Genomic DNA, 144,179 nt, shown 5'->3' on the forward strand with positions numbered 1-144,179 from the left:
TAAAATGAGTAATTTTGGCCCACATTAGCCCACTGTATGCTTTGGTGGACTGTATAAAACCTGTTTTGCTTTCTAAAATTTGTGTCCAAATGGGAACTGCCCCCAATTACCAGAACTTTCTGATCATACTTTATCTTTAATTTAACCAGTATAAACAGTTCTGTAATTATTACCAGAACTGAATCTGATATGTCAGGTAACCTTCTTTTAATGACAAACAGCATAAAGGAAAGATATAGAAAAAAATCTGAGGAAAATGGTAGAAGGAAAATGAAGGAAGTCTAAGCAAGAAGCTCTGTTATTCTTCAGCTGTACTACCCTTCTTCAGTTGTTCAGTTTTAGAAGACCAATTTACAGAAGCATCAGAAAATATTCCAGAAAGTATATACATAAGAGCAGTTGCGTAAAAATATTTTCCTTACATGTCTGGAAGCAATTAATCAGTGTGATAGACAAGTGTGAAGGGAGAAGGAAGAAATGTTTTGCCAAGGAGACAGTAAACCTTGAATAGCATGCACAGTGACATGGCATCTTTAATATCTTCAGAAGGAAAATTTTTTTTTTCTTTTTAAGATCTTACTGGAAATAAACAGGAACTATTTTTTTTTTCTGTGAGAAATGAAAGTCCAATTCTTATACTTTTCCATTCCTAAAACCAAGTATGACTTGTTGGCTTCAGTCTGAATACAATTGTTTTTCATACATATTTACATAAACTTGTTCTTTTTACAGGGGAGCAGAAAAGAGTTTTACTTGTCCTACCATTTCCTTTAAAGGCCTTTTCTTTCTGAATAAAAATTAAATCAAGACCTTTCAAAATGAAGAGGGCAATCTGCCCAAGACAGAATACCTAGTAGCCCATGAAATGCTTAAAATGAGGGATTCAGATACTACCCACTGTTCATTGAAATTTCAGCATTAGGTTTTAAGAGGAAGGCAGTCTTACTCCTTGTTTTCTTTCTTGTAAGCCTTTCTTTTGGACACCTCTTCCCTTTAATTGGCTGGCACTTGTCTGAACCATTGGTAAACTGGCTCAGAAAAAATGGAAAATTAGACTACTAAACTAGCCAAGCAAGAAGAATAGAAATGAGTGATGGCGTTTTCGGCCAGTTTACTGGCTTATCAAGTACCAAGGAATGACACAAAGGAGAGGGAAAGCACCATGTAATGAGACTCAGGAACTGAGGAGGAATTAGAGGGTGGTTCATTTTGGCAGCAATGAGCTATGAAATTAGGTAAGCTGTTTTGTGAAACTTCACTGTCACTGATACCAGAACTGTTCATGAGCCGCAGGCAACTGCATATTTTGTGGCAGATGAAGCTCTGTTTACAAATACACTGAAACTCCTAGGTGTTTTGGACAGAATAGTACAAAATGTTTTGGCAATCAGGTAATATGACCATAATATGTGATAGAAATTTATGTCACAACTATACACAGTTTATCACATAAATACTGTTTCTACATCTATTCCACATATCTAAATATCAAAACTTGCACTTGTATTTTTGTTCATGATAGAACATTCTCACTTAGACATAAATGGCAATCCACTGAAGTCCTTACGTAGGCAAATTATTTGTATTCCAAGAATCTTATTTAAACTGTTGTAATCATTTTTTATAAGTGGCCTGAAATTCTGTTTCTTCAGTGGTAAAGATGTGAGATCCGATGACTGTTGTTCAGGTATGAGCCAGGATCCTGAAAAGCAACATGTAGGCACCTTTCTATTATTGCTATCATCACTTAGGCAAACGAAATGATCAAAGAAATAGTCTGCTCTTGCAGTACTACTACAAGCATGCAAAAAACTTAAGAAGTTCACTTAGCCCACAAATTCTGAAAGTTTTCTATAAATAAAGACAGATTATTATTTCTTTTCCCCCATGCTTCTGAGTTTCTGATCTACACAAGCCAAAAAATCTTTAGTAATAACGCCAAATAACTGTATACAGTCTACTGAACCTTGAATTTCTTGAACTTTCTGGCTATAATAAAGATATTCAGGAAATGTTAATATACAAACAATGATGACAGAACATGTATAATTAAAAAGGTAATCACTGGAATAATACATCTTTAGAATATTTAGCATAAGAAACATTTTGGGAGAACAGGAAGCCCAAATATCATAGAATCATTGAATCACCAGGTTGAAAAAGACCCATCGGATCATTGAGTCCAACCATTCCTATCAAATACTAAACCATGTCCCTCAGCGCCTCGTCCACCCATCCCTTAAACACCTCCAGGGAAGGGGACTCAACCACCTCCCTGGGCAGCCTGTTGCAGCGACTCAAGGAACTATTTCGAAGGTGATGGTAGTTGACTTTCTTAATTTGTTATATAAAAAGTTACAGGCACAGTCACTTTTTTTTTTGTGTCAGATCTTGTATATCAAAAGAGATTAATTTTATCCATACCCAGAGAAAGCCTCCACTTGTGTTACCATTTCTACATCTTCCTACAACAGGTGTAATGCAACCATTTTCCAGACCATGTTAAATACTACTGAAAAACAATGAGCTGGTTTTTTTTCTTTTACACATATTAATCATAACATTATATGAACACTTTTGAAAGCTGGTAAAGAATTTGAATTATATGATTATGGACGTAAGAAAAGGAATAGTGACCTTTTTGTCTTATTAATACAGTAGTCTGTTGCAGAGGGAACAACTTTCTTTACAATTAAAGACTGAGTCAAAGAAGGCATTAAGTACCTCAGCCTTGTCGTCATCCCCTGTCACTGTTGTTCCTTCTGCATCCAATAGGGACTGAATATTCTCCCCAGTCCTCCTTTTATTGTTAATGTATTTATAGAAAGATTTTTTGTTATCTTTCATGGACTTAGCCAATTTGATCTCTAGTTGGGCTTTAGCCCTCCTGATTTTTTCTCTGCACAATCTCACTTCCCTCCTGTAGTCCACCCAAGACACCTGCCCCTTCTTCCAAAGGTCATAGACATTCATCTTCTTTTTGATGTCTCTCAAGATCTCCCTGCTCAACCAAGCTGGTTTTTTCCCCCGCTGGCTCTTTCTCCAGAACATGGGGACGGCTTGCTCCTGAGCTGCTAGGATTTCCTTTTTGAAGAGCTCCCAGCCTTCATGGGCTCCCTTGCCCTTAAGGACTGTCTCCCATGGGACTTTGCCAACCAGCCTTCTGAACAGTCCTAAGTCTGCCCTCTGGAAGTTTAATGCTACTGTCCTGCTAACCCCCCTCTTCACCTCACCTAGAACTGAAAACCCTATCATCTCGTGATCGTTTTGTCCCAGGTGTCCTCCTACCACCACATCCCCCACAAGGCCTTCTCTGTTCACAAACAGCAGGTCCAGGAGGGCGCCTTACCTTGTCGGCTCATTCACCAGCTGTGTGAGGAAGTTGTCTTCCACACACTCCAGGAACCTCCTGGACTGCTTCCTCTCTGCTGTATTGTACTTCCAGCAGATACCCAGAAGACTGAAGCCTCCCAGGAGAACAAGAGGCATCCATCTAGAGACTATCCCCAGCTGTTTATAGAAGAGCTCATCAGCTGCTTCTTCTGGGCTGGGTGATCTCTAACAGACTCCCATCACAAAATCTGCCTTCTTGTGGGCTCCTCTGATTTTAACCCACAGGCACTTAATCACTATAATCAAGCTCGATGGTATCCAAGTCCTCTCTTACATAGAGGGCTACCCCACCTCTTCTCCTACCCTTCCTGTCCCGCCTGAAGTGTTTATACCCCACCATAGCTGCACTCCAGTTATTAGAGTCATCCCACCACGTTTCCATGATGGCAACGACATCATAGCCTCCTTGCCCTACGACAGCTTCCAACTCCTCCTTCTTATTCCCCATGCTGTGTGCATTGGTGTAAATGCACCTCAGCTGGACTGGCAAACCTTCAGCCCTCATAGAAGGAATAGAGTTTATTCCCAATTGCCTGGTCATTGGAGTAGCTGATGCCAGAGTGCCAGTATCTTCCTTACTGTCACCATGTGTAATTGCCCCCACTTGTTCTGTGGTGATGTACTGGTGGTCCTCACCAGCACACCATCTCTGAGTCACTGGTGTCCCACTTCCAGGCTCACTCCCATCTAGCCTGGTCTCATCCCCCTCCCCCTTCACATCTAGTTTAAAGCTCGGTTAACGAGCCTAGCTAGATTTTTAGCAAGGGCTTCAGCCCTCCTAGGAGACACACGTGTCCCATCCCTAGTAAGAAAGCCTGGGGGTGTGTGGGCCACCCCATGATCAAAGAAGCCAAAGCCCCTCTCCTCACACCAGGCTCGGAGCCAGGCATTAATCAATTGCTTCTTTTTGACTACTTGCTCCTCTGTATTTAGCCTTGGAATGGAGCTAAACACGGTCTGAGCCCCAGAGCCCTCCATCATTTTCCCTAGAATCCTGAAGTCTCTCTTGATGAGTTTGGGCTTTCTATTCTCTGTGTCATCACTACCAATTTGGAGTACTAACAGAGGATAATAGTCCATCTCTTGGACCAGGGAAGCAAGTTTTCTAGTTACCTCCTTCACTGATGCCCCCAGTAAGCAGCCGACCTCTCTGTGGAGCGGGTCCAGTCTGCAGATGGGTCCCTCTGTTTCTTTTAGAAAGGAATCCCCTATAACAATCACTCTCCTCTTCTTCTTAATGGAGGATGTTTTTATGTTTTTCTGGGGATGGCGCAGCCTATAGAAAGATTCTAGGCTGTGGGAGCCATCATCCTCATCCTCAGGGTTGGATTCCACCTGCAGCACTTCACATTTGTTCTTCAGGGGGATCTGGGGTTTTGTTGTCTGGTTGAGGGGAGCAGGTTTCCTTTGTCAGGCAGGAACTTGCTGCCATTCCCCATCCCTTGTTCCCCCAACCTTGCAGTGTGCAGGTGGGTGGTATTCAGACACACCAGCTCCAGCAGCCCGCTGAGTTAGTGAGAGGGCACTGCTCCACTGGTCTATCTCCCTCTCACACTCCCTGATGGTCCTCAGCATCTTTACCTCCTCCCTCAGCTCCTCCACCATACAAAGGAGTTCCCCCACACAAGCACAGCTTTCACAAGTGGAGCCAGTACCAGAGGCATGAGCTGGTGTGGGAAGGGGGCACTGCCTGCAGCCCAGGGTCTGGGTAGCTGCATGCCCCCACTGAGGCTCTGTCTGGGTGGCAGCATCCATCCTGCTTGCTGCAGCACCCAGTGCGGCTTTAATCTTCTGACAGGTGGCTACCATGGTCCGCGGTGTCTTCTGGCTAGTCTCTAGCCCCTGCCTGTTTGCCCTGCCACATGACAATAACATACCACACTCCTCTTCGCGGTGCTCCCTAGGGAGCCCTTAAATCTCCCGCGGTGGCAGCTGGGACCCCCCCCTCCCGTCAGGCCCCGCGGGACCAGTGTGTGGGGGCTGTCAGGAGCCCCGCCCCGCCTGGGTTTTTCTGGGATTTTCCCGGCTCAGGGAAGCTCCCACCGCCTCAAAATGTCCACCCCACCACAGAACTCACCGTCCTGCGCTGGATGCCACCAAAGAATATATATTTCAGAAAAGCTAAATTTCAAGGCACAAAGATACTATAGTACAAAGTTATGGCCAAGAATACTGCATTTTTAACCAGCAAGATTTTTGAGGAGCAGTACTTATGCATTAGTTTTTTCAACAAAAAACCACAACCTATTTTTGTCCTCCAAACAATAGGCAACACATGCATTTAAATGACGCTTTCGGAATAGCAAATACGATCTTTATTTTTTTAAACTACTGAAATTAAAAATTATATCTGGCCCACTCCAATATATTAGTCAAATAAGAATTTCCTGTAGTATGATAAATAAGGAATCTAGTAATAGACTTCAGCTTAGACCATCTTTTGAGAGAAATAATGCAACAAACAAACAACAAACACAAATCCAGCTTTAGAATAAGATTGATCTGGTTGATTTCTCTTGCATTTTTGACACTATCTTCAACATCAACTTTGGTCAAATAATTGTTCTATTCCTTTCTTTTACACAGTATAACTATTGTGAAAAAGCTTCAGTGAAAGTTACAGTAAAATCCCTGCAACTAGATAAATAATGACCCACAAAGGATTACTGATTTCATTGAAATGGTTTTTTTTGATTAATACAACTCAAAATATTCTGGATAAATAAAAGCCAGGAAAAAAAAGGAGGAGATATCAGTTGTTCTTATCAAACTGAAGCACATTGTTTTTCAAGATCTCTACTAAACTGACAAATTGGACAGGGATATATGTCCTTAGTTGTTTATGTCCAAAGGGGGACTGTCTCTACAAAAGTGTGAATGTCTAATATAGTCATTACATATCTACAACAGGCCATTTTAATTTCCTAACTTGTGACAGTCTCTCCAAAACGTATTTACTTTATTAGTTTCTTAATTAGAGGTAGGTCATTTGTAGGCCTTGTTAATATACTGTACACACTTTAGTAGTTTACTAATGTAATGCAGGGTAGCCTTGCACAGAGCTCCAAGAATTCCAGCACACGTAATAAATTATTTGGATATTTTTTTGTCTGTGTCTTTGTTTTCTCCAATTATTTCATTATTTTGTGAAGAACACATAACAAGGGAAGGGGCATTAGACTGAGTAATCTGAAAGTCTTTTGCATCTTACAAGCAAAATTGTGGAGTCTAGTGAAGTCTTCATGCATAGCCCTTTTGCCCCCTTTTACAGTTTTTGCAAATTATGCAGTCAGTTCTGACTGACAGCCAACATCAAGTCTCTTCACTTTCAAACTTAAAAGAGTGTTACACAATCATGTGTGAGTAAGATTAAAAATTACAGTTCGTATGCCTTGGAAGTCCAAGCAGTCTGAATTATAAAAACAAATTGCCTTTATAGCTTCATCATCCTATATATGTCAGGACAGTGCCAGTGACTAGTGAAAAAAAGCAAGTTTAAGGTTTCTGTACAACACATCTTAGAGCCTTCTCATACTAGTGAACACATAGAACACACAGGTTCCCAAGATGTTTTCCTTCCCTCTGCTTCCATTTATGGCATTCAATGAAATCACATATTTTTGGCAGAGTTAAAAGGGTTTCTGTCTTGTTTTTGCCTTCAGCTTTGTTAGATGCACATACTTCTGGACTCAAGCACTATAATGCATAGTGGAAATCAAAATTAAAACAGCAACAAGAATGGAACATATTACAAGTGGGAACAGCTATGTCATTTCAAAAGGAAATGTTTTTGTAAACACTGTCACACTCCAGTGCTGTGTTAGGTGATTCATGTAAGGCTTGCATTAGCATGCTGAATATATATTTTTTCAGAATATGATCTAAACATAGTCACATTTTCAACTCAAATTCAAATTATACCAGAAGTAGCTCAGTGGCACACACTCTTGAACTTCGCAATCACAATATCTCTATAATGCATGAGTAAACTTTTGTTTTGTTTTATACAAAACTTACCCCTAATATCCCATAACAAAGTAAAACAAACCCCAAACCTTCAGTAGACACCACTGGCTTTTTTTTTTTTCCCTACAGTTCTATTTGTATCACTAAATCCAAGGTGGCCACTGCATTCCCACGTTAAAAGAAGGGATATTATCACACTCTCCAGAGTCAGCTATGGGAACAGAAGTTTTGTTATGTTTATAAGCAAGATCAGGACCAATTTTATAATGACATATATAACAAGAATAGCTGTTCTGATCACATATTCAGAATGCCAGCGTCACATTTTAAAACATACAACTACCTGCTTTAGCTTTATTAAATAGAATTCTTTAATGCCTTAAAATTGTTAACACTAGCAATTTTGTTTTTAGAGTTAAGGCTTATGTAATTTCTGAAATAATGTTTAACTGATGCGATGTTCTGTATTTTTTCATGATATTTGTAGGGAAATAACATATACCCATTAGTACTTATATTCAATGGTTTGAAATGCCTCTAAATTCACTTTTCTAATAAAGACTATTAGAAAGGTAAAATTAAGCAAAGTTGAATCTGACCAATATAAATCCATATTTAAGAGTTTATGTTCCAATCCTAGATATAATGGCATAAATTCTCTGAACAAAAATGGTGTCTACATCTGTATAAAGCTCTGATAAGATTTAAGTGCTGTTTTGATTATGAATGTCCTCTGCATGTCTCCAATTTACTTTTACTCAGAAATGTACAAATGATATTTTTACAGCACAATGCTAGTACCATTCTGCACTGTAATAAATTTTTTTCTTTTTAAATAAAAACAACAAATCCCTACTCAGAAATAAATTGACATTTACATTCTTCTCTTAAAAAAGTAAATAAAATAACATTATAAAATATGAATTAACTGTAAGAAATACGATACAATTACATAGATACATTTCAATACAGCATATTCAGTTTGCCAAAAAGTAATGATTACAAAGCCAATATGGATGCTGCCATATATACATAGATGTATATACAATGATTATAGCATTCATAATTGCACTACACCTACAACCAGTTTTTAATTGTAAGGTATTTTAGGAGCAACAAATCTCAATTTCTCTTATTGTTGTTGTTTTGGAGTTGGAAGGGTTAAGGATGGAAAACATATCATTAGTTTTTGTTGTTAACTTTCTTACTCAAATAATAAGTCATTCTTTTTCCACCTCTCCTCACTGCTGAGAGACAGCAATTTCTGTGCTAAAGTGCATTCTAGTACTACTTGGCACTGTAGATTGTAGGCAATCCAATTACATCTAACCTTTGAGTTCTATGTAGCTTGCTAGTAATCATGCACTGTTCAAAAAAACAACCTACAACTTTCAATCTAAGGTGGTCATCAATGTGTGCTACATTTTTGTTGTTAAAAATTTGTGTGTTTAAATTACAAGAGTGATTTTCTCACTGTTTCATTTGCATTGAATCTTTTTTAAAGAACATCAAGAGAGACTATTTCGCATGAAGCATATCAAATGTCTGTGAATCAGTTAAGAGGCAATCTTATCAAGAAAGGTTCCTGAATGTGATCCCTCATCAATAATTTCATGCTATATAAAGGTGCTTTGATATTACTACTGAAAACATTGAATACAATCTCATTCTCTCTCTGACATAAGGGGAGAGTTAAACTGTCTTCTATACATATATATCTAGTAGCATATTCACTCACATTGTTTTTGGAAAATGGAACACTTTCTAAAAAAGGGACTATATGAAAGTATGTTTGTTTATCATTTGGCAGTTGACTCAATCAGATCAGTTCCCAATCCATCAGTTTGGCGTTTCAGTTGGTATCTTATGTTTTAAAAATATTGGTTTTATAAAAAGTCAGATTTGGCAAGATTTTATGATATGATATGAAATTCTATGATATTTCATGAACATCCCAGGTTTGTGTCTTTATTTCATTGCTGTCTTCTATGCATAATTATGAACTGTGAAATTATGGTTAAATTCCAAATCCATACACAACTACTTCTATTTTGCAATCCCCATATTCTAGCCTCAGAAGTTAAGACAAAATTAAAACACGTCAAGAAATTAAAAAAACGTTATCAATACTTTTGATCCTTCAGAGAAAGTACATTCTGTAGAATTTGAATGACTGATAATTTCAGTTCTGATGATAGCATTTTTCCTGATGAAATCACTCAATAGAAAATATTTTACCAAGGAATGCAACTGGGAAAATGGACATTGTACGTTTAAAATCATAAGGGGGAAAGAAGGAGGGAGAGAGAAAGGGTCAGGGAAAGAGGAAACCAGCTTAATTTTGCTTCAACTGCAAAGAAAAGTGTTATCCTCTGTGAGTGTATGGCTGAGAATTTCAAACATGTTGAGTCACAAGTTTTGCCTAAAAAATAAGAAAATGTACTGTGAAGGTATTTCAGCATCTTTTGTTTTTCCTCCATATAGTTTAAATAAAAACATAATGTTAACTAAAAACTTTGTGGACATTCACAGAGTCCAGGCTGACAATAAATTAGCACTATACAATTTGTTTTCACAGATAATAGTCCCTCTTGTGTATCTTCAATCATGCAAAGGCAATCTTGGAGGGCCTCCTAGGCACAGTTAGACTAGGTTGTACTCCTTCAGATTTAACTGTAGAATTGTGTCCTTGACAGCAGCAAAGACGAAGCGTATATTCTCTGTGTCTGTAGCACATGTGAAGTGGGAGTAGATAATTTTGTCACTGTCTGGATTCAGATCTACAAACATCTTCAAGATGAACTCTCGTGCTGCTTGTGCATCCCGTTGTGGTCCTGATAATTAAGAAGAGAAATCAGTTTTTCCTAAAGTCAATTCAATATTTGAGTTTCTTTAGGAGAGGGAACCTTAAGAGTAGAAAACAGAAGACAGACTTTATCTGTGATTCGCGTATAAGATAGGAGGGGAAATTTTTTGATAATAAATACTACCATATGCTATTTTTTCCCAGTAGGAACCGCTAAAAATTAAAAACAGAAGGAAACTCTAGAAGTTGATCATGGAAGAGCTTCTTTTCCTGCTGATTATCCTCTTTCTTCCATAAGATGTTTAAAATAGAGACATGAAATAGATGATCTATAACTGCACAAAATGAACAACAAAAGAAATAGTTGCTTTATACTAATAAATATTTTTAAAAACTTAATAGAATTGGTCCATTTTCTGTCTATATCTACTATATTTAAACTATACTTATGTAAGTTCTTTTAAAATGTAGCATAATCAAGATATATCCTAAACTGGTCTGACACTGTCTTCAATAGAATTTCATTTACTTTAGTGATAATAAAATATAGATGCTTGCTCGTTGAAGCTGTTAAACTGCAAAAAGCTAATGTTCTAACAAAACAATTATCTAAATTTTATATAGCAATCCTATTAAATCTAAATTAAGTCTGTAATTCTCAGAAGAACAGTAAGTCTATGAGTCTACGTAATCAAACTGCATGTTCTACTTTACACAAGGCAGAAGGCAAAAAATAATGACTTCCTATCCAGAACCGTGAGGATTTGTTCATGTCCACAGCCAAAAGAGCACACAGAAGCAGGAACCTAAGCAACAAGCTATTGTTCCCCTATACTGCCATTCTGTTCCAGTGCAATTTTCATAGGCCGTTATTCCCCTGTCCTCCTGTTTCTGCAATGTGGGTTTTTACAAAACATGTATGTTTGCTGTGCCTCCTCCTCCTATCTCCTCATCAGTCCTGGTCTTGTTATATGACAACATAAATATCAGCACTCAGCTGTTATATAGTTCTGTCTGTCCTTCAGTGGTTATAAAATCTGTACTTAGGGGATTAGTGTGTGCCCACATAACTTTCAATAACTACACAATGAAACTTATTTTTAATATGTAAATAAAATTACAAACATTTCTAATTTGGATAACTGAAAAAAATAGGTAGTAAAGGAAGCACAGAAGGAGAACGTGGTTCTGCAATATCCTGGTGTATGAATATATATGCATATATACAGATACATACACAGACTACACAATTGCTGAGAAAAACATACAAACAGCTAATAACTTCTCTGGGGTAGGATGGAGAGGACTTCAAACTTTTTAAAATTTCTAAACACAACAGATACTAGCCTTTAGCTTCAGCACATATTCTATTAAAACAGCAGCAACAAGAAATTTCACTACTATTCTTTTTCTCTTAATAAGTTTAAATATTAGTAAAGGAGGCTCCTAGACTTTCAAAGACAATAATTTCTTCAAAATAAGCCATTTGTTGTTTTAATGAACTTCCTAGAAATTTGTTAAACAGCTTTACAGCGTGTAGACACAGGTAGGGTTGTCCTTCTCAAAATCTGCTGCACTATTCAAAGCCTGTATCCAAATTTTGCTCATCTAACAACATGTCTGCTGATTATCATGTAATTAAAATTGGTTTTGACTGGGGTTCAAGTACAGAAAACTGAGGTTAAAAAGAAAGTTTTCCACCTCAGGTATTTAGAAAAAAGGGAATGAGTCAATGTTAGATTTACAGTGCTAAGTGGTTATAATCTAAATAACCTAGGAGGATCTGTTCCATGATCTCCCCAGGCACAGAGTTGAGGCTGACAGGTTGCTAGTTCCTGAGGTCATATTTTCTACCCTTTTAAAAGATGGGCACAATGTTACCCTTCTTCCAGTACACCTATGTTAAATGCTTGTCCAGCCAAAACCAGACAAAATTCACGCAGAATGGCTGAGGTTGAAAGGAACCTCTGGAGATCATCTGGTCCAACCCCACTGCTCAAGCAGGGTCACCTAGTGCCAGTTGCCCAGGACCAAGTCCATAATGCTTCCAGCCTTAATCAAAAAAAACCCCAACAAAACCAAATAAACACACACATGCACAAAATAAAAAAGAAGAGTATGTCAGACACCGTGTAAAAATGAGAAATGTATTTTTATGCAATTTTAGCCTTATACTTCAGTTCAAACCCTTACCCCAACTTATGAACAAGGACAGAATATGATGTTACTCACCTAGAATCAATAATTTCACATGAAATGTACAGCCATCCTATCCACAATTAATGGAAGCATAAAATGAAATCCTAGCAATGTAGAAAATCCCACAAGATTTCAATGGCTTTAAAAATTTGAAATATTAAAAATTGCTATTTTAATCACTTTTTCCTTTTCATATATTTAGAAAAAACCCACACATGACCAGCAAGCCATTCAACTACAAATGAACCATTTGGAGTACTAAGTACAATTTTTAAAGAAGAAAATGTGTGCAATTAAGAATGAATGATAATCTCTGTCCTAAGAACATCTAAGCAAATTATGGGCAAGGCTTTTGCATTTTGTCATTACTGCAGTGTAAATGGGACATGAGCTCTGGTGACAATATACTTACCATCATACTCTGGGAAATAATCAACTAAATGGGAGTACATAATTTTCTCCTCCAAGAGATCTTTTTTATTTAAGAACAGAATGACTGAAGAATTCTGGAACCATGGATATGTAATAATTGTCCTAAAGAGTGCTTTGCTTTCTTCCATTCGATTCTGAAATAAAAAAAGAGAGACAAATTTATGTGATCATGAAAATAATTTTTAATTTTTTTAAATCAATCCATGCAATTTCATTTTATCTGATAAACAGATCCATTTCGTGCTTTCCAACTTCTTACCGAAATGTAAGTTTTAACTGATTAATTTACAATTCATAGGTATGTGGTAAATTGAATATGCAGACAGTTCCCTGTTGAAAAGTCAATGACAGAAGCATAATTATTCTTTAAAACATGGGTCACGGGCATTATAGCTGTAACAGGTACTGTTTTAAATACTGAATATGTACAGTTATGATCAGCCAATAAATTAGTTAGTACTGAAATGCATGTGGTTCAAGGCAAAGACAAGTGTACAACAAGACATAATAATCAAGTTTTAAGAACCTTTCCTGAACTTTAAATGCAAGTTATCCTTAATCTTTTGAAAGACATCAGCTTTAAAATAGTTCCAGGTAAATTTGGAATTTACTCTTTGATAATATGAAAATGTTTCCCCAAATCAAAGTTTTATGACATAAAATCTTACAAATGGTAAATTTGTTTCTAACATCATTGGGTTAGCCTTTACTTTAATTGCTTCTAAAAAGCATTTTGCATTATAGTAGAAATGTAAGTAAGTGAAGCATACAGTTTTGTTTGTAAGGGCCTTCTGACACTGTAAAATGCTGTTTTGATACAATTCTGAAGAACTGTTAGATTGACAGGATGCAGTTAATAAAGAGTTGGAACAAACTGAGTAAGGTAGTATGAATTAACTCTATTTCTTTCTTTATTTGGAAAACTCTAAAGCAGGCCTGATTAGCTACCCATGGAAGTTGTTTTAGGAGATACCTCCTGAAAACAACAGTTTCACCACAAAACAGGACTCCAGAGAAGAAAATCAAGGAAGGGAATCCTGCAGATTCTGCTGTTGCTAAGCCATAGAATCATCTGAGTCGGAAAAGACCCTTAAGATCATCAAGTCCAACCATAAACCTAACACAGCCGAGTTCACCACTAAATCATGTCTCTAAGCACCACATCTACCTATCTTTCAAATACTTCCAGGGATGGGGACTTAATCACTCCCCTGGGCAGCCTGTTCCAATGCTTCACCACTCATTCTGTAAAGAAATTTTTCCTAACCTCCAATCTGAATGTCCCCTGGCGCAACTTGAGGCCATTTCCTCTCATTCTATCATTTGTTACTTAGGAAGAGAGACCATGACATATCCTTCCCCCCCCCCCCCCAAGCTGCTGAAGCGGGCTGCTGCTTTGCTGAGTTGCGATGTGGAGGGGGGCCAGATGGAGGTCTGGTGGCCAGTCCACATCAGCGGGCATATCAAAGCCCATCTGTGCAGCAAGGATAAGTAGGGGAGAATGGGCGATTAGTCTCTGCCACTCGTTTGCCTGTCAGGATGACCAAACTGGCACATGGTCACCCCCCTCTCCCACATACCAACAAAGATATGCGGAGATAACTGTGGAACAAAACATGACTCAGAGGTGATCCTCAAAAACAAAAGTATTACTATGAGTTTCTTGTGATGGAAGCATCCTGATCTACGACCCTGGAGTTCTCTGGATTCCTACACACTGGTGGGGGTCGTGCTGCAATCCATTGTTTCTCCTACCACTGGTGCCACCGATAAGATTGGGCCGACTGGCACCCCAGATGTTATCACTACAGAACGGACTATAAGAGAATGAGAGGAGCAAGCACAAATCGGAGCTCCCTCTCAGCTGGCCTGAGACACACCCCCCTTCACCCCCCACATTCCCCCCCCCGCCCCCCCAGAAACTTCACTCGCCTGTTTTCAGAAACTTCACTCTCACTCACTCACCACAGCACTCGCCGCAGCTTTGAGGAAACATCTAAAGACTCTTATCACTGAACTCTGTAAAGGTAATATGGTCCTTTCCAAACCCTTATAGGATGCTAATTTTGGTCTAGCCTTAAGCTTATATTCTTGACTTAGAATTGTAACATTATAGGTAATAAACTAAATGTTTAAATACAATTCTGGGTCCTACTCTGTCTAACCTTGGGGTGTGATAGACCAACATCCATCTCTCTACAACCTCCTTTCAGGCAGTTGTAGACAGTGATAAGGCCTCCTCTCAGCCTCCTTTTCTCCAGACTAAAACAATCCCAGTTCCCTCAGATGCTTCTCATAACACACTTGTTCTCCAGAGCCTTCACAAGCTGTATTGCGCTTCTCTAGACACAATCCAACCCCTCAGTGTCTTTCTCGTAGTGAGGTACCCACAACTGAACACAGGATTCGAGGTGTGGCCTCACCAGGGCTCTGTACATGGGGACGATCACTTCCCTGGTCTTGCCGGCCACACCATTTTTGACACAAGCCAGGATGCTGTTGGTCTTCTTGGCCACCTGGGCCACTGTTGTCTCATGTTCAGTTGGCTGACAACCAACATACCCAGGTCCTTTTCTGCTGGGCAGCATTCTAGCCACTTTTTCCCAAGCCTGTAGCGCTGCATGGCATTGTTGTGACCCAAGTGCAAAAGTAGGCACTTGGCCTTGTTGCATCTCACCCCATTGACCTCAGCCCATCAATCCAGCCTGTCCAGATCCCTCTGTAGAGCTTCCCTACCCTCAAGCATATCGAAACTTCCTCACAGTTTAGTGTCAACTGCAAACTGACCAAGGGTGCACTCATCCAGGTCATTGATGAAGATATTGAACAGGACTGGACCCAGTACTGAGCCCTGGGGACACCACTTGTGACCGGCCTCCAACTGGATTGAACTGTGTTCACCACAACTCTTTGGGACCAGCCATACAGCCAGATTTTCACCCAGTGAAGTGTGGGCCTATCCAAGACATGAGCAGAGAACTTCTCTAGGAGAATGCTGTGGGAAACAGTGTCAAAGGCTTCACTAAAGTCAAGGCAGACAACATCCACAGCCTTTCCCTCATCCACTAGGTAGGCCACCTGGTCATAGAAGGAGAACAGGTTGGTCAAGCAGGACCTCACTTTACTAAACTCATGCTGATTGGGCCTGATCCCCTGCTTGTCCTGTACATGCCGTTTGATGGCTCTCAAGGTGACCTGATCCATAACCTTCCCTGGCACCAAGGCCAGGCTGACAGGACTGTAGTTCCCTGGATCCTCTTTCTGGCCCTTCTTGTAGATGGGCATCACATTTGCTGACCTCCAGTCAACTGGGACCTCCTCAGTTAGCCAAGGACTGCTGATAAACGATGGAAAGTGGATTGGTGAACGCTTCCACCAGTTCCTTCTGCACTCTCGGGTGGATCCTATCGAACCCCATAGACTTGTGTCTTTCTAGGGGGTGTAGCAGGTCGCTAACCATCTCTTCTTGGATTATGGGGTCTCCGTTCTCCTCCTCGTCCCCGTCTTCCAACTCAGGGTGCTGGGTACCCAGAGAACAATTTGTCTTAGTATCAAAGACTGAGGTGAAGAAGGCATTAAGTATCTCAGCTTCCTCCTCATTCTTTGTCACTAAGTTTCCCCTCTCATCCAATAAAGGCTGGAGATTCCCCTTAGCCCTCCTTTTGTTGTTAATGTATGCAACGTTCCATCAGAAAACTCATAGTTTTGCTATAAGTGTATTTTCACTTCGTATTACTTTACATTTTAAAGTGACCTGCATAAGAATGCAAATTGGAGCTCTAAAAAAAATCTCCACCACCTAAATAGTTTAATTATCTTGTATCACCACAGAATCTTTAAGCAATTTATTAAACTTAAGAGCATGTTGGAGTGGTGAGCGAGAGAATATTGACAAATTTATGGATGAAGAAACTAAGGCAGAGAAGGAAAATCTGATTTTTTTTTTTTTGCAATCGGTTGCATTGATTTCAATGGTGCAAGACTTTCATTCAAAAAGGATAAAACCTGAAATATTAACAGAGTTGAGCATAAAACATAAGTCCTTAGGTTAATTGTTAAAGTATAATCGTGACCATTCCATTTATAACTTTATAATATATAGACCTAATAACAATAACATAGTTAAAACTAGAGGGGTTTCAGAGGAGAGGAAAAAATGAAGGAATACATGTCTTCCTCACCCAATTGCTTCAAGAAATAGCCTATTTCAGGTGCAATTGCAAAGGTTGCAGATAAAAACTAGTGAATAACTAATATACAGAAATGTGCAGCTGGCTTCAAAGCTTCTCAGTGCCTGACAGCCTTTCACAGCAGTCATGCCAGTCTTTACAGCAACCTCCCTTTGACAGTAGCAACGGCTTGTTGTGGCTCTCTAGGCACCTGGCACAAGGAAAATGAGCAGTAGAACCACTGTTTTTACCATTTCCCAAGATCTCTGTTGCGCTGGAAATATCTGCAATTACTTCAATTCCTTTTGCAATTACAGAAATAAGATAAGTAGCATAATTTATAATAGTTCGGCTCTAATGTAAAATTCTGAGAAACAGCTGAAACAGGCTAAAAAAGCATTTAGAAGTTGTATGAACTGGTATCCAGTGAAGGGAAAAGCAGCAGTTCTCAGCTAAAAAAATAGTGCTCTGAGAGAAAAGAAGGGGTACAATATTAATATGGTTAAATACAGAAGCACTAGTGGATCATTTCACGCATAACTAAATGTTCCCATGTTCCAAGAGGAGGTGGATAGAGACTTACTTGGCCAATTAGACACTCGCAAATCTATGGGGCCGGATGGGATTCACCCAAGCCTATTGAAGGAGCTGGTGGATGTGCTTGTCAAACCCCTTTCCATCATCTTCCAGCAGTCCTGGAAGACTGGGGAAGTCCCACTGGACTGGAGGCTGGCTGATGTTGTGCCCATCTACAAGGGTCGCAGGGAGGACCCAGGGAACTACAGGCCTGTCAGTCTGACCTCAGTGCCAGGGAAAGTCATGGAACAGGTGATATTGAGTGCTATCATGAAGCACATGCAAGAGAACCGGGTGATCAGGCCCAGTCAACATGGGTTCATGAAAGGCAGGTCTTGCCAAACTAACCTGACCGCCTTCTATGACAAAGTGACCTGTCTACTGGATGAGGGAAAGGCTGTGCATGGAGTCTTCTTGGACTCCAGTAAAGCCTTTGACACAGTTGCTCACAGAATTCAGCTTACGAAACTGTCAGCCTCTAGGTTTAACAAGGCCAAATATCGGGTTCTGCACTTGGGGCACAACAACCCTATGCAGTGCTACAGACTTGGAGAAGACTTGCTGGAAAGCTGCCTGGAGGAGAAGGACCTGGGGGTGTTGGATGACAGCCGACTGAACATGAGCCAGCAGTGTGCCCAGGTGGCCAAGAAGGCCAATGGCATCTTGGCTTGGATCAGACACGGCGTGACCAGCAGGTCCAGGGAGGTTCTTCTCCCTCTGTACTCAGCACTGGTGAGACCGCTCCTCGAATACTGTGTTCATTTCTGGGCCCCTCACCACAAGAAGGATGTTGAGGCTCTGGAGCGAGTCCAGAGAAGAACAACGAAGCTGGTGAGGGGGCTGGAGAACAAGTCTTACGAGGAGCGGCTGAGAGAGCTGGGGTTGTTTAGCCTGGAGAAGAGGAGGCTGAGGGGAGACCTCATTGCTCTCTACAACTACCTGGAAGGAGGTTGTTGAGAGGAGGGAGCTGGCCTCTTCTCCCAAGTAACAGGGGACAGGACAAGAGGGAATGGCCTCAAGCTCCGCCAGGGGAGGTTCAGGCTTGACATCAGGAAAATTTTTTTACGGAAAGGGTCATTGGGCACTGGGACAGGCTGCCCAGGGAGGTGGTTGATTCACCTTCCCTGGAGGTGTTTAAGGCATGGGTGGATGAGGTGCTGAGGGACATGGTTTAGTGATTGATAGAAATGGTGTGACTCGATGATCCTGGGGGTCTTTTCTAACCTGGTGATTCTATGATAAGTTTACAACAGGCACAGCTTTTTGGCTTATTGAACATTTATAAAAATATCGGATATCGGACAGTTGAAATGGGCACAAACCATATATGGCATTTATAGACAGATTGAAGGATGCACTCGACAAGCGGGTAGACAACCGAGCAGTTACAGAAGCCTTAATTTTGCAATCAGCGATGAAAAATCCTACAACAACAGCTGGGATCAAGCACAGCTTGTGACTGCTGCCCTGACTGTACACTGGGACAGATAGACATTCTGTTATAGATACGGCAAGGAGAGACATTTTAAGAGACTGCCACACACTATGCCAGGATAGAGGGCCTAAAATCTGCCCTCGGTGTGGAAAGGGTAAACATTTTGCCAGTTGGTGTAGATTAAAATGGGATAAGAACAGGACAGTATCGTCGAATACCCAAGAGCAAAGCTTGGTTTGGAGGCGCGTACTGACACTGATGCCTCCACAGCAAACAGCAGCTCTCACCTCAGAGCAAGAACCAGAGGCAGCACTGAGATAGACGTGATCACCACCATCGCAGTAGTGCTGCAATCGTCTGCACTTCACACAATGCCGCTGAACATAAAAGGACCATTGAGGGGTGGCTCTAGTGCCTTGTTATTAGAGTGATTATCAATAATTCGGTTGGGAATCCTTGTTTTACCCGGGGTCATAGATGCAGATTTTACTGGAATAATTCAAGCAAGGGTATGGGCGCCATCTCCGGTGTTCTTCATACCAAAAGATAGCCGGATAGCACAATTAGTTTTGTTCAAAGCAGCTGTGTTCCAAGCTGACTCTAGAGAGCCTGGCTCACAAGCTTTTGGGTCCACAGGAATCCCTGAAGTACATTGGGTTCACTCCTTACAAACTCAGCATCCTATGTTAAGGTGTACATTAACCTTGAAAGGGGGGAAGCCAGGATATATTATCTTGGACGGCATGATTGATATGGGAGCAGATGTTACAGTGATAACTCATGCCAAATGGTCTGACACCTGGCTGTTAAAAGTCGTAAATGCATCCTTATCTGGAATAGGCAGAACCACTACATCATTTCAAAGTGCAAATAACATACAAATCCAAGGCCCTGATGGCAAAACAGCTGTAGTGCAACCCTTTGTCTTACACGTTCCACTAATTTTGTGGGGAAGAGATGTGGTAAGTGCAATGGGAATAGGTGTTGGAATCATAGATGATGGGCATTTTTTACTGGGGCCACTGCAGGAAAACGCCCAATCATACCTTTAATATGGAAATCGGATACGCTAGTATGGGTTGAGCAGTGGCCCCTATCTAGTGAAAGACTGGGTGCATTGCAAAATTTAGTGGAGGAGAAAATAGATCAAGGGCATATAGTCCCAACCAATAGTCCTTGGAACACACCTGTATTCATGATAAAAAAGAAATCGTGGAAATTGTGAAAAATTAATGAAGTAATTGAGGATATGGGAACATTACAGCCAGGGTTACCTTCACCTACCATGATTCCAGCTGAGTCGTATATAGTGGTGATAGACTTAAAAGACTGTTTTTTTACCATTCCATTAGATGAAAAGGACGCCCCACAATTTGCCTTCTCAGTACCATTGATTAACGTCCAAGAACCGGTAAAGCGATATCATTGGGTAGTTTTACCACAGGGCATGAAAAACAGCCCCATGATTTGTCAAACCTATGTAGCAGGTGCATTGTCTGAGGTCAGAGTTCAATGTAAGCACTTGAATACACTAACATATCATTATATGGAGGATATATTAGTCACAGGATCTGACATAATTCAATTACAATGATAATCACCAAGGGAAAAAGAAGTGTTCAGTTATTAGGCCAAGATCCGATTATCATTTATATTCCAATGACAAAGGAATATGTTAAGTGGTGCATGGCAAATAGTTTGAATTTACAGGTAGCTATAACAGATTATCCAGGAAGTAGAATCATAGAATAACCAGGTTGGAAGAGACCCACTGGATCATCGAGTCCAACCATTCCTATCAAACACTAAACCATGCCCCTTAGCACCTCGTCCACCCGTCCCTTAAACACCTCCAGGGAAGGTGAATCAACCACCTCCCTGGGCAGCCTCTGCCAGTGCCCAATGACCCTTTCTGTGAAAAATTTTTTCCTAATGTCCAGCCTAAACCTCCCCTGGCAGAGCTTGAGGCCATTCCCTCTTGTCCTGTCCCCCGTTACTTGGGAGAAGAGGCCAGCACCCTCCTCTCTACAACCTCCTTTCAGGTAGTTATAGAGAGCAATGAGGACTCCCCTCAGCCTCCTCTTCTCCAGGCTAAACAACCCCAGCTCTCTCAGCCGCTCCTCGTAAGACTTGTTCTCCAGCCCCTTCACCAGCCTCGTTGTTCTTCTCTGGACTCTCTCCAGAGCCTCAACATCCTTCTTGTGGTGAGGGGCCCAGAAATGAACACAGTACTCGAGGAGCGGCCTCACCAGTGCCGAGTCCAGAGGGAGAATAACCTCCCTGGACCTGCTGGTCACACCCTTTCTGATCCAAGCCAAGATGCCATTGGCCTTCTTGGCCACCTGGGCACACTGCTGGCTCATGTTCAGTCGGCTGTCAACCAACACCCCCAGGTCCCTCTCCTCCAGGCAGCTTTCCAGCAAGTCTTCTCCAAGTCTGTAGCACTGCATAGGATATGATATTGATATCCATTTACCCATTTATCCAAATATTGATACCCATTTACCAAGTCATAAATTGTTTTCCTCTCTGCAAACATTACAAATAGAACTGAAGCCCTTATGTAGAGAGCGACCAGTTGACGGCCCTACAATATTTACTGATGGCTCAGGAAAAACAGGAAGAGCAGTACTATCGTGGAAAGAAAATGGACAGTGGGCAAATAAAGTGTAGTGTATATAATAGAAGGATCAACACAAACAGTGGAATTGTATGCAGTGGTAAAGGCCTTTGAACAGCATCACAGTCCTTTAATTTAGTTACAGGTTCACAATATGTAGCCAGAGTAGTGCAGCGTATAGGAAGAGGATGGATAAAACAGGTAAAGAATGTGTGCTTGTTTTTAAATGTTAAGGCAGTTATGGTTTCAAGTCACAACTAGAAAACCAGAATTTTATGTGATGCACATTCGGAGTCACACATCACTTCCAGGATTTATAGTCGAAGGGAACAGAACAGCAGACAGACCGACAGCACGGGTGTACCCCATTGTACACAAGGACAGGTGATAGTAGAATGAGCCCAGCAGACACTAAAAGATATGTTGTTAAAACAAAAAGGGGGAACGAAGGCTGAAACACCATAGAACAGATTAAGGAAAGCATTGTATGTATTAAATTCCTTAAATGTGCGAGAGAATTAGGGAGTGGAATCATCGCTTATAGTCAGGTATTTTTTCGTCTTCACAAGCAGAGGGTCGGCGGCTTGGTGGGGAAGGAGCCAGGGTATTGTTGAAATCTTTGGTGTTGGGCCGGTGGGAAGGACCATATCAGTTAATAACGTGGCGTCGAGGATATGCTTGTGTTTCCACAGGTCAAGGACCCAAGTGGATGCCAGCGTGGTGTGTCCATCCGTATCTAAGCAGAGATAGCAATTATGATGAAGACGACTGCTACTAATACGGACAGCAATAATGCTGGGGCTATATCAGCACTCATGGACAGGGCAAAGAAGCTTGAAGATGAATGATGATTGAAAAAAAAAACAAACAACAACTTCTTATAAAGGATTCTTAAGTCAGAAAGCTAGCTAAGGGCCCTAATCAAAATTGCTTTTCTTACATTAGTATACTTCTGTGTATCTGTAGTAAGACATTTATATGTTTAATTATGTGTATATCATGTTTTCCGTTAGCCATCTTGGCTGAGAACGCACATTGACGACTCATGTCAAGCTTCTCATCCACCAGCACACCCAAGTCCTTCTCTGCAGGGCTGATCTGAATCACATCATCCCCCATCATGTTTCCTTCGATTAATGCCTGGCTCCGAGCCTGGTGCGAGGAGAGGGGCTTTGGCTTCTTTGATCATGGGGTGGCTCACGCACCCCCAGGCTTTCTTGCTAAGGATGGGACACGCGTCTCCTAGGGGGACTAAAGCCCTTGCTAGAAACCTAGCTAAGCTCATAAATCGAGCTTTAAACTAGATGTGAAGGGGGAGGGGGTTGAGCCCAGGCTAGACAGGAACGAGCCTGGACGTGGGGCAATGGTGACTCAGAGAGGGTGTGCTGGTGTGGACCTCTAGTACCTCACCACACAGAAAGTGGGGGAGAACACACCTCGGGGTGCTAAGGGAGATACAGGCACTGGAGCTAGCTACTCCAGTTACCAGGCAATTGGGAATGAACTCTGTTCCCTCTAAGAGGGCTGAAGGCTCAGCAGCTCAGCTGAAGTGCATTTACACCAATGCACACAGCATGGGGAATAAGAAGGAAGAGCTGGAAGCTGTTGTAGGGCAAGGAGGCTATGATGTCGTTGCCATCACGGAAACGTGGTGGGACGACTCATATAACTGGAGTGCAGCTATGGTGGGGTACAAACTCTTCAGGCGGGACAGGAAGCGTAGGAGAGGAGGCGGGGTAGCCCTCTTTGTAAGGGAGGACTTGGACACCATTGAGATGGATTGTGGCAATCAGGAGATTGAGTGCCTGTGGGTTAAAATCAGAGGAGCACACCAGAAGGCAGATATTGTGATGGGAGTCTGTTACAGACCACCCAGACAAGGAGAAGCAGCTGATGAGCTCTTCTATAAACAGCTGGGGATAGTCTCTAGATGGATGCCTCTTGTTCTCCTGGGAGGCTTCAATCTTCTGGGTATCTGCTGGAAGTACAATAGAGCAGAAAGGAAGCAGTCTAGGAGGTTCCTGGAGTGCCTGGAAGACAACTTCCTTGCACATCTGGTGAATGAACCAACAAGGGAGGGTGCCCTCCTGGACCTGCTGTTTGTGAAGAGAAGGCCTTGTAGGGGATGTGGCAGTAGGTGGACGCCTAGGACAAAGTGATCATGAGATGATAGGGTTTTCTGTTCTAGGTGAAGTGAAGAGCGTGGTTAGTAGGAAGGTAGAATTAAATTTCCAGAGGGCAGACTTTGATCTCTTCAGAAGGCTGGTTGGCGAAGTCTCATGGGAGACAGTACTTAAGGGCAAGGGAGCCCATGAGGGCTGGGAGCTCTTCAAAAAGGAAATCCTAGCAGCTCAGGAGAAAGCCATCTCCGTGTTCCGGAAAAAAAGCCGGCAGGGGAGAAAGCCAGCTTGGTTGAACAGTGAGATCTTGAGTGATATCAAGAAGAAGAGAAATGTTTATGGGCTCTGGAAGAGGGGACAGGCCTCTTGGGTGGACTACAGGAGGGAAGTGAGATTGTGTAGGGAAAAAATCAGGAGGGCTAAGGCTCAACTAGAAATCAGATTGGCAAAGTCTGTGAAAGATAACAAAAAATCTTTCTACAAATATATAAATAATAAAAGGAGGACTAGGGAGACCATACAGTCCCTATTGGACGAAGAAGGAACAACAGTGACAGGGGATGAGGAAAAGGCTGAGGTACTTAATGCCTTCTTTGCCTCAGTCTTTAGTTGTAAAGTCATTCCGTCTGTGTACAAACCCAGGAGCTAGAGGAGCATAATGAGGCTCCCGTGATCCAAGAGGAGGTGGTCAGAGCCTTGCTAGCCCGACTGGACAGTCACAAGTCTATGGGGCCGGATGGGATTCACCCAAGGGCATTGAAGGAGCTGGCGGATGTGCTGGCCAAACCCCTTTCCATCATCTTCCAACAGTCCTGGAAGACTGGGGAAGTCCCACTGGACTGGAGGCTGGCTGATGTTGTGCCCATCTACAAGAAGGGTTGCAGGGAGGACCCAGGGAACTCCAGGCCTGTCAGTCTGACCTCAGTGCCAGGGAAAGTCATGGAGCAGGTGATCTTGAGTGCTATCATGAAGCACATGCAAGAGAACCGGGTGATCAGGCCCAGTCAACACGGGTTCACAAAAGGCAGGACTTGCCAAACTAACCTGATCGCCTTCTATGACAAAGTGACTCGGCTGCTGGACGAGGGAAAGGCTGTGGATGGATCTTCCTGGACTTCAGTAAAGCCTTTGACACAGTTTCTCACAGCATTGTGCTTAGGAAACTGTCAGCCTCTGGCCTGGAGAGGCGCACACTCTCCTGGGTGGAAAACTGGTTGGATGGCCGGGCCCAGAGAGTGGTGGGAAATGGTGTTAAATCCAGCTGGAGGCCAGTGACAAGTGGGGTTCCCCAGGGCTCAGTGCTGGGTCCAGCCCTGTTCAATGACCTGGATGAAGGCATCGAGTGCACCCTTAACAAGTTTGCGGACGACACTAAGCTGAGTGGAAGTGTCGATCTGCTGGAGGGTAGGGAGGCTCTGCAAAGCGATCTGAAAAGGCTGGACCACTGGGCAGATTCCAGTGGCATGAGGTTTAATGAGGCCAAATGCCGAGTTCTGCACTTGGGGCACAACAACCCTATGCAGTGCTACAGACTTGGAGAAGACTTGCTGGAAAGCTGCCTGGAGGAGGGGGACCTGGGGGTGTTGGTTGACAGCCGACTGAACATGAGCCAGCAGTGTGCCCAGGTGGCCAAGAAGGCCAATGGCATCTTGGCTTGGATCAGAAACAGCATGACCAGCAGGTCCAGGGAGGTTATTCTCCCTCTGTACTCGGCACTGGTGAGACCGCTCCTCGAATCCTGTGTTCAGTTCTGGGCCCCTCACCACAAGAAGGATGTTGAGGCTCTGGAACGAGTCCAGAGAAGAGCAACAAAGCTGGTGAAGGGGCTGGAGAACAAGTCTTACGAGGAGCGGCTGAGAGAGCTGTGGTTGTTTAGCCTGGAGAAGAGGAGGCTGAGGGGAGTCCTCATTGCTCTCTATAACTACCTGAAAGGAGGTTGTAGAGAGGAGGGTGCTGGCCTCTTCTCCCAAGTGACAGGGGGACAGGACGAGAGGGAATGGCCTCAAGCTCCGCCAGGGGAGGTTTAGGCTGGACATTAGGAAAAAATTTTTCACAGAAAGGGTCATTGGGCACTGGCAGAGGCTGCCCAGGGAGGTGGTTGATTCACCTTCCCTGGAGGTGTTTAAGGGACGGGTGGACGAGGTGCTAAGGGGCATGGTTTAGTGTTTGATAGGAATGGTTGGACTCGATGATCCGGTGGGTCTCTTCCAACCTGGTTATTCTATGATTCTATGATTCTATGATTCTATGCGTACTGAAATCGAGGATTGCCCCGACCCAGGTGCAGTACATTGCACTTGGCCTTGCTGAACCTCATGAGGTTCTCACAGGCCTACTTCTCCAGCTCATCCAGGTCCCTCTGGATGACATCCCGTCCTTCTGGTGTGACAGCTGGACCACTCAGCTTGGTGTCACCTGCAAACTTGCTGAGACTCCCCTCGATCTCGCTGTCAATATCATCGATGAGGATATTAAACAGCACTGGTCCCAGTATGGACCCCTGAGGGACACCACTTGTCACGAATCTCTATCTGGACATCAAGCCGTTGACCTATACTCTCTGAATGAGACTATCCAACCAATTCCTCATCCACAGAACAGTCCACCCATCAAAACCATATCTCTCCAATTTAGAGAGAATGATATTGTGGAGGACCGTGTCAAAGACTTTAAAGAAGTCAAGGTAAATGACATCCATATCTCTTCCCATGTCCACTGATGTAGCAGCTCCATCATAGAAAGCCTCTAGAATCATAGAATAACCAGGTTGGAAGAGACCCACTGGATCATCGAGTCCAACCATTCCTATCAAACACTAAACCATGCCCCTCAGCACCTCGTCCACCCATGCCTTAAACACCTCCAGGGAAGGGGACACAACCACCTCCCTGGGTAGCCTGTTCCAATGCCCAATGACCCTTTCTGTGAAGAATTTTTTCCTAATGTCCAGCCTAAATCTCCCCTGACGGAGCTTGAGGCCATTCCCTCTTGTCCTGTCCCCCGTCACTTGGGAGAAGAGGCCAGCACCCTCCTCTCTACAACCTCTTTCAGGTAGTTGTAGAGAGCAATGAGGTCTCCCCTCAGCCTCCTCTTCTCCAGGCTAAACACTCCCAGCTCTCTCAGCCACTCCTCATAAGGCCTGTTCTCCAGCCCCTTCACCAGCTTGGTTGTTCTTCTCTGGACTCGTTCCAGAGCCTCAACATCCTTCTTGTGGTGAGGGGCCCAGAAATGAACACAGGATTCGAGGAGCGGTCTCACCAGTGCCGAGTCCAGAGGGAGAAGAACCTCCCTGGACCTGCTGGCCATGCCATTTCTGATCCAAGCCAAGATGCCACTGGCCTTCTTGGCCACCTGGGCACACTGCTGGCTCATATTCAGTCGCTGTCAACCAACACCCCCAGGTCCCCCTCCTCCAGGCAGCTCTCCAGCCAGACTTCTCCTAGTCTGTAGCACTGCATAGGGTTGTTGTGCCCCAAGTGCAGAACTCGGCATTTGGCCTTGTTAAACCTCATGCCATTGGACTCTGACCAGCGGTCCAGCCTGTTCAGATCCCTTTGCAGAGCCTCCCGACCCTCCAGCAGACCGACACTTCTACCGAGCTTAGTGTCGTCCGCAAACTTGCTAAGGGTGCACTCGATGCCTTCATCCAGGTCATTGATAAAGACATTGAACAGGGCTGGACCCAGCACTGAGCCCTGGGGAACCCCACTTGTCACTGGCCTCCAGCTGGAGTTAACTCCATTTCCCACCACTCTCTGGGCCCGGCCATCCAACCAGTTTTCCACCCAGGAGAGGGTGCGCCTGTCCAGCCCAGAGGTGACAGTTTCTCAAGCAGAATGCTGGGAGAAACTGTGTCAAAGGCTTTACTGAAGTCCAGGAAGATCCATCCACAGCCTTTCCCTCATCCAGCAGCCGAGTCACTTTGTCATAGAAGGCGATCAGGTTAGTCTGGCAAGACCTGCCTTTTGTGAACCCGTGTTGACTGGGCCTGATCACCCGGTTCTCTTGCATGTGCTTCATGATAGCACTCAAGATCACCTGTTCCATGACTTTCCCTGGCACTGAGGTCAGACTGAGAGGCCTGTAGTTTCCTGGGTCCTCCCTGCGACCCTTCTTGTAGATGGGCACAACATCAGCCAGCCTCCAGTCCAGTGGGACTTCCCCAGTCTTCCAGGACTGTTGGAAGATGATGGAAAGGGGTTTGGCCAGCACATCCGCCAGCTCCTTCAATGCCCTTGGATGGATCCTGTCCAGCCCCATAGACTTGTGACTGTCCAGTCGGGCTAGCAAGGCTCTGACCACCTCCTCTTGGATCACGGGAGCCTCATTTTGCTCCTCTAGCTCCTGGGTTTGTACACAGACGGAACGACCCTCCTTACAACTAAAGACTGAGGCAAAGAAGGCATTAAGTACCTCAGCCTTTTCCTCATCCCCTGTCACTGTTGTTCCTTCTTCGTCCAATAGGGACTGTATGGTCTCCCTAGTCCTCCTTTTATTATTTATATATTTGTAGAAAGATTTTTTGTTATCTTTCACAGACTTTGCCAATCTGATTTCTAGTTGAGCCTTAGCCCTCCTGATTTTTTCCCTACACAATCTCACTTCCCTCCTGTAGTCCACCCAAGAGGCCTGTCCCCTCTTCCAGAGCCCATAAACATTTCTCTTCTTCTTGATATCACTCAAGATCTCACTGTTCAACCAAGCTGGCTTTCTCCCCTGCCGGCTTTTTTTCCGGAACACGGGGATGGCTTTCTCCTGAGCTGCTAGGATTTCTTTTTTGAAGAGCTCCCAGCCCTCATGGGCTCCCTTGCCCTTAAGTACTGTCTCCCATGAGACTTCGCCAACCAGCCTTCTGAAGAGATCAAAGTCTGCCCTCTGGAAATTTAATGCTCCCGTCCTACTAACAACCCTCTTCACTTCACCTAGAACAGAAAACCCTATCATCTCATGATCACTTTGTCCTAGGCGTCCACCTACTGCCACATCCCCCACAAGGTCTTCTCTGTTCACAAACAGCAGGTCTAGGAGGGCACCCTCCCTTTTCGGTTCATTCACCAACTGTGCAAGGAAGTTGTCTTCCACGCACTCCAGGAACCTCCTAGACTGCTTCCTTTCTGCTCTATTGTACTCCCAGCAGATATCAGGCAGATTGAAGTCTCCCACAAGAATGAGAGGCATGGATCTAGAGATTAACCCCAGCTGTTTATAGAAGAGCTCATCAGCTGCTTCTCCTTGGCTGGGTGGTCTGTAACAGACTCCCATCACAAAATCTACCTTCTGGTGTGCTCCTCTGATTTTAACCCACAGGCACTCAACCTCCTGATTGCCACAATCCATCTCAACGGAGTCCAAGTCCTCCCTTACAAAGAGGGCTACCCCGCCTCCTCTCCTACCCTTCCTGTCCCGCCTGAAGAGTTTGTACCCCACCATAGCTGCACTCCAGTTATATGACTCGTCCCACCACGTTTCCGTGATGGCAATGACATCATAGGCTCCTTGCCCTATGACAGCTTCCAGCTCTTCCTTCTTATTTCCCAGGCTGCGTGCATTGGTGTAAATGCACTTCAGCTGAGCTGCTGAGCCTTCAGCCCTCTTAGAGGGAACAGAGTTCGTTCCCAGTTGCCTGGTAACTGGAGTAGCTAGCCCCAGAGTGCCCGTATCTCCCTTAGCACTCCCAGGTGTGTTCTCCCCCACTTTCTGTGTGGTGAGGTACTGGAGGTCCTCACCAGCACACCCTCTCTGAGTCACCATTGCCCCACGTCCAGGCTCGTTCCTGTCTAGCCTGGGCTCAACCCCCTCCCCCTTCACATCTAGTTTAAAGCTCGATTTATGAGCTTAGCTAGGTTTCTAGCAAGGGCTTTAGTCCCCCTAGGAGACGCGTGTCCCATCCTTAGCAAGAAAGCCTGGGGGTGCGTGAGCCACCCCATGATCAAAGAAGCCAAAGCCCCTCTCCTCGCACCAGGCTCGGAGCCAGGTATTAATCGAATTCTTCTTCCTGGCTTCCTGCTCCTCTCTATTTAGCCTTGGGATGAAGCAGAATACCACTTGTGCCCCAGAGCCCTCCATCATTTTCCCAATGGCCCTGAAGTCATTCTTGATGGTTTTGGCCTTTTTGTTTACTAGACCATCGTTACCAGTTTGGACTGCTATCAGAGGATAGTAGTCTGTCTCATGGACCAGGGAAGGAAGTTTTCTAGCTACCTCCTTCCCTCTAGGTTGGTCATACAGGATTTGCCTTTGATGAAGCCATGACCCAGAATCAGGTCATATATGAATGATTTAGCACCTTGTGTCCCATGAACATGCGGTATGTGATGGGGTGGAGAGGCTGTGGTATTGCTACGTCTAGGCAGGATTCTGACTTAGAGGCATTCAGTCATAAGCCTGAAGATGGTAGCCTCGTGCCAGTGGCTCCTCAGACAAACGCATGCATCAGGGGTCTGAATCTGTGGTTCCTCTTGCACTGAACAGGAATAATATTGCAACAACACAGTTTACACAGTAGGGTAAAACTAACTTGTCTCACAACAGTCTAATAGACAGGACACAGCTTACTGAAAGCCCAAACTAAGCCGCACAGATGGGTGCTTAGCTCCAAGAAAGGCTGGGTCCACTCAAGAGCTAGAGGAACACAGACCTAAGGCTGCTGGAATGTGCACAAGTGTCTGTATGCATGACTTGAAAAAATGCTTTGAATTATTACAAGCATATTACAAACTGAAAAACAAAAAGTTTCAGAAGTTTTTCACTGATGTTAATAAGAAACATAAATAGTTTAGCAGTGAGGTGGAAGAACCATCTTCAAGACAGAGAGGAGATTTAGAGCTTTTATCTCCACATTTACCTCTAAAATGTTTTGTTTTGAAAGTGAAAACTTAAAAATTCAAGACAACTTCATGAGTAAGTTCTTTTTCATAACAGTTGAAAAAAAGTCATGGAATAATATCATTTTGATAATTTCAAAGTGGAAGGAAAGCCTAAGACAGGAGGGAAATGTTCAGTGCATTTGTTCCATTCAGTTCGTAACATGTGAACACTTTAACTGATAGCAACAAAGGACAAGATTGTATATTCTGAAAGCCCAGGAAGCCCAGGAAAGCTCCTTCTCCTGAAAAGATTATTTCAGTGCATTTTTATTTATATTTACCAGAAAACAAAATGTTCACAAACACTAGGAGCTTATTTATAACACTTATTACAGTCTTAAATTCATATCTCTCTACTCCATTAAGCAGGACGAATTTTATGTTGCAAGCTATTTACATTCAGTCTCCACCTTACCAAGAGGCACCAAAGAATTTGCAAAAACTATAAAACTGGCACCTGAGACCTATTACACTTTGAGAGGAGGATTCATACAACTACCTTACCTGATGGACAAGTCAATGGGCCTGGCTCTCTCTTCCTTTCCCCAAGAAAGGATGCCTTCTTGGTAAGAGTTGCGCACCTCTTACTCTGTTGGATGTTTCCCCAGAAAATAACTACTAACTCGAGTTTTTATTATTACTAATTTTATATATATATACTCCTTGTTAACTGGTTGTAACTAATTATGCGCTTCAATGGCAATCCTAACTTTGTTCTTATCTGTCGCTCTAATTAAATTACTTATCACCTCAGCATTTCGAAATTTTCTCTCTGACAGGCATTGCTGCAAGCTGTTTGGTCTGTGAGCTGCAAGTATTAACCCTGTGTGTACCAGTCTCTAAGGAGACTCTCACAGGTAACTGGATTCTGACTGGTGGCAAAACCATCTATAAATGCACACACATAACCCTTCAGTCATAAACCATCTACCTGGTCTGGGACCAGAGATGGATTCAACCACACTTAGGCTCCTCTCTGAGGGGAAGCTTAGAAAGCAAGAAGGTCCATCTTGAACCTGGTGATCTGATGGGAGTGCCTCCCTCAGCCACCAGTCAGAATCTCACCTGTTTAACATAAGAAGATATTATTCTGTTCAGGATAAACTCTCAACCACCGACTGCCCACTGCCACCTTGGTAAAGAACAAATCAGAATTCTACATCCTCCAGAAGTTTATGGGCTATGATTTGTCCCGTGATCAACTACAAACCATGTGGTGGGGTCCACCCTACACCATGTAAACCTACCATGACAATATTGACAGTTGCCTGAAAGACACCACTCGCTGCAGTGACCCTCCTCTGGCCTATATTGGCTGTGCAGCAATCATGCCATGAAAAACCTCCCATGGAGTGAGAGGGGACCTGCATGCCTGAACTAATAGTGCCTGGGATGCACATTGAAGAAAACCTTGACGTGACCCATGTCCACAAAAACATCCTGTGACATCTACCTTTGGTAGAACAAGGCTCTAGTTTTCACCAGTTTGCCCAGATCCTCCTTTCTCGACTAGGGGGTCTCTGAGCTGGAGAAAACAATGACAGTCTGTCTGTGTATTGGGTTTGCATGGCAAAGTTGGAGGGAGGAGGGGAGGGGTACAGGGATGGCTTCTGTGAGAAGATGCTAGAAGTTCTCCCCCATGTCTGATAGAGCCAATCCCAGTCAGATCCAACCTGGGCCTGTTGCTGGCCAAAGCTGAGCCAATCAGCGATGTTGGTAACATCTCTGTGATAACGTATTTAAGAAGGGGAAAAAAGAAATGCTGCACAAGAGAAGCCAGAAGAGAGAGGAGTAAGAATATGCGAGAGAAACAACTGTGCAGTCACCAAGGTCAGTGAAGAATGAGGGGGAGGAGTTTCTCCAGGCATCAGAGCAGAGATTGCCCTGCAGCCCTGGTGAGGACCATGGTGAAGCAGGCTGTCCCCCTGCAGCCCATGAAGGTCCATGATGGAGATGTGCCCAAAGGAGACTGTGATCTCATGGGACGCTCATGCCGGAGCAGGCTCCTGGCAATACCTGTGATCCCATGGAGGGGAGACCACACTGGAGGAGGGTTTCTGGCAGTATTTGTGACACTGTGGGGGACTCACGCTGGAGCAGTCTGTTCCTAAAGGACTGCACCTCATTGAAAGGACCCACAGTGGAGCAGTTCGTGGAGGACTGTATCCTGTGGGAGGGATCCCACACCAGAGCAGGGGAAGAGAGTGAGGAGGAAGGAGCGGCAGAGACAACATGTGATGAATTGACTGCAACCCCCATTACCTGTCCTGTGCTGCCTGGGAGGAGGTAGAGAAGTCAGGAGTGAACTTGAGCCCGGGAAGAAGGGAGGGGTGGAGGTAAGGTGTTTTAAGATTTGTTTGCATTTCTCATTATCTTACTCTGATTTGATTGGTAATAAATTAATTTCCCTGAGTTGAGTCTGTTTTGCCCATGAAGGCAATTGTTGAGTGATCTCCCTGTCCTTATCTTGACCCATGATCCTTTCGTTGTATATAATTCTCTCTCTGATCAGCTGAGGGGGAGTGATAGAGTGGCTTGGTGGGCATCTGATGTTGAGCCAAGGTTAGCCCAACACACTCTGCTACCATGGAAAATACAGAAAATGTAACGACCAATGCCATCCAAGACTACTTGCTGGCCACACAAGGTGGCATTTGCGCATTAGCAAATACTACCTGCTGTGTCTATGTCAACCAAGACCTACACATTGAGATCAACCTAAAGAACATCCAGGAACAACTAAAGCCATTGCATCAGGTGGCAATTAAAAGTATCGATTGGGTAATTGGTAAATTGTGATCATGGCTTACTTCTTGGTTCCCAGATCTCAGGCTAATTGTCAAAAGATTTTGGCTGTAACTTTTGTACTTAACTTGTTTATTGACATTGTTTATGTTTTGTTTTGTTTTGTATTAGTAGATGGGGTAGTATATTGTGTTGTAAAGCATTTACCCAGTCATGGTCAAGCCACTCCCTGACCTGGGTTGAGGCCACTAGATGGATGCTGGTCGTAAACTGTTTCGCAGCCTCTCTTGTAGCAATTGGGAAGACACCATAGTAATCACATCCTGGATCCCTCTGCAACTTATCCCTGATAGAGGTGATTCTACAGTACCCATCTCATGATGCACCAGCTTTTGAGCTCTGACTATATAACTTATACTCTGCAGGAGTTGGAACAGCAACCTCCTCTAGCTTGTTATAAAACTAACAACCTGTCAAAATAACACCCTAGCCCATAACTCCATGTCAAGTGATGATTTGAGAGAATCAAGTGGTGGAAGCAACACCTTGTCTCCTGACACCCTGTCCCTTGACCCTAGACACACTCTTCTTAATGCACCTCAGGATACCATTGGCCCTCTTGGCCACGAGGGCACATTGCTGGCTCATCATCAACTTGTTGTCCACTGGGACTCCCAGGTCCTTCTCCGCAGAGCTGCTTCCCACCTGTACTGGTGCATGGAGCTGTTCCTCCCGAGGTGCAGGACTCTACGCTTGCCTTTGTTGAACTTCATTAGGTTCCTCTTCACCCAACTCTCCAGCCTGTCCAGGTCTTGCTGAATGGCACCACAGCCTTTGGCCGCTCTTTCCAGTTTTGTGTTATCATCAGACTTGCTGAGGGTGCGCGCTGTCCCCTCAGCCAGGTCATTGTTGAATATATCCAACAAGACTAGGCCCAGTACCGACCCCTGGGGAACACCGCTGGCCACAGGCTTCCAACTAGATTCTAACACCACCGGTCACAACCCTCTGAGCTCTGCCCTCCAGCCAGTTCTCAATTCACCTCACTGTCTACTCATCTAACCCACACTTCCTAAGCTTACCTATGAGGATGTTGTGGGAAACAATGTCAAAAGCCTTGCTGAAGTCAAAGTAGACACCATCCACTGTAAGAGTCGGTCAAAGGATCGATTTCTGTCTCAACGTTTTCTCATTTTTAGCCTCAGAACTTGACTGTATGAATCACAAATGCAGGCCTTAGAAAAACAGCCAGAGCTGGTACGGAACGAATGCGTTGTGTCAAAACAGTGTCAAAAACCTTGCTGAAGTCAAGGTAGACACCATCTACTGCTCTCCCTTCATCTACCCAGCCAGTCATGACACTATAGAAGGCTATCAGATTGGTCAAGTGTGGTGTCCCCTTGGTGAACCCGTGTTGACCACTCACGATAACCTTCTTTTCCTCCAGGTGCTTAGAGATGACATCCAGGATGAGCAGTTCCATCACCTTTCCAGGGATGGAGATGAGGCTGACTGGCCTGTAGTTTCCTGGGTCCTGTCCTTTTTGAACACTGGAGTGACATTGGCTTTTCTCCAGTCCTCAGACACCTCTCCTGTTCTCCATGGCCTTTCAAAGATGATGGAGAGCGGCTTAGCGATAACATCTGCCGGTTCCCTCAGCACTTATGGGTGAATCCTATCAGGGTCCATGGATTTGATCCTCCTCGACCAAGGGACAGTCTTCCTTTCTCCAGACTTTCTCTCTTTCCTCCAGGGTCTGGGATTCCTGAGGTCCGGCCTTAGCAGTAAAGACTGAAGCAAAGAAGGCATTCGGCAACTCTGCCTTCTCTGCATCCTCTGTCACCAGGGCGCCCACTTCATTCAGCAGAGGGCCCACATTTTCCATAGTCTTCCTTTTTTCTCCTGATATACTTGAAGAAACCATTCCCGTTGTCCTTGAAGTCCCTTGCCAGATTTAATTCCAAGTGGGCCTTAGCCTTCCTCATTGCATCCCTGCACACTCTGACAGAGTTCCTATATTCCTCCCGAGTGGCCAGTCCCTTTTTCCACATTCTGTAAACTTCCTTCTTCCAGTTGAGTTTTTCCAGAAGCATCTTGCTCCTCCACACAGGCCTCCTGCCTCCTTTGCTCGATTTCTTACTCCTAGGGACGCATCGATCTTGAGCCTGGAGGAAATAATGTTTGAATATTGCCCAGCTCTCTTGGACCCCCCTACCTTCTAGAGCCCTATCCTATGGGATTCCTCCAAGTAGGTCTTTGAAGAGGCTGAAGTTAGTGCTCCTCAGGTCCAAAGTTTTAATCCTGCTTATTGCCCTACTTCTTCCATGCAGGATCTTGAACTCCACCATCTCATGGTCACTACAGCCAAGGCTGCCCCCAGCCTTCACATCCCCAACCAGACCTTCTTTGTTTGTTACTACAAGGTCCAGCAGCACACCTCTCCTCATTGGCTCTTCCTCCACTTGTGTCAAGAAGTTATCATCAATGCTCTGCAGGAATCTCTTGGACTATATGTGGCTAGCTATGTTGTCTTTCCAGCAAATATCTGGGTGATTGAAGTCCCCCAAGAGAACCAGGGCCTGCAATTGTGAAGCTACTTCCAGCTGTCTGTAGAAGGCCTCGTCAACTTCCTCTTCCTGATCAGGTGGCCTGTAGTAGACAGCCACAGCAGTGTCACCCACATTAGCTTGCCCCTTAATTCTTACCCATTAGCTCTCGACTTGTTCTTCATCCGCCCCTAGGCAGAGCTCGATACATTCCAGGTGCTCCCTCAAATAAAGAGCAACTCCACCAGCTCGCCTTGCTGGCCTGTCTTTTCTAAAAAGCACGTAGCCATCCATGACAGCAATCCAGTCACGTGAGCTATCCCACTGTGTCTCTGTAATTACAATGAGATCATGGCCCTGCAACTGCATGCATATCTCTAGTTCTTCCTGTTTATTCCCCATGCTGTGTTCGTTTGTGTACAGGCATTCAGAGAGGCAATTGTGCGTGCAGGTTTCCCTGTAGAGGTGCAAGAGGATCCACCATAGCCATACACACCCTTGAGATGGTTGGACTTCTGGGTCTTGTCATGGGAGGTAGCTAAGGAACATTTGTTGCTGCTCTGGTTGGCCTGGCTGGTTGGATGTATTGGCATGAGCATTGCCATTGTGGACCCCCACCCCCTGAGTCCTTTAGTTTAAAGCCCACCTCACAAAGTTGGCCAGCCTGCTGCCGCAGATTCCCTTGTCTCTTCTAGACAGGTGGATTCCATCCCTCCTTAACAGGTTATAGGCATCAAAGAATGACCCATTGTCGTAAAAGCCAAAGCCCTCATGATGGCACGAGCAATGTAGCCAGGATTTGATATGCATTATACATCTATTTCTGGCTACCCCCATCAACCCTTCTCTTAACAATGAAATCAACATATATAAACAGTCATGAAGAACATTAAAATGCTTTCTTTTTTTCATCCAACTTTTGTAATGAATGTTAAAAATGTTTTATGAACAATGGAAATAGTCTTCATGAAAGAAAAAAGCCAAATATTAAATTCCCCCCTACTTTGTAAAACAGTATAGAAAACATTGTTTACCACTGCACTTTGCCTGCTTAGTTCATACATTACCCATCATGAGTTTCTTTCTTCTGTTATTCTTTGAAATAGCAATACAGGTAGAAAAATATAAGCCAATAAAAATACTGTACTTGAAGTCAATGGAATGAAGCTTACTATTTTAGGGTCTGTTTTAGCAAAGAACCTATGAATTTTGTTTTATTATAATTCCCACTGTTGCTTTTTATGGCTCTGCTATACAACATTAACTATGCAAATAGCTACAGTAAGAATATTTCTCTACGGCAACTATTCCACTTTTAACACAAAATAGATAGGTTTCACTGACCCTTCATAAAGGAGATGAGTTTGTGTCATATTTGAGGATTAGCCTCTTAATCCCTGTAGAACTTCTCATTTCATTGCATGTAGTTGCATACAGCTGTTGGTACACATTTGGAAAATAGCCAGGACTGGGCAAACCAATCTGCTTTGAAAATGTCTTAAAAGAACTAAAAATTTTGAGGTTTGCTGTTTAGCATGAAGTATTCAATCTATTATTATACTTTGCAGGTCAAACAAATTTAATATCCAAATAATTATGTAAAATCACTCATTTCTTCTGAAGCTCTCAACAAACTTGTGCTTTAATCAAATTTTAAATAATATTTAAAATTTAAAATTAATTTTAGTGAAATTATTTTTTCTTAAAAACTGATGCTTGCTTACCTCATTGTCTGACTCCACAAGCACTTGATCGTATTCACTAAGAGCTACTAGGAACATTATAGATGTGACATTTTCAAAGCAATGTATCCATTTTCTTCTTTCTGATCGTTGGCCTCCTACATCCACCATTCTGCAAAATTAACAATGACCACATCAACTCCACAAATAGCTTAGCAGGTAAACATATAGTCACATTTGGAACACTGAATTCACAAAATTACTTGAAAACACAATTCGGTTTGTTTCTCTAAAATTTTAACATTTGTGTTGCAAACTAATGGAATGTGTTGTAAGTAAAGAGGTTATCACATTTGCTTTTTAGTCTTATGTTCTTTCTGAACTGTAATTATTATGGGTATCAAAGCCCTCAAATTTGTGATATTCAAAACTCTCATGATTCTGAGCCATAATTCTAGAATGCATGCCCTGTATATTCAGCAAAAACACATCTCTACAGAATGAAGTTGGTGACCTGTCTTTCTCCCAAGAAATATCCAGAGTCAAAATTCCAAAGTTGTCAAGGCTGTCTAATTTTAAGAATTTAAAGAGAATACAATCTGTATTTACTGAAGTTGTTAATAGTCAAAAGAAAAATTCAAATTTGCTGGCAAAGTGTAGCCCCAGTTCATTATGGGTCTCAATGTAACTAGACACTCAAGTGTCTAACTTGAAATTTTAATTGCATAGTTATTCTTTAAGCAATTGTATTTGCACTCAAAATGAACTGTGGGGGACAATTATTTGTAGGAGTACTATTAAAGTTGCAACATGTCACTTCTCTCTAAAAATCAAGTACAGAATTGGTACCTTTACATTTCATAATTCATTATTCATAATAAAAACGATATACTAATTTTCTTGAAAAATTACTTCCAGCTTTTCTATCAATAATAACTACTTTCAGAAAAAGACAGTTCTGTTTGTCTCTCATCCTGTTGACATCTTTAACAACAACTGCTAATTTTATAAGGACAAAAGCATGAAAATAAAATGAACAAGCTCATATTTTAAAAACATTGAATGATTTGTTCTTTTAATCAATGTCCTGTACATGGTATTACTAATGTAAAAGGAAACAAAAGAAACAAAGCACATGGGTGTTAATTTTTTTTTCTACCTGAAAATGACGCTTTGTAAGTCGAATGGATATTCAATGATCCCTGTTGTTGGGACTCGAACTCTAAGCACATCTTGCTGAGTCGGCAGATATGCCGAATCTGCTATGCGGTCCAAGTCGTTAAGATAACTATAGATGGGGAGAAACAACAGGAATGCAAGACAGTGATACTATAATCCCACTGAGGAAAAGAGAAAGGAAGACTTGGGTAAAGAAATGGGATGAGGGATAGGAAGAAGTGCAAGAGAAAAAAAAGCAGTATTGACATAAAAGAGGGAAGGAAACATACAGGAGTGCTCCATTCTCCCTTCCTAGTAATTTTCAGAGATCCAAGTAAATTCTATAAAAGGACAGCATAATTATCATGGTTTTCATATAAATTTGCTTGTCTTTCACAAGTTGAATCACTAACAATTCAAAATTTTCAGTTACTCAATTCTGGTTAATTTAAAGACATAATATGATGAAATGTGTAAGAAATATAAGAAATATATGCCTATAATTTTATCTGAAACTATAGCGTATTTCATGATAAGTACTCTGCAATGTCTACAAAGTATAGATAATCATGAATGCTCCAAGTGATAGTGAATTATTAATTATCAGTTTCAAAATGGTAGAAGGATAAATGGCACTCTTTTGAGATAAAAGAAAAATAAAACCCACAGTGACAAATTAAAAAACTCTCCGCCTGAAATTCCTGCATCCAGACTGAAACTTCTGATCAAGTTAATAAGCCTGCAGTACATTAAATGCATCCCACTCAGTTAGCAAATAATCTGAAAGTACAATAAAATTGCTTGTAAAGGCCTGTTAACTACAACACACAACTCTTCTGCTATTCCTTAATGGTGTTTTTCAAGTATAAAGCAGCTGTGCACTGGAGGTTTTAATTAACTTTCATAAGAGATGCTTCAAAAAAAGAGGGATAATATACCAATGTGTGATAAACTGTTTGGGTCCAGGAGTTGCACATTCCTTGGATTCAGTGTACCAGGCAGCTTGGACTCTCCCCAGGGTTCATGTCTGGGAAAAAGACTGCTGTAGGAAGTTAAGTTTCTGTGTTGCTTCTTGATTACTTCCAAAAACAAGGACGACCTTGGTTGGTCAGTTAGCTTCTGGTAAAATAACCTAAGGCTGCCTTGATTCATTCCAAGGGAGAGTAGCAATGTACTCCTTGCAATTTATCAAATCATTAAATATCACTAAGTTCTGAATGTATTCATTTCTTCATAGTTATTATTCAAGGTGTTCTTTTTTTAATAAATCTACATAAGGAATAATTAGACTACTTCTAGGTACGCTGAATGATTTGTTATGCAATAGTGAAAGTAAGTTGTTATGAACAATGACAGAAACAAAGTGATTTGTGTTCTACATTACAGCAAAAATACAGAATTCAATTGTTAACTCTGGGAGAGAGCCAAAAATATCAAATTTTTCTTGCTATGAATTTATACATGAAAGATTAAACTGATAGTAAATGTTGAATGTGAGAATATTATACATATTCAGAAAGATGTACTGAACCATATATCTGAGAAAAATGTACATATTCAGAAGTTACTACTCTGAAAATATTTTATCAGAACCCTGAACTACTTTCTGCCAATAGGAAAAAGGGCTTGAAAATCTGAGCATTTCACCTGCCCTTGGTTGTTTTCCAGAAAAAGCAGAATGGCTAATCATCGATGTACAGGGGGGGTGGAATCCATGACAAATCCATAAGCACCACAACAGGAAATCTAAAGAGATGCTGAAACAGTAATTGGTCTCTTTTTCCCTCCTACTCCACCAAAAACATTGGTTTTGTTTTGTGACTTTATTTCAGAAAAAAAAGAAGGGTACAAAGAAGCACTGTGGATCATTACATGCTATAGAGGTATTCATGAAAGCAGGAGAGCTTTAGGAGAATAAATTTGTAGGTGACCTGTTCATACAACTGCTTGTTGCATTCCTTTGGAAAGACTCAGCTGTAGTCTCCAGTATGTGAACCTGGTTACTGTACATCTGCACCATGAGCATAGTGGGCATACTACTAAGATATGCAGTAGTGCACGTGACTGATTTTTAGAAATACAATAATTTAAAGAGACATTATTAGTCATGTCTCATTTGTGTTACTGAAAACTGTTTAAAGAACACATGGGGATTTTTCTGTCCTAGCACAAAATACTGATATCATGAAGTTCCAAAAGAACTAATTTATCCTTTAAAATTACATATTTTCCCCATACTCATTCAGTTCTGCTCAAGTTCTGCTCTTACACATGTACTAAACAGAAAACTTCTTACTCATTTCACTAGTAGCACCTTCTAGAGGCTATACAGAATCCTTACACAACTTCACAGTCCAATTTCCTCCCCTAGATATCTTCACTTAACAGATCGAAGGATGTAGGGCACTCTACAAAGTCTCTTAAACTGTGCATTCAAACCCAGAATCATGGAAACAGTGTCAAAATCAGTAAGAGTACCTCACAAAAAATTAATATAGTATGCATAAATCCTTCCAAAAAAATCTGTTACTAACAAATTACAACTAGAAAATATAGTGCAACAAAAGACATTTAGAATGCAATTTGTTTGAATAATGACAATAGTGAGCCCCTACCACTTCTCTTTCTCACAAGCTCAAAATTTAATGTATAAATATATCACTGTGTTAATGATAATAGATTAAAAGTTCTTTGATGCACAACCTCTCTTTTCAATCTTTTATTATTTTTATATTCCTGTCATAAGCCTATAAAAATATTCAAAGAATTGTTTTAAAATAAAATGAGCTTTTTAACTATACTGGGCCTCACTGGCATGGAGTTAACTTTCTTCATAGCAGCTGTCATAGTGCTGTGTTTTAGACTGGTGACCAAAACAGTGTTGACAACACACCGGTGTTTTAGATATAGCTGAACAGTGCTTGCACAGCATGAAGGCCTTCTCTCTTGCATACAAAGAAGAGCAATGAAGCTGGTGAAGGCACAGGGCTTATGAGGAGCAGCTGAGGGAACTGGGGCTGTTTAGTCTGGAGAAAAAGAGGCTGAGGGGAAACCTCATCACTCTCTGCAACTGCCTGAAAGGAAGTTGTAGGGAGATGGGTATTCATCCCTTCTCCCAAGTGACAATGGATAGGATGAGAGGGAATGGCCTCAAGTTGCGCTAGGGGAGGTTTAGATTGGATATTAGGAAATATATGCTGCCCAGGGAAGCAATTGAGTCTCTATTCCTAGAAGTATTTAAAGCATGTCTAGATTTGGCACTTAGGAACACGGTTTAGTGGTGGACTTGGCGGTGTTAGGTTTACAGTTAGACTCAATAATCTTAAAGGTCTTTTCCAACCTAAACAAATGATTCTGTGATTCTATAACCACAGCTACAATGGCAAAGTCTACCTGCAACATTATATGCACAAGGGGATCCAGTGTTTTCAACATGTAAAGATAGACACAGCATGGCTGACTTTTTCCAGATATGATAATAACAGTAAGCATTTGCATCTTGTCAACCCTAAAGCAAGCAGTAATTTTGACCATTTGTTAGAAAACAATAAGCTCTGAAAGGGAAGGGATTTTTTATGCCCTTCTGAAAAACACATATAAATTTATTGTCTCCCAACTCCACATAAGCAAAATGTTAAAGTACTTGTAGCAGAATTTTTTTCCTATGTCAGAGTTGTCAGACTATCTGAGCCATGCTTCCTTTTTGATAACAAACAGTGCAGTAAGTGGAATCAATTTCCAGTGTAGTAACACAAGCTGTGAACAAAGCTAAATGTAAAGAAGTATTGGTCACATTTTCAGAATCTCTGTGGAGGTTTGCGTCTCTGAGCATCTTTACCATTGGCAAAAAGTTGAGGCTTGTTTAACAGTTTCCAAAATTAACTAATCTTAGTCTAAAATAAATATAGTAAATCTAGGATTAGTGGGAAGTGATCTGATCCAAATCCTACTTAACAGCCTATCCCAATTTAGAACCCCTACATATCTAAACCCCAAAATTAGCAGAAGCCTAAAAAAACTGAAGTCATCAAACCCAAAATCACTTCTGCAAATTTTCCAAGACTCCTAAATGGGAAATGGGGTTAACAAATTGTACCGATATTAAAAGCATATTCAGTACCACACCAAAAGAAAGAATAATTCAGAAGGAAATGCATGCTGCATATTGGTCAATATAATCTCACTCCCATTTCTGAATTTCCCTTGTTCATTTGCTTAATCTTTAGCTTTTCTATAGGAAGCACCACTACAGAGCAAAGTCCATCTCTTTCTTCAGGCCTTTCTTTTATATTTAGTATATCTATTGCATGATAGGGTAAGCACACTTCTGCCACTACTACTTTATCTCAAACTTCAGTCTGTTTCACGTAGGAGAGACCTGTTTTATCTATTATAAACCATACACATAAAGTCATAGAACAATAGAATTAAAGAATGGTTTGGGTTGGAAGGGACCTTAAAGATCATCCAGTTCCACCCCCCTGCCATGGGCAGTAACACCTCCCACTAGATCAGGCTGCTCCAAGCCCCATCCAACCCGGCCTTGAACACCTCCAGGGATGGGACAGCCACAACTTCCCTGGGCAACCTGGGCCAGGGCCTCCCCACCCTCACAGTGAAGAATTTCCTCCTTATGTCTAGTTTAAATCTTCCCTCTTCCAATGTAAAGCCATTCCCCCTCATCCCCCAGCTTTCATGTACGCCCCTTCAAGTACTGGAAGGTACTGAACAATCCCAACTCTCTCAGCCTGTCCTCGTATGGGTGGTGCTCCAGCCCTCGGTTCATCTTTGTAGCCTCCTCTGGACCTGTTCAAACAGTTCCATATCCTTCTTATGTTTAGGATTCCAGAACTGGACACAATGCCTCAGATGAGGTCTCACCAGAGCGGAGCAGAGGGACAAACTGTCATGTAAACTGTTAATATATAAAATCAAGATCTGCTATTCTGCAGCACAAATTATGCAAAACTATAGCTTTAGAACCTTCAAGTACATTTTTAAAAGTGGAAGAAAAGCAATGAATGATATAAAGATGTTTATTAAATGATGGTGTGCCTGTGTATATTATTATAAATCATGAGTATGAAAATTTGGTTCTCTCATCAGACGAATAACTTTTACAGATAGTTGTTCAAGACCAATTTTATTCACATATGCATTTTTATTGCTGTTGATCTATAACAAATAGGTTTTAGCTTAAAAAGGTTTTTTTTTCCCACCCTTTACGAACTGAAATCTGTTTTCAGTTATGTATTTGCCTTCTTGGCAAACTTATTCTTTCAAGATTAGGTCTTGTTTGTACAAAAGAAAGGCAGTTGAACAAAATACAAGAATACTTGCTTGGTACTATTTATCTCATCAACAGGTACGCAAAAGAGAAAGGAAAAAATAGAAGGAAAAGGGGAAAGAAAAGGGAAAACAGGTGTTCTAGGATATTATAATTTTTATGACTTGCATAGAAGTCTACCCTTGATTGTACTACCCTAGTAATAAACTTAATGTAAGATTTCAAATTATCATAGGTTTATGTTTTGGGAAACAAACAGACACATATAATACTAAACTAGATACACTACCTTCCTTTACATTCAAGCTATTAAGTGTATGTTTGTGCTGAATATGCATGCACACACGGATACTTGTACACACACACACACACACACACACAAATCCCTGTACATGTACATACACAAAAATATAGTATAAAAAGATAAAAAGTAAGAATTACCTTTTGTTAGAAAGAACAGAAAATAAGAAAATAAGACACAGTTGTTTGTAACCACTATATACTTACTATTTAGTTGAATCCGATAACTGATATTCTCGTCGCCTATCGTAACATTCCTGGATTCCAGGGTCATTCCATAAACTTCTTATTGCATCTACATAGCGGATCTCAAAAGTTGACACCTTCTCTACATCAACTTCTCGAACTAACTGTGCATGAGCCTAATTTGAAACAAAGAAAACAATAAAATTTACTTAGTTTTCTATGTTTACAAATAGTTCATATAAAGTGAATATGATTAACAGGAATAATTTTTCAGACTGGCCATGTCACCAATGTGAGGTTATGAATGAATGATGATGATGTGTTCAAACTAAGAAAAATAGTAATAGGGATGTTATGAGAGAAAGTTAATCAATACATGTTTATACAGGCCCTTATTTCAGAATAAGCTTATCCTAATCCAGTATTATTTAGCTGAAATGGATAAAATGTTCACATAAAAATTTATATTTAATTGTCAACTTTTAAGAAAGTTCATTTTTCAGGTACAATTTTTGTACCTGCTTTTTAAATGATAACCAGTTAACCAACTTTGAAGTGTTTGATGGGAACAGAAAGGATGGGGAGGAGGGAGGAAATTTGTCTTTTAAATAGATTCATTTATATGTACATACACTAAGAGAGAAAAAGGGCAGATGAAAACTTAGTCAATCAAAAAACCCAAGGGATTCCATTCTCCAATCTAGTCTGCATTTCAGATAGGACACATTTCAGCAAGGATAAAAATCTCTTTGCATTTAAAATTAGGTAAATGCATACAGAAAAGACTGGGTTTGTTTTTTTTTAAATGTAATTTATCCTGTTTACACATGTACAACCCATCACCCCCTCCTTTTAGACAGTCCAGAAGAATGCTACTACTAATTACTTAACAAAATTTTATACCTGCAACTATTGTTTACTCACATGGAAATCAAGAACTCCAAGTTCAATGTGGAAAATGTTTATCTTCAAGATAAGGAGAACATATGCTCTCTATTATATGAACGCAAGTCTCCAAGCTATAACAAAGTATATTTTTTTATGGAACATCATGTCCATCAATCCCAAAACAAGACAAATCATGAAAGATCTCTACTGTCTCACAAAAAAAGTAACAAAAAAATGGTATTCCACCAGGCACAAGGCAATTCTGTTGTGAAACAAGATTTTTTTTTTCCAAAAGATTTTATATTTTTTTCTCAAACTCTGTTATGTATTCAATTTAGACATAAAAGTAGTACAAAACAGTCCAAGATTTTAAATGGTTTCATTTACCAGTTCTGTATGTCCTGCCCTACAACTAATATGACTTTGCACTGTGTGGCAAAACTTCTGAAACGAACTCCAACATATGTTCATTACGTGCATCCATCAGATATTTAATTCAATCTTTGAAAAATAAACATTATTTCCCCAGTGAACACTGTTTCTGATTCCCTGTGATTTAGTTGGACAGACTCATGACAACTTGTACCCTACTGAGATGCAGCTCTTCAAACCAATGCTTCTTTTCATTAAAAAAAGAAAAAAAGTAATAAATCTTCACACAGATTTCAAGTCTTTGTTCTTATTCCCTAGAGGTACTATACTTACCTATAGATTACAATTTTTCTTTCTCTGAGTGTTTGTCATTCGGTATCTTTTACTGACTTCTAATTTCTAGTCAAAGAGACAGAGATCTAAATACAGGATCTGATTGTCACTCCAGTCTTTAAAAAGGACAGGACCCAGGAAACTACAGGCCAGTCAGCCTCATCTCCATCCCTGGAAAGGTGATGGAACTGCTCATCCTGGATGTCATCTCTAAGCACCTGGAGGAAAAGAAGGTTATCGTGAGTGGTCAACACGGGTTCACCAAGGGGACACCACACTTGACCAATCTGATAGCCTTCTATAGTGTCATGACTGGCTGGGTAGATGAAGGGAGAGCAGTAGATGGTGTCTACCTTGACTTCAGCAAGGTTTTTGACACTGTTTTGACACAACGCATTCGTTCCGTACCAGCTCTGGCTGTTTTTCTAAGGCCTGCATTTGTGATTCATACAGTCAAGTTCTGAGGCTAAAAATGAGAAAACGTTGAGACAGAAATCGATCCTTTGACCGACTCTTACAGTGGATGGTGTCTACTTTGACTTCAGCAAGGCTTTTGACATTGTTTCCCACAACATCCTCATAGGTAAGCTTAGGAAGTGTGGGTTAGATGAGTAGACAGTGAGGTGAATTGAGAACTGGCTGGAGGGCAGAGCTCAGAGGGTTGTGACCGGTGGTGTTAGAGTCTAGTTGGAAGCCTGTGGCCAGCGGTGTTCCCCAGGGGTCGGTACTGGGCCTAGTCTTGTTGGATATATTCAACAATGACCTGGCTGAGGAGACAGCGCGCACCCTCAGCAAGTCTGATGATAACACAAAACTGGAAAGAGCGGCCAAAGGCTGTGGTGCCATTCAGCAAGACCTGGACAGGCTGGAGAGTTGGGTGAAGAGGAACCTAATGAAGTTCAACAAAGGCAAGCGTAGAGTCCTGCACCTCGGGAGGAACAGCTCCATGCACCAGTACAGGTGGGAAGCAGCTCTGCGGAGAAGGACCTGGGAGTCCCAGTGGACAACAAGTTGATGATGAGCCAGCAATGTGCCCTCGTGGCCAAGAAGGCCAATGGTATCCTTGGTACAATGCTAATCATCCTCCAGTTATTGAAAAAGGTCAATAGGTATCAAAACTGCCTAAATAAGAATTTGTCAACCTCCGCTATTTTATATTCTAAATTTTGAATAGGAAAAATATCATGTGCTCTTTGAAAAAGAATTTCACAGGCAAATAACAGAATCTAAAAATTTGAGTTTGCAATAAAGAATATTTTTGTTGTTACTCATTGTCTATAAAATAGTCAGACTAATGGGTCCAAACCCATGGCTCATGGGCACTAAAGTAAAACAGTAAAGAAGGATTGAAATAAAATATCTTGTAACTTAAGTTTTAAACGTGACTCAGTTCAAAACTGTCTTTAAACTGTAATACTTTATATAAGAAAACACTGGAATAATGGAAGAAAACAAGTCATGTCTACACGTATGATATTTCTTTTTTTTTATTTTTAGTAGGGCTCAAAGAAAGCTTGCAGAGTAGCTGAATAAATCAGAAATGTATTTCTACACTGAAATCATAGAATCATAGAATAGTTTGGGTTGGAAGGGACCTTAACGATCATCTAGTTCCAAACCCCCTGCCATGGGCAGGGACATCCCACTAGTTCAGGTTACCCAAGGCCCCATCCAACCTGGCCTTGAACACCTCCAGGGATGGGGCAGCCACAAATTCCATAGGCAATCTCTTCCAGTGCCTCACCACTCTCATGGTGATGAAAATCCTCCTTATATCTAGTCTAAATCCGCCTCTCTCCAGTTCATATCCATTGCCCCTAGTCCTGTCACTCCATGCCTTTGTAAAAAGTCCCTCCCCAGCTTTCTTGCAGCCCCTTCAGGTACTGGAAGGTTGCTATAATGTTTCCCCAGTGCCTTCTCTTCTCCAGCTTGAACAACCTCAACTCTCTCAGCCTGTCCTCGTATGGGAGGTGCTCCAGCCCTCTGATAATCCTTGTAGCCTCCTCTAGACCCATTCCAGCAGTTCCATATACTTCTTATGCTGAGGATTCCCGAACTGGACACAGTACTCCAGATGATGTCTCAGAAGAGAGGAATAGAGGGGCAGAATCCCCTCTCTCACCCTGCTCTCCACGCTTCTTTGGATGCAGCCCAGGATACGGTTGGCTACCTGGGCTGTGAGCACACATTGACAGCTCATGTCAAGCTTCTCATCAACCAAAATCAGTGCCCTGAATTTTCCTGTTTTCTTATTTAATTTTAAGTTGTGTCAGACACAAAGACAATAAACACTATGCTACACTACAGGGCAAAATAAGGTGTGACTGTTTTGTCACTTACTGTCCTGGTTTCATATTTTCCATATATAAACTTTAGGTTGTCTGACTATCAATTGAGCTGTTGCCTAACAAATAAAAGAAACATGAATTTATCAAAATGTTCATTACTGCTATTTTGATAAAATGTAATTAAATTTATTTAATGCTATTTTGATAAATATCAAAATGCTATTTATCAAAATGCTATTTTGATAAATTGTAATTAAATTACAATCTAATTGTAAAGGCTTGAACAATCACTTTTGTCTCTATTCATCCTTTCCCTCCAAAAAATCCATATCCATAGGAATAATTCCATTAACTGAAACAACTTCTTCAACAAATGCTGTTGGCAATCAGTCTCTATAGAAAAAAAAAACAGATTTGAAAAAAACCCCCAAAAACCGGAGAAAAAGAGAACTGAAGTATCCATAAGCAATATAATCTCTACTAAAATGACAAACAGGCAGGTGAAGTTAAATGAATCGGTCTTTCTGTGATTCTAGATAACTTCATCCATTAAAGTCTCTGCTATCACTTTCTCTCAAAAGAAAGCTAGATTTTGGATGTTCATCGTAATTCTGTTGGTCACGTTAAGTCTAAGCAGAGCAATTTACAAAAAAAGTTCTGAAAAGATAATCAATTACTCCACATTCAATGAAAAAAATCTTCCTGAATTGATAACTCTACAAAGCAAATGTTGACATTTAGATTTTGTATTATATAATAATAGAATAGAATACAATGTATGCTATAGCTTACTTGCTGCTTGTGGAAAGAACTAAGTTTTTCTCTGACAGTTAGAGAATACTCTGTTCTTTGAAGTTGAAGCATATATTTCTATAGCTAAGATAATTTGGTTCAGTTTCCTAATGTATAAGTTGTCTTTTAAGGATTTTGAAAGAAAAAAAGCCACCTCTTTTTGTTGTAAGACCCAAGAAGCTCCCCCATCAAACCCATGAGCTGCCCTTTCATCTTTCTGTTAGTATTTGTTTTTATTTCCTTTTCTTTGTTTTTCAAGACTTTTTTCTGTTCTTCACTGCTCAAAGAAAGAGCATTTTGCTATAGTGTGCTATTTAAGTGCACTATGTAAAGAGTTTGATGCCAAGAAACTGTCAAGGTTTAGCCCCACCTGGCCTGATTGGCAGCTAAACCCAAGCAGTTGTGGAACCAGTTTCACCCCCCCCACCACCACCCCTCCACAGGGAAAGGGGAAAGAGAAATGAGACAAAGAGACAGTGAGACAAATATACAAAATTGCATGTCTGTCCATCCCCTCCAACTACATCACCACTGATGCAGCAGGGCAGACATGGGGAAAGGTCCTGCACTGGATTCAGTGGCAGGAAGGAGCTGGGCTCAGGAACTGGATTCAGGAACACACAGATATGGGATCAGGGGTCATAAGGACAGATGAGGTCCTCGCTGGACGCTGACTGTCGAAGAAAAGGGCTTGACCTTCATGATCCCTCAGCTTTATACTGAGTACAATGTACATAGAATGGAATCCTCTGTTGGTCAGTTTGGGGTCACCTCTCCCGTCTGCCCCTCCCTGCAGATTTGACCCTTTTTCACCTTTTTGACTTATGACATCCACCAGCTCGAGGATGGCCTTGGTTCCTATAGGAATAAGTATAAGCAATGGCCTTTCAGCGCACCAGTGCCCCATTACTTTGGTGATAACTATAAATATTAAGCGTTATCACTTCCAGAGACAGACACTGTCTGAAACACATGCAGTTAACTTTCAGAAAATGAAGTTACTCAGACAAAGTTAAGCTGAAAAGATAGAAAATTGATTCTGCTTTAGCTCAAATCCAGAACAAACACTATAGCTCCAGGATGGGAAAGGGTAATTCTGATACAGAATTATATATTCTCATCATTCCCTCTAAACAAAACACTACAATTCTACATATTCCATCAGATAAACCAGAGAGCTGTGCTGCTATTCAGAAGGACATTGACAAGCTGAAGAAATGGACAGACAGGAATCACATGAAGTTCAATGAGGGGAAATGCCAAGTCCTCCATCTAGAGATGAATAACCCCATGCACTGATATATGCTAGGGGCCAACTGTCTGGAAAACAGCTCTGCAGAGAAGGTCCTGGAGTCCTGTTGACACAAGCCAGCAATGCACCATTGCAACAAGGAAGGCCAACAGCCTCCTGGGCTGCGTTAGGAAGAGCACTGCCAGCAGGTGGAGGGGGATCCTTCCTCTCTACTCAGTATTGGTAAGGCTGCATTGAATAATACTATGCTCATTTCTGGGCTCTCCAGTACTAGAAAGATATGGACTTACTGGAGTGAGTCCAGCACAGGGTCACAAAGCTGATTAAGGGACTGGAGCATCTTGCATATGGGAAGAGGCTAAAAGAAATGTTATTTTTCAGCCTGGAGAAGGGAAGGCTCAGGAGGACTCTAACCTGTGTGCATAAACACCTGATGAGAGGGAATATTCTCAGTTGTACCCACTGACAGGAGAAGAGGACACGTGGACACATGAAAGCACACATGAAGTTCCATTGAAACGCAAGAAAACACTTAATTCACTATTTATGTCAAGTTAGAAGGCTATGCCCTGCAATTGCTCAAGACAATCTGCATATTTAAACATGCTATTCTATTACTGTTCAGCTCATGCCTTAAGAAAAACGTACATGCAATGGTGTTTTAATTGTGAACAAAGGAATAGTTTCCACTTCTTTGATTATGGATTCAATATAGTCCATTTAGCATTAAATTTCCAGAGGGCAGACTTTGATCTCTTCAGAAGGCTGGTTGGCGAAGTCTCATGGGAGACAGTACTCAAGGGCAAGGGAGCCCAGGAGGGCTGGGAGCTCTTCAAAAAGGAAATCCTAGCAGCTCAGGAGAAAGCCATACCCATGTTCTGGAAAAAAAGCCGGCAGGGGAGAAAGCCGGCTTGGTTGAATAGAGAGATCTTGAGTGATATCAAGAAGAGGAGAAATGTTTATGGGCTCTGGAAGAAGGGAGAGGCCTCTTGGGTGGACTACAGCAGGGAAGTGAGATTGTGTAGGGGAAAAATCAGAAGGGCTAAGGCTCAACTAGAAATCAGATTGGCCAAGTCTGTGAAAGATAACAAAAAATCTTTCTACAAATATATAAATAATAAAAGGAGGACTAGGGAGACCATACAGTCCCTATTGGACACAGAAGGAACAACAGTGACAGGGGATGAGGAAAAGGCTGAGGTACTTAATGCCTTCTTTGCCTCAGTCTTTAGTTGTAAGGAGGGTCGTTCCGTCTGTGTACAAACCCAGGAGCTAGAGGAGCAAAATGAGGCTCCCATGATCCAAGAGGAGGTGGTCAGAGCCTTGCTAGCCCGACTAGACAGTCACAAGTCTATGGGGCCGGACGGAATTCACCCTAGGTTATTGAAGGAGCTGGCGGATGTGCTGGCCAAACCCCTTTCCATCATCTTCCAGCAGCCCTGGCTGACTGGGGAAGTCCCACTGGACTGGAGGCTGGCTGATGTTGTGCCCATCTACAAGAAGGGTCGCAGGGAGGACCCAGGAAACTACAGGCCTGTCAGTCTGACCTCAGTGCCAGGGAAAGTCATGGAGCAGGTGATCTTGAGTGCTATCATGAAGCACATGCAAGAGAACCGGGTGATCAGGCCCAGTCAACATGGGTTCACAAAAGGCAGGTCTTGCCAGACTAACCTGATCGCCTTCTATGACAAAGTGACTTGGCTGCTGGATGAGGGAAAGGCTGTGGATGTATCTTCCTGGACTTCAGTAAAGCCTTTGACACAGTTTCTCCCAGCATTCTGCTTGAGAAACTGTCAGCCTCTGGCCTGGACAGGTGCACACTCTCCTGGGTGGAAAACTGGTTGGCTGGAGGGCCCAGAGAGTGGTGGGAAATGGTGTGAAATCCAGCTGGAGGCCAGTGACAAGTGGGGTTCCCCAGGGCTCAGTGCTGGGTCCAGCCCTGTTCAATATCTTTATCAATGACCTGGATGAAGGCATCGAGTGCACCTTTAGCAAGTTTGCGGACGACACTAAGCTGGGAGAAAGTGTCGATCTGCTGGATGGTAGGGAGGCTCCGCAGAGGGATCTGGACAGGCTGAATCGATGAGCTGAGACCAATGGGATGAGATTCAACAGGCCAAGCGTCAAGTCCTGCACTTGGGTCACAACAACCCCGTGCAGGTCCAGGCTTGGTGAAGAGTGGCTGGAAAGCTGCCTGGTGGAGAAGGACTTGGGGGTGTTGGTCAACAAACAACTGAACATGAGCCAGCAGTGGCCCAGGTGGCCAAGAATGGCAATGGTGTCTTGGCTTGTATCAGAAACAGCATGGTCAGTAGGACCAGGGAAGTGATTCTTCCCCTATACTCTGCATTGGTGAGGCTGCACCTCAAATCCTGTGTTCATTTCCCTCACTACAAGAAAGACATTGAGGGGCTGGAGCGTGTCCAAAGAAGGGCAACGGAGCTGATGAAAGGGCTGAACAAGTGTTATGCGGAGCAGCTGAGGGAACTGGGGTTGTTTAGCCTGGAGAAGAGGAGGCTGAGGGGAGACTTTAGCACTGCCTACAACTTCCTGAAAGGAGGTTGTAGTGAGGTGGGTGTTCGTCTCTTCTCCCAAGTGACAGGGGAAAGGACAAGAGGGAATGGTCTCAATCTGTGCCAGGGGAGATTCAGATTTGAAATTAGGAAAAAGTTCTTCACCGAAAGGGCTATCAAGCACTGGCAGAAGCTGCCCAGGGTGGTGGTTGAGTCCCTGAAGGTTTTTAAAAGGCAGGAAGATGAGGTACTTTAAAATAATCATGCCTTCATATCTCTGTCTCAATTTAGAAATGTAAACATTGCATTAAAAATAATCTTGTACTTATAAATTATGTTGATGAAATTTAAAACTGAGATAAGTCAAATAAAAGCACTGCAAAGACAATCATTTATTCTCTGTACTTTTAAGCCATATTTTCTTGTATTTTCAAAGAAAGAGAGTGCCCTCTGCTGACCAATACAAAGCAAAGAAAGCAGTAATTTAATAGAATCATAGGATGGTTTGGGTTGGAAGGGACCTTAAATATCAAGCTCCAACCCCCCTGCCATGGGCAGGGACACCTCCCACTGGATCAGGCTGCCCAAGACCCCATCCAACCTGGCCTTGAACACCTCCATGGATGGGGCAGCCACAACTTCCCTGGGCAACCTGGACCAGGTCCTCCCCACCCTCACCGTGAAGAATTTCCTCCTTATGTCCAGTCTAAATCTTCCCTCTTCCAGTGTAAAGCCATTTACCATCTTCTTATCACTCCATACCCTTGTAAAAAGTCCCTCCCCGGCTTTCTTGTATGCCCCTTCAGGTACTGGAAGGCAGGTCTCCCTGGAGCCTTCTCTTCTTCAGACTGAACAACCCAGACTCTCTCAGCCTGTCCTCATATGGCAGGTGCTCCAGCTTTCTGATCATCTTTGTAGCCCTCCTCTGGACCTGTTCAAACAGCTCCATATCCTTCTTATTTTAGGGATTACAGAACTAGAAACAATACTCCAGGTGAGGTCCCACCAGAGTGGAGTATAGGGGCAGAATCCCCTTCATCGACCTTCTGGCCACATTTCTCTTGCTCAGGATACGGTTGGCCTTCTGGGCTGCGAGCACACATTGCCAGTTCATGTCAAGCTTCTCATCCACCAGCACCCCCAAGTCTTTCTCTGCAGGGCTGCTCTTCATCACATCATCCCCCATCCTGTATTGAAATTGGGGATTGCCCTGACCCAGGTATAGGACCTCGCACTTGGCCTTGTTGAACCTCATGAGGTTCTCACAGGCCCATTTCTCCAGCTTGTCCAGGTCCCTCTGGATGACATCCTGTCCTTTTGGTGTGACAGCTGCACCACTCAGCTTGGTGTCATCTGCAAATTTGCTGAGGGTGCACTCGATCTCGCTGTCAATATCATTGATGAAGGTATTAAACAGCACTGGTCCCAGTACGGACCCCTGAGGGACACCACTTGTCACGGATCTCCATCGCGACTTCAAGCCATTGACCACTACTTTCTGAATGCGACGATCCAAGCAATTCCTTATCCATCTAACAGTCCACCCATCAAATCCATATCTCTCCAATTTAGAGAAACCACAGACATATAATAGCATAGTGATGAATAACTATTGTAAATGTGCCTTGAGGGAGATTATTGTGTCATGTTTGACATAAGAAAGTGGTAACATCTTTATAAATTAGACACAATCATTGTTAGAAACAAACCTTATTTTGGCTCTGCCAAATCAGTTACCAAGCAGAGTTCCTTTAAAAAAGGACAGCAAAGCACAACTGACTTGTCTTTCATGAAGCGTGTCCAGAGAAGAGCGACAAAGCTGGTGAGGGGGCTGGAGAACAAGTCTTACGAGGAGCGACTGAGAGAGCTGGGGTTGTTTAGCCTGGAGAAGAGGAGGCTGAGGGGAGACCTCATTGCTCTCTACAACTACCTGAAGGGAGGTTGTGGAGAGGAGGGAGCTGGCCTCTTCTCCCAAGTGACAGGGGACAGGACAAGAGGGAATGGCCTCAAGCTCCGCCAGGGGAGGTTCAGGCTCGACATAAGGAAAAAATACTTCACTGAAAGGGTCATTAGGCAATGGAACGGTCTGCCCAGGGAGGTGGTTAACTCACCTTCCCTGGCGGTATTTAAGGTGCGGGTGGATGAGGTACTGAGGGGCATGGTTTAGAGATTGGTGGGAATGGTTGGACTCCATGATCCGGTGGGTCTCTTCCAACCTGGTGATTCTATGATCCTATGATTCTATGGCTTCAGGCAACTACTGCTCTACTGAAACATGGCATAAACTTTTATCCTTAGGAAGGAGGAAGAAAACCCCATAAAAAACACATCTCCTGTTTGCAACAAAAATCAGTCTTGTTTATAGAACAGTTAGAAAGCTTCTTCTGTGTTGCCTGGTGTGTGTAAAACTGATCCATACTCTGACTTAACGTGTTTTTAAGTGATTAATTCTGTTTACTAACTAATCAGTATTAACAGGGAAAGGCTATTATTTAACAATTATTTGGGGAAGGTTTATTTATCTGCCAAAGCATAAATGAAGTATCCTCTCAAGATTTTAGCCAAAACTGGACATGGTCCCTATAAGAAGGACCATTAGTCATTAAAACAGTTTTTGGAAGTTTGTTTGTTTGTATTATGTTTCTTGTAAACTCCTGTTTTCAGTGTGTTTTCAATATATGTGAAGGAAAGCAAAACTGAGATTTTTGGAATGAATTTAGATTAAATTAAATATGGAAGAAGCTTTTGGTAACTGAACAAAAAGAGTAGAAAAGTGACATGTCTATTGAGAAAAATGATGTATTCTCATTCTTAGTATAGCAAGACGTCTATACTAAATTGCTTAATCATTCTGTGCAATATACTCTGGAGATTCTCCAGAACGCAACAAGGAGCTGAGGACCTTGGGACAAAGTCATTAGCAAAATAATGACATATTCTATCAGATCTCCTTGGGTCAAAAGGTTCTACTTAGCCACAAATGTTCTGAATCTATCCCTGTAATAATTCTTTCACAAAAGCCCAGAGTGGTTTCCCGGGAAATCTGGGAAAAAAATTAATCAAGTTAATTAAGGAAAAGTTTGCTGTTTGTTAAATTTTACTATCCAGAAATAAGAGTATTAATAGGACCTATCTATTCTGTTCGTAAGTACTATCAGAGAGCGAAAACTACTTAATAAATTAGCATGGAGCTACCACACACACAAGCATTTTGAACTGGAATTACGGTTTTAACGCACATTAAGATTGAACTAGACAGTTAGCAAAATAGCCTGCAGGTTAAAACAGAAGACAGCATTAATTCATCTTGAGGAACAACAGAGAATTATATTGAAAAAGCCAACAAAACACTACTGACCTGACACAGCATCAACTGATGTTAATACTAAGATTTCTATATTCTTCAGTGGGCTTTAAATTCCCCCTCAATAAGAAAATTATCATAATTAATTTTGGGTCTGGCAAATAAGTTGTTTTGGGTTTTTTTTTCAGAAAAATAGGTCAGAAAGTCTTTTGCTCTTTGTAGGTTACCCTCTATTAAATTTAAGCAGCAAGAAGACAAAAATGTTTTCAAGTGTCTGTTCCTGAGAGTCAGTGCAAAGCTCCAGTATGGGGGGAATGGGAGTGGGGGGTGTGTGGTGTGACAAAATCCTGCACATGAAAAACAAAAATTTCTGGATAAGAACAGAAGGTTCTGCCTATGCACACTTCTGTGGATGCTGCTCTGCAGATGCTGTCTCGATATCCTGCACTGCACTATCACAGGTACTGCAGTATTGTGAAGGTCACAAATACTGTTTCAGCTCTGATAAGTGGGCTCTGTGCATATTTATAAGACTCATTAGTGAAGAAAAAAGAATCATTTAGATTGGAAAAGACCCTTAAGATCACTGGGTAAAACCATTAACCTAACACTGCCAAGTCCATCACTAAACCATGTCCTTGCACGCCACATCTACCTGTCTTTTAACTACCTCTAGGCATGGTGACTCAACCCCTTCCCTGGGCAGCCTGTTCCAATGCTTGACAACCCTTTTAGTGAAGACATTTTTCCTAATATCCGCTCTAAGCCTTCCCTGGTGCAAGCTGAGGCCATTCCCTCTCTTCCTATCCCCTGTCGCTTGGGAAAAGAGACCAACATCCACCTCTCTACAACTCCCTTTCAGGCAGTTGTAGACAGTGATAAGGTCTCCCCTCAGCCTCCTCTTCTCCAGGCTAAACAACCCCAGTTCCCTCAGCTGCTCCGCATACCCTAAAGGAACAAACAGGGAAGCTACTGTGGCTTGAAGCAGGATCTAGAAAAGAACTGCATTTATTTACATATCAGAAATACACACATTGATAGTCTAAAGAAGATTAAAAAAAAATACAAAAAAAAATCAGTGATGGGAGAAAACAGGCAAGAAAAAAAACATAAAGATTAAAATTGCTTTCCCTGATAACATGCAATATGGATGAAAGGGCATTCTCCATCTTATAAGTAGAATGTATCATTTCTACATAAAAAATAAAAAATCATGTCTCTATTTAACAACTGAAATTAGTGATCAAGCATTCAGAATAGAGCTCTTTGTCTATATCTCAATTAGCCTGGAGACTAATGTCTAAGTATTTATACAGCTCAGGTTGTGAAAAGAACAGTAGGTCATAAAAACTATAAAGAAAATATATAATTGCGTTAATGACATGGTGGGCTGCTGGAAGACAGTCTTCTGGTTACTTTGGAGAGAGACAGAAATATTTTGAAGCCAGCAGAACTATTAAATGGACAAACCATCAAAACTGAAAGCTTTCAAGAAAATAAATAAACTCATTCATGTGCATTTCACCACTGAATCCATATCAATATTGTTTGCATTTTTCACCTACACCATGCTCCTGTTCCCCCCGCCCCAATCTTCTATTACTCATCACTTCTTTCTTTATTTTCATCTCACATTATGTAATACTCATCTAGATATACGGGAATATCTGTGTACAAAGAGTTTTGATTAACACATTGCAATTTTTTAGTACTGTTTACTTAAGGCCTTCTAGATAGGTTGATAAATTTGCCCCATTTTTGGAAAAACCAAATAAAGGCTTCATTTGCTACTGCAATGCAAAATTATTATTACTCTTGCTTTCTTGTAAAACTCAGTTCAAGAGACAGACGTTTCACAGAATCACAGAATCACAGAATCACTGGGTTGGAAAAGACCTCCAGGATCATCAAGTCCAACCATTCCTATCAACCACTAAATCATGCCCCTGAGCACCTCGTCCACCCATCTTTTAAACACCTCCAGAGATGGTGACTCAACCATCTCCCTGGGCAGCCTATTCCAATGCCCAATGACCCTTCCTGTGAAAAAAAAAATTTCTGCAGTCCAGCCTGAACCTCCCATGGTGGAGCTTGAGGCCATTAAGACTTGTCCTGTCCCCTGTCACTTGGGAGAAGAGGCCATCACCCTCCTCCCTACAACCTCCTTCCAGGTAGTTGTAGAGAGCAATAAGCACTCCCCTCAGACTCCTCTTCTCCAGACTATACAATAGCCCCTTCACCAGTTGCGTTGCTCTTCTCTGGACATTCTCCTGAGCCTCAACATCCTTCTTGTAGCGAGGGGCCTGGAACTGAGCACAGGATTCAAGGTGTGGTCACCAGTGCTGAGTAGAGGGGGAGAATAACCTCCCTGGACCTGCTGGTCACGTCGTTTCTAATCCAAGCCAAGATGCCATTGGTCTTCTTGGCCACCTGGGCACACTGCTGGCTCATGTTCAGTCGCTCTCAACCAACACCCCCAGGTCATTCTCCTCCAGGCAGCTTTCTAGCCACTATTACCCTAGTCTGTAGCACTGCATAGGGTTGTTGTGCCCCAAGTGCAGGACCCGGCATTTGGCCTTGTTTAAACTCATACCATTGATCTCAGCCCAGCGGTCCAGCCTGTGCAGATCCCTTTGGAGCCTCCCTACCTTCCAGCAGATCCACACTTCCTCCCAGTTTAGTGTCATCCGCAAACTTACTTAGGGTGCACTCGATGCCTTCATCCAGGTCATTGATAAAGACATTGAACAGGGCTGGACCCAGCACTGAGCCCTGGGGAACCCCACTTGTAACTGGCCTCCAGCTGGAGTTAACTCCATTTCCCACCACTCTCTGGGCCCTCCAGCCAACCAGTTTTCCACCCAGGAGAGGGTGCGCCTGTCCAGGCCAGAGGTGACAGTTTCCTAAGCAGAATGCTGGGAGAAACTGTGTCAAAGGCTTTACTGAAGTCCAGGAAGATACATCCACAGCCTTTCCCTCATCCAGCAGCTGAGTCACTTTGTCATAGAAGGCGATCAGGTTAGTTTGGCAAGACCTGCCTTTTGTGAACCCGTGTTGACTGGGCCTGATCACCCGGTTCTCTTGCATGTGCTTCATGACAGCACTCATGATCACCTGCTCCATGACTTTCCCTGGCACTGAGGTCAGACTGACAGGCCTGTAGTTCCCTGGATCTTCCCTGTGACCCTTCTTGTAGATGGGCACAACATCAGCCAGCCTCCCGTCCAGTGGGACTTCCCCAGTCAGCCAGGACTGCTGGAAGATGATGGAAAGGGGTTTAGCAAGCATGCCCACCAACTCCCTCAATAGACTTGGATGGATCCCATCCGGCCCTATAGTGTCTAATTGGCCAATCCAGTTTCTATATATCTCCTCTTGGAACATGGGAACTTTGCTCTGCTCCTCTGATTCATAGAATCATAGAATCACTAGGTTGGAAAGGACCCACTGGATCATCAAGTCCAACTATTGCTATCAATCACTAAACCATGTCCCTGAGCACATCATCTACCCGTCTTTTAAACACCGCCAGGGTATTGACTCAATCACCTCCCTGGCCAGCCTGTTCCAGTGCTCCTGGGTATGTACACATGGAACAACTTTCCTTACTATTAAAGACTGGGGCAAAGAAGGCATTAAGTACCTCAGCCTTGTCCTCATCCTTTGTCACAGTTGTTCCATTTTCATCCAATAAGGACTGAATATTCTCCCTGGCCCTCCTTTTACTGTTAATGTATTTATAGGAAGATTTTTTGTTATCTTTCACCGGCTTGGCCAATCTGAGCTTTAGTTGGGCTTTAGCCCTCCTGATTTTTCCTCTGCATGATGTCACTTCCTCCCTGTAGTCCACCCAAGACGCCTGTCCCTTCTTCCAAAGCTCATAGACATTCCTCTTCTTTTTGATGCCCCCCCAGATCTCCCTGCTCAACCAAGCTGCTTTTTTTCCCCTCTGGCTCCTTTTCCGGAACATGGGGATGTCTTTCTCCTGAGCTGCTTGGATTTCCTTTTTGAAGAGCTCCCAGCCCTCGTGGGCTCCCTTGCCCTTAAGGACTGTCTCCCATGGGACATTATCAACCAGCCTTCTGAACAGTCCAAAGTCTGCTCTCTGGAAGTTTAAGGTGGCCATTCTGCTAAACCCCCTCCTCACCTCATCTAGAACTGAGAATTCTACCATGTCATGATGGCTTTGCCCCAGGCATCTTCCAATCGTCACATGGCTACTGGATGAGGGAAAGGCTGTGGATGTATCCTCCTGGACTTCAGTAAAGCCTTTGACACAGTTTCTCACAGCATTCTGCTTAGGAAACTGTCACCTCTGGCCTGGACAGGCGCACACTCTCCTGGGTTGAAAACTGGCTGGCTGGCCGGGCCCAGAGAGTGGTGGGAAATGGAGTTAACTCCAGCTGGAGGCCAGTGACAAGTGGGGTTCCCCAGGGCTCAGTGCTGGGTCCAGCCCTGTTCAGTGTCTTTATCAATGACCTGGAAGTCATTGCGGATGACACTAAGTTGGGAGGAAGTGTCCATCTGCTGGAGGGTAGGGAGGCTCTGCAAAGGGATCTGAACAGGCTGGACTGCTGGGCAGAGTCCAATGGCATGAGGTTTAACAAGGCCAAATGCCGGGTCCTGCACTTGGGGCACAACAACCCTATGCAGTGCTACAGACTAGGAGAAGTCTGTCTAGAAAGCTGCCTGGAGGAGAGGGACCTGGGGGTGTTGGTTGACAGCCGACTGAACATGAGCCAGCAGTGTGCCCAGGTGGCCAAGAAGGCCAATGGCATCTTGGCTTTTATCAGAAACAGCATGACCAGCAGGTCCAGGCATACGATTCTCCCCCTGTACTTGGTACTGGTGAGACCACTCCTCGAATCTTGTGTTCAGTTCTGGGCCCCTCACCACAAGAAGGATGTTGAGGCTCTGGAGCAAGTCCAGAGAAGAGCAACAAAGCTGGTGAGGGGGCTGGAGAACAGGCCTTATGAGGAGCGGCTGAGAGAGCTGGGGGTGTTTAGCCTGGAGAAGAGGAGGCTGAGGGGAGACCTCATTGCTCTCTACAACTACCTGAGAGGAGGTTGTGGAGAGGAGGGAGCTGGGCTCTTCTTCCATGTGACAGGGAACAGGAGAAGAGGAAATGGCCTCAAGCTCCGCCAGGGGAGGTTTAGGCTGGACATTAGGAAAAAATTCTTCACAGAAAGGGTGATTGGGCACTGGCAGAGGCTGCCCAGGGAGGTGGTTGATTCACCTTCCCTGGAGGTGTTTAAGGGACGGATGGACGAGGTGCTAAGGGGCATGGTTTATTGTTTGATAGGAATGGTTGGACTCGATGATTCGGTGGGTCTCTTCCAGCCTTGTTATTCTATGAATCTATGATTCCATTATCTCCCACAATGCCTTCTCTGTTCACAAACAGCAGGTCCAGGAGGGCACCTTCCCTTGTTGGCTCACTCACCAGCTGTGTGTGGAAGTTGTCTTCCACACACTCCAGGAACCTCCTAGACTGCTTCCTCTCTGCTGTATTGTACTTCCAGCAGATATCCGGAAGATTGAAGTCTCCCACAGGGCAAAGCGGTAGCGATCTTGAGACTACTCCCAGTTGTTTATAGAAGAGCTCATCAGCTGCTGCTTCTTGTCTGGGTGGTCTATTACAGACTCCCATCACAATATCTGTCTTCTTGTGGGCTCCTCTGATTCTTACCCACTGGTAAACCCTTTATTTAACCCTTTATTTCCTTTCAAGCTGCTAAAATGTTATGGATTCTTTCAGACAGCTTGGAAACCAGATAGCTTTTATGGTCTTGAACATGGGCTTATCACCAAAAAACGACTTCCTTGGAAATAACCAGCTTCTTTTCTGGACATAAGAAATATTCAAATTGAGCTCATTCTTTAGCAGTACGAGAGTTTTTACTGACTCACAGGCTTCGATGGATTCCAAAGCCAAATACGTTTCTCATGCCGTTCTTGACAATAAGGGTTTGAAATAATGGCTTTGAGTTTTTTTGTGGTACATTATATGAGTTGCTTTATATCACAGCTGTAGCACCAGTAAGTGCTATGCTTGCTTCAGTTATGCTCACTGATTTATTTTAGTATAGAGTTAGGTTATTGATTATAGGGAGTATTTTATTTTTGTATTTATATATGCATTTCTGTGACCCCTTTTATGAACACTGAAAAATATGGTACCAGACAATAAAGCTAGTTTAAGAATAAATTAAGTACTCTCTATATTTTTTTCCCACTTTAAAATAAATCTCCCTGCATTAGGAGGCATTCTCGGTGCCATTCACTATTGAATCCAATGGCTTCTTCACAGAAACACTTGGGAAAATTAATTAGAATTCACTTTTAAAAGGTTTATCAAACCACACTACATCATTGTATAAGCATACTCGTTCAGCAAACAGTCCTTCATTCAAATCAGCCTTTGGAAACTAAGTCTAGTCTTGAAATATTTTATTATTATTATAATAAATACCTAATCTTTGAGCTCTGCCCTAGTTTGAACTTTGATACACAGGCATTTGAAATGTTAATACATGAAACATGCTAATGGAGATTGTTAGTTAACCTTTTCTCAATTACTTGTTCAATGAATTAAATACTGGAAAAGCCTTCCGTGTGATTTTTGACCTCTTGAGAGGATGGACTAATGTAGTTTTCAAGGCCCTACATTTGCTTCTCTAGAGAAGTACATTACAATAACTGTTCAGGAATTTGTAGATAAATAAGGTCATTTAGATTTATCACTATATATTTTATAATATATATAATATAATATATATAATATAATATATATAATGGACATAATACATATATATATAATATGTACTTATAACTATATATTCACTCAAAGTTACATTTGCCTCAAAGAATCATGCAGAAATCCTGTAAGGACTTCTGGTCAACATCACAAAGCATCCCAAATAATCCTGTTTCACGATGAAAAATAATGTGAAGAGGAGGTAACCAGAAATGGTCAGTATATTGTGTGCCCCTGCTGCAAGTTCCACTACAGCAATCCTTGCCCACCCGCTAACAAAAGAGAAAGATGCAAGAATGACTGTATGGAACATTAATGAGTCAAACACTAAGACAGAAACTTTTGCAATGTCTATTTCCTTTTTTCAGTTTTGTTTTATTTTGTGTTTTTGCTCATGTTAGAGGAAAATTTCTGCTAGAAATGTGACATAAAAATGGTAATAGAAGAAATTAACTTTTTTTGACATTTTACAGCATTTTTTTAGTACAATCTCAACAAAATTCTTCAAGATGTGCAATCCTTGGCTGACAGAATTCCAGAGATGTTCTGATTTCTGACATCTAACCTGCAATAATATCTGAACAAAGAGATTTATAACACAGCATTTTTTTTGTAAGCATAACAAATTATCTCCAAAGCTGACCTAAGCTGAAAAACCTTTTAAGGAAACAAAAACCTCACCAGAGATTTTGGTTATTGTTTGCAATTTTTTGAATGAAATATGATGTTACATCAATATCACTCCTATCTTACTAAACAGAGAATGTTAGCTATATATTTATTACACTACTAAAACTTGATTATTTTTGAAAAGCTGAAATCTTTAAATGGGGTTTACTGTATTAGAAGATAGGGACTTACATTCTACTTGAAATAGAATGATTTTGTCTCAAAGCAAAATGTACAAGTCTTAAAAATTTTACTTTGTTATTCAGTATGAGTCTTAAGAACTCTCTTCCTGCCACTCTCTATAGAATGAATTACCAGTGTTCATAGTATTATTAGAATCTCTTAAAAGATTCTGCAACTGAAACAGATCCTGCTTCTCTATATGACAAACACCTTTTATGGTATATTATACAACAACAGAAGAGGGAGATTCAGAGCCTCGTGGCTTTCTGTAACCATTCAGCAGTATCTCGATTTGATGACATATATCATAAAAAAGATGTACAGTTGAAAAATATCTGAATCTAATTTTGTAAAAAATAAGTCTTTGATGTCAATGCTGATTTCTTTCATCACATTACCAACTACACAAAGCACACAAGTCACTGTTGTCTGGTTTGGCTGGAAGAAAAAATGCTATACTATTTATGTGCATTATGTTATCTATTATGTAGGAAACACCTTATAGTGTGACATATATTCTGAAAATAAAAGGAAAATACTAAGCACAGAAATAAATTTTAAGATGAAAATATTTATTTTCTTTGAGAAGTTACAGTTCATTTAAATATCTTAGGTCAATTAAGGAAAAAATATTTTCTCTTGTGCTAAAATGCAATATTTTAGAAGATAAAAACACATTGCCTTCCAAAACTTGCTAAATCAGTAAAGTATCTCATTAATAGTAATCTGTAATCATTGAATGCAGGGCCAACTGATATGAATCAGTGTGGATACACCGAAACCAATGTTGATTTTTCAAGACTGAGAAAACTTTGCCAATCTCATTCAAAACCTTTCCTTATATCATCAAAATAAACATTGCTTTTTGACAAATATTACTACATCCCAGTAAACAGCAGATGTATGAATGATAAGAATTCAAAATCCCTTATGTCAAATGGATTATGAGTGTTCACAGTCATTCTGGAAGGTTGAAATAACTATCATATATCTGAAGCTAAAGGTTAAAGAAAGATCATTATATATCAAATAAATATTTCTACTAAGGGGGATCTAGTCTGATATTTATTCGTCTGAATACTACTTGGTTTGGAATGCAGGTCTTCATAATTAAAATTTATAGTTTATGTTTCATTTTCCATTTACATGTTTAAACAGTATATAATATCTCACACAAAAAAATGTGACTGTGCCTGTCTCTTTTTATTTAACAAATTAAGAAAGCCAACTACTGTCACTTTCAAAACAGTTTCTTGAGTTGACCCACACAGCATGCAATGCTGCCAATGCTCAAAGCAATTCCACAGATAATTTTCTGAAAGGCTGTTGAGAATCTCCATTGGTTTTGCTTTCACATCTTCTACCAACAAAAAAATGGGTTCCTTTGAGCACCAACTTGATCTTTTGGATGTCGTCACCATAAGTCTCAGTCAATAATTGAAAAGTTTCCATCATAGATTTCTTCATTTTCCCAAGAAACTTGATGTTCACTCACTGGTCACTCTTGCACAGTGACATTTTCCCACTGAGTGTAAGAAAATGTCTGTATTTGAACACTCATCCACTCGAACTGAGTGAAGGGGTCGAGCTGAGCCCTGTCTCACTATGACAGGTTAGAACATGTTCTAGAAACAGCTCTTTGTCTCTCCCCTCCCACTCTTGGTTCTCAAGCTGTAGGGTTGTTCTTGAGGTTTTTGTGTTAAACCTCATATACTGCAATCCATAGAAAATAATATAAATTCAAAAGGATTCTCATTAACTTTGTCGCATTAACTTTGATTTAAATCTGAGTAAGATGTAAAGTTATACCAGAAAACAAATTTTTAGCCTGGCCTTTGATGAAAATACTTGAAAAAAAAAAAATTCAGTACCCATGTATTCTTTAAACATGATTCTAACAAAATGTTTAATCATAAAAAGATATGAAATATGTTTAAAGATGCACAAAGAAGGAAACTTTTTCTAGGAAAAGCCTGAAATTTGTAGAAAAAAACTGAAGAAGTTACTTCCTTGTCAAAACAGAGTTGGGCCTATAAATAAGAAGGGCTCAGAAATAAGTCAAAAGACATCCAATGCTATATGCAGATGCAGAAGAAAATCATATTACTATTAAAAATCTTGGGAAATGAACATTTCCCTACACCCTATTACGAGGGCTGTAGGTTCGCCAGCCCAGCTGAAGTGCATTTACACCAATGCATGCAGCATGGGGAATAAGAAGGAGGAGTTGGAAGCTGTTGTAGGGCAAGGAGACTACGATGTCGTTGCCATTGCAGAGATGTGGTGGGATGACTCGTATAACTGGAGTGTACCCATGGTGGGGTATAAACTCTTCAGGAAGGGCAGGAAGGGCAGAAGAGGAGGCGGGGTAGCCCTCTATGTTAGAGAGTGCTTTGATACCCTTGAGCTGGATTACGGTCAGGAAGGGACTGAGTGCCTGTGGGTAAAAATCAGAGGAGCCCACGGGCAGGCAGATATTGTGATGGGAGTCTGCTATAGACCACCCAGCCAAGGAGAAGCAACTGATGAGCTCTTCTACAAACAACTGAGAGTAGTCTCAAGATCGTTACCTCTAGTCCTCGTGGGAGTCTTCAATTTCCTGGATATCAGCTGGGAGTATAATACAGCAGAAAGGAAGCAGTCCCGGAGGTTCCTGGAGTGCGTGGAAGACAACTTCCTCACACAGCTGGTGAGCGAATCGACAAGGGACGGCGCCCTCCTGGACCTGCTGTTTGTGAACAGAAAAGGCCTTGTGGGGGATGTGAGGGTTGGAGGATGCCTGGGGCAAAGCGATCATGACATGATAGAGTTCTCAGTGCAGGGTGAGATGAAGAAGGAGGTTAGCAGAACAGTCGCGCTCAACTTTCAGAGAGCAGACTTTGGACTGTTCAGAAGGCTGGTTGGAAAAGTCCCATGGGAAGCGCTCCTTAAGGGCAAGGGAGCCCATGAGGGCTGGGAGCTCTTCAAAAAGGAAATCCTAGCAGCTCAGGAGAAAGCCATCCCCATGTTCCGGAAAAGTAACCGGCGGGGTAAGAAACCAGCGTGGTTGAGTAGGGAAGTCCTGAGAGACATCAATAAGAAGAGGAAGGTCTATGAGCTTTGGAAGAAGGGGCAGGCATCCTGGGTGGACTACAGGTAGGAAGTGAGAAGGTGTAGGGAAAAAATCAGGAGGGCTAAGGCCCAACTAGAAATCAGATTGGCCAAGTCTGTGAAAGACAATAAAAAATCTTTCTACAAATATATCAACAGTAAAAGGAGGACTAGGGAGAATCTCCAGTCCCTACTAGATGCAGAGGGAACAACAGTAACAGGGGATGAAGACAAGGCTGAAGTACTCAATGCCTACTTTGCTTCAGTCTTTAATAGTAAGGAAAGTTGTTCCCTCTACGCACAACCCCAGGGGTTGGAGGAGCAGAATGAGGCTCCCATGATCGAAGAGGAGGTGGTTAGAGACTTGCTTGCCCAGCTAGACGTCTACAAGTCTATGGGGCCGGATGGAGTCCACCCAAGAGTTTTGAGGGAACTGGCAGATGTGCTTGCCAAACCCCTTTCCATCATCTTCCAGCAGTCCTGGATTACTGGGGAGGTACCACTGGACTGGAGGCTGGCTGATGTTGTGCCCATCTATAAGAAGGGGCACAAGGCGGATCCGGGGAACTACAGGCCTGTCAGTCTGACCTCAGTGCCAGGGAAAGTCATGGAGCAGGTGATCTTGAGTGCGATCATGAAGCACATGCAAGAGAACTGGGTGATCAGGCCCAGTCAACACGGGTTCACAAAAGGCAGGTCTTGCCAAACTAACCTGATTGCCTTCTATGACCAAGGGACTCGGCTGCTGGATGAGGGAAAGGCTGTGGATGTAGTCTTCTTGTACTTTAGTAAAGCCTTTGACACAGTTTCTCCCAGCATTCTGCTTAGGAAACTGTCAGCCTCTGGCGTGGACAGGCGCACACTCTCCTGGGTGGAAAACTGGTTGGATGGCCGGGCCCAGAGAGTGGTGGGAAATAGAGTTAACTCCAGCTGGAGGCCATTTACAAGTGGGGTTCCCCAGGGCTCAGTGCTGGGTCCAGCCCTGTTCAATGTCTTTATCAATGACCTGGATGAAGGCATCGAGTGCACCCTAAGTAAGTTTGCGGACGACACTAAACTGGGAGGAAGTGTGGATCTGCTGGAGGGTCGGGAGGCTCTGCAGAGGGATCTGAACAGGCTGGACTGCTGGGCTGAGTCCAATGGCATGAGGTTTAACAAGGCCAAATGCCGGGTCCTGCACTTGGGGCACAACAACCCTATGCAGTGCTACAGACTAGGAGAAGCCTGGCTGGAAAGCTGCCTGGATGAGGGACCTGGGGGTGTTGGTTGACAGCCAACTGAACATGAGCCAGCAGTGTGCCCAGGTGGCCAAGAAGGCCAATGGCATCTTGGCCTGTGTCAGAAATGGCGTGACCAGCAGGTCCAGGGAGGTTATTCTCCCTCTGTACTTGGTACTGGTGAGACCACTCCTCGAATCTTGTGTTCATTTCTGGGCCCCTCACCACAAGAAGGATGTTGAGGCTCTGGAACGAGTCCAGAGAAGAGCAACGAGGCTGGTGAAGGGGCTGGAGAACAAGTCTTACGAGGAGCGGCTGAGAGAGCTGGGGGTGTTTAGCCTGGAGAAGAGGAGGCTGAGGGGAGACTTTATTGCTCTCTACAACTACCTGAAAGGAGGTTGTAGAGAGGAGGGAGCTGGCCTCTTCACAGAATCACAGAATAACCAGGTTGGAAGAGACCCACCGGATCATCGAGTCCAACCATTCCTATCAAACACTAAACCATATCCCTCAGCACCTCGTCCACCCGTGCCTTAAACACCTCCAGGGAAGGGGATTCAACCACCTCCCTGGGCAGTCTGTTGCAGTGCCCAATGACCCTTTCTGTAAAGAATTTTTCCTAACGTCCAGCCTAAACCTCCCCTGGCGGAGCTTGAGGCCATTCCCCCTTGTCCTGTCCCCTGTCACTTGGAAGAAGAGCCCAGCTCCCTCCTCTCTACAACCTCCTTTCAGGTAGTTGTAGAGAGCAATGAGGTCTCCCCTCAGCCTCCTCTTCTCCAGGCTAAACACCCCCAGCTCTCTCAGCCATTCCTCATAAGGCCTGTTCTCCAGCCCCCTCACCAGCTTTTGTTTTTTGGTGAGGGGCCCAGAACTGAACACAGTATTCGAGGAGCAAGTAACAGGGTACAAGTAACAGGGGACAGGACAAGAGGGAATGGCCTCAAGCTCCACCAGGGGAGGTTTAGGCTGGACGTTAGGAAAAATTCTTTACAGAAAGGGTCATTGGGCACTGCAACAGACTGCCCAGGGAGGTGGTTGAATCCCCTTCCCTGGAGGTGTTTAAGGCACGGGTGGACGAGGTGCTGAGGGATATGGTTTAGTGTTTGATAGGAACGGTTGGACTCGATGATCCGGTGGGTCTCTTCCAACCTGGTTATTCTGTGATTCTGTGCTATTTCCATATTATAATATGGAAATTTTAATTATTATAAATATAGAGTGATTATGGTGTACTTAACAGTACAGTAGTGAGGACCAGATTTAGCCTCCAGCATATCAATGGCATAGACAATGAGATCAAGTGCACCCTCAGGATGTTTGCAGATGACACCAAACTGAGAGGTGGGTTAACAATCCTGAGGGCCGGGATGCAGTGCATGCAGAGGGACCCTGGCAAACTGGAGAAGTGAGCTTGTGAAAACCTCCTGAGGTTCAACAAAGCCAAGTGCAAGGTCCTGCACCTGGGTCAGGGCAACCCTCAGTATCGATACAGACTGGGGGATGAAGAGACTGAGAGCAGCCCTGCGGAGAAGGACCTGGGAGTCCTGGTGGACTGGAAGGTGGACATGAGCCAGGAATGTGTGCTCGCAGCCCAGAAGGCCAACCGCATCCTGGGTTGCATAAAATGAAGCGTTGCCAGCAGGGCAAGCGAGGTGATTCTGCCCCTCTGCTCTGCTCTCGTGAGACTGAGACCATATCTGGAGTATTGTGTCCAGTTCTGGAGCCCTCAGCACAGGATGGACACGGAGCTGTTGGAGCAGGATCAGAGGAGTCCACTAAAATGATCAAAGGCCCGGAACACCTTCCCTATGAAGAGGGGCTGAGAGAGTTGGGGTTGTTCAGCTTGGAGAAGAGAAGATTCTGAGGACACCTTATTGCGGCCTTTCAGTACTTAAATGAGGCTTATAAGAAAGATGGGAAAAAACTTTTTTATCAGGGTCTGTAGCAATAGGACAAGAGTGAATGGTTTTAAAACAAAAGAGGAGAGGTTTAGACTAGGTTTTAGGAAGTAATTTTTTATGCTGAGGATGGTGAGACACTGGCCCAGGTTGCCCATAGAGGTGGTGGATGCCCCATCCCTGGAAACATTCAAGTCCAGGTTGGATGAGGCTCAGCAACCTGATCTGGTTGCACATGTCCCTGCTAACTGCAGGGGGGTTGGGCTGGATGACCTTCATGGTCCCTTCCAACCCAAGCCATTCTATGATTCTATGATTCTATGATTCTATGATTCATTTGAATCGTAAAGGCTGAACGCTATTTCAAAACAAGATAAATTCATTCAAAGTTGTACTGGTTCAAGGTGGGATAGAGTTAATTTTCTTCACAGTAGCTGGTATGGGGCTGTGTTTTAGATTTGTGCTGAAAACAGTGCTTGCTCGGAGTTAAGGCCTTCTCTGCTTCTCAGCCCACCTCCACCAGCGAGCAGGCTGGGGGTACACAAGAAGCTAGGAGGGGACACAGCTGGGAGAGCTGACCCCAACTGACTGAAGGGATGTTCCATACCATAATGATGTCATGCTCAGCAATAAAAGCTGAGAGATACAGGTTGGCCAGGGCTGCCATTGCTCAGGGATTGACTGGGCGTTGGTTGGTTGGTGGTGAGCAACTGTTTTCTTTTGCATCACTTGTCTGTCTTGGGTTTTATTTTCCTCTTCCTTTGTCGTGTTTTTTTTCTTACTTTTTAAAAAAAAAAATTAAACTGTCTTTATCTCAATCCATAAGTTTTATCACTTTTTCCTTTCCAATTCTTTGTCCCATCCCACTGGGACGGAGTGAGCAAGCAGCTATGCAGTGCTTAGTTGCTGTCTGGGGTTAAACCACGACACTAAAGCACAGTATTATAATTATAATGTTTAATAAAATCACTGGCAAAGGACAAGCACAGTGCTGTGAGATAGTTATATCTAAGCTTCAATTGGTTTTTGCTATTATTAACAGCTGAATTTTAATTAATCGATCTTTTCCTCCTACTGTATATTTTAAGTAATTGCACTAAGGGAACAATAAGGAACAACATATATAGGGAGCTTTCTTCATTATGGTCTGTTTTAATTACATTTGTTTTCCTCAAAAATGGGGCAGATGTCCAAAGGATGAGAACTCCCAAAGCTACACTTAATTTTCTGTTTTAATAGAAACCAAACTTGAAGTAACTTTGAATTACTGTACAATCACTATAATAACAATGCCTTACAAAGCAGATTATCCAATGCATTTGGAGAAATCTGAAATACAGGCAGAAAGAAAGAAAGAATTGGGAAGGTGCTTCATTACTTCAGAAGGCAAAACTGCAAGTGGAAAAAGAAAAATTTACAGAATCATGTTTTCACACCACTACAAGTTCTTTATACAGGGTAAACAAGGACCCATTTTCTGAGGGAAACTAAAGAAAAGAACATCAATCTGGAATTCCTTATATATCTCTTTTCATACTTAGCAGTTTAGACTACCAGTAGTTTTGCAGTCCTACATAACTGATCTACATACTTTGAAGAACTTTTATCTAGGAGATGTAAGTAAAATGAGAAGTGTAAACAACATAACCAAAGTATTTCTGCTGTCCTAGACTATACACAATATTATGGAAAGTGTGATTAAAAAGTCCCATTCAAGAAGTTAAACTTTTCTGCTTCCCTGCAACCTAGTAAGAAACGTGCTCCCAACTCCCAGTGGACCTTCTTCTGGTTCCCAGTTTGACAATCAGCAAGACTATGAGAAAAGAACAATTTTCAGAGAACAAGTTCTATCAAGTGTTTTGAGCTTGGATGTTCTTTCATGTATGTCAAGCCTGGACCTTATGTCAATAATCCTTAAGAGTGAGGACATAACAGATTTGACAGAAGACATATTACAAAGAAAGTTGAAAGCAAGTAAAGAAAAAAAATCGAGTACAGAGGGAGAAGAACCTCCCTGGACCTGCTGGTCACGCCATTTCTGATACAGGCCAAGATGCCATTGGCCTTTTTGGCCACCTGGGCACACTGCTGGCTCATGTTCAGTCACTGTCAACCAACACCCCCAGGTCCCTCTCCTCCAGGCAGCTTTCTAGACAGACTTCTCCTAGTCTGTAGCACTGCATAGGGTTGTTGTGCCCCAAGTGCAGGACCCGGCATTTGGCCTTGTTAAACCTCATGCCGTTGGACTCAGCCTAGCGGTCCAGCCTGTTCAGATCCCTTTGCAGAGCCTCCCTACCCTCCAGCAGATCGACACTCCCATCCAGCTTAGTGTCGTCCGCGAACTTGCTCGTGAGGGGGCTGGAGAACAGGCCTTATGAGGAGCGGCTGAGAGAGCTGGGGTTGTTTAGCCTGGAGAAGAGGAGGCTGAGGGGAGACCTCATTGCTCTCTACAACTACCTGAAAGGAGGTTGTAGAGAGGAGGGTGCTGGCCTCTTCTCCCAAGTGACAGGGGACAGGACAAGAGGGAATGGCCTCAAGCTCCGCCAGGGGAGGTTTAGGCTGGACATTAGGAAAAAAATTTCACAGAAAGGGTCATTGGGCACTGGAACAGGCTGCCCAGGGAGGTGGTTGAATCCCCTTCCCTGGAGGTGTTTAAGGCACGGGTGGACGAGGTGCTGAGGGGCATGGTTTAGTGTTTGATAGGAATGGTTGGACTCGATGATCCAGTGGGTGTCTTCCAACCTGGTTATTCTATGATTCTATGATTCTATGATTCTATGAAATGCAGAAAAGAGATGACCTGAAAAGAGATGCTTAAGATTCTAGAGTGCAAAAAGGTGACTGTTTGGACTAACATTATATATATTAGGTGCATTTCTATTTGAATTCTTTTGAGATACATCTGCAGTTAATGAAGGTTGTGTTATGTTCCTCAACTACAACGTATCTGCAAATAATGCAAAATAGATTTGCTAGTAAGGGAAGACATCAGGAAGGGTGCAGAAAGAAATTTAAAAAAAGAATCAAAGACAGACAGTAATTTCAGTATAATTAAGACTGCAAAACTTTTCACTAGCTTCACCAAAACACATGAAAAGTCACACTAAATTCTCATTCCCCACAATTGCAATCTGACAGATGATTCTTTGGAAGGTAACGAACATTTCAGAAGAAATAATCTAATTATAGCTACATCCCTCTTCTTTTAAGCATTCAATAAACAGTCACCAAAACTTACAGTTAGTAAAACTTGCAGTAGTCTTTTGTTCACCCTTGTTCAAAAGGGGACTCAAGCTACTTTATGCAATCAGAATATAAGACTTCTTTTGAAAAATAGGGAAAAAAAAATGAACCAAAATTTCTTAGGCCTTCTTCCTCCCAACTACTGAGAAAAACCAACCAATCCACTTCAAATGTTTCAGTCCCTCCTGCCTAGAAGAGTTAGGACAATCCAATCAGAAGCACAAAAGCCCTCACATTTCAGGCATAAAATTAAAAATCATTAGATAAGATTGGGAATATGTATTTTTCTGAAATAGTTTCCACATAAATTATGATTCCAATGGTGTTAACTATGTAAGGGATCCAATGCTGGCATTATATTGTCCAAAAAGCTCCACAGGGGACTTTCTGAATTACATATAGGCCCACCGGGAAAACTCAGATGGACAAATTGGAATCATATGGTAATCAAAATAAGGGAAATGGAAACCAAAAGTAAAGTATGACTATGAAACATGACCTTCAGGAAGTAAGGTAAGCAGCAAGACATTTGTAGCAGTGCTGTGGGTTAAGCCTGGAAGGCAGCTAATTACCACATGGCTGCTCCCTCCCTCCCAGCATGACGGGGAAGAGAAATGGGAGGGCATAAGTGAGAAAACTTGTGGGTTGAGATAAAGACAGTTTGATAAGTAAAAGAGAAAAAAAATGCCAAAACAAAACAAAACAGAAGGAAAACAAGTGATGCAAAAAACAACCACTCGCCACCAAACAACTGATGCCCAGCCAATCCTCAAGCAATGGCAACCCCTGGCAAACTTTCCCCTCCAGTTTTATTGATGAGCATGATATTATATGGTATGGAATATGCCTTTGGTCAGTTTGGGTCAGCTTTCCCAGCTGAATTCCCTCCCAATCTCTTGTCCATCCCCACCTTACTTGCCGGGAGGGACAGACTGAGAAACAGAGAAGGCCTTGATGCTGTGCAAGCACTGTTCAGATGGTATGTTATCAACAGTGTTCTGGTCACAAATCTAAAACACAGCAGCATACTGGCTGCTATGAAGAAAATTAACTCCTTCCCAGTCAAAACCAATATAAGCAGCAAGGTAAGCATGGCTGTTCTGAGAATTACCAGATGACAGTCTAAAATTGGTCTCATGATCCATGGAGATTGCGTTAGACAATTTCTTCTTAAAAAGAATTCTACATAAAATCCCATACAACGTTTTTAAAAATTGAATTGTTCCAATATTTACAAATTCCCTAAAAGGAAAAAAACTTTAGGATATAAGTCACTTTCCTCAAACACTAGAGAATTTTTGAATTAAAAGCTATTACTTCACTTTTTAAGAAACATATTTTAAAAGAACCATAAAAATATGCTACAAAATAATTAAAATTATAATGAAAAATGATACAATGGTAACACTGCCCCAGGTATCAGTAGCAAACACAAAGCTATCTTTATCTCATCCAGACTCTGAAATTCAACAAGTGATTTGAGCAAAGTTGAGTTTGTTACTGTACTGTAACCCAACAACATTACATCAAAGTAATCTGATCTTAAAACAAATCACTCCGAAAGGATCATCCAGCCACAAAAAAGGAAATCTACATGTCTTTACCAACCAGTTGTCAAAACAGCGGATAAACCCATTTACCCAAATCCATGAAGTTGCAGAAAAGCATCAGTGATCCACTGCAAATTTTAGTATAAAGAAGCAACTAGGAATAAAAGTACTCAAGAATGCATTTGGCACAATTATAAAAACATTTTAAGCACAATGTCTCCATTTTATCAGTACATAGAATCATAGAATCATAGAATAACCAGGTTGGAAGACACCCACTGGATCATCAAGTCCAACCATTCCTATCAAACACTAAACCATTGCCCTTAGCACCTTGTCCACCCGTGCCTTAAACACCTCCAGGGAAGGGGATTCAACCACCTCCCTGGGCAGCCTGTTCCAGTGCCCAATGACCCTTTCTGTAAAGAATTTTTTCCTAATGTCCAGCCTAAATCTCCCCTGGTGGAGCTTGAGGCCATTCCCTCTTGTCCTGTCCCCTGTCACTTGGGAGAAGAGCCCAGCACCCTCCTCTCCACAACCTCCTTTCAGGTAGTTGTACAGAGCAATGAGGTCTCCCCTCAGCCTCCTCTTCTCCAGGCTAAGCAACCACAGCTCTCTCAGCCGTTCCTCATAAGGCCTGTTCTCCAGCCCCCTCCCCAGCTTCGTTGCTCTTCTCTGGACTCGCTCCAGAGCCTCAACATCCTTCTTGTGGTGAGGGGCCCAGAACTGAACACAGGATTCGAGGAGCGGTCTCCATCATGTAATATCCTGGCCAGTAGTTCTGATTAATGAGAAAGTAACAACAAGAATAGCACACAGCATGCTTCTCTATTTAGGGCTTTTCCTTTAAGTATGTAAAAGCTCAGCAAAATGAGGGTGATGTACATGTGTGTTCACAAAATTCTCTGAAATAGGACAGTATTCACTGGAAATATATAGCTATTAGTATGGAATAACTGAAATTATCTTAGTTCAAAATAAATGAAAAATCAGAGAATGTTTCATACATCAAGGGAGGGAGGTGTCATCAATGTGTATAAACATGTAATGGGCGGAATAAGGAAGAGGGAGCCAGACTCTTCTCAGTAGTCCCCATTGACAGAAAAATAGGCAATGGACACAAATTTAAATACAAGAGAACAGTTAAGCAGTTTCTTACTGTGCGGGTGACTGAGCACAGGTACAGGTTGCCCAGAGCGGTTGTGGAGTCTCTCTCCTTGTATATATTCAAAACCCAATTGGACTCAGTCCTGGGCAACCTCTTCTTAGCTGACAGTGCTTGAGCAGGGACATGAACTAGATGATCTCAATAGGTCCTTTTCAACCTAAAAAATTCTGTGATCAACAGAATATCTGTCCTCTAGGGTATGTTACATTGTATCACAATTTGATAATTTGGAAAAAAAGCTGCTATGCATTTTAGCGCTTATCACAGTTGCTATACTCAACAATCAATATTTTAGTCTTACTGTACAGTAATCATTTAAGCAAGGGGGGGGGCACACTTCTGAAGGCAAGTGCAGAATTATGCTCTCAATAGAATCTTTAACTGTGGAAGGATTTCTTCTGACAGCATAAGAGAACTGGCCTAATTCCTAAACTATGTACAGTCTAACTGTTCTTGCCTTGAAGTCTCTGAGGAGGCGTGAAAATGTCCAATTTCAACAAATAGACAAAAAAAAAGAAGAGTAATGCTTGACAGGTCATTAAACAGCTTGCAGGAAAACTAGGAAATCCTATATAAATGCTGAAACAAAAAATCCAAGGAAAGGTGAGAACTATATTCCTTATTTGATAATTTTTCCTTTATTTTTTATTATCCTTTTGCAAGTACTAGTAGGAATAAATAACTATTAAACTCTACAACTGATGTAGAATCATAGAATAGTTTGGGTTGGAAGGGACCTTAAAGATCATCCAGTTCCAACCCCCCTGCCATGGGCAGGGACATCCCACTAGATCAGGCTGCCCAAGGCCCCATCCAACCTGGCCTTGAACACCTCCAGGGATGGGGCAGCCACAACTTCCCTGGGCAACCTGTTCCACTGTCTCACCACTCTCATGGTGAAGAAATTCCTCCTTTAATCTAGTCTAAATCTGCCCCTCTCCAGTTTATCTCCATTCCCCCTTGTCCTATCACCACAAGCCTTTATGAATAGTTCCTCTCCAGCTTTCTTGTAGGCTCCTTTCAGCTCCTTTCACATCCCAGGTTACCCGTCCCTTCTTGCACTGCCTGTGCAGTCCCCTCTTCTTCTTCAGTTTAACCAGCAGGTCTTGACTCAGCTACGTTGGTCTCTTCCCTTCCCTGCCTGATTTTCTACAAACAGGGACTGAGCGCTCCTGCGCTTTATGGAAAGCATCCTTGAATATTTTCCAGCTCTGTTCTGTTCCCTTGTCTCAGAGGACCGTGTCACAGGGGATCCTACCGAGTAATTCCTTGAAGAGCTGGAAGTCTGTTTCCATGAAATTTAGTGTCCTGACTATACTCCTCACCTGTCCCATATCCCTCTGGACCTTGAACTCCACCAGTGCCTGATCACTGCAACCCAGGCTGCCTCCAATCCAAATGCCACTGATGAGCTCACTTGTATTAGTGACCATCAGGCCCAGTATTGCATCTCCTTGGATGGGGGTCTCTGTCAGCTGGACTAAGAAGTTATCTTCAATGCACTCCAGGAGTCTCCTGGTTTGCCTACAGCTGCTGTGCTACTTTTCCAGCATATGTCAGAGTGGTTGAAGGCCCCCAATAGGATGAGAGCTTGTGAGCATGAAGCCTCCTGCACCTGGAGGAATAAGACTTCATCAAAGAGATGTAAACAAACTGTGACAAATATTGATGATGGGAGTATGATCAACTTTTAGATCTATTTACAAAAAGAAATATTTGTAATACTAAAGACTTATTAAATTAGTTAAGATAAAACTAAGTAGGGCCCTATACTGGATCACATGCTGCTGTAATGCAAGTTACAATTATCTTATTTTTGCAGCCTCTACTCTATTCCTCTAGTAATCATTTTGATTTTTCATGTATTTTCTATTGTTCCAAGTATTTTCTTTTTTTTTTTTATTTGCACCCCTTGTTCCTGTACCCTTCAAAGTTGCTGCCCACACTTATTTAACAGTTAGTGTTAGTCCGCAAATTACCTAAAACCACTCCAGCTTCCAGAAGCTGTGTGCAGCTTGGCAATATGGAAAATCAGAAGTGTGCCCAGTGAAAACATCTGTAACCGATACATGATTATGGTCATGTATGACATTTTTTTGAAACCTCCAGGGATGAATACTCCACCACTGCCCTGGGCAGCCTGGTTCCAATGCTTCAGCACTCTTTTGGTAAATAATTTTTTTCTAATATCCAATCTAAATCTCTCCTGGTGCAACTTGAGGTCATTTCCTCTCGTCCTATCATTTGTTACTTGAGAGAAGAGACCAACACCTGCTTCCCTACAACCTCCTCAGCCTGCTCTTCTCCAGACTAAAACAATCCCAGTTCCCTCAGATGCTTCTCATAACACTTGTTCTCCAGAGCCTTCACCAGCTTCGTAGCCCTTCTCCAGACACGCTCCAGCAACTCAATGTCCTTCTTGTACTGAGGGGCCCAAACTGAACACAGGATTCTAGGTGCAGCCTCACCAGCTCTGAGTACAGGTGGATGATCCCTTCTCTGCTCCTACTTATGTTATTCTATAATATAAACACCCAAATTCCTATGAGACTTCTAATTATACCCTTCATTCTCTTCTTTCACCTTTCTTTAGTTTACATTAAAAAAACCAAAACAAAACCTAAACAAACAAAACCAAAACAAAACCACAAAACAAAAACAACCAACTTACTATACTTATTTTCATAAGGCTCAGTATAGGAGAAGCAAAAAAGCCATTTAGTGCATAGGACTGCTGAATTGTATAAAAAGTAAGAAATTAAAAAATTGTCCTGATTCTTTAAGTCTCAATTTATAATTAACTAATTATTTTTCCTTCTTATTTCTAGAACACCTATTCATAACTCCCTAAGTACTACAAATTATGCATGCTATAATACCCGAAGGTACTGATATATGCCATATGCATTAATGTAGCGCTTAAAAAAAATTGAACCAGATTTAGGTTCTAAGTTTATTTTCATTGTTGCTTTTCTCATATAGCACATAGATGAAGGCATTCTCTATGCTTTCAATTGATAGTATCTGTGATGTTGACAACTTCTTTTACTACAAAAGTGAAACACTAACAATCAACATAAAATTATTTTAACACAGATTGTTTAGGACTGTCATAGTTTTATGCAGTTTGGTTCAATATTTCTTTAACCACAAATACTGAAACCATTCATGTTCATGTATTCTTATGTGAATAATCTGGTATCAGTTTGAGCAAGTGTGCATCAACTTGATTAAGATGAAAACCACTGGACACATAACACTGAGTCATGAATGCCCTGAGGGAGGAAAAAAAAGTAATTACGCCCCAAATCTAGTTCAATTTATACTAAAAAGTTTAAAGATTTTTTCAAGTATTTCTTCAAATAAGTTTTATGAAAAGGTTTTTACCTGAGGCTTCCACTAAAATCATGCTTGGAGTGACACGTCAAGAGGGATTCTGACTGCAGAGCTAATACATGGCAAGAGCCCTCACATTTTTAGTTACAATTTCAACTACATGTTTCATCTTTCTTGTTTTGTTGAGGTAAATAGTAGGAGAGCCTTTCATCATCCCCTTTTAAACTGAAATGCAGCTACTAGGGGTCCCCCATGAGTAGCTAAGGATCTCTTAACTGCAAAGAATAACTCACAACAGATAATCTACATAAAAATCAGAGACAAAGGGGTTCCTATGGCGAAAGAGCTCGAGGGTAAACTATCCCTTCCTGTTAACTTCGTGCAACTCACACAGCAGCTGAATCACGGACAGCTGGTTTGGGGTGGTAATGGGGTGTTGGTTTAAAAACAAAAAAGCAAACAAAGACAGGATGTAATCCAGAGGGTCCTGGACAGGCTGGAGAAGTGGGCCTATGAGAACCTCATGAGGTTCAACAAGGTCCTACACATGGGTCAGAGCAGTCCCCAGTTTCAATACAGGTTGGGGGATGATGTGATTGAGAGCAGCCCTGCAGAGAAGGACTTGAGGGTGCTGGTTGATGAGAACCTTGAAATGAGCCGGCAGTGTGTGCTCGCCACCCTGAAGGCCAACCATATCCTGGGCTGCATCAAAAGAAGTGTGGCCAGCAGGTCGAGGGAAGTGATTCTGCCCCTCTATTCCTCTCTTGTGAGACCTCATCTGGAGCACTGTGTCCAGTTCTGGAATCCTCAACGTAAGAAGACTATGGAGCTGCTGGAACGGATCCAGGGGAGGGCTACAAGGATGATCCAAGGGCTGGAGCACCTTCCCTATGAGGACAGGCTGAGAGAGTTGGGCTTGTTCAGCCTGGAGAAGAGAAGGCTCTGAGATCTTATAGCGAACTTCCAGTACCTGAAAGGAGCCTACAAGAAAGCCGGAGAGGAACTATTCATAAAGGCTTGTGGTGATAGGACAAGGGGGAATGGAGATAAACTGGAGAGGGGCAGATTTAGACTAGATTTAAGGAGGAATTTCTTCACCATGAGAGTGGTGAGACAGTGGAACAGGTTGCCCAGGGAAGTTGTGGCTGCCCCATCCCTGGATGGGGCCTTGCGCAGCCTGATCTAGTGGGATGTCCCTGCCCATGGCAGGGGGGTTGGAACTAGATGATCTTTAAGGTCCCTTCCAACTCAAACTATTCTATGATTCTATGAAGTAACTGTAAATTAAATATGTAAAAACTGGGTGACTGACGTGAGTGTTTTTCCTAGCAAGAATCAGCTTACTGTATTTGCCTGTAGAATCCATCATGTCAGTATATCCAACTGAACTGACCTAAACTTGTACTAACGTTTGTGTTCAGTGTACTATCTCTGCTGTGAAGGTTTTGTCAGGACTCAAGAAGTTGTAGTGGATGATTCCACTTGCACTAACCATAGGCTCCTTTTGATGTAGCTTTGGTTTGGGGAAGTGTTTTGGTGCTTCACCTTAGGCAAGTAACTGTGCCACAAGTGTTGCCAGGAAATCATAGAATCATAGAATAACCAGGTTGGAAGAGACCCACCGGATCATCGAGTCCAACCATTCCTATCAAACACTAAACAATCGACACAATGCATCCGGAACTGCAACATTTACATCCAAAATTGGTTGATCAAAAAGGACCAATTCTTCTCCATGACAACGCCCAACGGCATGTCTTCCAAATGACTCTGCAGAAGCTACACTAACCAGGCTATGAAAGCCTCCCGCTCCCAGCTTACTCCCCAGACCTCTCTCCCACCGATTACCACACTTTCAAGCACTTAAACAACTTCCTGCAAGAGGTTTTCCACAAGCAAGCAGCAGCTCAAAATGCCTTCAAAGGATTAATCAGTTCCAGGACCTCAGGATTCTCTGCTACCAGAATAAATAGATTTGTTTCTTGTTGGCAAAAATGCGTAGATTCGAATGGTTCTGATTTCGATTACTGAATTTTAATTAAAATTAATTTAAATTTTAATATAAAATAACAAATTAATGATTTTATTAATTTTAGGTTAATAAGCAGAGATATATTGCTTTGAAGTTGATGGGGGAAAGGGGCAATTATTTTTCACAGAATCACTAGGATTGAAAAGATCCACTGGATCATTGAGTCCAACCATTCCTATCAATCACTAAAGCACGTCCCTCAGCACCTCATCCACCCGTGCCTTAAACCCCTCCAGGGAAGGTGACTCAACCCCCTCCCTGGGCAGCCTCTGCCAGTGCCCAATGACCCTTTCTGTGAAAATTTTTTTCCTGATGCCAAGCCTGAACCTCCCCTGGTGGAGCTTGAGGCCATTCCCTCTCATCCTGTCCCCTGTCACTTGGGAGAAGAGCCCAGCTCCCTCCTCTCCACAACCTCCTTTCAGGTAGTTGTAGAGAGCAATAAGGTCTCCCCTCAGCCTCCTCTTCTCCAGGCTTTTTGCCCCAACCTGATAACACATGCTGCACTAAGTATGTAAAGAAAGTAAAACAAATTAAGGCATTATTATAGAATCTTTAGATTGAATTATCCAAATTTAACAAGTATATACAACACGTGGAAAAATTGTCTTTCTTGTGGCCACATAATGAGTTGCTGACAGAGACAGGGATCAAAATGGAAGGATCCCTGAAGCCCACGCCACACATCATTTACACAAAGAGGACCTAGTTCCAAAGAGATCTTTTACCTTGTGGTAAACTAAGGCAGCATGTGCTAGCTAGGCATGCTACTACTGCATTCCATTAAGGAGTCTCCACTGTAAATCAAATGTTAGGTTATTATGGGACTGCTCACTATAAGAGTGCCAGTAGGGCAAGGCATATAGAGGTTTGAACAGTGGACAGTATCACATTTTAACACTCAGGGGGAGGAGGAGAGATCTGTTTCAAATAATGCCTGGATAGCAGCTTTGAACATTTTCCAGCATTCTTCATTTTAAAATCTATTTGCGGGCATAAAGATTCCAGCATTGTGTGTGTGCTGGGGCAAGTGGCCGATGCCTTGGTGTACCTGCAATATTAGCAGCAAGCACAGAACAAATGGCCAATGTTCTCATGCTTGCTAGCTTGTTGAGACCTTGGAGTCTTAAGACCTGTGGTTTAATAGGAAAGGAAAACATGAAGATAAGGGGCACATCTGTGGAAAACAGGGGGTTGCACTCTGTCACTGGACTGCGGGATTCTCACAGGTGGAAATTCACTGGGATAGCTGTTACTGGATACAGAGGTGATATATAAGGTTTGCATCCTCTCAATAAAGTAGATCTTGCTTTTTGCCTCATTGACAGGGTCCGTGCCTTAATTACTACATCTATTATAGCAATATTTCAGTCCTACTCATTGGTCTCTAACAATATTGGGTTGCTAAACAGAGAGATGCTGTAAAAGCATGAAATAAAGCACAAATAAATGCTCAAAATGGCAAGATTCCATCAAAAGAGAAGAAACATATTTAAAGTACACAAGTCTTTCCCTTATTCAATAATTGATTATGCTGAGAAAAAAAAATCTTGAGTCCCTCAGCCTTCTCCTTGTCTGTTGATACGAGGTCACCATTCTTAACCATCAACGGGGGTACGTTCTCTTTAACCTTCCTTTTCTGATTGACGTACCTTCTTGTTAATCTTTGCTTCCCTTTCTAAGTTCAGCTCCAGCTGTGCCTTGGCCTTCCTCTCCACACCCGTACACAACCAGGCCAGTGTTCCTATCCTCTTCCCAGGTTCCCTGTCCCTGTTTGCACTGCCTGTGCAGTTCCCTCTTGCTCTTCAGTTTGACCAGCAGGTCTCCACTCAGCCACGCTGGAAGTCCTACTGACTGACCCCTGGAAGAACTGGAAGTCTGCTTTCCTGAAATTTAGAGTCCTGACTATACTCCTGCCTGTCCCATATCCCTCTGGACCTTGAACTCCACCAGTGCCTGATCACTGCAGCCCAGGCTGCCTGCAGTCCTCACGTCACAGATGAGCTTACTTGTATTAGTGACCATCAGGTCCAGTCTTGAATCTCCTCCAGTGGGGGTCTCTATTACCTGGATTAAGAAATTAGCTTCAATGCACTCCAGGAGTCTCCTGGATTGCCTACAGTTTGCCATGCTACTTTTCCAGCAGATGCGGGGTGGTTCAAGTCCTCCAGTAGGATGAGAGCTTGTGAGTGTGAAGCCTCCTGCAGCTGGAGGAAGAAGACTTCATCGGTTGGCTCTCCTTGATCAGGTGGCCTGTAGTATACACCAACCACAAGGTTCCTGTTGGTTCTTCTGTCCTTCATTTTGACCCACAAGCTCTCAATCTGTTCATGGCTACTCTTCAATGACAGCTCTTCACATTCTATCCCCTTCCTGAGATAGAGGGCAATGCCTCCACCCCTCCTTCCCAGTCTGTCCCTTCTGAACAGCCTGTAGCCATCGATAGACACTCCAGTCATGGGAATCATCCCAAGTTTCAGTAATGGCAACCAGATCATAGCTTTCTAGCAGCACAGTAGCCTCCAGCTCCTCCTGTTTGTTGCCCAAGCTGTGTGTGTAGAGGCGCTTCAGCTGGGCTGCTGGCTGTGTCACCTTCTTAGTGGATCATCTCTTATTTCCCTGACCGTGTTCCATGTAAGTTTCCTATTGGGGTCCTACTACCTCAGGAGTCTCACACTCATTTCCACGGGACTTCAATCATTCTGCGGCATCCCCAGTACGCCCTGGGGCAGCAGGTGGAGGGCCTGTACCAGCACACATCCCTCTACCCATCGTGTGCCCTCCTGCAGCTTGTCACAGGCAAGCCTGATATTATCCCCCTCCCCCTTCACATCAAGTTTAAAGCCCTGTCAATGAGCCCTGCAAGCTCCTGAGCAAAGACCCTCCTCCCCCTTTGGGAAAGGTGGCTCCCATCTGATACCTGTAAGCCTGGTGCCGTGTAGGCCATCCCATTGTCAAAACCCCCAAGTTGTTCCAGTGACACCAGCCATGAAGCCATGTATTAATAGACTGGGCCCGTCTGATCCTTCCAGTGTCACCGCCCACAACTGGAAGGAGGGAGGAAAACAGCACCTGGGCTCCAGATTCCCTCAGTAGCCATCCCAAGGCCCTGAAGTCTCTTTTGACCACCCTTGGGCTCCATACTGCAGCTTCGTAACCTCCCATGTGCAAGAGCAGTAGTGGGTAGTAGTCTGAGGCCCGTACCAGACTGGCGAGTTCCCTAGCGATATCCCTAACCTGGGCTCCTGGGAGGCAGCAAACTTCCTTGTGAGTAGCAGCTGCCCGACATATTGGATCTTCTGTTCCCCTCAGCAGAGTCTCCTACAACTACGACTCGCCTTTTCCTCCTCGTGGCGTAGTAATATGGGGGGGGGCACGCCTCATTCTGGCCTTGGCCCCTCCTCTGGTGTAAATGAGTCATCCCCCACAGTGTCCACTGACTGGTCCTCTACAGCTAGAGCCTCGTATCTATTCTGCAGAGGCACCTGGGGAGGTGCGGGCAAGGAGGGGGCTCGCTTGCTGCCCCATTAGTGGACTTGATTCCACACACTATGTCCATTTAAGTCCCTGCCTCCATCCTGGTGGTGGGAGGATACCGGATCCCCTTGATCAGGGGCTTTCTCCAGTGGCTATCTGAATTTGAGGTTTGGTATGGTTCTGGTTAAGCACATTTTATTCAGTCTATCAAAGTAGCTATAAACTCCATTTTCAGAGACAAAATTAATTCGTGGTAAAAGTATGCATTACATTTTTGCTCTTCATAAGTAAAATATACTGTTGCTTCTTTACACATAGTTTATAGAAGGGAAGGTTTGTATTTTGCACAATACCATCAACTGTAAAGCCTAAAATTATGACACCATTTTGTGTGGTTCCACAGCCACTTGGCGTTATTATTTTAACAAACACTGTATTACAGTTCTCTAAAACACTGCACATAACCGTCTCTCCACAACATAATTGTTTGAAAATACTACTAAATCAGAAAGACCGTACTTCATAGCTATCTTAGCTTCATATAGTTGGAGAAAATGAGGTCAAAAAATGGCCCCCATGTGATGAATTCCACAATCCATACTGCTGGAAAAATTGTCCTGAGAAGCTCGCCAAGTTTCAAATATAGTAAATACTCAAAAGGAATAGTGGAAATGGGAAAAAAAGCGGCAGTGGAACATTCTTGTTTATTTTCCTCCTCTTACTCTCTTCAGTAAAATACAGTTGTATGAGATCATATATGGAGAATACCCAAGGTGAAAGATCCCACCAACCTGCCTCCCCCACCAAACCACCACACACACACAACCCTAACATGATCAAAGGGATCTAACGGTCAAATCCAAAATAGGTAAAACAGGTGTTTAGCAAAAACACTTAATTTGGTATCCTGCTGAGAAATAACTTTCATGTTAAAGGCATAATGACAATGGACCATATGAACACTGGAAAAACATTACTGAATTTACTTATTCTGGCATTAACCCTGACCTTAAAAGTAGGTTTAACAATTTAACCTGCATCTCAACTATATCACTACCTTCATACAGTGAAATCCCCTCCAAAGTACATTTCCTCTCATTGGGATAGCTTCATATGAGAAATCTAATTTTCATTCCTTTCCCAAAGGGAAAGAAATCATACAATCGCATTCTAATGTAGTTCAACTCATTAATGCACAACAATGAAAACTTACATTAGAATGTGGAAATCCACAATTTGATTACATTTTATGTTGAAAAGGCTTCTGTAGATGGCATCTGTTTCAGTACACCCAGATGGTTGTAACATCTGCTTGGGATGCGTTCATAAAAGGCTGTGTTCTACTGCCTATCCTAGTGAGTACATGACAAATTAAAAAAGACCTACTGCATCCCATCAATTCATTCTAGTGCAGTTTAAGGTAGTTCTCTTAACAGAGCCAATCTTAATTAAGAACATTAAAAATATTGTTGTTGCAGTTTTCTTATTTGTAACATGGTTAAAACACCACCCATGCCACTAATTCAAATGATATCCAAGAACAACACACAGGAAGCTCTACAGGAAGACCACAAAAGATGACAAGCATCCAAAAAGGGACAGATAGGGTTCTTGGAAACTTCCTGAACACTCTTTGCTCTCCTTTGCAGAGATCCTATTGTGCAAGAGGCTCCTTTGCATCCCCTGAAAAGATCTGTCCATTCATGTATTCCTCAAATTCCTCATGCATATCCTTAAACGCTTTTCCCCGTGAGCAAATTTGAAACAGAGAAGCAACTCAAATTTTCTTTTAGAAAAATCAATTTTATACTGTCTGCCACAGTACACACATGTACTAGTCAAATGTTCTTCATATCTTAGTCCAATACTGTTGGCACCTGTATTACCACAGAACCAGTTAACTTTTTCACTACAGAAAAATGTTTAAAAATCTCAAACAAGTTATGAAATGGCAGGTAAGTGAAAAAACTTTTTAAAAATGAAATTAAATGCTGAAGTTATTTTCCTTCCCAAATTGTTACTGCACATCTAAATTAAATGTTCCACAAACTACTTTTGAAAAATGTCACAACACTGGAGCAGAGATTGCCCTGCAGTCAGTGATGAAGATCATGGTGAGGCAGGCTGACCCCTACAGCCCATGGAGGTCAATGGTGGAGCAGAAATTCCCCTGCAGCCTGTGGGGACCCCACTCCAGAGCAGGTGGATGCACCTGAAGGAGGCTGTGACCCCATGGAGAACCCATGCTGGAGCAAGCTCCAGGCAGGACCTGTGACCCCGTGGAGAGAGGAGCCCATGCTGGAATGAGTTTGCTGGTATGAACTGCTCCACACTGGAGTTCATGAAGAACTGTAGCCTGTGGGAAGGACTCATGTTGGAGAAGTTTGTGAAGGACTGTCTCCCATGGGAGGGACCCCACACTGGAGCAGGGGAAGACAGTGAGGAGGAAGGAACAGCAGAGACAACATGTGATAAACTGCAACCCTGGTTCCCTGTCCTCCTGTGCCATACCGGGGGAAGAGGTCGGAAAAATCAGGAGTGAGGTTGAGCCCAGGAAGAAGGGAGGGGTGGGGGGAAGGTGTTTTAAGATTTAGTATTTATTTCTCTTTATCCTAATCTGATTTGATTGGCAATAAAGTAACTTCCCTGAGTCGAGTCTGTTTTGCCTGTGATCACAGTTGTGAGTGATCTCCCTGTCATTATCTGTACCCACAAGCCTTTTGTTATATTTTTTCTCTCCTGCCCAGCTTTGGTGAGTACCTGGCATCCAGCCAGGCTCGACCCACTACAAATATCCAGTACATTTTTGTGTTGTTTTGAGTAGCTTTATTTTCAATCCTTTATTTTTAATGTTTTAAATTTTCAAAGGCCAAGGCACTATCAAAAAGTTCCAGGCTGGCAGAGAAAGTAGAGGAAAGGAAATTACACAAGTGTCTTCCTATGTACCTTTAAGAAGCAAGTTCAGCTTTCAGAGGCTGGTACAATGAATTATTCTGGTCTTAGCTTTATTACCAAATGATATATCAACATATGACATTATGGTTTAGACACAGAAATGGTGGATGTTGGGGTTTTTTAATGGAATATCATCATGATTTCTACTCTTAAAAAAAATCTTAACAGTAAAGAAAACCATATGAAACCAAACTTTTCACATCTTTTCAGTGGACTGATAACTGATACTACCTTTGCATCTATATCCAGTTAAAAAAACAAACAACAAAACTGGAATGCACTGCAGAAAAGTTCTGTTATGTCAGAACAGCTGTTATAATACTTAGATGAGGCAGAAATCCTCTTTCTGCACAACTACAAGTTGCTAGTGTAGTCCAAGTGAACCCTGCAGGTGTAAAAGCTATGTCTGTTTTGTACTCAGCAGATTGCATTTTAAATAAGCCTTGAAGGAGCTTTGAATAATTTGTGCTACCATGTTTTTCCAATGTCAGGAAGGCATGTGATCAGAATCACATAGTGTGAATATGTAATCAACTCTAATGTTTAGACTTTATACTTATTTTAATCAAGGAGAAAAAAAAAATGCAAGAAAAATAGCAGACAAAGTAATTACGTGAATACCTCTATCAGGCAGTACATCTCACTTTAAATACAATATTAATAAATCAAACATCTTATTTTAAAAAGTTGGTTCATCTATAATTGTTTTTTAAAAAACACAACTAATGTGCTTAACAATTAGTCAATTTTCTAAACCAAAGCTGAATTGTGTAATAAGAGGATGATTTCTTGCATTTCAGACATTACAACTTTTATCACATAGGAAGTGCAAATTGAAAAAAGAGAGATCAACAAAATCTTCAGAAAAAATGGTCCATTTGAGCAGATGGCTTCTTAATTCATGGAAGTAAAACTTATTTCGAGCAAAACTTGTGAGTCAGTAGAGATGAACAATGAAGACATGAGACTGAACAGTTTTTAGTAATTTCACACAACATAAATGGAACATAACTGGATTGGTCAGTTTCCCAAAAAAATGTTTACTGGGAGAAGGAAATATTTTCTTAAAGTTTCAGAGGAATTTTAAGAAAATATTTCAATCTGAAATTATTTCAGAATTAAATGCTGAACTATCTAAACACAACTTGTACAAATGAATGACCTAATTAGGAGGTTAACAAATATTTTACTCTAAGAAAATATTCTATTTATATTTATATGTATTATATATAATATAAATACCCATATAGTTATATAACTACTGTTAATAAAGGAAAAAGTCAGAGTTGTTCCAAGACTGACATCTCACTCATTACCTTAAAATAAACTCCAGACCTCTATTACATAGAAAAGTTACCCTGAGAGTATTTCACATTTTTATTGTGAGAGTGCACACTCACATGAATGTTCCTTTTCAGACACACAATAAGAAAAATAACTATGTGACAAACATATCTGAAGTAAAACAGAAAGAATACTTATAAAAAGGAAACTACAATGACAAAAAAAAAAAAGCTAGAAATGTCTTCCTATAGTTACTGAAAGATAAAAGACAGACATCATACCCCACACACATGCTTTAGTATATGACTTATCACTTACCATTAGCAAAGGGTAGTTAATCAATTAAAATATTATGCTTTTAAAAAATAAAGTGCTTCTCTTAGAATGAAATATAAAAAGGAGGCATGAAGAAATTTTAAAGCACTAAAATATGAGTAGCTAACATAGAAAATTTATGTCTACAGAATCCTATATTTAGCATCTCTATTCCATAACAAGGTCCTACTCTTTTCAAAATTACATGTTAGTGCATGCATGAACTTAAATGTGATTAATTTATTAATTTTGGGGGGCTTGCAGCTGTTCTAAAATGTGAACATTTAAGTAAGTTTGAAGAACTGAAGGCTTAGACAGTCTCCTCAATTCATATAGGTGAAATTACTTATCATTTTAATTTTTAAACATTACCTAAATGAAATAGGCTTAAATACAGAAACAACTTCAGCAATGGAACCACTCTTTGAAACTTTGATCAAACTTCTTGGTCTACAATAAGATGTAATTTTATGTTTTCAGTCTCTATATTTTCTTGCAACCTGTTCTGTTACTATCTTACTCACATGAGACATCTTGTTATAAATATTTAAGAAGCCTCACAGAAAATTATGGGCATGGATTCCAGTAAGATTTCCTGCCTGCTAACCACTACTGAGAGATATCTTCTGGAAATTATATTGAAAGGGAACAATAAGAGGTAAAAGTGGTAGTAGTAGACATATTTAGTAAAACTTCTGTAACAACAGGAGAGAAAAAATAAAAAGCCATCCTTCAGCAATTAGACATGAAAAAAAAGATAGAAAAGGACAAATGGAGGACTACATTACCTGGAGCAATGGCTTCTAAGTGTAAGGGTCGATCAAAGGATTGATTTCTGCCTCAACATTTTCTCATCAGGTGCTAAGCCTCAGAACTTGACTGTATAAATCACAGATGCAGGCCTTACGAAAACGGCCAAAGCTAGTACGTAAAAAATGTGTTGTACCTGCTAAAGCTGGTACAGAACAAATGCTTAGTGCCTGTCTCAAAGCCTCCCTGCTACCCGTACCTACCTCCTTATCGCCCTACTATTGTGAAAGATCCATCAAGCAAGGAGGAAAAATGCAGGAAAATTAACGATGGGGCTTACCACAGACCCATACGCCAACAGAGCATGCGCGAAGAACAGTTCAACCAGAGTTCAAGGTGATGATGACTAACGGCCTCTTCGGCAGCCCCCAGGTCGACCACCGCTGCCAGGAGAAGTGCATGCGCAAGGGGAGGAGACCTGCCTCCAAAGCCAACCACGCCTCAGACATTCCTCTCTTGGCATGTGTGGCCTCCTAGGTGGAGACTGGCACATCTCCACAGGCAAAGGCGGGTCACAAGGCGGGTCACAGGCGTATTGACTAGCATAAAAGACAGCTCTGAAGCAGCTGAATTTTTTAAGATCTTCCCCACTGTGAGATCACCTCGATCGAAGAGAGAAGCAGTGGAACACCTTCTGGACCAGGGCCCCAGAGATGCTGGATGTCTGTGGACCCATGGTGGTAGCTATGAACTCCCTTTTCTTTCCTTTTCTCCCCATCTTTTTCCTCATTCTCTCCTCTCTTTCTGTCGCAAGCCGCTTTATGGGCACAATTAATAAAGTTACTGTTTGGATTGAAATTTAACTCCTTTGGCTTATTCCTTTTTCCTTTGCACTCCGAGATCATAGCTGAAACGAACCATCACGCGTCTGCTTATGAGTGGACCATGACATAAATTGGCATCGTGGACAGGATCCACTTAGGAGTGGACTGTGACACTAAGCCACCACGGACAACACTTGGAATATCAGAAGTTTTAAAAAATAAATTTTCTTAATCCAGTATTTGAAAGGACTGACAGGAACGTGTTTAGTGGTGAATTTGGCAGTGTTAGCTTTACGGTTGGACTTTATGATCTTAAAGTTTTTTTCCAACCTAAACAATTCTGTGATTCTGTGAACATAGATACAGAGGTCAGATTTCTAAAAAGACATTTCTTAAAAAGATTTAAAAATCTATACCTCTATACCTCAGCTTTTAAAAAAGTTAATTTGCATGTCAGTGATTGCATGTGAGTTACTACTGTACATTCACAAAAATTTTGCAGACAGGCAATTGACTTTCACTATTCCAATAATTCTTTCAAAGATCCTAGATTATTATAATATAGGACAATGCATTCAGACTTTGTCTCTAATTATATCAGTGACTATGAAGCCAACACAACACCAGAAGAACTAACTTCCTTGACTTAAAACATTTCTCTTCCTACATTGATATTAAAATAATCCAGCCTAGATATCACTTTCTACACTGTACAAAGATACTGTCTACTTAACTGAATGTTTTGAATTTGATAAAAGGGTCACTTCACTCTCTTTTCTTTAGGCTCAGTTGCACAAACATTTGCTTGAGCTGCAGTTTTCTAAGCTATTGTGCAAAACAAGTACTGTGCTAAAAATATAAACTTTGAGATAGTTTCTCCAGAGACTGAATTTCCTGCTATGAGATTCAAATTAATAGGAAGTGCCCTTCCTATGTTTTTTTAGGTTGCAAGCTAATGAGTCTGCTTTCAATAAAGAAAAAAAAAAAGGAAAAAAAAAAAGGTAAGCTTGCATTTTTTAACTCTCCCGAATTAAAAAAATGCCCAAGTTTTTAAAGGAATTGACAACTACGGCAAGTTTTATTTTGCTTCACACCTAGCCATATTAGAACTGATGGGAATACTTGTGAAGTAGCTGAGCACAAAGATAGACTTGCTCACTTTTATTCAAGTTATTTTTATAGAGAGAAAGTGAACAACTCTAATTAGAAAGGTCTAGACGTGTATACAGCTATGCCACATCTAACTAATTCACTTCAACCATATAAAAAAAAAATTATATAAATTCAACACTCAATTTGAACAATAACTATATAATACATACTTTGTAGTACAATATAAGGAAGTAATTTACTGATTTATGATTAGGTCTTTCATATACTACAGCAAAGTGACAGTCAATATCAGTTCTGAAGAAAAATGTGCGCTTCACAATCAACTATTCAAGTAATCTTCTTAGGAAATTTAGTGCTTTATGTACAGCAAAAATATGGAGCTGAAATACATGTGTACATTCCCTTTTCAATACTAGTTATATCAGCTATACATTTGATTTCAATTTCTAAATGGAAAAGTATGGAAAGAGTTAAACTAATCGAAAATAAACCTTACAAAATGCTTTAAATGTATTTTCTCTTTCTAAATTTCAATAATATCATCACTTCCAAAAGAATTTGCTGATTCTTAAGGCCTTGTATCAAAAGTTCTATTTCATAATATACTCAGACACCATCAGATATCCCCATCTATTTTTCTAATAATTTTATTTTTGCCTCACATAATATTAATGGAAAATCTTAAGTAGCACTGGTACAAACCAGAAAAATAGCTTAACTGTACAAGAACAGCAATTGTGTTGTCAGAGCAGTGCAAAGGGCAGAAAACTAGGAGCAGGACTAGAAGAAGCCATTTTCTTCTAAACTTTAGGTAGAATATAATAGCATATGATGTATAATTTTTGAAGACCTTCAGTACATTTCCTAAAGATAAAAGGAGAAAAGTTTAATCTATGGAAATAAACAAAAATCTCACCTTATTATGTTCATACTTGTATGGGATTTTGAGAGTATCCATGGCTCTGATCATGGCCTGCATTGCTGTAAATATATTCTGGTACACCAATTTTGTAAAGCCCTTTTTATCTTCATCGGAGTAACCTGATCCATGAATGATTCTCATCTGTTTGATGAATGTGCTTTTACCACTCTCACCTGTGCCTGCAAGACAAATAAGAAGAATATACTTCAGCCACTGGACATAAACATGACTTTTTCTGCACAAACTAGACAGCTTGTTCAGTGCAGGACAGAACACTGTTTGGTGTTTATGGTGCTTGCTACAAGGACCAGTACAATACCAAAACAGCACTAACATGGTAACAACTGAAGCAGCACTGAATTAAAACTTTTATTTTGAAGACAAAGTAGATGTGGAAAAAAAGATAGCAATAAGTTAATAAACTAACAACTAAAACAAAATATACTCCAAAATATCTAGAAAATAACACAGTGTATTTAAAAATATAAGCATAAATCTCCATTCCTGAAAATATAGTTCTCAAGAACAACTAACTTTAGGGAATTACCATGAGATATCCTACCACAAAAACTCACAGAGTAAGAAAAATAATGACCTTGCTTGGCCAATCTTCAGGACATTATGGTAAGCAGCAATATACAACAAATACATACATTTGTTAGAAAGGCAAATGATATAACAATTACAGTTCTGCAAACTTCAACCTCAGAAACATATAAAATCAGCTTTAATTAAAATTTGGGTCATATTTGTTAACAAAAAATCATTACTTCCTTTAAATTTCTTTTAATCTTTGTACTTCACACAAAGCACAACCCAGTCAACATGGGTTGACAAAAGGCAGGTCTTGCCAAACTAACCTGATCGCCTTCTATGACAAAGTGACTCGGCTGCTGGATGAGGGAAAGGCTGTGGATGGATCTTCCTGGACTTCAGTAAAGCCTTTGACACGGTTTCTCACAGCATTCTGCTTAGGAAACTGTCACCTCTGGCCTGGCCAGGCGCACACTCTCCTGGGTGGAAAACTGGTTGGCTGGAGGGCCCAGAGAGTGGTGGGAAATGGAGTTAACTCCAGCTGGAGGCCAGTTACAAGTGGGGTTCCCCAGGGCTCAGTGCTGGGTCCAGCCCTGTTCAATGTCTTTATCAATGACCTGGATGAAGGCATCGAGTGCACCCTTAGCAAGTTTGCGGACGACACTAAGCTGGGTGGAAGTGTGGATCTGCTGGAGGGTCGGGAGGCTCTGCAAAGGGATCTGGACAGGCTGGACCGCTGGGCTGAGACCAATGGCATGAGGTTTAACAAGGCCAAATGCCGGGTCCTGCACTTGGGGCACAACAACCCTATGTAGTGCTACAGACTAGGAGAAGTCTGTCTAGAAAGCTGCCTGGAGGAGAGGGACCTGGGGGTGTTGGTTGACAGCGACTGAACATGAGCCAGCAGGGGCCCAGGTGGCCAAGAAGGCCAATGGCATCTTGGCTTGGATCAGACACGGCGTGACCAGCAGGTCCAGGGAGGTTCTTCTCCCTCTGGACTCGGCACTGGGGAGACCACTCCTCGAATCCTGTGTTCATTTCTGGGCCCCTCACCACAAGAAGGATGTTGAGGCTCTGGAACGAGTCCAGAGAAGAGCAATGAAGCTGGTGAAGGGGCTGGAGAACAGGCCTTATGAGGAACGGCTGAGAGAGCTGGGGGTGTTTAGCCTGGAGAAGAGGAGGCTGAGGGGAGACCTCATTGCTCTCTACAACTACCTGAAAGGAGGTTGTAGAGAGGAGGGAGCTGGCCTCTTCTCCCAAGTGACAGGGGACAGGACAAGAGGGAATGGCCTCAAGCTCCGCCAGGGGAGATTTAGGCTGGACATTAGGAAATAATTTTTCACAGAAAGGGTCATTGGGCACTGGAACGGGCTACCCAGGGAGGTGGTTCATTCACCTTCCCTGGAGGTGTTTAAGGCACGGGTGGACGAGGTGCTAAGGGGCATGGTTTAGTGTTTGATAGGAATGGTTGGACTCGATGATCCGGTGGGTCTCTTCCAACCTGGTTTTTCTATGATTCTATGAATAACTTATAAATTAACATTCTGAATGTTTAACAATTTAAGGTTAAGATCTGCTGGTTGGGAATTTTGCACTGAATATATCACACAGCATTTTTTCCCTCTGTGATTAGGAGAGCTTATCTATGCAAACAAAATATATGAATGATTTGTAAGGAGGAACTGAAATTTAGAACAAAGAGTTGCACAGCCATATGAATGCTGTATGTTCACCTAGCTACTTAGCCCCCTAAGAAATGCAATGCATTTGCCTGGGCACAGTGTTTCTTAGACTTTCAGCCTGGATTTTATTTTGATCATTTTTATAAAGTTTCCAAGCCTCATTCATGCTCTAATATTTGTCTCTCAGGACAAAGAAAGCCTTATGCTTTACATGATGTTTTACGTGTCTCAGAGTAGCATATTTCACAAACAGTGCAGCGTAAGGTTAAAGCATGATACTATGCTGGCAACCCTTAAGTATTTCTGAGGTAGTACACTGCAAAATCTAACTTGGAAACCTCTAAAAGCTTTTATCTTTACTGTGCGTGACTGCTCACTCAACTCCTGCTCAGCTTTTGGCTATCACAGCTCATGCTAAGGCCTAACGTATGCTGGGAGCAGCATCATTAGGTCAAAACGAGAGCACTACACAGGCAAGACAGGTGGCCAGAAAAAGCTAAAGGAACCTTATGCAGCCATGATCACCTGCAGCTTGCTGTCTCCTGTAGCCATCATCTCTGCATATTGAGTGTCTGGCAGTTTCAGCAGAATCTGCTAGTTTGTGGAAATGGCATAGACCAAAGTTCCAAGTTAGAAAGCTATAAAAACATCAGCTTACCCAAAAAGCTTCTGAAGCAGATCCAACAGCAGCTGGACTGCCGAGGCTTTAATGGTTCCCAGTGTGATAAAGGGGACGCTCACACCATGACGGAGGAGGAAGGATGAACGCTCACCATCGGCTAGGTAATTGATTTTTGTTCATAGGTACACAGGTTAAGAGTTCTGGGTTATAAATTAAGAAACCTTATAATTTAAATGGTGAATAAGTGAATTCACATGATAGACTAGTCTTGGCAAAGGGGATTGAGCCCGTGTTTGTTTATTATATTTCTCAATGACTTCATGAAATAAAGTTTAAATCACAGAGTATTTTGTCCTGAAAATTTGAGATCCAAACAGACCAAGACACTGTGGACTTTGTTCTGAAATCTTCAGCCCCATCTCCCATATGTATAAAACAAACTTCTGACACAAGTCTCTCTTACACACACATCCCCAGAAAATCAAGCACAGACCTATTTTACTTCCAGTGTGAAAACACAAATGGTTGTTCTTGCAATGAAACTTCTCCAAAGCTGAAATGTTAGATTGAGTCTGCTTCCATAACCACCCTTCACTATGATCCCAAGACTGTGCTACGGTCAAGAACAAATCCCCAAATACACCATGTCTGCAGGGCAGTGACTGGCCACCAGGATGCAACCTACCAGAGGGGAGAGAACATCACTTTTCTCAAAAGTTTATAGTTAATTCTACCTAGATCAAGGCAATGCAGAACTACTGCATACTAAAAAAAATAAAATAAAAAAAAAAATAATAATGTATCAAGCCACCTTTAGATATCAGTTTTTCCCTTTTTCTGAAACCTACACAATGGAGTCATGTTCTTATATAAGAAGTACCATATCACACATTGCTTTAATAATTATGTAATATTTTATACTTTTTTCCTGCAAGATATATGTTACACACTTAGTACAAAAGTCTGTTCAATAAGAACCCATAAAACACAGAATAGTATATGGTATGTCTTTTTGACATGATTAATTCTTATTGAAAATTTTGCTTTAATTAATGCATAAGAAAATTATTCATACCAAATTTCTCTAAATCATTGCAATACAAAGTAACTTCAATTTTTTGTCAATATAATACTTCTTTAACGTGAAATCCATATTCATAGGATTCATAGAATCACAAAATTCTTTAGGCTTGAAAACATCATCAGGTCTAGCCATAAATCTAACATTGCAAAGTTCACAACTAAACCATGTCCCTAAGTGCCACATCTACGAAACTTTTAACTAACTCCAGTGATGGGGACTCCATCACTTCCCTGGGAAACTGTTTCAGTTCTTGACAACCTTTTCAGTGAAGAAATTTTTCCTAATATCCAATCTAAACCTCCCCAGCACAACCTGAGATCATTCCATCTCATCCTATCACTTCTTCCTTGGGAGAAGAGATGAACGCCCACCTCACTAGAGCCTTCTATGCACTTCAGCCCCTCAATGTCTGTTGTGTAGCAAGGGCCCCAAAACTGAACACAGGATTTGAGGTGTGGCCTCACCAGTTCTGAGTACAAGGGGACAACCACTTCCCTGGCCCTACTGACCACACCATTCCTGATACAAACCAGGATACTGTTGGCCGCCTTGGCCACCTGAGCCACTGCTGGCTCATATTCAGACAGCAGTCAACCAACACCCCCAGGTCCTTCTCTACCAGGCAGCTTTCCAGCTACTCTTCCTCAAGCCTGTAGCACACCTCGGCACATTCTGTGACCACCTGCACAGGTCAAGGGCGCTTGTCCTACCTGACCCTCAAGGCAGAATTGTGGGCACTTGTCTGATTAAGAGCCTATGGATCAGGATTAAAGAGAGAGCAGGGACAAGAGACATTACAGTGGGGGGTCCACTACAGGCCACCAAACAGACAGGTACAGCCTTGCGTTCACAAGTCCTGATGCTCATGAGGGACTTCAACCACCCTGATATCTGTTGGAGGGAAAACACAGCAGGATCCAAGCAATCCAGGGAGTTCCTGGAATGCATTGATGACAACTTGCTTCTCCAAGTGATAGAAGAGCTGACAAGGAGAAGTCTCACCAACAAGGAAGGGCTGGTGGGAAATGTGAAGCTCAAGGGAAGCCTTGGCTGCAGTGACCATGAAATGGTGGAGTTCAAGATCCTTAGGGCAGCAAGGAGGGTGCACATCAAGCTCACTGCCCTGGACTTCAGGAGAGCAGACTTTGCCTCTTCAGGGATCTTCTTGGTAGGGTGCTATGGGATAAAACCCTGGAGGGGAGAGAGGCCCAAGGAAGCTGGTCAATATTCCAGGATCACCTCCTCCAATCTCAGGAGCGATGCATCCCAACAAAGAGGAAGGCAGGCAAAACAACCAGGAGTTCTGCATGGATGAACAGGGAACACCTGGGCAAACTTAAACACAATGAGGAAGCCTGCAGAGAGTGGAAGCAAGGGCAGGTAGCCTGGAAGGAATACAGAGAGATTGTCCAAGCAGCCAGGGATCAGGTTAGGAAAGCTAAAGCTCTGATAGAATGAAATCTAGCCAAGGACGCCAAGGAAATCAAGAAAAGCTTCTATAGGTGCGTCAGTGATAAAAGGAAGACTAGGGAGAACGTGGGCCCTCTCCAGAAAGAAACAGGAGACCTGGTTGCCCAGGATATGGACAAGGCTTGAGAGAGGCCTGTGCAAGTCTCCTAAAGTTCAACAAAGCCAAATGCAAGGTTGTGCACCTGGGTCGGGGCAATCCCAAGCACAATTGCAGGCTACAGGGAGAATGGATTGAGTGTAGCCCTGAAGAGAAGGACTTGAGCGTGTTGGTGGATGAGAAGCTCAGCATGACCCGGCAATCGTATAATCCCTAGACTGGAAAAGACCTTTGAGATCATTGAGTCCAACCATATATGTCCACTACTAAATCATATCCCTAAGCACTTCATCTACCCACCTTTTAAACACATCCAGGGATGGGGACGCAACCACCTCCCTGGGCAGCCTCTGCCAGTGCCTGAGAACCCTTTCAGTAAATAAATATTTCTTTATGTCCTATCTGAACCTGCCCTGGTGAAAGTTGAGGCCATTCCCTCTCATCCTATCACTTGTCACTTGGGAGAAGAGGCCAGCACTCATCTCTCTACAACCTCCTTTCATGTAGTTGTAGAGAGCAATAAGGTCTCCCCTCAGCCTCCCCTTCTCCAGGCTAAACAACCCCAGTCCCCTCAGATGCTCCTCATAACCCTTGTTCCCCAGCCCCTTCACAAGCTCTGTTGCTCTTCTCTGGAGACACGCTAGAGCCTCAATGTCCTTCTTGTAGCGAGGGACCCAAAACAGAACACAGGATTCAAAGTGCAGCCTCACTAGCACCATGTACAGGGGGAAAATCACTTCCCTGCACCTGCTGGACATGCTATTTCTGATCCAAGCCAAGATGCCGTTGGCCTTCTTGGCCATCTGGGCCACTGCTGCCTCATGTTCAGTCAGCTGTCAACCAACACCCTCAGGATTTTCCCCACCAGGCAGCTTTCCAGCCACTCTTCCCCAAGCCAATAGCACTGCACGAGGTTGTTGTGGCCCAAGAGCAGGACGTCTGAGACTATGCACTTAAGGAGAGCTAGAATTGTTCTCTTCACTGTTGCTGCTGGCTTAACCGCAATATTAGTCTGTGGGAAGAAACAGGGTAGTTTACCAAGCAATGACCTAAAAAGGGACAGACATGGGGGAAGCACATAGAATAATAGAGCAGTTAGGGTAGAAAGGGACCTTAAGATCATCTAGTTCCAATCCTCCTGCCATGGTCAGGAACATCCCACTAGAAGAGGTTACCCAAGGCCCCATCCAACCCATACCTCCAGAGATGGGGCAGCCACAAATTCCCTTGGCAGCCTGTTCCAATGCCTCACCAATCTCACAGTAAGAAATTCTTACTTATGTCTAGTCTAAATCCTCCCCTCTCCAGTTTATACCCACTGCCCCTCGTCCTGTCACTCCATGCCTTTCTGAACAGCTTTCTCGCAGTGTCAAAGGCTTTACAGAAATCTAAATAGATCACATCTGTTGGTTTACCCGTGTCCACTGCTGCGGTCACCCCATCATAGAAAGGCACTAAGTTGGTCATACAGGATTTGCCCTTGGTGAAGCCATGTTGGCTGCCATTAATCACCTCCCTGTCCTCCATGTGCTTTAGCAGATCTTCTAGGAGGATCTGTTCCATGATCTTCCCAGCAATAGAGGTGAGACTGACACGTCAGTAGTTCCCAGGGTCTTCTTTTCTACCCTTTTTAAAGATGGGCACAGTGACACCCTTCTTCCTGTCACCAGGGATGACTTCTGAGTGAGTGCCGTGACTTTTCAAATATCATGGAGAGTGGCTTGGTCACCACATCAGTCAATTCCCTCAGGACTCTGGGATGCATCTCATCAGGTCCCACAGACTCATGTATGTTCAGGTTCCTCAGGTGGTCATGAGCCTGATCCTCCTCTACAGTGGGAGGGGCTTTACCACTCTGGTCCCCATCTTGTTGTCCATTGACCCAGGAGGGGTGAGGAGAGCGGTTGTCAGTGAAGACTCAGGCAAAAAAGCATTTGATTCCCTCAGCAGTCTCATCTGTTGATACAAGGTCCCCATTTTCATCCATCAACGGGGGTACGTTCTCTTTAACCTTCCTTTTCTGACTGACGTACCTGTAGAAGCCGTACGTAAGTAGAAAGAAATTTCATTTTTATATATGCATTTATATTTTTTTTTATGGTTGGTAATATGAAAAAAAGAGACTGGGTCCTTCTTCCAGAAAAGATTAAGATAGGATCAAACCTATTTTTAATTCAGCCCCAGTGAATACTAATATTTGCAAAATTTGGCATATCTTCAGATCACTAAATATAGTTTTTTATCAGCCATAGGCTGACAGAGCCTAAATATAGTGCCACCGAATTAAAGAACCACAGAGCTGAATAAGATATAGCTAACAAGGCAAAGGGCTCCAGAGGAGAGGAATAGTGCCAGGATACTTTCCTCAAAGTGTCAAAACCATGGAAAAGGCACAGCAACAAAAAGCATGGGGAGAGAGTGGGAAAGGGCAGGCTCCTGACAAATGAGCAGCAGCTCTGACTCAGTGTGGGCAGGGACAGGAGTGACTGTGACCAATCCCCCTCACATACAGGAACAACCCCAGGGACCAGGAGTACAGTGACCAGAGCGAGTAAACAGTGTGGCATGGCAGAAGGGAGTGGTGCGTCAGTCGGTGCAGGCAGGGCATGCAGGGAGGGCACCTCTTCGAAGGGGGGCATTTCACTGGCCGAGTGGGTGTCCCAAGGTACACAGAATCCAGCACCTGGGCACATTCTGTGACCACCTGCACAGGTCAAGGGCTCTCATCCTACCTGACCCTCAACACAGAATGGTGGACACTCGTCTGAGGGCAAAGGCTGCAGCTCTGGCCAGGTGGTCTGAACCATCTACCCCAGCGGTGGTCGATGCCTCCACACAGACGAAGCTGCTGAGGGAAGAGGCTGCGGTGTACACCTCAGACTGCACAAGTGCCTGGACCTTTCTCCTGGGGCAGGGGCAGGCGGCACAGCTGCCTGCAAAAGGCGTGCTCAGGTGGAGAAGCTCCTGCAGCAGGTGACTGAGCTGCAGGAGGCAGCAAGAAGACTGCGCAGCATCAGGGAGGCTGAGAAGGAGCTGGAAAGCTGGTTCTAGGCACAGTCTACAGTGGAACCACAGCCCACAGCCAGTCAGCCAAAACCTGCCCCACGGGCACACGCAGAAGGGAGTAGGGGGACAGTAATGCAGAAGAATGGAAGTCAGCAAGGGACAGTCAGTGGACACAGGAAAACCAACGGACGTGACCTATCTGGACTTCTATAAAGCCTTAGACACGGTCCCCCACAACATTCTCCTCTCTAAATGGGAGAGAGATAGATTTGATGGGTGGACTGTTCGGTGGATGAGGAACTGGTTGGATGGTCGTATTCAGAGAGTAGTGGTCAATGGCTCAAAGTCCAGATGGAGATCCGTGACTAGTGGTATCCCTCAGGGGTCTGTACCGGGACCAGTGCTGTTTAGTACCTTCATCAATGATATTGAGAGCGAGAGCGAGTGCACCCTCAGCAAGTTTGCACCAAGCTGAGTAATGTAGTTGCCACATTGGAAGGATGGGATTTCCTCCAGAGGGACCTGTATAAGCTGGAGAAATGGGCCTGTGAGAACCTCATGAGGTTAAACAAGGCCAAGTCCAAGGTCCTACACATGGGTCGGGGCAATCCCCGATTTCAATAGAGGCTGGGGGACGATGTGATTGACTGGAGCCCTTCAGAGAAGGACTTGGGGGTGCTGATTTATGAGAAACTCAACATGATCTGGCAATGTGCACTTGCAGCCCAGGCAGCCAACCATATCCTGGGCTGCATCCAAAGAAGCGTGGCCAGCAGGGCGAGGTAGGCGATTCTGCCCCTCTATTCCTCTCTTGTGAGACCTCGTCTGGAGTATTGTGACCGGTTCTAGAATCCTCAACATAAGAAGGATATGGAACTGCTAGAGCTGTTTGAACAGGTCCAGAGGAGGCTACAAAGACAATTCAAGGGCTGATGCATCTTCCATACAAGGACAGTCTGAAAGAGAAGGGGTTGTTCAGCCTGGAGAAGAGAAGGCTCCAAGACTTTATAGAGACCTTCCAGTACCTGAAGGGGCTACAAGAAAGCTGAGGAAGGACTTTTTACAAGGGAGTGGAGCAATAGGATGAGGGGGAATCGCTATAAACTGGAGAGGGGCAGATTTAGATTAGATATTAGGAAGAAATTCTTCACAGTGATGGTAGGGAGGCCCTGGCCCAGGTTGCCTAGGGAAGTTGTGGCTGCCCCATCCCTGGAGGTGTTCAAGGCCAGGTTGGATGGGGTCCTGGGGAGCCTGATCCAGTGGGAGGTGTCCCTGCCCATGGCAGGGGGGTTGGAACTGGATGATCTTTAAGATCCCTTCCAATCCAAACCATTCTATGATTACGCTATCCCAGGTGCAGAATCTGGCATTTGTTCTTGCAGTCTTGGAGCCTTAATGCAAGGGGAAAGAGGGAAAGGATTTCATAATGCATTCCAAGGCTGGTAATTGGAAACTCATATCCTCTTTAGCCTTGCCCTCCCACCTCCCTCAGATTACCTCCTTTTCTGTTCTTGTGTTGGAGGTTATAGCTAGAATTATCCATATGATTATTTGGTAAAGTTTCCTTAGACGGGGGTGTGTGTGCGTGTGTTTGTCTTTTCTTTTTTTTTTTTGAAAGAAAATAATTCAATTTTATGGAAGGGTGTTTTCGTTTGCTCCTTATCAAATGACTAATGCACCTCTTCTTCCCCCCCTCCAAAGTTTAGTTATGTAATCACATGTAATGACACTGAGGTACATCTGAGACAACAGAGTAGCCAGGATGATAGTATATGGGAGTGAGATGAATGCTCTTTTAAGAAACATCTTATAACAAGTTTTTCAACCAGCATTCATCATGGTTGACTCACCATCCCTGAAGGTATTTAAAAGATGGGTAGATGGGACACTTTGGGACATGGTTTAGTGGTGGATCTGGCAGTGTTAGGTTCACTGTTGGACTCAATGATCATAAGGGTCTCTTACAACCTAAACAATTTTGTGATTCTATATTTCAGATGCTGACTTACCCTTGCAGTTTCCCCTCAAGGAAAAAAAAAAACAAACCTCCTGTAACAGACTCTTGATAGCTTGCAATAAATCCTAAAGCATTTCAACAAGAACCACCATGGTATTTTCCTAGATCTAATATAAAAGGCCTACTCCAGGGCAGGACCTTCGGAAGACATTCAGTCCAAATATTTGCTCCAAGAAAAATCCTAGTCTAGCGCCATTCCTGTTGGATGATTCTGTTTGAATGAACCAACAGAGGAGGAAACTTCTGTTTGATTGATGGGGTTGGTTTGGTTTTGGCATAGCCACACAATCCTCTCAAACACAAACAAAACAATAGCATTTTTTGTTGGCAACTGCATCCACACAAGAGTTCCGTGACAAAACTCTATAGTACTGACCCAGCTCTAAACACAGCATGCAAATTGAATAGCTTGATTATCTCAAGCAATTTGTTCTTTCAAAATCCACAAAGCACAAAAATCTGTCAACAACCACCTTTCAGTTTATTCTCTATATTACCGTTATTCTTTGGGAAACATCATATGCTTTCAGAACATTTAAGATTTGATCTTAAATTTATATTTGTGTCTCCAGACAAGTATATTCTATTCTTGCGTAGAAAGCTAGACCACGTGGCTATTACTACTTAACAATAAATACATACATACATGCTTAAAACACAAGCATGCAGAATACTGTACATTGTTTTGTACATATCAACACTAAAACCACTTTGTTTTTTCATACTACAAATTTTTTTTGCAACAGCAAGTAAACGGATATTAACAACTTTACACTCTGGAGAACAATCATAAGGTTTTACAGAGTGTTCAGTAGTAACGAGGTCAAGAAGAATTTGAAAATACAGGAGATGAAAACCAAATTCAGTGGAAGACTGAATTTGTTGCAAAATACCTTAAATCGTACAGCCAAGTTTGACTAGCTGAACTATTACTATGTCTTTGTAATACACTTCAGTGCATATGTTAAAGTTCCCACTTTTTAGAATTACAATAATAAAAAAGATACTTTGTTTAATTTTTAGAATAGATTACAACAATGTTCAATGCAGTACCTAAAAGTAGTATTTTATTGTTTAATCATGGAGAGGGTTTATTTTTCAACTAATAATTTAAAATAATCTTACAGTGAAAAAAAGTTTTCCAGATATTACTTTCAACATTTTAAACAGTTTGATCCCATGAAAAGTAAAAACATTATTAATACACAAGAAGGTTATACACAGTACAGTGTGTGTCACACAGTAAGAGTAACCTAAACAGTTAAGAGGGAAATATTTCACTTTGCAAGGAAGCACTATAATTTCTACAAGTTAAGGTCGAGGGGAAAAAAAAAATCCTCTTTTCTGACCCAGAATTTTTTTTTTATATATATTTGCTACATATGTGCATTTGTATGTACATCTAGTTTTTAAACAGAAAAAAAAACATGGCACAGATATGTTTATTTGTTCCTTAAAACCTTTTGAGTTAATACCTTTTACTTTGCACTTGCAACAAGTTCAGTGAGCCCACAAGGTCAATTAACACAGCTCAGTTTAAGTTGTGTTCGCTCCTTACGATCAAAAGGATATACCTTTGTCCCATGCTCAAAAGCCTTTAACCCACTTAGACTTCTAAGTCCAACAGTGCTTACCAAAGTGGGGCTGAGAAGTTGGCACTTTTAAAAAATCTTGCCTAACATTTATGTAAAATAAAGTTAAGCAATACAGCTACTTTAAGTTTTGAGAGACAAAGATATGCAATGGGACAGTAGGGATCAAGTCAATTAAAAAAAATTGATGACATTGCAATTTCAGACATTTACGTTCCCAGTCTCACCACTTTAATTATTATTTTCCTATTTTTAAAATGGTTTTGTCCCTCTTAAACCACAGGAATGAACCAAACAAATAACACAAACTTAATAACTGAGCAAATTACTATTATGGGGAAGGAGTGAGAATGACTGAACGAAGTACTGTCAGATACCCAAGAGAAACTCACTAATAATAAAATAATTTATGTTGGTATCATTCAATAAGATTCATGCATTTTTTAAAACTTGGGAGAAACCTCTAGCAAACGATACTGAAAATGCCAGCAAATCAAACTCTCCAAGACTTGTTTTGGAGTTTTAGAAAGCAAGCAGCCTTTAATCAGGCCTGGGTGGACAACATGCAGGAGTGATCTCCATCATTCATGTGACATGAGACAAGAGCTGGGACAGAATATATTTCCCCACTTACATGCACACATATACATTTTCCCAGAAATCTCATGCATATTCTATTACTTTCCAAGGTCTAATTTTAATGTTGTTATGAAACTTCACAACAGTCAAAACTCTTGCTCATTTGGAGCTGGCTCCAGCTCTCTGCTAACCTTGCATTTGAGACAGGGAGAGACTGCAAACAGAGAGGATTACAGAAGAGACACCTGTTCAGCACAGAGCACACTGAACACAAGGCGTTATCATCCCCAAAGAAAGAACAGTCTCTGGGAAAACACTGTCTGAAAGAAAACCTGCTCTCAGAAGGATGTTCTGTCTAACTTTCAGAGAACACAATTACTTAGATGAAACTGAACTCTACTTTAGCTTACATCAAAATATTCCACTTCTTGTAATAGTAGCTACTTTTTGTATCACATTACTGCAAGAAAACCAGGAAATGCAGAAACAATTAGGACCTAATTAACAAGTCAAATGTCAACTGTCTCTCCTGTAGCAAGTGTGTGTAGTTAAGCAATTATACTTAAACATCCATGAAAATAAACAAATTCAAGCTATCTGTCCCCTATTTTATCTTGGGTTTGTATCTTCGATAGGCCAAAATAAGTCAGAACTATTATCACTGTATCAGTTTCCACTCCTCCTTTTTCCAAATCAGTTAAGGATCTGGATACCTTTATCCATATACAGAAGACCAACAGTATTATTTAAAGTAGGAAATAGCACATTCATAAGCAAGCATTAAAATAAATTCTGACTTCCTTTCAATTCTCCTTGTTATTAAAAAGACAGTTTATTCCCCAATATAATTACTTTTATATACATGATCCAAGACAAAAGTCTTTGGCATAAACACCCCACATGCACTTGGAACATTCCCATTAATTCACACACCGAGCACTAGTGGAGATATATTTCAAGGCCTGCTAGTCTAAGACAAAAGCTGTATTACCACAAGAACTACACAATGGAGTAGAGCACATCAGATATAGACAAATGTATTTTATTACAAAAAGCTTATTTTAACACAAGCAAAATTCTTATTAAACAAACGTTGCCTTTGCACGCTTTTTGGTTCCAAAATAACAATCTCTATTTTAATGAAAGAGAAGTTATTTTTACCTCCTAAACAGTGGGTGGATTTCAAAGATATTAAACATCCTGTTATCCTACAGCATACTTAAGCTTACTCTTCAGCTTTATGGGTGCACCTCTGTCTTTATGGTTTCTTTCTCTTTTGCTTTAAAAAGCAGTCTATAATGTGGGCATAAGCTCATTATCCTAGTTTGCCTCATCAAATAAAAAAATCACTAAAAAACGCAACCAGTGACCCAACAACCTTTCCAAGGTTCACATATCAACGCAGATATTAAAGCTTGTCACCATCCATCTGCATAGCAACTTCCCTAGCGAGTTCTTTCATCAATCTACTTCCTTACCATCACTTTCTTATACCCATCACTGACGATGTTCCCTGAAAACCCCCTCACTCACCAGGCACCCTTTCCATCTCCACTGTGGAGGACCAAGTTCCCTACCATATAACACCCACCTGTAAGAATCGCATTTATTTACCTAGCTACAAGCACCTCAGCGAAGTCTGCACATAGGCGCGCACACACACAAGGTGGCGAGCGCCCGAAGGAAACCGAACCGACCGCGCCGTGTAACGCGCCGGTGGGGCCAGCCAGAGTGAGCCTGGGACGGCAACATCTATGCTGTACCCCCAGCGGCATTTAAAGCGTGTGTGCCGACAGCGGTCCGCACTCACCCAGCAGCAGCAGCTTCAGTTCCCGACGGGCGTCCCGCTTGTCCCGGCGCAGCTGCCGCTCGATCTCGTCGTTGATCCGCCGGGCTTCCTTGGCTTCCTCGCTCAGGCAGCACGCCATGATGGACTCCAAAGTCATTCTTCCTATCTGGTTCAGACGCAACCCCCACCCCCCACCCTAAAAACGCGCGCACACACGCAGCACTAGAGCACCAGCCCCGGGGGACAGGGCGCTCTCTGCCCGGGAGCCCCCACCTGGGCACCACAGGGGAAACGCAAGGAGCTGCCTCGATGCCACGCACGGGCAAGGAGAAAGAGAGGGAGCTCCCGGCAGTACAGATCCCCCGTTCCCTTCCTTTAATAGTCGCCGTTTCCAATTCTTCCTCTCCTCTGAATTATGCACCAAGCAACACGAAAACATCTACCATAGCAGCCGCGGCGACAGCAGTGCTATCTAGGCGAGCCAAGCTGCTCGGCGCAGACACCACTCCCCCTCCTTCCCTCTTTACTACCACCGTCTCCTCCTCGCGCAACCAACGCGGTCCCTGAGCGTCTCTCGCAAACTACACCCCCACTAACCTTCGAAGTAACTACCCCCCACGGAAATGCTAATGCGCCTGGCGGGAGAATTTCCTTACGGTGAACCTTTCTTGTAGGCACAGTCGCTCGCCCCTTTCGCGGGGAGAGCTGCTGCCGAAGAGCTGTCGCGGCTCGTTCCTGCGCTGACAGTAAGAAAGAGAGAGGGGGCGGATAGAAGGTGCTACCAGAGAGGAAGAGAAAGCAGGCAGAAACTAGAGCACGCACACCATGAACCCACTTCGCCAGGCTTTTCAATGGCTTGGCTCCGCGGGCGTGGCGAAGCAGAAATATGGCGGATTGTCTCTCCCGTAGCCTCTCCCACTTCTCCTGCGCCGCTGCGCGCCGGGAATGAACGGCTGGTGGAGCCAGGAACTCCCGGCATGCTGCCCCTGACCCAAGCCCGGCGCTTGAAGATTGCCTCTACCAGGCCCACAGCCGTCGGACAGGGGATGAGAGGGGAGTCGATGGGCTCTCACACCAACTGGCCGCGAAGCACATAGTCTTTTCTTATTTTTCCTGTAGGGTAGATATTTATTTGGCCTTAATTCTGCATGCTTTGTTTACTTTTTCTGCCTTTGGTTTTAGTCGATAATCCACATTATTATTATACCCTTGCATTCTCTTCCTAGAAGAGATGCCTTTGGTTCACAGGGAAAAATGTGATAATTTACATGAGAGGAGAAGTATCTTTTTCACCTTCAGCTCGAAATTAAAATGTGAAGAGTAAAAGTATACAAGACACTAGTAGCTTTTTATGCTAGTATTCCTGAAAATGTTGTTTTAATAGTTCTATCATATACAGAAGAAATAAAAGACATTTACAACAAATAAAAACAGTAGGATACTTACTTTGCTTATAAGAACCTAATATTCTATCATTTCAAAGCACTGATATATTGCATTTTATATTCTGTTGTTGTGACCTTTATTCAACCAATGCTTTTAACTACCATCCTCCACAACCCCAGACCAGCTTGCCTTCAATTCCAGTACTAGAAAGACTGCCCTTAACATAGTCTTTAGTAGTCCCCAGAGTGATAGAACCCAATTTGATGAACATTTTAAGTTCCAGGTTTTATGGATTTTTAAAATATTTCAAAATTCCCACACCTGCCCTACTTTTTTTTTCACTTCCATATTAATTTAGCTATCAAGGAATGTTGCAAAATCTTCCAGGAAAGTCATAATAGTCTACTAAATAGGTAGAGAGGTGCATCACTACATCTTCTAGTTTCATGAGTGATGTCCTCTCCAGGACCTGTCATCATGTTTGGAAAATCAAGTGCTCTTTCTTACAACTGTTCATATATGCTGACAATATAAATTAAGTACAATCTACCATAAGGTGTAAGACTAAGAGAAAATTAAGAAATGTGATGCTGTGAAAAGCCAGACTCAATGCCAATTTGATTATTAAGTAAGGTATACTTTAATGCAACACTGGGCATGAAGGAAATAGCTCCACCTAATGTGCATGCAACTTCTAGCACAATTTACAAAGGCGACATACAGTCAAAGCTTACATATTCATCACTTTTCCTGGAACAGGTGTGTCTAGTATAATCAGATCCCAGAATTTATTTACATAAGTTTCCTCCCCTTGGCGCACAAGCTTTGCCGTCTGGGGGTCTTGGGCTGGGGGCTTCTGGAGGAAGACTCGCACTCTTCTTCACAGTGAACTTTTCAACTTTCCTTCTTGCACATGCTCTTAGACTCTTTGGGCGCCTCTTCAAGGTTGCATCTGGTCCTAGCTGGTTCTTCTTCCTCTTATCATTACGCCAGTCCTTGTTATCTGGCTTAATTAGATATAGTCACATTCTTTCTAACTGCAGCCTTGTTAAAATTCCTTATGTAAGCATAAGTATCCAGGCACAGGCTAGCTAAAAGTTATTATTCAAGCTAATCCTATATTTTAGTTCTAAAATCACAAAAACTATACATAATATTTAAACTTATAATAGGTTACTAACTTATAACAAATAATCTCTTCCTTCAATTGAGAATGTAATAATCAGTAGAAAAACATAGTTCTCAGTGTTTAGAGCATGAACATGTCTTTTGTTACTTTAAAAATGTGTTACTTTTGTTTATATAATATTTTTATAAATAATGTATAAAAGCATTTAAAAATATGGAATGTTTTATAAGTGTTTCTTTATTCCAGTAAATGTATATGTTAATTTTATTCTAAATTTGTTAATGCTATTTATTAATAAAAAATTATATTTTAGTAAAAGCATCTTTATTTACCTGATGTAGATTTTAAAATTGATGTGTATGCAGGTAGATGTATGTATTTTTTTGTCTCTCTTGTGGTCCCAGATTAATGTGTTAATATTAAATTCAGTGATAAAAGATTTTATACAAATATGATAAATGTAAAAATGCAAATAACTAACCGAGAGGAAAAAAATTTTCTTCATGAAATAAATTCTCAACATATCAGAATTTCCTCCTAAAAGGTGTGGCTCAAAAAGTTGAAAAAGGATGTGTGTGGTGCAGGTTACAATAAATATTCACAGAATCATTTGGGTTGGAAAAGACCTTTAAGATCATCAAGTCTAACCATCAACACAACACTGCCAAGCTCACCACATAACCGTGTCCCTAAGCACATCTACACATCTTTGAAACAACTCCGGGGATGGGGACTCCACCACTGCCCTGGGCAGCCTTTGCCAGTGCCTGACAATACTTTCAATGAAGTAATATTTCCTAATATCCAATCTAAACCTCCCCGGTGAAACTTGAGGCACTTGCTTTCATCCTATCTTTGTTACTTGGGAGAAGAGACCAGCACCTAACTCACTACAACCTCCCTTTGGGCAGTTATAGAGAGCAACAAGGACTCCCCTCAGCCTCCTCCAGACTAAAAAATTTAGTTCCCTCAGCCTAAATTTTAAATCTGTATTTTGGCAGCCTAGGAACACTGTAACTTCTGTCAAGATTCCTTTTATGCTTATTTATCACATTTCTCAGCATTCAAGTACATTTACCTCTTCCTTTCAATGTCTTGAATTAGCACTATTTGTGTAAAGGCAGCTTTTATTCTTTATAGTCTTTTTATTTTTGTACATCTCAAACTATTGCGCGTATCACACACAGAATCACACAGAATCACTAGGTTGGAAATGACCCATAGGATCATTGAGTCCAACCATTCCTATCAAACACTAAATCATGCCCCTAAGCACGTCGTCCACCCATGCCTTAAATACCTCCAGGGATGGTGATTCAACCACGTCCCTGGGCAGCCTGTTCCAGTGCCCTATGACCTTTTCCGTGAAAATTTTTTTCCTAATGTCCAGCCTGAACCTTCCCGGTGGAGCTTGAGGCCATTCCCTCTCATCCTGTCCCCTGTCACTTGGGAGAAGAGGCCAGCACCCTCCTCTCTACAACCTCCTTTCAGGTAGTTGTAGAGAGCAATGAGGTCTCCCCTCAGCCTCCTCTTCTCCAGGCTAAACACCCCCAGCTCTCTCAGCCGCTCCTCATAAGGCTTGTTCTCCAGCCCCTTCACCAGCTTTGTTGCTCTTCTCTGAACTCGCTCCAGAGCCTCAACATCCTTCTTGTGGTGAGGGGCCCAGAACTGACCCCAGGATTCGAGGAGCGGTCTCACCAGTGCCGAGTACAGGGGCAGAATAACCTCCCTGGACCTGCTGGTCATGCTGTTTCTGATACAAGCCAAGATGCCATTGGCCTTCTTGGCCACCTGGGCACACTGCTGGCTCATGTTCACTCACTGTCAACCAACACCCCCAGGTCCTTCTCCTCTGGGCTGCTTTCTAGCCAGTCTTCTCCTAGTCTGTAGCACTGCATAGGGTTGTTGTGCCCCAAGTGAAGGACCTGTCATTTGGCCTGGTTAAACCTCATGCCATTGGTCTCAGCCCAGCGGTCCAGCCTGTTCAGATCCCTTTGCAGAGCCTCCCTACCCTCCAGCAGATCAACACTTCCACCCAGCTTAGTGTCATCTGCAAACTTGCTAAGGGTGCACTCAATGCCTTCATCCAGGTCATTGATAAAGACATTGAACAGGGCTGGACGCAGCACTGAGCCCTGGGGGACACCACTTGTAACTGGCCTCCAGCTGTGGGTGTCTAGCTGGGCAAGCAAGTCTCTAACCACCTCCTCTCAGATCATGGGAGCTTCGTTCTGCTCCAATAACTCCTGGGTATGTACACACAGGGAACAATTTTCCTTACTATTAAAGACTGAATCAAAGAAGGCATTAAGTACCTCAGCCTTGTCCTCATCCTTTGTCACAGTTGTTCCTTTTGCATCCAATAAGGACTGAATATTCTCCCTGGCCCTCCTTTTACTGTTAATGTATTTATAGGAAGATTTTTTATTATCTTTCACTGACTTGGCCAATCTGAGCTCTAGATGGGATTTAGCCCTTATGATTTTTTCTCTGCACAATCTCACTTCCTCCCTGTAGTCCACCCAAGACGCCTGTCCCTTCTTCCAAAGTTCATAGACATTCCTCTTCTTTTTGATGTCCCTCAAGATCTTCCTACTCAATCAAACTCATTATTTTCCCCACTGGCTCCTTTTCGGAACATGGGGACAGCTTGCTCCTGAGCTGCTAGGATTTCCTTTTTGATGAGCACCCAGCCCTCATGGGCTCCCTTGCCCTTAAGTACTGTCTCCCATGGGACTTTGCCAACCAGCCTTCTGAACAGTCCATAGTCTGCCCTCTGCAAGTTTAATGTGACTGTTCTGCTAATCCCCCGCCTCACCTCACCTAGAACTGAAAATTTGATCATCTCGTAATCAATTTTTCCCAGGCATCCTCCAACTGTCACATCTCCCACAAGGCCTTATCTGTTCACAAACAGCACGTCCAGGAGGGCGCCTTTCACCAGTTGTGTGAGAAAGTTGTCTTCCACGCACTCCAGGAACCTCCTAGACTGCTTCCTCTCTGCTGTATTGTACTTCCAGCAGATATCCGGAAGATAGAAGTCTCCCACAGGGCAAAGCGGTAGCGATCTTGAGACTACTCCCAGTTGTTTATAGAAGAGCTCATCCGCTGCTTCTTCTTGGCTGGGTGGTCTGTAACAGACTCCCATCACAATATCTGCCTTCTCGTGGGCTCCTCTGATTTTAACCCACAGGCACTTGATCCTGTCATCACCATAATTGAGCTCGAGGGTATCAAAGCACTCTAACATAGAGGGCTACCCCGCCTCCTCTCCTACCCTTCCTGTCCCGCCTGAAGAGTTTGTACCCCACCATAGATGCACTCCAGTTATATGAGTCATCCCACCACGTTTCTGTGATGGCAACGACATCATAGCCTCCTTGTCCTACAATAACCTCCAACTCTTCTTTCTTATTCCCCATGCTGCATGCATTGGTGTAAATGCACTTCAGCTGGGCTGGTGAACCCTCAGCTCTCATAAAGGGAATAGTATTCATTCCCAATTGACTGGTCCTTGGAATATCTAACCCCTCAGTGCCAGTTTCATCCTTTCTGTCACCAGATGTACTCACCCCGACTCGCTCTATGGTGATATACTGGTGGTCCTTGCCAGCACACCATCTTGCTCCTGACTAGCCTGGCTTCGTCCCCCTCCCCCTTCACATCTAGTTTAAAGCTCTATTTATGAGCCCTGCTAGATTTTTAGAAAGGACTTTAGTCCCCCTAGTAGACAAGCGTGCCCCATCCCTAGTAAGGAAGCCGGGAGGTGCATGGGCTACTCATGATCAAAGAACCCAAAGTTTTGCTCCTCACACCAGGTTTGGAGCCAGGTATTAATCAAGTGGTTCTTTTTGATCTCTTGCTCTTCATTCCTTAGTGTAGGAATGGAGCTAAACACTACTTGCGCCCCAGAGCCCTCCATGATCCATATGATCGTACATTCTTATTGAACTATAGACACTTTCCATGCTGGACTTCATCCCGATGGGTCCACATTGCTAATGACATCCAAAGGATAAAAATAATATTCATATATGATTTTTTTTTTATTACTTCTGGTAAAATGTCTGTCAGGTACAAGAACATTTTTTAAAGGCTATTTTTCAGTTTCTGTTAATGTGCTATGAACACCAGAGAGCTGAATGCCCAGTGACAATAGCCAAATGAGATTTCATGTCTGGAAGCATAAGTCTATCCTGTTACAGAACAGTTGGAAATTCAGTATAAAAGTTAGGCATAATGTTGAAGTAAAGAAATATTATCCAGTGATTTACTGCTGCAGAGCCATTTTATGGTACACTAGAAATGTTGTCATGCCACAGTTCATATGACATGCCTTTTACATTCAGTATCCATGTGTACGGGATTCACCCTAGGGTACTGAAGGAGCTGGCGGATGTGCTGGCCAAACCCCTTTCCATCATCTTCCAACAGTCCTGGAAGACTGGGGAAGTCCCACTGGACTGGAGGCTGGCTGATGTTGTGCCCATCTACAAGAAGGGTCGCAGGGAGGATCCAGGAAACTACAGGCCTGTCAGTCTGACCTCAGTGCCAGGGAAAGTCATGGAGCAGGTGATCTTGAGTGCTATCATGAAGCACATGCAAGAGAACCAGGTGATCAGGCCCAGTCAACACGGGTTCACAAAAGGCAGGTCTTGCCAGACTAACCTGATCGCCTTCTATGACAAAGTGACTCGGCTGCTGGATGAGGGAAAGGCTGTGGATGGATCTTCCTGGACTTCAGCAAAGCCTTTGACACAGTTTCTCCCAGCATTCTGCTTGAGAAACTGTCAGCCTCTGGCCTGGACAGGCGCACACTCTCCTGGGTGGAAAACTGGTTGGATGGCCGGGCCCAGAGAGTGGTGGGAAATGGTGTGAAATCCAGCTGGAGGCCAGTTACAAGTGGGGTTCCCCAGGGCTCAGTGCTGGGTCCAGCCCTGTTCAATGTCTTTATCAATGACCTGGATGAAGGCATTGAGTGCACCCTTAGCAAGTTTGCGGACAACACTAAGCTGGGTGGAAGTGTGGATCTGCTGGAGGGTCGGGAGGCTCTGCAAAGGGATCCGAACAGGCTGGACCGCTGGGCAGAGTCCAATGGCATGAGGTTTAACAAGGCCAAATGCCGGGTCCTGCACTTGGGGCACAACAACCCTATGCAGTGCTACAGACTAGGAGAAGTCTGGCTAGAAAGCTGCCTGGAGGAGAGGGACCTGGGGGTGTTGGTTGACAGCCGACTGAATATGAGCCAGCAGTGTGCCCAGGTGGCCAAGAAGGCCAATGGCATCTTGGCTTGTACCAGAAACGGCATGACCAGCAGGTCCAGGGAGGTTATCCTCCCTCTGTACTCGGCACTGGTGAGACCGCTCCTCGAATCCTGTGTTCATTTCTGGGCCCCTCACCATAAGAAGGATGTTGAGGCTCTGGAACGAGTCCAGAGAAGAGCAACAAAGCTGGTGAAAGGGCTGGAGAACAGGCCTTATGAGGAGCGGCTGAGAGAGCTGGGGTTGTTTAGCCTGGAGAAGAGGAGGCTGAGGGGAGACCTCATTGCTCTGTACAACTACCTGAAAGGAGGTTGTAGAGAGGAGGGTGCTGGCCTCTTCTCCCAAGTGACAGGGGACAGGACAAGAGGGAATGGCCTCAAGCTCCGCCAGGGGAGGTTTAGGCTAGACGTTAGGAAAAAATTCTTTACAGAAAGGGTCATTGGGCACTGGCAGAGGCTGCCCAGGGAGGTGGTTGAGTCCCCTTCCCTGGAGGTGTTTAAAGCACGGGTGGACGAGGTGCTGAGGGTTATGGTTTAGTGTTTGATAGGAACGGTTGGACTCGATGATCCGGTGGGTCTCTTCCAACCTGGTTATTCTGTGATTCTGTGATTCTGTATAAATGGCAATAAACGTGCACAGATATCAGAAGTAAGATCATGACTTTATGTCAATGATACTGTTGTTTCTATGTATATTGTAGATGAAAATCCAGTTTGGATGAGTCTTTAGGTTAGATTCAGGATAAAATACAATTTATTCCTCCAAAAGCTCGAAGACGAAACTGGGGCAGATGCCCTCTTTGAATATCAAAAAGCTCAGCAAAATAAATACAAAACAGTGCATCTACATCTTTTCCTACATATAAAGCCTTACTTTCTTTTCTTGGCTTTTTGGTGAGGGCTAAATTCTGTATTTCCTTAAGGCTCACTTATAACATTAAATACAAGTAAACAGCTCAAACTAGTGAAAGAGTAGCCCTGTGGATATACTGAAAAACAGAATTTGGCTCCTCATGTAGTTTCTTGCACAACATACCAAGAAGCAGTGTTTTCAATGGGAAAAATATCCCTTAGGAGTCTGGAAATCTAAAATGTTAATTTTTTTTTTTTGTTTCTCACTCCTCATCTACTTTATTTGGTAATAAATTAAATTAATTCTCACCAAGTCAAGTCTCAATCCACAAGCTTTTTCAACCTATTTTCTCATTCTGTCCTGTCGAGGAAAGGGAGCAAGCAAGTGCCTGGGTGGGCATTTGGCTGTTAGCCTAGGTTAATCCATCACAGACCTGAACCAAAAAATGGATGGAGAAAGATGAAAACAGAAACAAGTCAACATATGAAGGTAAACCTGAAAGTTGAATTCTAATTTAGAATCTTTAAAGGGGAAAATTTATATAGACTCATAGAATGCTTTGGGTTGGATGGGACCTTAAAGATCATCCAGTTCCAATCCCCCTGCCATGGGCAGGGACACCTCCCAGCAGATCAGGCTGCTCAATGCCTCATCCAGCCTGGCCTTGAACACCTCCAGGGATGGGGCAGCCACTTCTCTGGGCAACCTGGGCCATGGCCTCATCACCCTCTGAGTAAAGAATTTCTTTCTAATGTCTAATCTCAGTCTCCCCTCTTTCAGCTTGAAACTGTTCCCCCTCATCCTGTTGCTGCATGCCTTGATCAAGAGCATCTCCACAGCCTTCCTGTAGGCCCCCTTTATGCTCTGGAAGGCTGGTGTCCCCAGAGCCTTCTCTTCCCTAGGCTAAACAACTCTAACTCTCTCAGCCTGTCCTTGTATGGGAGATGCTCCAGCCTCTTTTTGCGGGCTCCAGCCTTTGTGGCCCTCCTCTAGAACCACTGTAATGGGTTGGTCTTTCTTATGCTGAGGACTCCAGAGCTGAACACAATACTTCATGTGCAGTCTCACAAGAGTGGAGTAGAGGAGGAGAATCATCTCCCTCAACCTGCTGGCCACGCTTCTTTTCATACAGCCCAGGATGTGATTGGTTTTCTGGGCTGCAAGGGCACATGGATGACTCAGGCTCCTATTCAGCTTTTCATCCACCAATAATCCCAAGTTCTTCTCTTCAGAGCTGCTCTCAATCCACTCACTGCTCAGCCTGTTTGGGATTGCCCTGACCAAGGTACAGGATCTTGCACTTGGTCTTGTTGAACATCGTGAGGTTCGCACAGGCCAACTTCTGAAGCCTGTCCAGGTCCCTCTGGATGGCATCCCTTCCCTTTAGAGTGTCAACCACATTGCTTAGCTTGGTGTCATCCAAAAACTTGCTGATGATGCACTCAATCCCACTGTCCATGTCTGTGACAAAGATGTTAAACAACACTGGTCCTAATACCAACCCCTAAGGAACATCAGTTGTCATTGGACTCCACTTGGACATTGAGCCATTGACCACAACTCTTTGAGTGCGACCATCCAGCCAATTCCTTATCCACCGAGGGGTCCATCCGTCAAATCAACATCTCTCCAATTTAGAGACCAGAATGACATGCAGGACAGTGTCAAATGCTTTGCAGAAGTCCAGATCAATGGTGTTCATTACTCTTCCCTTATCCACCAATGCTGTAGCCCCATCATGTAAGGCCACCAAATACATCAGGCATGATTTGCCCTTAGAAGCAGTTTTTAGCTGATAACAACTTCCCTGTGCTTCAGCACCCACCCTTTTCACCAGACTTGGCTGCCTCTTCCCAAAGATCGAGTTGGTGCTCAAAGGAACCCATGGGAGAAAAGGCCAGCACTCTCCTCTCTACAACCTCCTTTTAGGTAGTTGTAGAGAGCAATAAGGTCTCCCCTCAGCCTCCTCTTCTCCAGGCTAAACAACCCCAGCTCTCAGCCACTCCTCATAAGGCCTGTTCTCCAGCCCCTTCACCAACTTCGTTGCTCTTCTCTGGACATGCTCCAGAGCCTCAACATGGTTCTTGTGGTGAGGGGCCCAGGTCATTTGCTTTACTGCCATTTTAAGTAACAAAGAGTACTCTAAGACTCAACAGTCTGATCTTTATGTTTATTCACATGGATGCATTTCACAGAAACAAAATTTTATTAGGTTTATGTGGCAAAGTTTTGGTAGCAGGGGAGCGGTACAGGGAAGGCCTCTGTGAGGAAGCCCAATGTTGGACAGAGACAGTTCCAGTGAGCGCTAAAACAAACCCGCTGCTGGCTGAAGCTGAGCCAGTCAATAAAGGTGGTGGCATCTCTGTGATAACATATTTAAGAAAGGGTAAGAAACCAGCAACAGTTATGAGAGAGAGAGGAGTGAGAAAAATGTGACAGAAATGATCCTGCAGACACCAAGGTCAATGAAAGAGGGGGAGGAAGCATTCCAGATGCCAGGCTGCAGGGTGTGACCCACTCTTGCACTGGTATCGGCACCAGTGGGGAACTCACCTGCAGGAGGTGTGCTTGGGTGGAGGAACTCCTCTGCTTGGTGACAGAACTATGTTCCCTGTCTCAGACCCAACAGGTAGGCGTGCCTTCTATGACAGAGGATGCCCCACCCTCTCTCCAGTCAGCTGAGGAGAGATATTTAGGAGATGGAGGGGAATGGCAGCAGGTTCCTGACCTGTACAGGAGGCGTGTCAGCCTCCCAGGTTCCCTTGCACAATAGATACAAAGCTCTGAAAGTGGAACCCAACCTCAATGTGGATGATGGGTCTCACAGCCTAGAAATATTCCCTAGGTTAAGGCACCCTAAGCCCTCCATCAAAAAATGCCTCTGTTAAAAGATGAAATATTGCCATAGGGGACTCCCTTTTGAAGGGAACAGAAGGATCGATCTGCAGACCGGACTCAATTCATAGGCAAGTCTGCTGCCCACCTGGGGCCTTGGTTAGAGGTGTGGAAAGAAAACTTCCAACCCTGGTCAGGCCCACAGATTATTACCCACTGTGGGTACAGAAGATTCCACCGCTGCGAACATGTAGGATAATATGGCTGATATCCTCACGCACGTAAGCAAGAAGCCGTGGGATAGCTAAGGAGGAGGAGAGAACACAGAGCTGAGATAACTGCAAAGGAACTGTTGGGAGATTTTTTGTTGCTAGATAAGAAAAATATTTGTAGCAATTAGAGTTATGCTGAATCACTGTAATTGTGAGATTTTAGTGTGTAAAATCACTGGACTAGCTAGCTAACAGGGCAGATAAGGGTATATAAAGCTTTGCTTGTGCATTATAAACTGATTTCATTTCTGCACCCAAACAGAGTCCATGCCTTTGGTCACCATAAATGGCGCCAGAACAGGGACCTCCCTGATATTTGTGGGAAGAAGCGCTGGGTAGAAGCGACTGGTGGCAATGCTTGGTTGAACTGAATAAAGCCAGTGAGGAGCCCTGAAGTAGTCCAGACAGCAACCGAGGATGCTTGGTTGAACAGGATAAAGTCAGTGGGAAGCACTGAAGAGGTCCGGACTTAGTGCTTGGAAGAAGGTGAGCGACCGAGGACGGGAACATAATGGGGTCTTCTATGTCCACGGATGAGCAGTCTACCCTTAACACTTTTAAGTTAATATTGGAGAAACGGGATGTCAAATATGATGAACAGCAACTAAAAACTTTATTAAAATGGATACAGGGCCAAGAACCCGATTTGGAATTAAGTCACGCATTTGATATAGAATTGTGGGATGCTGCCACTCGTTATGAACTCGCAGCTGGTCTTTTAGGACAGTGGCAAATGCTGTTTGAGACTGAAAACCCACGCGGGTAGTAAAACAGCGACTGCCGACAATCCCTTTGATCTGGGTATGATAGACACCGAGAAGGTGTCTCAGACAGATGGGCACAAGTCAGGAGGGAGGCGCAGCGGCCGGGGGACCTTGAACTCTTACAAGCTTTTCCTGTGATTTGTTCAGGGGACGCCGGTCCTTGTTGGGAATCAATTAGTTACAAAGCGATAAAGGAGATTCAAAAAGCTGAACGTGCTAACTGCTCCGCCGCCGCCGCCCGGGCTGCCCGGCCGATGGGGAGGCGCCCCCCTGTGCAGCTCCCACGGCAGCCGCCGGCCCGCCCGGAGCACAGCTAGAGCAGCCCCGGAGCATTTGCAGCGCCCACAGGATAGTCCTTTGGGACGAAAGGGCTACAACAACTAAAGACTATTGTATTGAAAGCATTTAGAAATGTCCCTGATGCTGGGGCTCATGTACAGTCTTTCGTTAATATTCGACAAGGAGCTACAGAACCATACATGACTTTTCTAGACAAACTACAAGAAGCCTTAAATAAGCAGGTAGACAATATCGCGGCTAGAGAAGCTTTGCTTAAAAAATTAGCAATAGAGAATGCAAATGCAGACTGTCAGAAAGTTTTACTGCCTTTAAAGAATAGAAACCCATCACACTGCAGTTCAGCTCATCCCTGCGGCAGTTAAGGACCCCATAGGAAATGGACTTAGTGCGCTGTTAACTGGACGATCATCTGTCACAAAGCAAGGATTGTTTGTTTTACCAGGACTAATTGATGCCGATTTTACGGGAACAATACAAGTAAAGGCTTGCACGCCTATGCCCCCTCGCTTTATACCAAAGGGCACTGGAATTGCTCAGCTGATTTGTTTTCAAGCAGTTGTACCCCGTGCAGTAAATCGCATACGGGGAGAAGAAGGTTTTGGCTCCACTGACCAGCCCGTGATTCTATGGACGCAGAAACTGCAAAAATCACGGCCGATGTTAATCTGCAAAGTACAACACTCACAGAGCAATAGAGAACAATAATTTACCAGTATTATAGACAGCGGCGCCGATGTCACAGTCTTTTCTTTAACAGAGTGGCTGACAGCTTGGCCATTGACAGAACCACTTACTGCTCTGACAGGGGTGGGGGGAGTGACTAGCCCACGGCAAAGTTTACACTCCATAATCATATATGGACCCGAGGGTCGTGTGGCAACTGTTAAATATATATTCCGTCACTTCCCACCGTCTTATGGGGTAGAGACTGCGCAGCACAATGGGGTCTGACTTTAAGCACCCATTTTTAACGGGGGTCACTGAGGCGCAGACCACCCTGCCTCTAACCTGGACTACAGATGAGCCGATCTGGGTGGAACAGTGGCCCCTCAGCACCAAGAAACTGCACCACCTTAAAGCTTTAGTGCAAGAACAATTACAAGCCGGACACATCGTACCAACTATCAGCCCGTGGACACACACCAGTGTTTTTAATACAGAAGAAAAGCGGAAAATTGCATTTATTACAGGACTTGTGAAAAATAAATGCGATTATTGAGCCTATGGGACCATTTCAATCAGGAATGCCCTCACTGACAATGTTACCTCAAAATTGGGACTTAACTGTTATAGATTTGAAAGACTGTTTTCTTTTACCATTCCATTACATTCAAAGGATGCAATCCATTTTGCTTTTTGTATTCCTTCTATTAATAGGGCAGAACCAAGCCAACGGTATCACTGGACTGTATTGCTGTGAGGCATGTGTAACAGTCCAACAACTTGTCAGTGGTTTGTAGCAAAAGCTTTATCACCAAGGTAGTACAGCCCTTAGGAAAATGTTTCAGTTAACTCATGAGCAAGCTTGACAAATTGTACAGATGTGCTCTGATTGTCAATTAATCCCAAACACTACTTTTGACGGTGTAAATCCTCGTGGATTAGGTCCACTTGAAATATGACAAACTGATGTAACACACATCCCCAAGTTTGGATGTCTAAAATATGTACATGTATCAATTGACACCTTTTCTACCGGCATTGTTGCTTCCGCACATACCAGAGAGTGAGCAAAAGATGTAAAAAACCATTTATTATAGGCAATTGCTATTTTAGGGGTGCCAAAAATAGTAAAAATGGACAATGGCCCGGGAAATGCTCCTAATATAACAAAATCCTTTTTTCAACAATGGGGGATCACACATAGAATAGAATCATAGAATAACCAGATTGGAAGAGACCCACCGAATCATCAAGTCCAACCATTCCTATCAAACACTAAACCATGCCCCTCAGCACCTCGTCCACCCATGCCTTAAACACCTCCAAGGAACGTGAATCAACCACCTCCCTGGGCAGCCTCTGCCAGTGCCCAATGACCCTTTCTGTGAAGAATTTTTTCCTAATGTCCAGCCTAAATCTCCCCTGGCGGAGCTTGAGGCCATTCCCTCTCATCCTGTCCCCTGTCACTTGGGAGAAGAGCCCAGCTCCCTCCTCTCCACAACCTCCTTTCAGGTAGTTGTAGAGAGCAATGAGGTCTCCCCTCAGCCTCCTCTTCTCCAGGCTAAACAACCCCAGCTCTCTCAGCCGCTCCTCATAACACCTGTTCTCCAGCCCCTTCACCAACTTCATTGCTCTTCTCTGGACTCATTCCAGAGCCTCAACATCCTTCTTGTGGTGAGGGGCCCAGAAATGAACACAGGATTCGAGGAGCGGTCTCACCAGTGCCGAGTACAGAGGGAGGATAACCTCCCTGGACCTGCTGGTCACGCTGTTTCTGATCCAAGCCAAGATGCCATTGGCCTTCTTGGCCACCTGGGCACACTGCTGGCTCATGTTCGGACAGCTGTAAACCAACACCCCCAGGTCCTTCTCCTCCAGGCAGCTTTCTAGACAGACTTCTCCTAGTCTGTAGCACTGCATAGGGTTGTTGTGCCCCAAGTGCAGGACCCGGCACTTGGCCTTGTTAAACCTCATGCCATTGGACTCTGCCCAGCGGTCCAGCCTGTTCAGATCCCTCTGCAGAGCCTCCCTACCCTCCAGCAGATCCACACTTCCACCCAGCTTAGTGTCATCCGCAAACTTGCTAAGGGTGCACTCGATGCCTTCATCCAGGTCATTGATGAAGACATTGAACAGGGCTGGACCCAGCACTGAGCCCTGGGGAACCCCACTTGTCACTGGCCTCCAGCTGGAGTTAACTCCATTTCCCACCACTCTCTGGGCCCGGCCATCCAACCAGTTTTCCACCCAGGAGAGTGTGCGCCTGTCCAGGCCAGAGGCTGACAGTTTCTCAAGCAGAATGCTGTGAGAAACTGTGTCAAAGGCTTTACTGAAGTCCAGGAAGATCCATCCACAGCCTTTCCCTCATCCAGCAGCCGAGTCACTTTGTCATAGAAGGCGATCAGGTTAGTCTGGCAAGACCTGCCTTTTGTGAACCCACGTTGACTGGGCCTGATCACCCGGTTCTCTTGCATGTGCTTCATGATAGCACTCAAGATCACCTGCTCCATGACTTTCCCTGGCACTGAGGTCAGACTGACAGGCCTGTAGTTTCCTGGGTCCTCCCTGCGACCCTGCTTGTAGATGGGCACAACATCGGCCTCCAGTCCAGTGGGACTTCCCCAGTCAGCCAGGACTGTTGGAAGATGATGGAAAGGGGTTTGGCCAGCACATCCACCAGCTCCTTCAATAACCTAGGGTGAATCCCGTCCGGCCCCATAGACTTGTGACTGTCTAGTTGGGCTAGCAAGGCTCTGACCACCTCCTCTTGGATCATGGGAGCCTCATTTTGCTCCTCTAGCTCCCGGGTTTGTACACAGACGGAACGACCCTCTTTACAACTAAAGACTGAGGCAAAGAAGGCATTAAGTACCTCAGCCTTTTCCTCATCCCCTGTCACTGTTGTTCCTTCTTCGTCCAATAGGGACTGTATGGTCTCCCTAGTCCTCCTTTTATTATTTATATATTTATAGAAAGTTTTTTTGTTATCTTTCACAGACTTGGCCAATCTGATTTCTAGTTGTGCCTTAGCCCTTCTGATTTTTTCTCTACACAGTCTCACTTCCCTCCTGTAGTCCACCCAAGAGGCCTGTCCCTTCTTCCAGAGCCCATAAACATTTCTCTTCTTCTTGATATCACTCAAGATCTCTCTGTTCAACCAAGCTGGTTTTCTCCCCTGCCGGCTTTTTTTCCAGAACATGGGTATGGCTTTCTCCTGAGCTGCTAGGATTTCCTTTTTGAAGAGCTCCCAGCCCTCATGGGTTCCCTTGCCCTTAAGTACTGTCTCCCATGGGACTTCGCCAACCAGCCTTCTGAAGAGATCAAAGTCTGCCCTCTGGAAGTTTAATGCTACTGTCCTACTAACCACCCTCTTCACTTCACCTAGAACTGAAAACTCTATCATCTCATGATCACTTTGTCCTAGGCGTCCACCTACTGCCACATCCCCCACAAGGCCTTCTCTGTTCTCAAACAGCAGGTCCAGGAGGGCACCCTCCCTTGTTGGTTCATTCACCAGCTGTGCGAGGAAGTTGTCTTCCACGCACTCCAGGAACCTCCTGGACTGCTTCCTTTCTGCTGTATTGTACTCCCAGCAGATATCAGGCAGATTGAAGTCTCCCACAAGAACAAGAGGCATGGATCTAGAGATTAACCCCAGCTGTTTATAGAAGAGCTCATCAGCTGCTTCTCCTTGGCTGGGTGGTCTGTAACAGACTCCCATCACAATATCTGCCTTCTGGTGTGCTCCTCTGATTTTAACCCACAGGCACTCAACCTCCTGATCGCCACAATCCATCTCAATGGTGTCCAAGTCCTCCCTTACAAAGAGGGCTACCCCGCCTCCTCTCCTACCCTTCCTGTCCCGCCTGAAGAGTTTGTACCCCACCATAGCTGCACTTCAGTGCACATAGCACATAGCTGCACTTCAGTGCACATAGCACATAGCTGCACAGCCAACATGTCACAGGCATTCCTTACTCACCAACAGGGCAAGCCATAGTTGAGCGAGCTCATGGTACGTTAAAAAGATATGTTGTTAAAACAAAAAAGGGGGAGCTTGGGTTACGCCTCTCAAGAGAGACTATTAAAAGCTATGTATGTTCTAAATTTTTTAAATCATTGCCAAGACAAAATTCCCCCGATAGAGCAACATTTTATTGTGAAATCAAATGATAACATGAGTACAGCTAAAGTAATGATACGTAACTTCGAATCGAGACAATGGGAAGGTCCATGGCCATTAATAATGTGGGGGCGAGGATATGCTTGTGTCTTTACAGATCGTGGACTGCAATGGATGCCAGCAAGATGTATACAACCTGCATTGCAATAATTGTGGGAATTTCGTGTTGTGCAACTGCCATTCCATGGATCCCCACACAACCCAAAGAAAACATCTGGGTAACCCTTGCCAGTGCCACAGGGCAAGACTCATTGTGTTTGTCTGTAGCAACACCAACCAATCCATTTAGCACCTGTTTGGTAGGTTGGCCGATTGATGATGTTCTTTATTAGGTGTTATAAAAGTAGATTTTAGTAAATATTTTAGTTATATAGGCAAAAATGTAACGCTTATATAAAATGTTAATTCCTTACTTAGTGTGTGTAGAAATTATTTTATATGATGTAATTACACGTTTGCAAATATATCCAAATCTAACAACATCTCCCTGCAATTACCAAGAGAACTGTATTTTATTTTAGGAGACAGAACATGGGCAGGTATTCCTTCTTATATTTCAGGAGGCCCATATACGTTAAGCAAATTTACATTATTAAATACAAATGTTTCTGTGATTTCAAACCACACTTTGGCTCACCATCGTCAAACAAATGTCACACTGACAGCTTTATCTAGTCTTTTGATGAATTTATCAGACCATTCAGAATTTATACATAAAAGTATTAACACCTTAGAAGATTTAACAGAAAAATTGCAAATACAGAATGAATAGAATACATTTGCAGGACTTTTTGCTGGATTTGGACCTTGGATTATAAAATTAGTTATGATAGGTTTTATGATTTTACTTGGGTTTTTTTTTCTAACATATTGATTTGTTCCTTGCTTAAATCAAATTAGTGTAAAGCTTGATTGATAGAGTGTTAAGACAAATGTTAGTAGTTTGCGGAAAAATGGGGGAAATGTTTGTTGGCTTAAATCAATGATAAAATTAGGATTATTAGTGTTAATTATTTTTATAATAGTGTTAATGATAGCACCATGTTTAACTCAATGTTTGCAACGCATGATTGATAAGGCTGTTCAACGAGTGTTTGTAATACAACAAAAAGGGGGAAATGTGGGTACAGAAGATTCCACTGCTCGAACGTGTAGGATAATACAGCCGATATCCTCGCGCTCATAATCAAGAAGCCGTGGGATAGCTAAGCAAGAAACCGTGAGACAGCTAAGGAGGAGGAGAGAACACAGAGCTGAGATAACTGCAAAGGAACTGTTGGGAGTTTTTTGGTTGCTAGATAAGAGAAACATTTATAGCAATTAGAATTATGATGAATCGCTGTAACTGTGAGACTTCAGTGTGGAAAATCACTGGGCTAGCTAGCTAACGGGGCAGATAAGGGTATATAAAGCTTTGCTTGTGCATAATAAACTGATTTCATTTCTGCACCCAAACAGAGTCCGTGCCTTTAGTCAGCACATGGCAACCATGGGTTGGCCTGCACAACACCAGGCTTGCTGTCCAAGAATGGAGCGTGCCTATCTCCAAGGATCAAAAGGATGCTTACCAAGAAGCTAGCAGGGCTCATCCATAGAGGGGAAGGGGGACAAAATCAGGCTTGATAGAAAAACGCCTGGGAATGGCACTCCAGTGTCCAAGGGATGGTGTGCTGGTGAGGCCCTTTGGTCTGCCACCTCACAGGAAGTGGGTGAGAGCACTCCAAGCGGCATCACAGATGTAAAGATTACTGATGGGTCGGAAAATTCAGCGAGGAGTCACTTAAGAGCTGAGACTATTCCCCTCAGGAGTGTAGCGGGATCAACAGCCCAGCTGAAGTGCATCTACACCAGTGCACACAGCACGGGCAACAAACAGGAGGAGCTGGAAGCTATTGTACTGAAAGAAAACAATGGTATAATTGCCATCACGGAAATGTGGTGGGATGACTCACGTAACTGGAATGCTGCCATGGGTGGCTATAAACCCTTCAGGTGGGACAGGCGAGGAAGGAGGGGCGGTGGGGTGGTCCTCTATGTGAGAGAGTGGTTTCATAGCCCTGAGCTCAGTGATGGTGATGGTGGTGCCCAGCCAGGAAGAAGAGGCTGATGAGATATTCTACAAGCAACCAGGAGAAGTCTAAGGGTCACTAGTCCTTGCCCTTGTGGGGGACTTCAACTTACCAGATGTCTGCTGAGAGTATAATACAGCAGAGAGGAAAGAGTCTAGGAGGTTCCTGGAGTGCGTGGAAGACAACTTCCTGACACAACTGGTGAGTGAGCCGACTAGGGGAGGCGCCCCGCTGGACCTGTTGTTTGCGAACAGAGAAGGCCTTGAGGGAGATGTGATAGTTAGAGGATGCCTGGGGCACAGCAATGACGAGATGATCGAATTCTCTGTTCTAGGAGAAGGAAGGAGGGGGGTCAGCAGAACGGCCACCTTGGACTGCCAGAGGGCAGACTTTGGACTGTTTAGGGGCTTGGCTGACAGAGTCCCTTGGGAGGCAGTCCTGAGGGCAAAGGAGCCCAAGAGGGTGGGATGCTCTTCAAGAAGGAATTCCTGGTGGTGCAAGAGCAGGCCATCCCCGTGTGCCGGAAAATGAGCAGGTGGGGGAGAAAATCGACCTGGCTGAGCAGAGAGAGATCTGGGTGGAAATCAGTAAAAAGAGGAAAGTCTATGAGCTTTGGAAGAAGGGGCAGGCATCTCGGGAGCACTACAGGGATGAAGTGAGGTCATGCAGAGGGAAAATCAGAAGGGCTAAAGCCCAACTAGAACTGAAATTGGCCAATTCTGTGAAAGATAAAAACTGTTTCTATAAATATATCAACAACCAAAGGAGGGCCAAGGAGAATCTCCATCCTTTACTGCATGCAGGTGGAACAACAGTGACAAAGGATGAGGATAAGGCTGAGGTACATCATGCCTTCTTTGCCTCAGTCCCTAATGGCAAGGTCCCATGATGTCCGAGTACCCGGCCCCCTGAACCAAAAGACAGGGAGGAAGAGCAGAACAAAGCTCCCATGATCCAAGAGGAACTGGTTAGAGACCTGCCCGGCTGGCGGAGGTGTTCACCAAATCCCTTTCCATCATCTACCAGCAGTCCTGGCTGACTGGGGAGGTTCCACTTGACTGGAAGCTGGCAGGTGTTATTCACAAGAAGGAACAGAGGGAGGATCTGGGAAACTCCAGGCCTGTCAGCCTGACCTCAGTGCCAGGGAAGGTCATGGAGCAGGTCATCTTGGGTACCATCTCACAGCACACGCAAGACAACTAGGTGATCAGGCCCACTCAGCATGGGTTTAGGAAAGGTTGATCGCCTTCTATGACAAGGTGATCGGCTTACTGGATGAGGGACAGCCTGTGGATGTAGTGGACCTGGACTTCAGTAAAGCTTTTGGCACAGTTTCTCACAGGGTTTTGCTTGAGAAATTGGCTGCCACTGGCCACTGGCCTGGACAGGCTCACCCTCTGCTGGGTGATGGCTGGACCCATCAACCTCACTGGCTTGATGGCTGGACCCAAAGAGTGGTGGTGAATGGAATTCAGTCCAACTGGAGGTTGGTCACAAGTGGTGTCCCCAGGGCTCGGTGCTGGGTCCAGTCCTGTTCAATATCTTCATCAATGACCTGGATGAGGGGATTGAATGGACCCTTAGTAAGTTTGCAGATGACACTAAGCTGGGAGGAAGTATCGATCTGCTGGAGGGTAGGGAGGCTCTACAGACGGATCTGGACAGGCTAGATTGATGGGCTGAGGCCAATGGGATGAGGTTCAACAAGGCCAAGTGCCGGGTCCTGCACTTGGAGCACAACAACCCTGTGCAGTGCTACAGGCTTGGGGAGGAGTGGCTGAAAAGCTGCCTGATGGAGAAGGACCTGGGGATGTTGGTCGACAGCCAGCTGAACATGAGCCAGTAGTGGCCCAGGTGGCCAAGAAGGCCAATGGCATCTTGGCTTGTATCAGAAACAGTGTGGCCAGCAGGACCAGGGAAGTGATTCTGTCCAGTACTCAGTGCTGGTGTGGCTGCACCTCAAATCGTGTGTTCAGTTTTGGGTTCTTCACTACAAGAAAGACATTAAGGGGCTGGAGCATGTCCAGAGAAGGGCAACAGAGCCGGTGAAGGGGCTGGAGAACAAGTGTTATGAGGAGCGGCTGAGAGATCTGGGGTTGTTTAGCCTGGAGAAGGGGAGGCTGAGGGGAGACTTTATTGCTCTCTACAACTTCCTGAAAGGATATTGTAGAGAGCTGGGTGTTGGTCTCTTCTCCCAAGTGACAGGATGAGAGGGAATGGCCTCAAGCTGTGCCAGGGGAGGTTCAGTTAGGACATTAGGAAAAACTTCTTCACCGAAAGGGTCATCAGGTACTGGTAGAGGCTGTCCAAGAGGTGGTTGAGTCCCTGGAGATATTTAAAGGCAGGTAGATGAGGTTCTTGGGGATATGAATTAGTGACGGACAGGTACAATTGGGCTTGATGGTCTCAAAGTTCTTTTCCCACCTAGGGATTCTGTGATTCTCTGATTCTTCCCCCAGCCTGTAGTGTTGCATGGGCTTGTTGTGACCCAGACACAGGACTAGACACTTGGCCTTGTTGCATCTCATACTATTAGCCCCAGGCCAACAATCCAGCCTGTTCAGATCCCTCTGCAGAGCCTTTCTATCTTCAAGCAGAAAAACATTCCTGCCAATTTGCTGTCATCTGCATATTTACTGAGGGAGCACTCAGTCCCCTCATCCAGATCATTGACAAAGATATTGAACAGAATCAACCCCAACACTGAGCTGGCCACCAGCTGGATTTGCCTCCGTTCACCACAGCTCTCTGGACCCGGCCATCCAGCCAGTTTTTTACCCAGCAGAGTGCGCCCATCCAGGCCGTGAGCAGCCACTTTCTCCAGGAGAATGCTGTGAGAAATGGTGTCAAAGGCTCTACTAAAGTCTAGGCAGACAACATCCACAGCCTTTCCCTCATCCACTAGGTAGGCCACCTGGTCATAGAAGGAGAACAGGTTGGTCAAGCAGGACCTCACTTTACTAAACTCATGCTGATTGGGCCTGATCCCCTGCTTGTCCTGTACATGCCGTTTGATGGCTCTCAAGGTGACCTGATCCATAACCTTCCCTGGCACCAAGGCCAGGCTGACAGGACTGTAGTTCCCTGGATCCTCTTTCTGGCCCTTCTTGTAGATGGGCATCACATTTGCTGACCTCCAGTCAACTTTGACCTCCCGAGTTAGCCAAGGACTGCTGATAAATGATGGAAAGTGGATTGATGAGCGCTTCCACCATTTCCTTCTGCACTCTCGGGTGGATCCTATCGAACCCCATAGACTTGTGTCTTTCTAGGGGGTGTAGCAGGTTGCTAACCATCTCTTCTTGGATTATGGGGGCTCCGTTCTCCTCCTCATCCCCGTCTTCCAACTCAGGGTGCTGGGTACACAGAGAACAATTTGTCTTAGTATCAAAGACTGAGGTGAAGAAGGCATTAAGTACCTCAGCCTTCTCCTCTTCCTTTGTCACTAAGTTTCCCCTCTCATCCAATAAAGGCTAGAGATTCCCCTTAGCCCTCCTTTTGCTGCTGATATATTTATATCACCATTTGCTATTGTCCTTTACCTCAGTAGCTAGATTAAGTGCTAGTGGGGCTTTGACCCTTCTAACGTTCTCCCTGCATAACTTCACAACATCTTTGCAGTCCTCCTGAATGTGCTGCCCCTTCTTCCAAAGGCCATAAACTCTCCTTTTTTTCCTGAGTTACAGCCGCAGCTCTCTGTTCCTCCAGGCTGGTCTTCTTCCCCGCCAGCGTGTCTTCTGGCACATAGGGACAGCCTGCTCTTGTTCCTCTAATACCTCTTCCTTGCAGAATGTCCAGCCTTCCTGGACTCCTTTGCCCTTTAGGGTTGCTTCCCTGGGGACTCTCTCAGCCGGCGTCCAAACAGGCCAAAGTCTGCCCTCCAGAAGTCCAAGGTGGCAGTTCTGCTGACCCCCTTCCTCACTTCTCTAAGAATCAAAAACTCTATCATTATATATTAATATATCTCTCTTCTGTATAAGATTTTGCATTGCTCTGTACAGCTTCTATACAGTTAGGATTGCTTATTTGGAGGTGATGAAGACAGATTCTCCTCCCTAATGAAGAAAGAATGAATTATGACTGACTTGAAATACAGCAAAATATAGGTGACTGATTATTACCTGATACAGGAATTAGGTAGTTCATAATTATACCCTGAAATAAGAGTTATTCTTTGTATGATGGTAGCTTCAGAATTCCCCAGGAGTGAAGCAATATCATCAGAAACTGAGGAATTTTTTTGTGCATAATCCATAAGTATATAGGTCTCTTCTAGTTAATCTGATCAGCTCTGAATCGTATGGTTGAATGTGTCTCAACATTTCCACTACACTGTTCTTCTCTTTATTGGCACTAAAGATGAATTCAGATTCAGAGTCTTTTCTTCAAAGAAGGACTCAGAATGCAGCTGTCTATGGGGACCTGATATGGTCACCTGAGGCTGAATGAAAGGGCTACTTGGTTGAAAATCTTGCTTGCTTAAGTCTGCAACATCTTCCTCTTGCATAATTTTGATTATTCTACAAGAAATCAAACAAAACAAGTATTAGACTCATGTGAAACATCACATCTCACAAAGTTACTAATGAAGAAACTACACATTACCCAGATGCCATTACCTGCAGTTAGGATAGAAGATTTTTAAACTCCGTATGCTAGACTGCCAAACACTATAGAATATGGCAATAATAAACTGAGCATGAAGCAAATATTTTACCTATGAAACTATATTTTCAAATTATGCACAACATGATAATGTGTAAGAAATGCATAATTCAATGTTACTTATTGCTTCAGAGTTCCTACACACCTGATGTCTACTTGATGAATGTCACAGCTACTGAAATCCTGTTCTCAAGCTAAAGCATCCAAAATGCCTAATTTTAGATACTCTATTTACTACATAAGACATGTGGTCTAATGTGGTTCAGCTATCCCTGGTGTTTTGCGGAATCAAACTCTATAACTCAATTAAGGATTATAAAGTAGGTATGTGTTTATTTGTCGGTAGGTGCGAGGCGGTAATCCTCCTAACTCGCACACTGTATGGTCTAACAAGCAGATAGTTATAGTGTAAAGACATGCCTCTTCATAAATGCCTATTACATATTCATGACCTTTCCCGCTTCCTATTATAATTAGATTTGAGAAGCTTCTCCCATACTGGCGCAGGCGCAGTATCTCCTGGTGGTTGTGGCCTGGGGTCTCAGGGATGAAGCAGCCTTCATCTTCTTCATGAATCGTCCCTGAACTCAATCTGTGCACAGGCGCATTCTCATCCTGCTTGAGCTCCAGAACCGTGGAGCACGATGCAGCCGTCTTTCTGCTGTTGCTCACATTCCAGCTTTCCCTTATCAGTGAATGTCTGCGAATGAGCTCCTTCCTTCTCAACATCCAGGGTCTTCAAGTCCTTTACTAGTAAACAGTGTGAATTCCAGCGAGCTAAGCCCGTCTCTAAGTTCTTTCTAACTTCTTATTTCTTTCTAAGTTCTTTCTAAGTTTCTCCCCTATATCCTATGCCTGTTTATCAATCCCTCCCTGTCTATTAAACTCAGGCAAATTCATTTGCCTCACACATGATCCATCTTTCGAAGGGGAACCGGATAGTATTCTGCTTGAAAATTACTTGTCAACGCATTCTCATGGGCACTAGACATAGAAGTCAAAATTGGTAGCATTCTCCAATTCCAAACAAACAACACAGTAGAGAAAACAAAGCTAACTAAAACTAACATCAAAAGGATAATAATGGGGTAACAAAATTTATTTAGAATGCCAGTCACAGTAGGGGACCAGTAGCATGTCCCACCAATGATGGTTTGCATCTTCTCTTACCCTTTTCAGGACCCTGTTCATTTCCTTCGTGTCATGGTGGACTGTTATCAGGGTCTTTCTCCCACTTTCTTGGACCTTGTCCAAGGTTTTGATCAAATCCTGATGTTTCATTAATTGTTTTACTAATGTAAGATTCATTCCAATAGGTACAGGAAATAACTCGTGAAATATAGTGTAATTAGATTTTATCAACTGATGGGATATGACTGGTGCTAAATAAGGAAAGTCACACCCTGTGGGAACATTGTACAGAGAACAAGGCCTGGATGCTGTGAGATTGTTTAATACTGAACAACTCTAACAAGGCCTTGAAACAGAGAGCTGAAAGATAAACAGGGGCCAGCTGGGAGGAATGCAGCAGCTAGTTCAGTGGGAACGAGTACCAGCTGAAAGAAAAACAATTAGAGAACTATCAACATAGTTAATTTTAGTGTAACTTGGTTTCTTAGCATGTGCAGTAGTTTAGCCAATAATATGTTAGTAATAGCCTTATGGACAGCTACCTTTAACCAATAATACACTGTAGATACCCTTGTGGGCACCCAGTTATGTAACCAAAAAGGGTTTATAAAGAAACAGCTAAGCTCAATAAAGTGAACACTCGCTGATCATATTGATCTCTGCGTTTGATTCCGTGATGCTCCCGTCAACAAGTGGCGTCCGAACAGGGACCCTCGGATTGCCTGCCGAAGTTGCTCAAAATGACTGAAGACACGGTAGAGGGTGGAAGGACCGTCCGAAAACTTTCTGGCACTGACCCGGTGCTGAAGATTTTTCCGGCACTGCTGATGATTGAAACTTTCCGGCACTGCTGATGGCTTTCCGGCACTGCTGAAGATTGGAGTAAGACGCGCATCCAAATAAAGAAGACTCCGGAGTCAAAGATCCGCTACAGGCAAGTAGCGGCGGTCGGGGAGGAATGGGTTCCACACTTTTTAAAGATAATAAAGAGGCAGTGGTGAAAATCCTCCAACCTATCCTCTCCAAGAGAGGGATTAAATATGACAAGATTTGTCTAATTGAACTATTGAAATTAGCTACTAAGTTGCTTGGTCCCTGGGGGAAAATTTTTGAAGCATTAAAGGCGCATGTTGGCTCTAAACAGCAGAGCAATAATCCTGAGCCGAGTGCAGGATCGTCAACAACTGCACTAACCTCCCACCCCCCCTAAACTGGCTGCACTTGCCTCTGCACCCGCTGACGGGAGGGCCGGCAAACCCTTTGATCCGGGTCTGATAGACACCGACAAGGAGCCCGATCCACCCCGCCCCCGTCCCTCAGACCAACGGGCGCAAGCCAGCGGGGAGGCACAGCAGCAGGGAGAAGTTGAAATATTGCAAGCTTTGATCTGTGTGTGGCACGGTGGTCCGCGCTGGGAACTAATTAGCGATGAAGCGATAAAGGAGATTCCAAAAACTGTAAAAAGAGAACCAAGCTGCCCGGCCGAGGGCAGCTCCCCCCATCCCCCCCAGCTCCCGCGGAGCAGCTCGCCGTGGGGGGGCTTCTGCCCTGGGCTGAGGGTGAGGCCGCTCGCCAACACCACTGCCGCCGCAAAACCCAGACAGTTTCAGCGTTACAGAAGGGACTGTTAACAGATACAATAAGAAATGGCTCAATTAAACAACGTTGGTAGCAGGTCAAGAATCAAGACAGTTATAAACACTTATAAAGATACTGGATGTTGGAAAGTTGAAACAGGCATGACCCGTATATGGTCTTTATAGATAGATCGAAGGATGTGCTTGACAAGCAGGTAGACAACTGAGCAGTTACAGAAGCCTTAATTTTGCAATCTGCGACAAAAAATCCTAATGATGAATGTAGAAAGATATGGTGATGTCTGAAAACTCCTACAACAACAGCTGGGATCATTTACCTATCAAGCACAGATGCCTCCGCAGCAAGCAGCAGCTCTCACCTCAGAGCAAGAACCAGAGGCAGCACCGAGATAGACGTGATCACCACCCTCGCAGTAGTGCTGCAATCGTCTGCACTTCACACAATACCATGAAACGTAAAAGGACCATTTGGGGGTGGCTTTACTGCCTTGTAATTAGAATGATTATCAATAATTTGGTTGGGAATCTTTGTTTTACCTGGGGTCATTGATGCAGGCTGTACTGGAATGATTTAAGCAAGGGTATGGATGCTGTCTCTACTAGTGTTATGAACACCATTTCCACTAGTATTAATACCAAAGGATAGCTGGATAGTGTATTTAATTTTGTTCAAAGCAGCTGTGTTCCAAGCTGACTCTGTAGAGCATGGCTCACAAGGATTTGAGTCCATTAGAATCCCTGAAATACATTTGGCTTAGTCCCTACAAACTCAGCCTCTTATGTTGAAGTGAACAAAAAAAAAAAAAAAAAAAAGTGTTGCTTAAACAATTAGCCTTAGAGAATGCAGAAATGGACTTAGTGCACTGTTAATTGCATCATCACCTGTTACAAAGATTGCTTGTTTTACCAGAATTGACTGATGCCGACTTTACGAGAGCGATGCAAGTAATAGCTAGGATGCCTGTGCCTCCTGACTTTATATCAAAGGGCACTAGAATCACTGAGCTGATTTGTTTTTCAGCAATTGTACCCCATGAAGGAAATTGCATACAGGGAGACAGAGGCTGTGGTTCAACTGACCAGTCCATGATTCTATCAACACAGAAACTACAAACAAAAGAAAAAAAGAAAAAAAAAAAAAAAAAAAAAGAGAGAGTACCATAGGTGAAATATTTGTTAGACAATTGATATAAGCCTTATTAGATAATGCATGTACATATTTTAAGTGTTGTATGTTCCCAGTACCGTGTGTAGTTTAAATATCCATAGCATCGAAAAATTTTGGATCCAATAGTGATAACCAACATTGTATGAATGTATTCGGCTAGCTGAGAAATGAGTGGTCATGTGTGTGTGTTTGAAGCGCTTCAAACGTTTGTAAGACTTAGAAATTGGTTTTGATTAATCTTGAAAATACATCTCTGGGACCTTTCAATCTCAAATGTCCACTAAGCCGGCAAACAGGTAGATTTACCTGGGGAATCTTTGGAATGAAAGGCTTCAGAAGGAAAAGTTTTAAAATACCTAGCAAAACATGCAGCTGTATGTGTGTGAGTGCCCCCCCCACCCCCCGCCCTCCTGCCCTTCTCCTTCCTTTCTAAGCTTTTTTTTCTTTCAGCTTTGAAGAAGACCAGAGGAGTTAACAGTGTTATCTCTCTAGGGGAATGCCAATTTGTGAGAACACTCTGCATTCCAGTCTCACTCGTCAGCAACTGCTAGGTCCTAGTGCAGGCAACCTTTAGGGATAATTGAGGCAATGATAGAGGAAAATTCAAATGATTCATTACGAATTATTGAGTGGATATTTTGCCACACTAACCCCCAAAAAACATAGTCACTAAATTTGAAATGATTACAATGATAATCACGAAGGAAAAAAAAAAAAAGTGTTCAATTATTAGACCAAGACCCGACAATCATTTATATCCCAATGACAAAAGAATATGCTAAGTGGTGCATAGCAAATATTTTGAGTTTACAAGTAGATCTAACAGATTATCCAGGAAGTATTGATATCCATTTACCAAGTCATACCATTATTGAACGTGTCCATCAAGTAGTAAAAACATTGTTAGTAAAACAAAACAAAAATAAACAAAAGACCCCCAACCCCCCCCCAAAAATAAAGCTAAAAAAAAAAGGGGGGGGGGGAATCAGGAGAGACACCGCAAAACAGATTGATAAAGGTGCAATATGTAATGAATTTTTTGCAATTAGCAAGAGATGATCAAATTGTGCTGAAAAGGGTTTATAAAGAAACAGCTAAGCTCAATAAAGTGAACACTCGCTGATCATATTGATCTCTGCGTTTGATTCCGTGATTCTCCCGTCAACAACACCCAACAATCTTAACAAAATTACAAATGCAAAAATTAGAATGATTCTTGCTATCTATAATTGTCTCATCTATTACTATAGAAATACAAGCAGTTCTTAAACATACACAACCTTGGCCAATATATACAAGTACGGTCTTCTGATCAGTGTCTGGATGGATCTTAAAGTGACAGATACTTTGTTCAGGGTCAAGGCAGATGTCCTGAGCATTCATTGTGTTACTTTCACAGACAAATCCTTGTTGTTTTCGTGAAATGCAAGACACTAAGTTGACAGTTTGCCATTTTTTGTTTACCCTTCGTGCCCATGCTCTATGTTCGAAAGGACAGAGCACATTTTTGTCATGGTTTAATTCTAATGCAATAATCTTCAAGAGACTTTATATACATAATACCCAGGTTGTATGTTATGCACAGGTTCATCCAAACCCCTACTTCGGGTCCCACGCACATGTTTCTCAATTTTGCTGAGTCGTTTGCCTAATGCCACCATGTAGGAAGCCATGATTTCATCCCCAGCTTGTGTGGACATCCCTTTCTATATTCCATAGGGTCGTCCATACAAGATTTCAAAAGGGCTCAGTCCTTCCTTGGCCCTTGGCCTAGTTCGTATATGTAGGAGAGCCAAAGGAAGAGACTGTGGCCAGGCCAAGTAACCTTCTGTCCTGATTTCACAATCTGTTGTTTGATCAAATGGTTCATTTTCTCTACTTGGGCACTCGACTGAGGGCAATATGGGGTATGAAGTTGCCAATCTATTTCCAAATGGTGGCTGATTTGTTGTATTATTTTTGAGATAAAATGTGGCCCTCTATCAGAGGATACGGTCGCTGGAACCCCAAAACGGGGTATTATCTTTTGTATAAATGTTCTGGTTACCTCTCGAGCCTTGGCTGTTCTGGTAGGCAATGCCTCTGGCCAGTCTGAAAAGGTATCGGTTAATACTCACAAATATTGATACCCTCCCTTTTCTTGGAAGTTCTGAAAAATCAATTTGCCATTGTTGTCCAGGCCCGTTGCCTTTCCTGATTTGGCCCATTTCCGGTGTGGGGGTATTTTGGGGATTAGTCTGGAGGCAAAGATAACACTGCTGAGTTACTTGTCTCACAGTAGTGTATAAATTCCTAGCTACAATTTCTCCAATTAGGTGTTTATAAAGGGCCTCTGCTCCCCAGTGCCTTTTTCTATGCTTCTCTTTTACTAAAAACCATATAAAATAAGAGGGAATGATTAATTTCCCTTGTGGGGTGAGAACCCATCCTTCCTCATTATGTGACCCTTTCAAATCTGCAGTGAGCTTTTGATCTTCTTTGGTATATTGGGGCTCTCCTTCCAGGGAGATTCGTCCTCTGGGGGTCAAAGCTCCTTCTGTTTTTACCTCCCCTTTGGCTGCCTGTTTTGCCTCTCTGTCCGCCAGCTCATTTCCTCTTTCCAGTTCTGAATTCACTTTCTGGTGTGCTTTGATATGCATGGTTGTTACCTTCTCAGGGAGTTGGACTGCTTCCAATAGTTTCAGGATCTCCATCTCCTCTGCATGTTTGATGTGTTTACCCTGTGAGTTCAATAACTCTTTATCCTTCTAGATTGCTCCGTGTGCATGTACAACTCCGAATGCACACCTCAAATCTGTATAGATATTTGCAGCTTTGCCTTTAGCCAATTCCAAGGCATGGGTCAGAGCAGTTATCTCTGCCTTTTGTGCAGAGGTATTCATGGGTAAAGGTCCTAACTCTGTTATGTCTCGACTAGTGATCATGGTATATCTGGCATGTCTTTTACTGCTTAGGACATAACTGCTCCCATCCATGAACCAATCTTCAGCACTTCCCATAGGACTGTCCTTCGTGTCCAGATGGCTCGAGTATGTTGCCTCAATAGTTTCCAGTCAGTCATGATGTACTGGTTCCCCTGTGTTTCCGCTAAGAAAAGAGGCTGGATTGACAATGTTAGTAATTACAATTTTCTACCATTGCAGTCTGATATTTCAAGAACCTTTGTATGGAAAGCCAGTGTCCACCTTTCACTTCCAATACAGCAGATATTGTATGGGACACCAATAGAATCATTCTCTGGCCCAGGGTGAATTTTTGGGCTTCCTGGATATCTAGTATTACGGCCGTAACGGCTCGCAGGCATCCAGGCCAACCGTTTGCAGTTGCAGCCGATTGCTTGGAAAAGTATGCAACTGCTCGGTGATACGGGCCCAGATCCTGTGCCAATATTAGAGGAAAAAATGGCTTACTCACATCTGGGAGTCCCAAGGCTGGAGCCGACATCAGGGCCTTTTTCAGTAGCTCAGAGGCCTGTATAGCTTCTTTATTCCACTGAAGGTGTTTCTGTTCAGTGGTTGTTAGTGTGTACAGGAGTTTAACAAGCAGTCCAACCACAGTCGGCACCACCCAGTCATTCCCAGGAAAATTCATAACTCTCTCACTGTTTGCAGTCTCGGAGTTTTGCATATTGCCTCTCATTCCCAGATCCCCAGGTAAATCTACCTGCTTGCCGGCTTAGTGGACATTTGAGATTGAAAGGTCCCAGAGATGTATTTCTAAGATTAATCAAAACTAATTTGTAAGTTTTATAAACGTTTGAAGCTTCAAGCGCTTTGTCTCTGGCCGTGCCCCTCGCTTTTCAGAGTGGGCAAGCTGTCCTGCCTAGTTTTTAGCTAGAGTATTTGAAACTCCTTGGTGGTGCAACCAGCCAGTGACACTGGCCGTTAACCCGAAGGTCGGCAGTTCAAGCCCACCTCGGTGCACCTGCTGGTTTCAGAGCCAGCCCAACTCACACAGTGTTAGTCACGACCAGTCGACAACAGCAACTATTGGATCCACAATTTCCGATGTCATAGAATCATAGAATAATCAGGTTGGAAGAGACCCACTGGATCATGGGGTCCAACCATTCCTATCAAACACTAAACCATGCCCCTCAGCACCTCGTCCACCCATGCCTTAAACACCTCCAAGGAAGGTGAATCAACCACCTCCCTGGGTAGCCTGTTCCAGTGCCCAATGACCCTTTCTGTGAAGAATTTTCTCCTAATGTCCAGCCTAAATCTCCCCTGGCGGAGCTTGAGGCCATTTCCTCTTGTCCTGTACCCTGTCACGTGGGAGAAGAGGCCAGCACCCTCCTCTCCACAACCTCCTTTCAGGTAGTTGTAGAGAGCAATGAGGTCTCCCCTCAGCCTCCTCTTCTCCAGGCTAAACAACCCCAGCTCTCTCAGCCGCTCCTCATAAGGCCTGTTCTCCAGCCCCTTCACCAGCTTCACTGCTCTTCTCTGAACTCGCTCCAGAGCCTCAACATCCTTCTTGTGGTGAGGGGCCCAGAAATGAACACAGGATTCAAGGAGCGGTCTCACCAATGCCGAGTACGGAAGGAGAATAACCTCCCTGGACCTGCTGGTCATGCTGTTTCTGATACAAGCCAAGATGCCATTGGCCTTCTTGGCCACCTGGGCACACTGCCGGCTCATGTTCAGTTGGCTGTCAACCAACACACCCAGGTCCCTCTCCTCCAGGCAGCTTTCTAGACAGACTTCTAGTCTGTAGCACTGCATAGGGTTGTTGTGCCCCAAGTGCAGGACCCGGCATTTGGCCTTGTTAAACCTCATGCCATTGGACTCTGCCCAGTGGTCCAGCCAGTTCAGATCCCTTTGCAGAGCCTCCCTACATGGATATTCAAACCACACACGGTACTGGGCACTTACGACGCTTAAAATATGCACATGCAACAGTTATTACTCCAATCCTGTTTATTGTCCCCTTAAAGTCCCATGGGTTGAACTTCGCTCTTAGCGATGTTAAAATATACACGGTACCGGGACGAAATACTTCCAGCAAATGTATACAATGATAGCTATCCCCAAAAAGTTCTCCAGCTATCCCAGCAGGAAGAACCCCCCCAGCTCACCATGCATTCTGACACCTTACAAGGTCTTGGCAAGCTATTTCCCTTTGGGCCCAGCAATTCCATTTCCCAGGGGCAAGCAATCTAGCTCCTTGTCTTCGCATGTGGCATCCCATACATGGCTTACAGACTCATCCCGTGCCTCTCCCCTGCAGGTATCCATACCCCTAAGTCACATACCTTGTCCGCCCACTGATGAGCTGTCTCTCTCCCTGCAGTGATCAGATGGGGATGGGAGATTCTCCAGAGAAATAACCCAGCGGCGCCTAGAACATCCCACTCCCCACTGGTCCTGCAGCTGAATAGAGAGGGTGTCCCATCTGGGGTGCCAAATTGTTTTGCAGAATCAAACTCTATAACTCAGTTAAGTGTTATAAAGTGGGTATGTGTTTATTCGCCGGTGAGTGCAAGGAGGTAATCCTCCTAACTCACACACCGTATGGTCTAACAAGCAGATAGTTATAGTGTGAAAACATGCCTATTCATAATCATCTCGTCCAGTCTCATCCTGGTCGAGCTCCAGAACCACAGAGCAGGATGCAGCCAGCTTTCTGCTGTTGCTCACATACCAGCTTTCCCTTATGCAAGGAATAGCTAGAACACAAAGTCAAGACACCAGTCTCAAAGTACTGAGAATCTGTTAAAGATGAAAACAATTCTGCAGATTTTTTTCATCTATTCTCACTCTGTATCCTAAATTACACTTACATCTTTATATATGCTTAAGTTAAATACAAACAGAGTGGCCAAAAAACAGTGCAAGAACTAATTCTGGGTAGTCTCTATTTTAATAATGCTGAGCACAGGAGAGAGGATAAAAAGGAAAGAAAAAAAAAAAAAGGGAGACACTTCCCAAAGCAAGAGCAATAGATGAAGGGAGAGAACAAGAGAACTAAGAATTTTAAGCTCAAGGTTTTAATTAAAAAATAAATAAAATATATTTAAATAGCTAGCAATGACTGTACGGTCGTGTGGGGGGGAATGAAGGACTAAGATTCTCAAAATATGGAAAATCCAAGTAATATAGGTACTGCACAACATATGAGAAGGTTAGTACTGATAGACATAAGCAGCTCTGCATGGCTTATTGGCTAAGGCTCTGTGTCATGTGTAAGCAACTAAATGGCTTCTTAAATGATAGCTGCCCTGGGAAGTAATATAACTACTGCTTCCCTAGAGGTAATAAATCTTACTGAATCTAAGTGGTTTCAGGAGATAGCTCCAGCATCTCTCCATCCACGGAACAGCAATTTCACAATCCAGGAAAACTGAAGAGACTAATAAAAGGAGTAACAAATTAATCAGTCATGGAAAAATTAAGCAAAAGTCATGTTGATGGGTTTCAGCATTTCTGATAAATTTAAAATTCAAGACTTGACAGTTTTCTAAAAGATTTGGTCTGGTTCACACACAAGAGAATTCAGGGGAACTGCAGTTAGCAAAACCCTTCAGGCCTTTTAAGCAGCAATGCTCTAAAAGAATGGAGTGCCCTTCTCCCCATAAAAAGAACACCTTAATTCGTCCAGTACTGTGGAGTTCTTTCTGTCTGAAGACGCTATTTCTAAAAATGATATATCAGTTCCTCAAAATAAATTGGCAAGAAAACACTGTGTCCTGGTGCAGAAAAATATAACAATTCTTCAGTGTGGTAGTTTAATACCAAAGCCCAGCTCTTGATTCACGCAAAGCTATGGGAGGCTTCACTGAAACCAGGATTGAGAGAAAAGACTTAAGACTTCTTAAAATAGTTGGATATAACATGTTTTGAGAAAAAAGTGAGTCAATATGGAGGTATAATTCTCTATAAGCACCCAGTTAAAAGGTCAGATAAGTCTAAGGCCTAATAATGACTTTTCACTCAATCTCTATTACAACGTTACTTATAATTCTTCTCATAAGTCAGTGAAGTTCAGAGCATCTTTACTTACTAATACACAAGTTGTTTTACAAAGATCTTAGAAGGCCGCCAGATGCTGGCAATGGATAAGTGCTTACTGTAAAAAAACATTAGAATTTATATAAAGGGACCAACTCAAAGCACAGAATGAGATCAGAGCTTGTCATCAGAGAACTCCTCTGTTTTAGTAATAGAGGTTTTTAACAGTCAAAGCTGGGGGAAAAAAGAAAAGCCAGGCATAAATAGTAGAAACCATTGGTTATATTTTATGTATTCTGAAAGAAATGAACTTTCTGCAAAATTATGTTCTAGGAGCTGATTCTCCATTTTAAAATGTTTTTAATTATTAATTAGCTCTTACACAGATATTTTCATTCTCAATGCACTTTTCAAAGTGGAGAAAAGGCCAGTCTTCAAAGACAGTCGGTGAGCGTTAGTCATTACACATAAATCACGTAAAATCCCTACATAGACTGTTTTATGAATAAAGCAGCCTTAGACCACTACATCTCGATCCTTTTTAACCTCTGATATATCAGAGATCTCAGTGCACTGTTCACTTGAATAAGACTCACATGCCCTGTTATCCCACTGTAGCTCACTAATTTACCTGACAATTTTAGCTGACCTCCTCCACTGATACTCCTGAGTGGTATCACCAAGACATGACACAAGTACCACTACATCCATATTTTAAACTAGGGAAAATAAGTCATGGCAAACGGAAGAAACCTTACGTGGCACTCCTAACCTTACAAACACAACTAATGCAACTATATATTTAATCCTGCAAATAATCTAAGAAAACAATTCTGAATCATAAACTCAGGTCTGACTTTATTAGGAACAATTCTCAAGGGCATCTGGTAAAAGCAGCAATTGTTAATCAGTGTACAAAAAAACCCCAGTATCTTGTTTTCCTACCTATCACTTTGTATTATGTAAATAGTTTTGCTTTACAGACACCTTACAAAATCAAAAGTTAAGAACGTAAAACATTTGTAAACACAATGTAGCAGATATGTACGGTATAGTTGTGGTCAGGAGAGGAAACAATGTATTGTACTTGCTACATGTAACCATGTTACCCCAGTCTCTGTGCCAAGTTGTTGGTTTTTTTGGTTTCTGAGGTGTAGAAGCAGAAGGCCGTAATGAAACCAATATCATCTGGCAAGCCTACAGAAGAGAAGACAGAGACTTATTAACTCAGGTTATCAGCAGTCATCCATCTTTATTTCTTATTCATATGAATATTAAGCACTTTTTTAAACTGTGACCCAAAGCCAAACCTGAATTAGCTCTCTAGAAGTGAATGTCTATTTTGCTTTTCATAGAATCATAGAATCACCAGGTTGGAAGAGACCCACCAGATCATCGAGTCCAACCGTTCCTATCAATCACTAAACCATGCCCCTCAGCACCTCGTCCACCCGTCCCTTAAACACCTCCAGG

At 43.1% G+C, this 144,179-nt stretch overlaps 1 protein-coding gene across 1 annotated transcript; it reads right to left on the reverse strand.

The window, feature by feature from the left end:
- Positions 1-8,425: 8,425 nt before the first annotated feature.
- LOC138732944 (guanine nucleotide-binding protein G(q) subunit alpha-like) lies at positions 8,426-107,637 on the reverse strand. The gene is made up of 7 exons (XM_069879749.1): positions 107,502-107,637; positions 93,003-93,187; positions 44,508-44,662; positions 38,715-38,843; positions 37,598-37,727; positions 12,777-12,930; positions 8,426-10,193 (listed from the first exon to the last, which is right to left on the reverse strand). The coding sequence occupies exons 1-7, from the start codon at positions 107,635-107,637 to the stop codon at positions 10,003-10,005; spliced, it is 1,080 nt and encodes a 359-aa protein (XP_069735850.1). The 3' UTR covers positions 8,426-10,002.
- Positions 107,638-144,179: the final 36,542 nt, after the last annotated feature.

This window comes from Phaenicophaeus curvirostris, chromosome W (assembly GCF_032191515.1).
Source record: "Phaenicophaeus curvirostris isolate KB17595 chromosome W, BPBGC_Pcur_1.0, whole genome shotgun sequence".
Lineage (NCBI taxonomy): Eukaryota > Metazoa > Chordata > Aves > Cuculiformes > Cuculidae > Phaenicophaeus > Phaenicophaeus curvirostris.

What these genes read in the sequence shown, in the direction of transcription:
- LOC138732944 (XM_069879749.1), bottom strand. Translation starts at nt 107,637, where the DNA reads ATGACTTTGGAGTCCATCATGGCGTGCTGCCTGAGCGAGGAAGCCAAG. An exon ending in ACTGAAGCTGCTGCTGCTGG is followed by an intron (nt 93,188 to 107,501) that starts GTGAGTGCGGAC and finishes TTTGTCTTGCAG; the next exon opens with GCACAGGTGAGAGTGGTAAA. An exon ending in TTACAAAGCGTCATTTTCAG is followed by an intron (nt 37,728 to 38,714) that starts GTAGAAAAAAAA and finishes TTAATTTTGCAG; the next exon opens with AATGGTGGATGTAGGAGGCC.